Source organism: Rattus norvegicus, chromosome 14, assembly GCF_036323735.1.
Source record: "Rattus norvegicus strain BN/NHsdMcwi chromosome 14, GRCr8, whole genome shotgun sequence".
NCBI lineage: Eukaryota > Metazoa > Chordata > Mammalia > Rodentia > Muridae > Rattus > Rattus norvegicus.
The window spans coordinates 84,078,985-84,217,098 of record NC_086032.1 but is presented as its reverse complement, the minus strand read 5'-3'; the positions used below and the strand labels follow the sequence as shown (position 1 = coordinate 84,217,098).

Genomic DNA, 138,114 nt, shown 5'->3' with positions numbered 1-138,114 from the left:
TTCAGAAAACAGGCAGGGTCGAAACCAACCCTTTGTTCATCAAAACTGGGAAGCACCGGGGCTGGGGATTTGGCTCAGTGGTAGAGCGCTTACCTAGGAAGCGCAAGGCCCTGGGTTCGGTCCCCAGCTCCGAAAAAAAGAACCAAAAAAAAAAAAAAAAAAAACTGGGAAGCACCATCTGAGCGTGGCTCGCACGGGCACTAGGGAACTGTCTGTCCATCCGTCAGTCAGTGTAGAGACTTCGGGAGTGCCTGAGGACGTTGGAGACCTCTTAGAAGAGGGGACCCTGTGTGGGGTCATAGGAAATACCTGGCTTTGCTATATGGAGAGTGACAACCCTGACAGGAAGTCTAATAAGACCTGGAGGTTGGAGTGAATGTTGTCCAAGTCAGGAATGGTGGCTACAAGTTTATGAGCCCAGCCCTGGGGGACTGAGACAGGATAGCAAGTTTGAGGCCAATCTGGGCTACTCAACAAAACTTTGTCAAAAAAAAAAAAAAAAAAAAGTGCCTACAGACTGTTTCTAATTCCCACCCACCAGCCACGTGGCTTCGCTCAAGTCTAGAAACATCTGCCAGACCTCCTTCTACCTCACCAGCCTGTCTCTGCCTTAGGAGGGGAGACAGAGCAGAGCTCTACCCTGAGTCTCTTAGCCACCCATCCTCCATCCCCCATTTGCCCCCCAGGGGCCTAAGGGACCACTGGGACCAGAACCAAATCTCAAATTCTCAGCACTTTTTCTGGTGCCCCGTTCTCTCTGTATCAGTGCAGCAGTAGGAGGGGCAGCCAGAGAGCACAGAGGGAGAGAACTGGGGAGAGCAACCATAACCCCATCCTTACCTGGCCGTACTTGATAACCCCCGGAAAAGGTACAAGGCCCCCATTAGTGGCCCTAAGCAGCACCTTCAGTAAGAAGTGGTCCCCATCCTAGGAACAGAGAGGTGTTTGGCCAAGTACCCATCCTGGGGCTCTCCCCTACTGGGAAAATAGCTTACCCTGACCTCCCAGGCTTTATGGGGTACTAACAGATACTCATAGGCTTCCTGGACAAAAGAGCTTCTTGGGTTCGAAGGTTATTAGTTTTCTCAGGAGGCAAGTACACTGTGTTTACGCTTGGGGTTCAGCTTGGGCACAGGTCAGGGCAGATCTCACAACTCCCTTAGGAACCCACTTCAATCTCTGTTGGCGCTGCCTAGGTCCTCAGAGTCTGTCTGAAATGTCCTTAATTTTAGAAATCAGATAACTGGGGCCCTGACGGAGTCCAGTTCCTCTGAGGCTACTCAGAGCCAAAGCCTGACTCTACTAAGCCCTTTCCTCCAAAATGGTGCTTTAACCCAAGGGAAGAGGAAAATAACTCAGCTGGCTTAGTTATTTCATTCGGATGATCCAGAATTCATCTTCACTCCAAATAAACCTCAAAAAAATGATCACTGCCAGACGCATGGATCCCAGCACTCGGAAGCAGAGGCAGGTGGATCTCTGTGAAATTAAGGCCTGCCTGGTCCACAAATCAAATGCAGGGGAGCCAGGTTCTGTCGCACAGAGAAACCCTGTCTTGACAAACAAAACCAACAACAAAAAAACCCCAGGGAGTGTTATGTGGTGAGTCTACCCATCCCAATTAATCAAATCAGACATCAGGCAGCCAAGCACTCTCAATGGGCTAGGGGCTAAGAGGTTGTGGGCAGGTACTAGCCAGCCTTTAGATACCCGTATTTCCTACAGTTCCATCTCTAGGGTGCCAGGGTACCTCCCAGGGCAGAGAGTGGGTTCCCCATGTGAATGTCCCCCTGACATAGCCTCTCTCCTTATTCCCTCCGGCAGAACCAGACTTGGGATCCGGGGCAGGCCCTGATGGCACAGGTACCCCCAGCCTCCTTCGAGGCAAGAGGGGAGGACACCCAACCAACTACCAGATCATCACCCCCAGGAGACGCAACGAGAGGAGCTGAGAGGGTGGTGGTGGTGGCTCTTCGGGGTTCAACACCAGGCTTCCTCCCCCAGCCTGGACTTGACCAGCTGCCGCCAGGGACTGCCAGTTCCTATTTATCACTATCCTCAGGGACCCCTGTGCCATGTTGGTCTTAGGGGTAGGCAGATCTCAGTGATGGCAGCCTGTACATGACAGACTAAACAGGGACTGGGCCTCAAAGTCAGGCCTCATTTGCACCTGGCTTCGTTCCCTCTGTGAAATGGGGTGAAGAGGCTCTGAAGGGGGTAGATGGAGGTACGAGGCTTCCAGTCCTCTCAGCTGCCTACAGTTGGGACCAAGGACTGCCTGGCCCTGCAGACATGCAAGGATTGGGGCAGAAGCCTCAGGTCCCCTCCTGTAGAACCTTGGGAGTCCAGTGTGCCCCTCGTTTTCTGGTGCTGAGTTTCCGCCTGAGTCAGGCTGCTTAATTGCTAACGGAATGGTTGGTGCTTCTTACATCAGTTCTACCCCAGGCCCCCGCTGCTCCCATGTCCCATGAGGGAATGGGATGTGTAGAAGGGACTCCTCTTCCAAGTGTCTGCTGCGGATGCCATGGATTGCTATGTATGGGACAATAAACATCCTTGCTTGACTCCACTCCGCTTGGTCTCTATGTGCTGCCCAGGGCAGTCAAAAGGGTCTACCCAGGCCAAGGATATGAGGGCAGGAGCCCTGTGGTCCTGGACACCAGGAGTCATCCTCCTGCATCAGCCATGAAGTCACTGCTTGCTCACTCCTTCATCTTCCCTGATGCCAACACAGAGGAGCCAGACATGATAACTGACACGCAGGTTGAAAAGCACACCAGCTTTTATTCTTACAAAGTACCAGGGGAACATGGTGGGGCCTGCTCCTGCCCCAGGATGCTTTCAAGACCCCACCAAGCCCTCAGGAGACCAGGTAAGGACTCAGGCCAGGTCTACTCTCTTCTTAGACTATGAGACCCCAGTGTCCTTGCAGTGGGCTGGACCACTCCTCTCCTCAGTCACTAGGGCCTCGGTATCCACTAGCCCTTCCACCAGCAGGGACACTGCCCCCTCTACACGCCCTGTAGCTGCCAAGGCCACCGCAGCCTGCTCAGTGGGGAATCCCATATGCTGTAGCTGCTGAAGCCTGTGAGGTGGGGACAAGGAAGAAATGTCAAGAGTGGCATGGTTCCCACATCAGGAGGCCACACCCCCTGCCCACTATGCCTTACCTTAGAGAAGACACAGAGGGCTTTGGTGACCACAGAGTGTTCTGGGAACCCTGGACTGACACATCAAGAAGTGAGGCCTGGATCCCTTCCTGTAGCATTTGCTCATCTAGGGCTGCCCACATCGGTGTTGCTGAAGCAAAGCTGGGCCCAGCCCAGTCCAAGTCCCTCTCCGAGTTCTTCCAGGTCAGCTGTCCAGGCCCCAGGCCTGGTGGAAGCTGAGCAAAGCCATCAGTGTGAGGCCAGGAGCTTGAGGAAGCCAGGTAAGGAGGTCTAGGGGTGGCAGGCCTGTAGGGACAAAGGTGGATGGCCTGGACTGCCAGCCACTGTCACAACTTCACTATCCAAGGCTGAGCCCCTGGCACTACCCTCACCTTACTCCAGCAGGATAAGTGACAGGCAGCTCACCCAGACTGCCTGGGGTGGGAAGGAGTTTCAGTGGCCAGCACCCGGCCAGAGTCCTGCAAAGGACACCTTCCTGTAACACCTGCAGTCTCCGCTCTGAGAGCTCCAGCCACCGGAAGGCCCCAGCGGCATCTGCCTGCCCAGGGCAGGGCGGCTAGTCAAGGAGAAACAAAATGAAGGAGGAAAGGGAATGTGCAGGTATCCCCGTGTGTCTTGCCTTGCTACATCTCTCAGGATCACATTTTCACTCACGTCAACAGCTGAAGCAGAGAACAAAATGCACTGCCTGAAACTAGTTGTCCACCTCAGAAGCCTGTTCCCAGATCCTCTGTGCCTGAAGACAGATGCTACTGTCAGCAGACTTGAGTGACTGGTGTCTACATTCTGAAATGACCCCGTGATTGCCTGAATGGCTGTATGGTTCAGCCTGTTCTCTGGGTAGCTATTTTCCCATATCTTGGGAGCAAAGCTTATGTTTAAGAACCTGCACCATGGGCCTAAGTTGGCACTCTGTTCCAGAGAGCCCCAGGCTGGCTCCCACGCTGAGCCTTCCTTTCAGTTATGCCCTATACCTCGCCTGCTCACCTTAGCTTTGATGCCACCTCCACACAGGACCCAGGCTACTGACTTCTAGAATCCCTTCGGCTCTCCCAAGCATCTCATAGGGCCCTTTGATTATAAAGGACACCTACCTTCACTTGGCCAAGAGCCCTGTCCCCCAGCCCACAGCATTGCTCAAAAGATAGCACTGCTTAGAATGAATACCTGGTGCCTCTTTCCAAGGCACCCAAGAGGACCAGCTACAGGTTCATGTGGTCCCTGGGCTCAGGCAAAGGATACAGGCTAGGCCAGCAAGAAGGCCACAAAGGAGCTGCAGGAAGGGTGGCTCAGAGCTGAGCAGCAGGGTCAGGGCCAGCAGCAGCCATGGTAGCAGCCATGGTGGCAGGGTCCTCTGAGGCCATCCTGGGTAGTAACTCTGCCCTGCCAGCATGGCTAGATGGACAGGCATATATCCACAGCCTCCAGCTGCACTGGACAGGCCAAGGCCTGCCAGCAGCACAGCCAGCAGCCCAGTAGCCAGGGCAAGCACGGCGGAGTTGTGCAGGAAGCGCAGAGTGCCCAGATGACACTCCTGCCACCAGCCCAGAGTGGGCAGGAGCAGCAGGCTCAGGAGCAGGCCAGGCAGTGCAGTGTGGCCCAGAGCATGGGTCAGCAGCCGGTGCACTGGGAACAAGAGGGTCAGGTCAGAGGGATGGATTGCCCTTTACTAGGGTCACCTGGTATGGCAGCCTTCCTACCCAGGAGCTAGGATGTCAAATGTCACTACCTAATCACTGGTAGAAAACACCAAAGTGTTCTCCACAGCACAGCTACTCTCTGGTTACATTAAAGCCAACCGACATACAGCAACCAACTCTTGCGTGTCGCTATGTCCCAGGCACAGTGAAGCTGCCTGTCACATTTACCAAATCTCTTTTACATCCGGTTAATAACACTAGTTCTAATAAAAACTGCCTGCGAGAACCACCCACTCCCACAGAGCTGCATGACCTTAGAAAAAAATCTCTACACCTCCCTGAGCATTTGGGTTCCTAAAATGTAAACCGGAGGCAAGTGTGTAGGAAGTGTGTGTGTGGCTGAAAACCTTACTTCCAGGGAGAGCGGTCAGAACGGGATGCTACAGGACCCCTACCCACAGCTTCCCTCTCACCTCCGTGCCTTACAGGATCCTCGGCCCTCTGTCTCCACCCACGGAGGATGAGCTGGGCATGTCTGAACACTAACCTTTCCCGCCTGGGACACTCTGTCCTACCCCTGTATAGGCACCGTAAGGGCCACACTAATGCCACTAACTGGTTTCGGGTCCTAGAGTAAGTCTCTAGCTTCCTTCAAGGTTCATGCAGCCAGTGCTCACCCTGCCAGGGTTCCGTTAGCAGCTCTGGAGCCAACCTGAGGCTGGGGCCAGCCCCCAGCAACCACAGGCAGCTCAGCAGCAGCATCAGGACCGAGGAAGCGAGGGGTAGTGCCCGGGACAGTGAGGCAGGGGGGTCCCAGGCATGCATAGCTTTGTTGATGGTGGTCAAAGGTGGTCCTGAGGCTGGATGCTAGCAATAAACAAAAACAGTAGCAAATTATTTTTGCTGCTTTTATCTGACTCCCTCTCAATTACTTTACCCATGACCCAGTTTTTTTGTTTTTGATTTATTTATTTTATTTATATGAGTACACTATAGCTGTCTTCAGACACATCAGAAGAGGGCATTGAATCCTATTACAGATGGCTGAGAGCCACCATGTGGTTGCTAGGAAGTGAACTCAGGACCTCGGGAAGAGCGGTGTTCTTAACTGCTGAGTCATCTCTCCAGCTCCCAATGACCCCATTTTATAGAGGCAGAAACTGAACCAGCAGAGGCAGGTCCAATAGCTTGGCTGTAGTGGCTCAAGTCCCAACCTGTGTTCTTATTAGCCACCTTTCTATCCTACCTGCCCACATGTCTGAGAAGGGCCTGGGCCATTCCTAATTAATGTCCTGATGGGGCCAGGGTGGTCGTGCACACCAGTGATCCCTGCACCCAGAAGGAGGAGACAAGGGAACTGGAGTTCAAGGTCATTAGAGATGCGGATCAGTGGTGATGTGCTTACCTAGCCATACATAGGCAGCTGGATTTGTTTCCCAGTACTGTAAAAAGAATAAAAGAAAAATTTAGGAGCTCTTAAGTTAAAAAACCCAGCCTGGGTGACATGAGACCCAGGTTCAAAAAAAGCAAAACAGAGTCTGATGGGCCTTAAGTCTTAATGGAAGATACAGGACCAGACAAGCTGAATTGGGGTCATTCACTGCCTAAAAGATGGGTATATTCCCCCTGGGAATGGCAAAGTCAAGACCAGCTGTAGCCCCTCAGCTCCAGCCTCCTTTCCAGAGTTCCCAGCCTTAGGGAGTCCTGATGGCCTCAGGTGGCCTTGAGTAGGGAGGGGCTGAGGCGCTAACGGGACAAGCAACGGGGGTTGGAGGTGGAGCCACAGGAGGCCCACATTGCAAGCGTCACAAGGTGATTTACAGCTGCCGCACCATTTGCTCCCTACCCTTGGTCCTAGCCTCATTTTGCAAAGGATATTCCAGTGTCTACGGCAGCTTTCTGCTGTATGTCCTTGGGCAAGTTTCCTAGTCTGTCAAATGCTGGTTCTGACACAATTTTCTCCTTTTTAAAGTTTTGTTGTTGTTTTAAACAAATCTCTTCACAGAACTCCAGACTGGGATGTGAGAGGCTCCCATCTCTAACTAGGCTTTCAGTGCTGGGTCACAAATCTGCACCTTCGCTCCTGGTTTGGCCCCCAGCTCTTCTTAAACAAACCCAAAGCACCATTTCATTACTTAGGGAGGCATAGATAATTTATGAGTAAAGGAGGCGCAGCTGGTCGAAGCTCTGACCCCATGGCTATTCCCTACCCTTACAGCAAAGCTTCTCTCCCCGTCTCTCCTCGAACACAGCCCTTCCTCCAGGCCCGGTACCACCCCGGGGCAGTCCTCTGAGCCTCCTACTGAGCTGATTCTGGGCTTAGCTTCCTTGCGAAGGCTTTTCCCCTCACATTTGCCAACTGTGAAAATCCCCTCTGCCCGCATTGGTCTTTCCTACATCCCTCAGTAGGCCATCTCCTACTCACTCGGAATTGCGAATGTCCCCTTCCCACATTGTGAAGTTTATCCTAATAGGCAAAGTTTGGCTTTCCCCATACTCAAATGGCTTGTCTCCAGACTCCCTAGAACTCCTGCCTACTCAAGGCTCGATGAAAGACCTATTAGCATAGCCCCAGGTCCTGCTGGGGTGAACTCCACCATTCACCTGTGGTACTGGGTTGAAGTTAGGAAAAGCAGGCAAATTTCACCCTTACCTGGAGGCAGGGTCACCTAAAATGAAGCTTCCTCTTGCACCTTCTCACAACCATTCCATCCCTGGGCACTAAGGGACAGGTCCATGGACATACAGAACTGGGCCTCGAGTCCTCTGGACCAGTCTCTTCTCTTTCTTGGCGATAGGAATGGAAACTAGGGTCTCATACATCATAGGCAAGCCGGTAACACTCCTCCAACCATATCTTCAATTAATAAAATGGTACTTGTTAAGAATCAAATGAATCCAGCTACTCCTCCTAGAACACAATACAAACCTTTCCCCATTCAGATTCTGACGGGCCCCTATTAAGACACTGTGAGTCGTTAGCTAACAGACGCGGGTGCCTGGATCTCTCACCTGAAGGAGGTGATTTTACATCAAATGGGAAACTGGCGGCTACACATCCGGCTCCCCGCTCCCTTCCATTCCTGCCGCCAGCCATAAGCTTCAGCGGTGAAACCACGCCCATCCTCAGAAAGGCGTGACACGCCTACTTCTCCCACATGGACCCTGGTTTCTTCAGAGTCCTCGCCCGCCATGCCATGCTAATGTTTGTCTGTGTTTGTCCACCGTGTCAGTGACTCTTAAGATTAAAAAAAAAAAAAAAAAAAAAAAGAAACCCGCTCGCCAACAATCGGCCTCAGTGTCCTTCTGGAACCCTGGTCAGAGACCTCTCAGAGCTATGCATCGTCACACCCTGCCTACCTTACTGGGAAGCCAGGAGGACAGAATGGGAAATCAAGGACAGTGGAGAAGCTTCCGGGTGGAGCACAGAGAGGGGAGTCCCGGGGTCTGGGTCGGATTCAGCTTTGTAACTCTAGGGGAAGTACTCAATTTCTTGGGCCTGAGTTTTCTGTTAAGACAAGGGTATGAGTTGAAGGATGGATGATTATAGGGCTTCTGGACTCCGACCGTTACTGGGGTCGGGCGCGGCATTCCCGGCCTCCCTCCCAAGCAGACGGACCTCATTCCCCTCCCCCGCCCGCTCAGGCCACGCGTCCAAGGTCCTGGGGAGCTCGTCCTCCCCACCCCCACCCACCCTGGAAAACCGAGGTGGGGGGCCCGCCCGGTAGCCTGGCCGCCCGCACTAGGCCGAGACCTAGGTGCCCCGAGCCCGCTGCGCGCACACACAGGCGCGTGATCCCGCCTGCCGATTAGTCAGCAGTTGTGCCAGGCCGGGATCCCTTCCCCCAGCCCTCCCGCCAGCCTCCGTCTCCCTCCAGGGCAGACTCTTCAGAGACGGTCCCTAGAGCCAGCGGGCCTAACCATTCCAAGCCACCAAGCCTCGTGCAGAGGATCCCTCGGGTTTGTTGGGAACACTCGCTCACTAGCGCGCTGACCCCTGAGGTGCCTTTTTTAGACCACGCGTCACGTCCGGCTCTTTGGAGAGGATTGGGTCAACGGTTTCGGGAGCAAAGAGCCGGATATCGCCGGCTCGTTTCTCTTCGCCCACCCCCGTGGCCTGGCCCTATGGTAGCGTCCGAGGTTGCGGGTTTCGCGCCTGCGCAGTGCGGCGCCTAGGGGGAACGCGAGAGGGAGACGGACGTTGAGAGAACGAGGAGGAAGGAGAGAAAATGGCGTCCACGGGTAAGTGGAGTGGGATCGCGGTCGCGCCGGCCACAGCTGGGACGCTCAAACTGGGGGGCGCTTGTCTCTGGGGGTGGCAGGAATGACTCAGTGGAGTTGCCGATAGGGGTTGGAGTTCCCGCCGTGGCCCGACGAGCTCGGGGGGTCCGCGTTCCCTTCCCCTCCCCCCCACTAGGCGGACTGGTTCTGGAACCTTCCGGTGCCCGCGTTGCGCGCGAGGGCCTCGCGGTAGCTGGGGCGTGCGGAGCCCGTCTTGGCCTCTTTTGTGTGGCGGTTGTCGGTGCTGCTGCGCCCGGTCTCTCGCCACGTGGGCGGGGCCTACGGTCTCTGAGGCCCAAAGGGGACCGCGGCTGGGCCTGGACCTCATCACCCCTAAGGCGCGTGAAGCGAGGTGTCTGATGGCGGCTCGAGAAGCGGTGGCCGGTTTCCGTGTCACCTCTCCTCCTATCGCTAGCCTAGGGGCAAGTGTTTATTGTGTAGAAACTCAGATAAAAAGCAAACAAAAAAACGTCGCGAACGTGTAAGCTGAGGGGCGCCGGCTTATGAGGAGCCCCATTATCCTCCAGGCCTGTCCGGGCCCGGCGCTACCAAGCTGCCCCCTGGAGGGCTCCCAGCTCAAGCCCAGCGCTGGCTTGCTGGGTCTTTTAGACCTAGTTGGCGCCCCCAAATCTTCGTCCTCCCGACTCGGAGGCTTCGGTTTTATGTGTTAACTCCACCTCCTTCCTTACCCAAAAAGCAGTAGCTTCCCAGTGTCCCTTTCTCAGCGAACGGCGTGGGGGATTGGTTGTATAACAAGGTCCGTCTGGATCCGGAGAGGAGAATCTTTCCAGAAAGAAATTTCTAGCATCTTTGCTCCAGGAGTAACAGAAAAGCCTCGGCCCCCACGTTTCTACAGGCCTGCTCATTAAGCTAGCAGGCTGATTTATTTCTTGGTCCTATTGAGGGCAGGGAAAAGAGACCCATAGCGGACTTGGGAAGTCCACGGCGGGAACTGGAGGATGTGATGGATGTTGTGGTCCTTAACGAGGGAATAAGTGTAGCCTAGCCTTCACCTGCAGTTCGGCACACAGTTAACTGGCACGGAGGCGGGTTTTGGTTGTTTGTTTTCGCTTCTGGGGGGATCTGTGGTCTGAAAATGTGGCCTTGGAGGCAGTAGGAGAAAGCGAGGGGGAAGACAAGAAAAGCTCTGGGGTCCTTCATTTGGCTTAGGAAAGCATCCAGCATCACAATTTGACGAAGCAAACGATGTAGTTAGTAAACAGGTGGCTTTTGGTACCAGGCTACTCAAAGTGTCCCCAAGAGACGATAGGAGATTCTACTACAGCCTACTGTATCTTAGTGAAAAAATGCTTTCGTGGACCTTTTAGCCTCTAAAGCCCAAGAAAACAATGGCAGGTTTTCTGCTTCATAGATCATTGCCACTTTTTAGTCATCTTTGTTATCAGCAAGTGCAGATAAGCACCGTGAACCAAATTCGAGTTTAAAAGCGTGCTGTTCTACACCCACAGTCCTGGCCCTGTTGAAGGAACTTTATTTAAGATTTGGTAGTCTTTGGTAGTCTAAACTATGAAAAAACATAGTTTAGTTTTAGACCTTTTAAAAGGTTTAATTGACTTTAGGCAGTGGTGACGCACACCTTTGGTGCCAGGGCTGGGAAGGCAGAGGTTGGTCTCTTGAGTTCGAGAACAACCAGGGCTACACAGAGCAATCCTGTCTCAGAAAAAATAAAATTATTTTCTTGAGCCCTTCAGTTCTTAGAGCAACATTTTTTGGTCCCAACAAAGTTACCCTTGCTAGCTTTTTAATGTATTAAGTAGCCCAAACCTTCAAATTTTTTCAGTTTGGCTAATGAAGGCCCTGAAGCAAGTCATTGCTTTAGAGGAATAATGGTTTCCCCTCACCTGTATCTTGTAGAATAGTAACTACAGAGGTTGTCCAGTAAAGCAGAATTACAGTATTTAAATAACTGTCAAAACAAATAGTAAAACATTACTGGCATTCTAGGATGGCCCCTACCCTACATCATAGCCCCTCAGTCTGCCTTTTTAAGTCTTTACATGTTTGGTCATTTAAGGACTTCTTTTTATTTTTTTCAATTGTCTAGTGATCTGACCGTTGCCTCAGTGTCATGTTTGAGGCAGGCTTATGTGCTGTATTGGGGTGGGGGCAGTGGTTGCCTTTTCCTTAGCCCACCAGATCTTTGGTTGCACCCTCATCTGAGGTGGTTAGCTGTTCTGTAGCAGCATTGCCAGTTTTACATAACTGCTCTTGTGTAAGTCTTTGTAAACATGGAACTTAATGCCAATGATTCAAAAAGTCATCTTTACACAGAAACCTCAACAAAATGTAGGTTGTAGTATTTGGATTAAATGTTGGTATATTTTTACAAATGCTACATGGAAGGAAGTGATTTACAGGTGTTTCTTTTCTTTTTCCTTTTTTTTTTTTTTAAATATAAAGAATGTGGCAAGTAGCCAGTCATAGTTTAATCCTAGATTGGGGAGGGCAGAGTTTGAGGCCAGCCAGAGCTACATAGTGAGACCCTGTCTCCAAAAAAAAAAAAAAAAAAAAAAAGGCAGACAAAAAAGGAAGGTAGCAAGTAGGCATGGAGGTACACACCTATAATTTCAGCACTTAGGTTGTAAGAACCATATGGGCTCTGTAGAAAGTTTGAGGCTAGGCTGGTCTATATAGTTAATTAAGGTCATCCAGCTAAGTAGTTAGATCCTGTCTCAGAACTTCCCATCACCCCCAAAGAACATGTAGCATTATTGGAAATGCTTCAGGATTTTGTTAAGATTATGTTTTTATTGTAGGTATCTTTTGGACGGCTTACTATAATATTGGTAATACTGCTCTGAATTTAAGGGCATAGAGGAAGGAAAGACAGTCAATTTTAAGATATAAATTCAGGCCAGGTGATGGTGGTGGTAGAGGCCTTTAGTCCTAACACTTGTGGGGCAAAGGCGGGTAAATCTCCGTTTCAATGCCAACCTGATCTACAGAGTGAGTTCTAGAACAGCCAGTGCAACACGCAGAAACCCTGTCTCAGGAAAACCAAAGTGGGAGGTGAGGGAGAGAGATGAGTTCAGAAAAGCACTGTTGCCAGGCCAGGGGATTGTGAAGCTTTGGATTTGCATGGAGTGAGCAAGACCCCTCCATGAAGGAAGATATCTGCTGTTAACTTTTGGGTGAGAGACGACTTTCTGATTGGAAAAGAGAAGGACCCTTTTGTTCTGTCTTAATGAACACTAAACAAGAAATGTATTCTTGAGAGAGGGACTAATTAGGTAGAATTAATTTTTAAAAGATTCCTCTGCTTTTAAAAAAAATGCCCAAAACTTATGTAGCTTTAATTCACTGGTGTTTTGAAAACTTAGGCATTTATTTTCGTTACTTGATGCCTCCATAGATCAGATTTAGTTCTTTTTTTTTTATTTGTTTTTGAGATGGGGTCTTTCATAGCCCTGGCTGCCCTGGAATTCACTGTAGACCAGGCTGACCTCAAATTCAGAGATCCGCCTGCCTCTGCTTGAGTGCAGGGATGAAAGGGATATGACACCTCACAAGGCTAGTTCTTTTTGATATAGTATAGGTTTCGTTATTTTGTCTCCCTCCCCCCTCACCCCCCCAGCTGAGGATCGGACCCAGGGCCTTGCGCTTGCTAGGCAAGTACTCTACCATTGAGCTAAATCCCCAACCCCATATAGTATAGGTTTCATATGAGAAAGAAAGTGATGGGTAGACTTATTTACAAAGAAAAACATTGTGATTTTGTTGTTGTTGTTGCTGCTGCTGCTGCGAACACCAATTTTTCCCCTAGGCCTATAAAAAAGTGCTGTTTTCTCTAAACCAGTTTTGGGATAGTGGGCTGGAGGTGGAACCAAAGGCATCCACACATATCAGGTTATAGTCCAGGGGAATGAGCACATAGTCCTGCCGTAGCTTGTACACTCCCATCCTTAACCTTGGTTTCCCTGCGGTTTCTCTCTTTTTGTGATAGTAGGAAGATAACAGCTCTTGACAGCTTTTTAGATTTAATGACTGTCCTGTTTTCTGCTATTCTGTTTCACTTGTTGCAGTTCTAGGGAATTGTGGTTGGTCTTTCTAAAGTGATAGGCTGACAGATGCTGGACATTGTAACTTGGTCTTGTAATTACTTCACTAGGGAGGCAGAAGCAGGTGAATCTCAGAGTTTCACCAGGTGTGAAAAATGCCAGGTGTGATGGTGACTTTTAATCTGTGGGTCGGGCAGGCGGGCAGGCAGGCGGGCAGCAGAGAAGCAGAGACTGAATCCCTGAGCTCAACGCCACCATGGTCTACAGCTGGGACTAGGCAGAGAAAGCCCGTCTCAAAAAGCAGAAAGAAATGTTAATACTTTCTGTGGCTCTTTAGATCCAACAAAAAGGTTGATACCATTTTGTGGTCTTGGTTTCTATTAGACTTAAGACAATGATTGTGTCTTTGAATTGATACCTGGTAGTTGACATGGGTTTATGGTTGTAGGCTATCTGGAAGGTATCCCTGCCAACTCAACTGTCTTGACCTCAGTAACTAGCATCTTCAGACTGTGTAGAGTCAACTGACTTAATTTAATCGGTTTGTTGTTGTTGACAGATGAGATGTGCTAACTGGGAAGTGTCTGCATATAGGTCCACTCTAAACGTTGTTGTTGTTGTTGTTGTTGTTGTTGTTGTTGTTGTTGTTTGAATTCCAGCTGTCTCTTTTCCCCTTTCTTGTCTGGGCTAATAATTTTTTTCTCCTTTCTTCTAGATTATAGTACCTATAGCCAAGCTGCAGCCCAGCAGGGGTAAGTCAGCCTTCTGCAACAATAATTTGGTTTTAGAGTATGAGGCCTTTTGTAATTGTAAAGGATATATAGTAATACAGTCAATATTCTGTAGTCAATTCTTGTATTTAATTCTTTTTGCAGCTACAGTGCTTACACCGCCCAGCCAACTCAAGGATATGCACAGACCACCCAGGTAATCCAAAGACAGGGATGCTAGTTATGTCTTCAGTGGAGATGTTTCAGTTGGCCACTAAAACAGTGGTTAAGAGGTCTTTTTCTTTTTTAATTTTATACAAGTAAATAGTGATAGTATTATCTAAGCTTTTAAAACTCAATTTTTTTTTTTTTTTTTTTGGTTCTTTTTTTTCGGAGCTGGGGACTGAACCCAGGGCCTTGCGCTTCCTAGGTAAGCGCTCTACCACTGAGCTAAATCCCCATCCCCAAAACTCAAAATTTTTAATCTTTGACAATGAGGGTTGTAGTGTAACCATTTTAAAGCTGAAAATGGGCTTTTTTAAAATTCGTAGGCTCAAAGTAAGTATCTTATTGCAGTTTTGCTCTTTGTACATATTTTATTATGCTTAATCATTGTTGTAATTTTTATTTTTTTTTAATGGTAACTAACTTTTTTTTAAGATTTATTCATTTAATATATATAAGTATACTGTAGCTGTCTCAGATACACCAGAAGAGGGCATCGGATCTCTTTACAGATGGTTGTGAGCCACCATATGGTTGCTGGGAATTGAACTCAGGACCTCTGGAAGAGTAATCGGGTGCTCTTAACCGCTGAGCCATCTCTTCCAGCCCCATTGTGTAATTTTTAAATAAAGACCATCTTAGAATCATTGCAGATGAGCAGATGTACTGTGAGGCTATTGTATAACTTGCTAGTGGTTGCACATTAACTAGTGGAGTTAGCTTTGAATATTACTGTTCCTCAGCTCTTGTTAGTATGTCAGTCTAAGTTTAAAACCCAGGCCAGGGGCTGGAGTTGGTTCTTTGAAAAAGTGCTCGCCACCCAGCCTAACAACCTAGGTTTGATCCCCAAGTCCCACACAGATAGCTCCTGAAAATTGTCTTGTCGTCCTCTGACCTGTACACATATACCATGGTATGTGTGCATCCCTCCACCAGTCAAAATAAGTAAACACTTAAAAACCTGGAGCTGGGGTATGGTGGTGAATGTGTGCCAGCACTGCAGAAATATTTGAGGGGGGGCAGGAATTGACTAGGAATTGGTAGAATAATGTGATAGGCTGGCTCCACCCACCAACACCTCCTGAAAAAGCCAAGGACGACAGACTCTAGAATCTAGAAGGTAGTTGCCTATATTACCAAGAATTAATTACCTCAGCTGGACCTAGTGGTGGTGCATACCTTTAATCCCAACACCAGGGGCTTAGGTGGGTGGATCTCTGAATTTGAGGCCAGCCTGGTTTACAAAGCAAGGTGTAGACTAGGACTACACAGTAAGCCTCAAAAAGAAAGGGGAAAAAAAGAATTACCTTTTAATTCTGGAATGATCCATGCTAAAGAGTAGATACTAACTGCATGGAAACATTCTGGGATAGGCAGGAAGTCATGCTTCTGGCAGATTTTACTTTTAATTGCTCTTTCAAATCTACAATGTGAACAGGTTAATATCTGAAAGAACAGCTCATTCCTTATCTGATTTTTAAGTGTATTGATGTCTGAGTTTAGAAACCATAATCTTGCTATATTGACAAACATAAAGAGAACATGAACTATTCTGATTTATTTTCTTGAAATAGAATTAATAGTTTTATTTTTATAGTTCTTGAACACCCCCCCCCCCCCCCCCCGAGCTGGGGACTGAACCCAGGGCCTTGCGCTTGCTAGGCAAGCGCTCTTCCGCTGAGCTAAATCCCCAACCCCAATAGTTTTATTTTTATATCATGCTGAAAATCTAGTTTTCATATCCAGCAAGATGCTGGCTGAATCTTGGATTATCCCTCTGTGCTGTCAATTACATGGTTAATAAGAATGATAATTTGTCTTGTTTTTATGCTGTTGCTTTTGTAATTTCTTTTTTATACCAGAAAGCAGTATTTTCTACTTTGATTCTCCAGTTTATGAACTGATAAATTAGGTCATTACTTGGCTAAAATACAAGGTTCTCTTATGAAGCTATTGCATGAATTTCTTTGGAGCAGGCATATGGGCAACAAAGCTATGGAACCTATGGACAGCCTACTGATGTCAGCTATACCCAGGCTCAGAGCACTGCCACCTACGGGCAGACTGCATATGCAACTTCTTATGGACAGCCTCCCACTGGTAAGACCAGCCGACAAGAGACTAGGTGATAGTGTCAGGGGATTTGGTGAAAGGCTTGCTGTTTATGCTCTTAGGTCTATATTCTGGCCTGTATGTTGACATCTGGGGATCTTTTATTCTGGGAAGTATTTTTTTCCTTGTTAATTTTCCTTGAGTGCTATCCAATAGAATGTGGGTGGAATAAATTCTAAAAGAAGAAACTAAACTTTTATACACTGTCTAATACACAAAATAGAACTAATGTAAAAGACTGTAGTAGTGCTAAGAATGAGCCTTCTTAAACTGAGCTGCTTAAAAATCAAAGTGGTTTTCACATCTGTTTGCTTCATCTGATAGTGTACCCTCTACTTTTTGTTTTGTGCTTTCCACAGTAGAAGGGACCAGTACAGGTTTGACTATCCTGCTCATTCTTGCATGGGAAATGCTTTCCATCTTGTCTAACCCTGTAATGTTAACCCTTAGGTGTTTTCATTTGTTTAAACCCTAAACTTTCTAACATCACACACAGAGGTGCTAATGAGGAAACTGCTTCAGGTGCCATTTGCAGAATCATGTCCTTATAGTTTGGGAAAGACTTTTTACTATGAACTGTCCTTTTGTCAAGCCTTAATAGTTTGCCTTCCAAAAGGTATTAGTATTACTCCAACTGATTTTCCCTGCTCCCTGAAAGCTAGATTGCATGATTAGTTTTATGTAAGGGAACAGACTTGCCACCCTGCATGTATATGTTTGTCTGTCGTATAACGCAGGCACATTTTATTTTCTGTTTAAGCATTACAAATTGTTTTAATCCATTTTCTGTTTTCAGTGTTTTGAATTTTTTTTTTTAATCCATAGTGTGTTTTAAACATAAGTAGCATTCCAGGACACTAAAAAGAGAAACTGGTCTAAGAATAAATAATATGTTAAAAAAAAAAAGGTAATTTTTTTCTGTGGAATGTTGTATGATCTAAGAAGGTCTTAGAGATGTAAAGATTTCATCTTTGAACTATCTGAACTTCTGAATTATATTGGTTATAGGAAAAAAATATATTTTTCTTATTGTCAACGGATTTTGTGAGAACTTAGCTAGTCTATCTTAACTACTGTGTAGGGTTGGAAGTGTTTATTAACCTAGTGCAGGTGTGGGGAGAGCTGAAACTAAAAGTATAGATTTGAGAACATAATGGCTTAGATCTAGCGTTTACTATCCCTAAGCCATTTAATGCGGTCAGGTCGTAAGAAAGTTTTTAAGCAGAGTAAAAGGTCTAGGTTCACATGCCTTTAATCCCAGCTCTAGGGAGGCAGAGGTAGACATCTCTTTAAGTTTAAGGCCACCCTGGTCTACAGAGAGAGTCCCAGGACAGCCAAGGCTACACAGAAAAACTGTCTCAAACCTACCCACCTCACCTCCCCCAACCCCCAAAAAAGAGAAAGTCAAGTCCGGTAAGCCCAGAAATTACAGAATACTGTATAGCAGCAAAAAAAGAGAAGATGGCTTTGGTGAGTCAGACTCTGTTGCGTGGTAATAAGGAGTTTGTACACACTAGATGATTGGAGGCTACTTCTCATAGTCATTCCTGCTAACTGCTTTAAAACTATAGACTGAAAGTTAACCTTCATGGCTTAAGTGGGAGCCAACAGGTGGGAAGCAGGATAGCACATTTTTCTGTTTCACATGCTGCCTTTATGCATAAAAGTTAGTGGAGAAGTGTTAGAGAGTGGGTAGAAATACATTGTTCTTTTTTCGGATTCTAAAGGAAGCTTCGGAAGAAGGGTACTATGTATCTACATTTCACATTACAGAATTCAAACAGTTCTTAATCAAGTGATTTCTGATGTTCACTATAAACAGACTTTCTTTGTACAGTGTTTCTTACCACCATTTCTTTTGAAGAAATCATATAGATGTGCTTGGTCTCTTGTCACTGTTCTGTTGGTTTTTGTTCATTTTGCTTGGCTGCTTATGTGGGTGCTTCAGATTATTAAAAAGATTACTAATTAGCCCAGTATCTGTTACTATAAAATTGTTACAACAGGCTCTCTCACTGCAGTTTAGAGATACAAGTTACTGTCTTCATCAGTTTAGTTTGTGTTTAACTTCTGTGAATCTTGGAAGAAGGGAGAAGTCTTAGAGAAATTGGACTTCAACTGTAGTTGAATGTGAATGGTTACCTTTAGAACTTTAAAACAAAGATTCAGATACATAGGGCTGGAGGTGTAGTTCCATGATAGGATGCTTGCCTAACATGTATGTGAGGTTCTGGGTTCTACACTCAACACTACAGAACAAAAATCTCACTTAACATGAGCATGTCAACTCAAAATTGTTAAGGCTTTTTTGTGAAATACATTTTTAATGGTTTTTACCAGTTTAGATGGGAAAATATGGTCTTTGTATATAATTTTAGGATCTCCTTTGAGTGTTTGAGAAGAAAGGATTGTGTTAGTGCTACAAAAAGTACTTTAGATTCAAAAAGTTGAGCTAGGTATGCTAGCAAAGGCCTTCAGTTCTAGTACTTGGGAGGCAGAGGCAGGCTGATCCCAAGTGAGTGCAAAGCCAGCCTGAGCTACACAGCACGTTCCAGGCCACCCAGGGCTACATAGTGAGATCCTGCATCAAAGAAGCAGGTTGTGGTACATGGCTGTAATCCCAGAAATCTGACATTTGAGGTGGAAGGCATTGCAAGCAAGTCTGGGCAATTTAATGATACGTCTCTGTCTCTCTTCCTCTTAAGTTTGGCTAGTCCTAAGTGTAAACTAAATTAAGTAGTCTTGGTTCAAGATAGGTTTTAAATATTAACGCTCTTTTTTGTTTTTTGTTAATGTTGGGGGTTTTCAGTGTGGGTGGGTGGGTTTTTTTGTTGGGGGAGGTTGTTTATTTGTTTGGGTTTTTATAAGACAGGGTTTCTCTGTGTAGCCTTAGCTGTTCTAGACCTCTGTAACCCACGCTGGCCTCAAACTAGAGATCTTTTTGTTTTTGTGTATTGTTTTTTAACTAGGTTCTCCTTTGTAGTTTAGTCTGTTGGAAATTGTGATCTGAGAATGTTGAGATCACAGGCATGCACCCAATCAGAAAATCCTTTTTAAACTTTTGTGAGAATTGGATGTGAATCCTGGCATCTGGGCTCAGCCTTTTAGTGCATTATTTACTGTGCCTGTTGACTGTAAAGAAGGCAAAGAGTCCAGTACCAGGGTTGTCCTTTTACCTCCCTTTCTGGAACATTTTATTTCCTGTTTTATTTTTTAATTAGTTGAAAAAAATGTGTCTATAATCACTAAAAAACCATCCCTGTCTTTCTTACTCACACCAGGGCAGAAAGAAGCCTGCTCTCCATGGCAATGTGTTTTAGTGGTTTTTGTTTTTTTTTTTTTTTTTGTTTGTTTGTTTTTTTTTTTTTTTTTTAAGACTATTCTTTCTTGAGGTAGAGAATGTAGCTTAGTTGGTAGAGTGCTTGCCTGGTATTTATGGGGTCCTGCACCACATAAACTAGGTATGGTGTGACCAGTATTCTCAAGGCTGGAGGCTTGAAACAGGAATCAAAAGTTGAAGGTTATCTTCTGCTACGTAAGGGATTTGAGGCCAGCCTTGGCTACATGAGACCCCTGTCAAAACAACAGTAAACACACTTCACTTTTCTCATAAATATATTTTGAAAACAGAAATGGTGCTTTAGATTTTAAATATTTTGGGGTCAATGAGATGGCTCAGCAGATAAAGGCACTTGATTGCCAAACTTGATGACCAGAATCCAACTCCCACAACTTGTCCTATGCTTCCACACACATGCCATGATGAGCTCCCATGTACACACACGTAATACAAAATAAATACATGTAATAAAAACAATTTAAACACTCTTTTGTTGCTACTTTTGCAGCTACTTTGTTGCTGCAAGAAAAATATAGGAATTCAGTTTTGTGGTGCTTCAGAGTTGGACCGTTTCCAAGTTGTTTTGGTGATAAATGCACAGGTATGGCTCTGGCAGGGCGGGCAGAGAATCTTACCCAGGTCTCTTTTGTTGTAGGTTATACCACTCCAACTGCCCCCCAGGCGTACAGCCAGCCTGTCCAAGGATATGGCACTGGGGCTTATGACACCACCACTGCTACCGTCACCACAACGCAGGCCTCTTATGCAGCTCAGTCTGCATACGGCACCCAGCCTGCCTACCCAGCCTATGGCCAGCAGCCAGCAGCCACTGCACCCACAAGGTAAGGCCACAGTTGTTGGTTCCTCTGCTGCTCAGCTTTGGTGATTTAAATTGCTCTTCACGTTCACTAGGTATTGACTGTTACCCCAGTGTTTCCAGAGTGCCTGAGCACAGCACACAGGTATTACCCCAGTGTTTCCAGAGTGCCTGAGCACAGCACACAGGTATTCTGTTGAGGGCTAGAAATGGAAAGTGTCATCTGCCAGGTTTCAGAACTACTTTTGGGGGAAGGAGGTAGCTGTTTTTCTTTCCTAAACACAAGGAAACTTGAGTACATGTTTCCCATATTGTTTAACTAGCAATAGAACTTAATCTTTGGCTCAGTGACGCTGTAAATTGTTAACTGCTTTCCTTTAGGAAATATGTGGTAGTTGTAGTACATGGTGGAACGGTTAGACTTGAGTCAAGAAGTACTGTATGTCCCAATTTTGTCAGTAAAGGATATTTCCATATCTGGGAAGGTTCAGTTGAAGAATTTGACAAGATTTCCTCAATATATGTAGTGATTAGTGGTTTGATAACCAAAAGTCATAGACAAATAAATTTATAGCTGGTTAGCCAGTTATGTGCTAAATATTAAGAGTCCAATAAAGTACTCTGACTGCTCAGTAGATAAGTGAGATATATTACTTAACAGAAGGTTTCAGGTCTTTACTTTAGACAATGCATGTAGGTGGCTTCTGCATACAGTCTTGAAGGAGCACAAGATTCTGATTTGAAAGAAGACTATAGGGAATAAACAAGAGATCACCTTGTAACCTAGACTTTTTATCTGCTATAGAGGTAAGAAATTAGCTCTGGCAAACACTCTCAAAATTACTTCTAAAGTGCAGTGAGTAGTCAGAGCCACTTGTAGCTAATATCCAAAAAACCCCGTATAGTACTTTTATTTAACTGGCTGATTCCTAAAGGCCCCACTCTAGTTGGGTTAAATATTGGAGAATTTTGTTAGATATACAAAGTCCCATGTGATGCTCTTCTGCAGTAGTGTGTATCTAGGCCACAGATCTCCATCGTGTATAAATTGGTTTTGATAAGTCACTGATTTGTGTCACCCTTTCCTCCATCCTAGTTTTCTGAGCTGACACCTGCTTGTAACCCATTTCATCTCAGTGAGGAAACAGTACTTCTGCATCTGCTGTAGTCCACCTGCTGATCGGGGCTTTGCTTTAAGTAGCCCCCTAGCTTAGCTCTGCCACTGCCTTCCACTAAATTGTTTGTGCCACAAGGAAGTGGGACTTCTGAGTTATTTCTGTGTTGTTGAGAATTATTTTTATTATTTAATGATGGTATTTGCTAGTTAGTCTGAGCATGGGGTGGACTCATCCCCATGCCCATTTTGTGGAGATTGTCGTATAGCAAGGTTAAGTTCATTTACATCAGACCAAGATAAGAAGTGTCTCTTCTTGTTTGTTTCTAGTCAGTGAACCCACAGATATCAAAATCTATAAATTAGTGACCTTAAAATAACTCTAAACTTGAATTTGCACTAAGTCCACTCTTTTTTTCTTTTTTCTTTTCTTTTTTTCGGAGCTGAGGACTGAACCCAGGGCCTTGAGCTTACTAGGCAAGCGCTCTACCACTGAGTTAAATCCCCAACCCTGTTAAGTTCACTTTTTTAAAAAAGTGTTTTCTTCCTCCCCCTCCCAGTACTTGTTCATATTGGCGACACAGGCTTATGAAGTCTCTTAGTAGCTGTTAATACAGAACAAATTTTAAAAACAAAAACATTGTTAACTCTCTTAGTGTTTTCTTCCAGCAAATACTAATGAATGATACTGGGTTTCATTTACTTTATTTTCAAGCTTGGTCTTATCATTTCCTATTGCTCAAAGAACTGGGGGGTTCTTACCTAGGGGGTGTCTGGGTTGTTAAAATTAAACCTTAACTGTTTTATTTTTCCTTTTAGACCACAGGATGGTAACAAGCCTGCTGAGACTAGTCAACCTCAATCTAGCACAGGGGGTTATAATCAACCCAGCCTAGGATATGGACAGAGTAACTACAGTTATCCCCAGGTTCCTGGGAGCTACCCGATGCAGCCAGTCACCGCACCTCCATCTTATCCTCCTACCAGGTCAGTCTCACTTTTGTGGCCAGTGAATTAGTAATAATGCGACAGGTATTTTCAGGTTATTGACTAGCTAGCATTGGCGTCCTTGGGTAAGATTTGTTTTCTGACTTGCCCATATTTGACCACAAACGTAGTTAATATTTAGACCTCAGCATTGGGTTCCATAGCAGTGCCTGGGATCTAGCTAATAACTGTTCTCTAAATAATGACCCCAAAACGTCAGTTAACTGAAAGTATGGGGCTGGAGAGATGGCTCAGCAGTTAAGAGCACTGATTGTTTTTTCAGAGGTCCTGAGTTCAATTCCCAGCAACCACATGGTGGCTCATAACCATCTATAATGGGATCTGATGCCCTCTTCTGGTGTGTCTGAAGACAAGGACAGTATACTTATATATCATTAAATCTTTTTTTTTTTTTTTTTTTTTTGGTTTTTTTTCGGAGCTGGGGACTGAACCCAGGGCCTTGCGCTTCCTAGGTAAGCGCTCTACCACTGAGCTAAATCCCCAGCCCCCATTAAATCTTTTTTTAAAAAAAGTATGAGAGACAAATGTTTGACACCACCTACACAGAACTGTAGCAATTATCCCCTCAACACAGGCACCATGGGTAAAGTTAAGGACAAGACTTCCTGCTGCCGTTTGTAGTGCTGGAGAGGGAATCTGGGGTCTTGTTCATGGCTGGAAAGGTACTTCTGAAGGACTCCAGCTGAAGTTTCCTTGTCCTTCATTTTCTGTCCTAATCATTGTAGCTATATTGTCCAATTTTAGTTTCTTTAAGGAAAACTACAAGTTTTCTGACCTGTGAATTGAAAGAATTGTTTTAATTGGCTAAGATATAATAAATAGTTCCTGTTTGTATCTGTCTTAGTCAGGGTTTCTATTCCTGCATAAAACATCAGGACCAAGAAGCAAGCTGGAAAGGAAAGGATTCATTCAACTTAGACTTTCACATTTCTGTTCTTCACCCAAGGAAGTCAGGACTGGAACTCACACACAGCAGGAACCTGGAGGCAGGAGCTGATGCAGAGGCCATAAGAGGGGTGCTGCTTACTAGATTACTTCCCCTTACTTGCTCAGCCTGCTTTCTTAGAGAACAGTGGACTGAGCCCTCCCCCCTTGATCACTAGTTGAGAAAATGCCTTACAGGTGGATCTCAGGAGGCATTTCCTCAAGGGAGGCTCCTTTCTCTGATAACTCCAGCTTGTGTCAAAACCAGCCAGGACAGTGTCCCTTTCATAGGTTGACACTTGGATACAAGTAGGAGCAGAGGTGGCAGGGTTTATAACTGTTCCCTAGCAGAGCAGGTCCCACCTGTTGGGAGGGACAGCTGATGTGACAAAATGAATTGGTACACATAGACAATTTTTTAAGATTTTATTTATATGAATGCACTGTAGCTGTCTTCAGACACACCAGAAGAGAGCATACAGGTTGTAGGCCACCATGTGGTTACTGATAATTGAACTCAGGACCTCTAGAAGAGGAGTCAGTGCTCTTTACTGCTGAGGCATCTCTCCAGCCCCCTAGACTGAATTTTGACAGATGTGGAGAGGTGCGAAAAGTACTTAGTTTAGTTGAGCATATTTACAGGTCATTGAGAGTCTTCCCCAGCCAGGGTTATTCTGTGTAGTCCTGACTGTCTTAAAATTTAGTCTAGACCAGGCTGGCCTTGAACTCAGATCTGTCTGCCTCCTAGGAGGCAGTGTATTGGAATAAAGCCTTGCCTTGCCACTATACCCAGCCAAGATTCTTTAAGGTCTATTTTTAGTAGTATGTGTGGGTGCATAGACTACCTCCTGGGTGGGTTCACAGAGACCTAACACCATCCTATTACAGCATCCTAAGGTCTCTTACCAGTCTTATCTTTATTCCTAGATTTCTAAGGATGGAATATGTTTATTTGAAAGGTTAAAACTGAAGCAAAGCAGTTTTGGCATTTTCAGAGTGGCATACTTACTATGCTCGTCTTTGCACACTATTGCCAGGCAGGCATTCCTCGGAAAGTCACAGTCACCACTCAGCTTATTTAGATGGTTGGAGTAGAACACTTGCCTAGTGTGTGAGGCTCTGTTGGAGCCTAGGAACTACAAAAAGAAAGAAGGCATTCTGGGAACTAACTGCTTCACCTGGCTCCTCTTCATCCTCGCTTTCAGTGTCTTTTCACTTCATTAGTGCACATGTACATAATCTGCCCTTCCGAACTGTATTTCTCTTAAATATAGTTGTAAAGAAACATTTTAAATGGGAGCTCTGTACCACAACTCAGTGTGCATATGGATTATTTTAATTTTCTCTCTTGCATTTAAAGCTTTATTATTAGAAATCCAGAAGGTGTTGCCTTAGCCAGGCAGTGGTGCACACCTGTCACATAGGAAACAAAGGCAGAAGAGTTGTGTGCAGGTGGAAGGTCAGCCTGGGCTATACTAGTGAGATCCTGTCAATGAAAGTAAAAAGAAAGTAGTTGTTAGGATGCCTATGAATGTCTTGTATTTGGGGTCATGATTTTTCTCCTTCCTAAAAATTTTGTTTTTTCTTTCAGCTACTCCTCTTCACAGCCAACTAGTTACGATCAGAGCAGTTACTCTCAGCAGAACACCTACGGGCAGCCGAGCAGCTATGGACAGCAGAGTAGCTATGGTCAACAAAGCAGCTATGGGCAGCAGCCTCCCACTAGTTACCCCCCTCAGACTGGATCCTACAGCCAGGCTCCAAGTCAATATAGCCAACAGAGCAGCAGCTACGGGCAGCAGAGTGAGTTGCTAAGAGAGAACACTTAAGTATGAGTGATTTTTGCTTGGAATTTCTGAGAATGGGCAGTGCTTGTTAGCATTGTTTGCTTCTGGAGTTGAGTGCGAGTATAAGTTATAACATGGTGCGTGGTAGTCTGAATGCCCAAGTAGGGGCTCCATCAGCAGGTTGGGCACTCTGCAGTGAGTAGGACTGGCATTCTTAAGACCTGCTTTAAACATTAAGAGAAAGTGGGAAGGTGGCTAACTATAGAGGGCTATTGTGTTTTTTGATAGCCAAGTAAAAACGGTTTTGATTTTGTGTAAATTCATAAGCAGAGGGAGCGAGTCTTGCTTACAGAGTACTGTGGAGAGCACACCCCACCCCGGTGCTCATCCTTGCATTTGGGAAGTAACGTGTCTCCTTCACCATTCAATCTCTACCTCAATTGTTGCACTTTTAAATTTGAATTGCATGATGGCACAAAGTTTGCAGTGAGACCCTGACTCTAAGGGTGGGGGTGGGGACAGTGTTTGGATGACCAAATAGCTACTTGTTATAATTCAGCCCTTTGTATGTCAGGGCCCTAGGTAACCTGCCTCTACTTTTGGTGTTGAGAGGTAGTGGGAAGAAACTGCTTTTGGAGACCTCTGAAGCACAGAAACTTACAAATATATTTTTTCCAGAAGAAAAATCCTTTGGAAGTAGTTTTATAGCCTAACCATACAGGGCTGTTGTAGCCTTGATGAACCACTAGTTCTTTTTTTTTTTTTTTTTTTTCGGAGCTGGGGACCGAACCCAGGGCCTTGCGCTTGCTAGGCAAGCACTCTACCACTGAGCTAAATCCCCAACCCCGAACCACTAGTTCTTAAAGAGAGCCTCTGATAGAAATACTTTTTCTTTTTTTTTTCTATTCTTTTTTTCGGAGCTGGGGACCGAACTCAGGGCCTTGCGCTTGCTAGGCAAGCGCTCTACCACTGAGCCAAATCCCCAACCCCCCTGATAGAAATACTTTTAGCATGGTATTTATGTAGTTGCTTGTAGTGAGTTCCATGAGTCCGAGAGAAAGACGTCAGGCAGTAATGTGAATGCTGGTTGTGGCTTACAGATGTGACTCTTTCCTCAGGTTCATTCCGACAGGACCACCCCAGTAGCATGGGTGTTTATGGGCAGGAGTCTGGAGGATTTTCCGGACCAGGAGAGAACCGGAGCTTGAGTGGCCCTGATAACCGGGGCAGGGGAAGAGGGGGATTTGATCGTGGAGGCATGAGCAGAGGTGGGCGGGGAGGAGGACGCGGTGGAATGGGGTAAGAGCAAACCTTTTCTCCTTTTACCTAATTTTGTTTCATCCATAGGATTTTCAGTGGAAAGAAGGGACTGAAAGACATAAGAAATTATTCCACATTTCCATGGACAATCTATTGAGGTCAAGCTATCTCTTAAAACATGGAAATGTCATTTAATGGCAGTTTGCTTTTTTTCCCTGCCAGTAACCGTTGTTGGGCTGGGGTAAACAAAGAATGGCTTTGAAACTAGAGCTTTCAGTCCCCTTCATGGTTTTCAGAGGTGAGAGCCTCTTTGGGTAATAGATTTGGGATGGAACACACACAACCCTTCTAATAACCCTAGGTTTTAACTAATGTCCTGAACGATTGTCTTGAAATACCTGGTGTATGTACTGCAGAAAAAGAATGCAGCTGTTTTCCAGTGTTTGTACCCAGAATTGTTGAACATGATGAAGATTGACTGGCCCCATAACCCTTAAACCATGGCCTGAGGGTGCCCTGATACTTAGTTAAGTTGGAGCAGAGAACAGTCTTAATAACTTTCTTACAGAGTAATGTATGTGAATATAGCATCGCTCCCTATTGGAGATTTTTTTTTAAAGTCTAAATTGGTTTGACCATTGTGATTGATGGCACAATCTGGTTTAGAAAACTGTTTAGATCAGTTCCGTGACCCTGCTGCCTCTGCCTACCCCCTACCCTCCCTCCCTCCATCCCTCTTCCCTTTCTGGTGTCTATACTTTGATGAAGGTGAAGTATGATGTTGGTGGTTATCATAATCAGATTTAGTTAATGTGTGTGTTCTGTCCCTATATAAACTAGTAAAAAAAAAGTTATGCAGAATGTTGTAGTGAATATAAATTTGGTTAACTGTTAAAGAAAAACTAGCAATTCTTTTTTATAGATCAGACCTCAAAACAGAGTTGACCTATTCATGTATTAGTAAATTTCTGTACTTTTGAAAGATGTTTTATTTATTCTGCATAACTTTAATAAAGTCTTCAGTGAAATCTTTATTGGAAAAAAGTCTTTTTATAAAAATACATGCAAATTTTTATGAATAACTTTTGACAATGTAAAATTGGTCTTCTGATTTGGAAAATATCATTCCATTATAAAGGTTTCACGTCTTTATGGATGTTTTAAAATAGACATAGACACTTGAAATTACTATCATCACGTCTCAAATCACCTAGAATTCTTAGTATTTTTCAATTGCAAAAGCAATTTGAAGTTTATTCATCTTAATACTCCAGAAGTGATGATTCTACTGACTTTGTTAGACTGCTATTAGAGGGGCCCATCTTTGTGGATGAGAAGTCTCTCCTGGAGCCATAGAAGAGACCATGGCCTACCCCATAGGATTTTAACAGAACTGTGAAGCAGTCTGTTGGATCCTGTGAGGACAGGACACGGGGCAGTTCTCTTTCCCTTTTTTTTATTGTGGTGTGGTGATGGTTTTCAGTGTCTGCTACAGGTAAGGCGCTCAATGTTGTTAACATGCCCTTTTTCATTGCCTCAGTATTTTGATATTTTTCATTGGCTGTTAAACGTGGAAACTTTTTAACATGCTTTGTCGCATTTATATGCTACAGGTTACAAAGTGAGAGCCTTGTATACACTTCAATACTTAAAAAGTACCCGTACTCAGTACTCAGCCGGCAGCATAATGAAAAGTGGGACTAGACACGGTGTCCATATGGAGAGGAAAAATATACATAGAATATTTTAAACAAAATGTATTCATTGTATAAATGGAATCCTTCTGTAACTTTGGTAACTGCATACTTGTTGTTTGGTAATGAACCAGAGGAGGTATAATACTCTAGAATTGTGTAACATTAAAGTGTAAACTTTGTGTTTGAAGAGAGAGAGAACATTTTATGGTGTGTACTTTTAAAAAGGAAGTAAAGCTGCATGCAACAGCTTGAAATGTATATTTAGGTATTAAAGGTGCAATACTGGTTAAGAGAACCTCAAGTCTTCCTACTGGGGAGCTACCTTTATTTACTCCTAGAAAATACTGCCTTTCCCCTCCCCCCCCCCCAAAAAAGGCCACAATATATTCCCTCTCCTCTATGTATAGTATGTATGTTGCCGTAGGCGTAACTGGTATGTCTATAAAGTTGCACCCCCAGTCCGCTGAGCCTTGGTATTTATTGTAAATTCTCCTTTCACAGTAACTATTGAATCCATTAGGGCCCTGGACTGTATGGCTTTATGCTGAAGATTGGCTGGATGCGTCCTCCGATGTGTGTTGTAGACATTTAATGTGGTTGTCTCCTGCTTTATTATATTGTTGACTTTATTATACTGTTGACTTGTGAGGAAACAAGGCTACATTTGGCTCTCCCTGGGAGAGGTTGAGGGTGCACCTTTATGAACATGGAAAGGTTCATCACAGCAATTGTCTCTGCCTTCTTGTTTCTACACCACGTTCACCTGCTGTTTCAGCTGATTGGGGTGGATGTTTGGGATCTAGGGTTTTTTTGTGTTTTTTTTTTCTTCCTTAATTTGCCAAGTATTGCACTATTAATACCAGCCCCTGACATGAAAGAGACCAACCACACTGGTGTGTCCAGTCAGACAAGCAAGGTTGTATATTAAGGAGATTTGAGCGAGCTGCCCTGAAGAAAGGCATAGTGACAAGATGAGAGAGATGCATTGTTTGGAGATGTGTTTAGCCAGTGCCCTTCTTCCCCACGAGCCCTGCCAAGGCTCAGAGCGGTACTGGCTTTTAAAGGGAAAGGCCTTCATTTCTTCGTTTATCCCCCCAGCAGCGCTGGAGAGCGAGGTGGCTTCAATAAGCCTGGTGGTAAGTTTTTGAGTATTACCATGGATAGTGTTTAAAAAAAATACAGTCAGTTTTTCTAGAAAACTATAATTTTTACTAGTTTCATAAGTGGTTTAAAAATGATCTATACAAAAGAGACTAATGGGTACTGCCGGCATTGTCTTAGGGGTAATAAGGTTAACCTATGGTTACAAAACAAAGGGTAACTTCACGTATTGAGCAACTGCTTCTATAATATGGGGGAGAGTACAGCTTTAATTCGGTTTATGTGGAGGAAAGGTTTTGAATTTAATTTAACACTAATTCGGCACATGAAGCATTGAGAGTGTATTTGGTTAATGGTTTAGAAACAAACGAGCAAAGGGAAAAAAAACCCTAGCAAACTCACAAACGCTAAAGGGCCACTGCTCCATTTTAGCAGTGCGGGTCATTTTGAATTAATGAGTCCCCATCAAATGGTGGTGTAGTAGATAGCTGTGTGTGTTTGTAAGGTTTGTAGCTTGCAAGGCTTGCACTAACAATATTTTATATGATCTTTCCTGGTTGGCAGGACCCATGGATGAAGGACCAGATCTCGATCTAGGTAACTTTAAGTTCTTGAACTTTAACTGAGCTGTTTTGAATGAATGCCATAGAAGCAAGAGTCCAGCAGCTCAGCAGACTGATACCAGTACACTGACCCATTGGGGGTGGGGGGAGTTTGGGACTTCCTTTAAATTGTTTTAAAGTAATCAAAAAACTTCGTCTTATTATCAGTATAGTGTGCGGCTCATTCTCTTGCCATTGTGATGAATACTGTTTGATAATAATGGCCGATTGGACCAGAAGCCTTTATTATTATCTGGGCCTGATGGGCTGTGTCTGGGGTTGAAAAATAATTAGAAGTTTGAGGCCAGCCTAGCTCCAAAAAAAGAAGCCACTGTTAATTCAGAGCAGTAATTGTGTTTTATCTCATTTTCTCTGGAAGGCCTTCCTATAGATCCCGATGAAGACTCTGACAACAGTGCAGTTTATGTGCAAGGATTAAATGACAGTGTGACTCTGGATGATCTGGCAGACTTCTTTAAGCAGTGTGGGGTTGTCAAGGTGAGTGATAGTGATTGGGTGATCTAACAGAAATTGGGTCCACGGAACATATTTGAGATGCTTGGACTGTGCTGAGAATTGTTCCTTGACTGTTTCGTTGACATCTTGCGTTCACTCCTTAAAACACTCTTTAATTCAAGCCCTGTGTGAGGGCTGGGAGGAGCTAGTGGTGGAGCACCTGCCTGGTATGCATTCGATAAGAGCGTTGAACTACAAGATAAATACCCGCCCCCTTGTTATCTGGGTTGTTACTGTTTTTTTTTTTTTTTTTTTTTTTTTTTTTTTTTTTTTTTTAAAACAAGATCTCATGCGATCTGGCCATGTAGCAAAGGATTACCCGATCCCCCACCCCAAAATGCTCAGTTTACAGTCTTGTGTACCATACCCAGCTTTAGCCAGATGTTTGTAGATGAAGAATGCTAGGCAGCTGGTGATTCTGTTACTGAGTCTGCTGTTCTCTCAGAAATAAACTTGTCTTTTTCTGTTATGAAGAGGAAAGGTGATTTTTCTTAATATTCCCTGAATGCTTAATATCTTGGAGACTTTTTTTCCCCAAATTATCACTTAATTTAAATAATTACAAAAAACACTAAAACACGTTGTGTGATGTAGAGAAGAGGGACATTTACATCTTTATAGATTGATTTCCTAGCATAAGGGCTAAGGTTTGCCAGAGGGGTTAGTGTGTGCCTTTGATGCCAACACTGAGGGAGGGAGGGAGGGAGGGAGGGAGGGAGGGAATAAAAAGGCAGAGAAGCAGAGCTTTAGGAGTTTCCTTTGAGAAAGGGCCTCATCCTGTAGCTCTAGCTGGCCTGGAGCTTACAGAGGTCACCTGCTCCTTGGTTTGATGACACACCTATTGTTTGCTAGCTTGTTTTTCTTTTCCCTGTTTACAGGCCTGTTGTGACATTTTGTTGAAAGGTTTACCTGAGTCTTCATTCCCAGGAAGTCTGGTTCTTCTGCTTTTTTCTCTTTACAGTTATCTTAAAACTCCCATGTTTTGTGGGCAGGCCTGTGCGTGTGATGCACAGAGTAGCTCTGGAGGTCAGAGGGAACTTGTGAGAGTCTGGTCTTCCCTGGTGTGGGATCCATGCATTGATGTAGAGGCAGGTGTGACCAGTCCTCTATACAGGTTAACAATTTATAATGCAGTTTGAGAATAAATAATGTTTTCTGATATTAAAGCCTTAAAGGTGTTCAGTTGGCTTTTAAAATTATACTTTCTGTTTATGTGTCTCTTAAGTTTATGTCCGTACCACATGGGTGTGGGCACCCAAGGAGGCCAGAAGAGGGTGTCAGATGTCATGAAACTGGCGCTATAGGCAGTTGAAAAGTCTGACCTCAGTACTGCAGACTGAACATAGATCCTGTGCTAGAATGCCCATGGGTTCTGTAAGATTTTTTCTCTGGCTCTTTGTGCATGCACACACATTTAACATGTACTGTTAATGATTTTCTGTTGCCTTACCCACTCTGGGGAAAAGTGGTCCCCAAATTCCTACGTTTGTATTTTATATTTAAGATGTTGATTATTGGCTGGGTGTGATGTGCATGCCTAAGGAGACAGAGGCAAGTAGATCTCTTAAGTTTAGGACAGCCTAGTCTATAAGCATGTTCCAGGACAAACTAGGGCCACACAGGGAAATCGGGGAGGAGGGAGGGTGATTATTTTTGTTCAGTTATTAATTTAGAAAAAGTGTATCTTGGACTGGAGGGATGGCTCAGTGGTTAAGAGCACTGACTGCTCTTCCAAAGGTCCTAAGTTCCAATTCCCAGCAACTACCTGGTGGCTCACAGCCATCTGTAATAGGATCCGATGCCCTCTTCTGGTGTGTCTGAAGACAGCTCCAGAGTACTCACATACATTAATTCTTTTTAAAAAAAAGAAAAGATGTCAAGGGACAACTTGCAGAACAGTTAGTTCTACTCTGCTGGAGATCCAACTCAGGTTGCAGACTTTCAGCCTGTGCCTTTACCTGCTGGGCCCCCTTGTTAGCCTCTTTGTGTGTAATCTGCTTGGACCTTAAACTTACTTCCCACGGTGGCCTTGAACTAAACTTACTCTTCCTACTCCTACATCCCAAGTGCTGGGGTTATGTGCTTGAGCGACCATGTCTAGCTAGTTTTGGTTTGTTTAGTTATAGGGGTGGGGGGTGTTTTGGGGGATTTAAGATTTATTTAGTCTGTATAATGTTCTGCCTGCATGCCAGAAGTGGGCATCAGATCCAATTACAGATGGTTATGAGCCTTCATGTGGTTGCTGGGAATTGAACTTGGGTCCTCTGGAAAAGTAGCCAGTGCTCTTAACTGCTGAGCCATCTCTCTTGAAACTCAAGATTCTCCTTTCCTCTAACGTCTGAGTGCTACGATTAAAAATGTGTCCCAAATCACCCAGCCACTGTGTGTGTGTGTGTGTGTTGTTTAGGAAGAGAGGCAGACTCATGCGTTCGTGCACATAGAGTTGTACTATCAATTGGGGTGTGCTCTGGCCAAGTCAGGAGTTTGCCATCACGTCTGTTTGCTTCCTTGTGGACAGAGAGGTTGCATAGGGGTTAAGGGTATTGGTTGCTTTTCAGAGGACCTGGATTCAGTTCCAAGAGATCCAGCACATAAGCGGTATATAGACACATGTTGTTAGAATGCTCATTCACAAAAAGTAGAGATTTTAAAATGCAGGTCCTCGTTCATATGGGGCTGGATAGATGGCTCAACAGTTATAAAGCACGTGCTGCTCTTCTCAAGGACCCAAGTTAAGGTCTCAATACAACTGCAGTTCTGCGGAATCTGATCCCCTCTCTGGCTTAAAACATTTCCTTATTCATACAACTAGTTTGCTATATTCTTTCCTGTCATAATTTTTTAATGATATTGATTAATACATGTATAATTTTAGGGTTTTTGAGATGATAGTTTACTCCCTGTGGCCCAATCAGTCCTGGAACCAGTGATGATCCTTCTACTTGACCCTCTGAGTGGCATTACAGTCGTGAACAACAGTGCCCAGCTTGCTTCAATAGAGTAGTACTGAAGAGGTGCCTCAGTAGTGAAAAGCACTTGATACTCTTTCTGGTGACCCAGGTTCATTTCCCAGTATATACAGGGAGGCCTACAGTGGTGACTCAAGTTCCAGGGGATCAGACATCTTCTCTTGGTCTCCGAAGGCTCATACAGAGTCACATAACTTTTTGGTTTTTAAGTCTTCGTGCTCAAAGGCTGCTCAATAACATAAAAGTGCTTGCCACCAAGCTTAACAATAGTATTCTTTTTATAGATATGAGTATTTGAGTCATTTTTAAAAAATACTTAATTCTGAGCCCTATAGCATCAAGTATTATTAGGTACACACATAAGCCTGTATAGATTGGACATCGTTTATGTGCATGCTTGTTGGACAGAGTGGTTTCTAAGTTCAAGCCGACCACAAACAAGCCATCCTTCCAACTCTTGGAGGAGGTCAAGAATTGTGTAGTATATTCACAGCCTCAGTATGGAAGGGACGTTTTGTTCTCTGTCTTTTGTTTGTTTTTCTATTCTGTTTTTAGAGAGTTGGGGATCAAACTCTGATCCTGTTCATGCTAGATAAGGGCTCTTCCAATAAAGTGCATCTATGGAGTGACTTTCTTTAGAAGAGTTACATATCCTGGCTTGACTTCGGTGCTTCTTTGGGTTCATAAGACTACTCACAGGTACCAAGACCAGGAATAGGGCCTACACTGCTTGCTTTTGATTCTTTAATGAACATGTGTGAGGTGTAAAGTTTATCTAAATATCTATTTGTTGTGGATGCTGAGGAACTAAGTCACTCACAGTTTTGACATCCTGAGGAAGACTTGACCTTTATTAAACTCTGTGGAATGGGGGTTGGGGATTTAGCTCAGTGGTAGAGCGCTTGCTAGGGCCCTGGGTTCGGTCCCCGGCTCTGAAAAAAAGAAGCAAAAAAAAAAAAAAAACCCTCTGTGGAATGAGACTGCCATTTTTGGGGGTTTCACTGTGTTGCCTTGATTGGCCTAGGGATAGATGTACTTTTTGAGTGTTGGGGTTAAAGGTGTGGACCACCACACTCTGCCTTTTGATAGTTGGGGGAATGTGGGAACTATTGTAAACTTTAAGCTTATGTTATAGTCACATCTTAATTATTGCTTTATGTATAGATGAACAAGAGAACTGGACAACCCATGATCCATATCTACCTGGATAAGGAGACAGGAAAGCCTAAAGGTGATGCCACAGTGTCCTATGAAGATCCACCAACTGCCAAGGCTGCCGTGGAATGGTTTGATGGTAGGATGTTCTCTTTATCACTCTGAATTCTGCTCATTCAGGCACACTTAAGAACTTAGAACAGTTTCATTGCCACCTTCCAAGAAAGAAGGGATCGTGCTAAAACACCTTTTTTTTTTTTTTTTTTTTTTTTGAGTCTAGAAACAGGAGGCATGTACTTTTCCCCTTTCCTGATGAAGGGGGTGGGGGGCTTGAGAGTTGAAGCAGTAAGATTTGCTCCAGGGGTTGCTTACTGTGTGCCCTTCTGTTAAAGGACACAGGCACTGGCCCAGGGTCAGGACTATCCTTTATTATGTGTTTGAGTGCATAGCCCCCATGTCCCAGCTGCAAGTACTTCTCTGAGCAGACAGTTCAGTGCAGAAAACTCTTCCAAAGAGACGTGTCAAGGATAGCACCATGAGAGAAACACAGAGAATGTGAACATCTTAGCCAGTGTACCTTGAGTGTTATGGGCTATGTCAGTTGTGTGCTGTGCAGAGCCTCTACCACTGAGTTTATCCCAAGGCCTTTGATGTTTGTTGAGTAAAGGTTTCATTATGTGGGTAGGCTGATTTTGAACCTGACAGTCCTGAAGAATTCTAGAATGTAATTTAACATCTTTTGTTCTGACCTCAGCAGTGAAGTTGGTGGGTGTTTTGTTTTCATTTGTTTCTTTGTTTCATTTTCTTTCTGCTTGTTTTAAGACAGAATCTCATGTAGTCCAAGCTGTTTTCAAACTCCATATGTAGCTAGTGATAACCTTCTTTGAGCTTCTTTTTTTTTTTTTTTTTTGGTTCTTTTTTTTCCGGAGCTGGGGACCGAACCCAGGGCCTTGCGCTTCCTAGGCAAGCGCTCTACCACTGAGCTAAATCCCCAACCCCTTCTTTGAGCTTCTTGATCCTCCAGTCTACCTTTGCTTCCCAGATGTTGAGATTATAGCCCTAGGCTAATTGGCTGCCATTGCCATGCCCAGTTTTATGCAGTGCTGGGATTGAACCCAAGCCTTTGGCCATGTTGAGCAAACCCTACCAATTGTGATACATTTCCAGTCATACCAGGAAAAGGCCTAGAGATTATGAGAGGGCAAATTTCATGCTTCAGGATGTGTCCAAGTTCATTAAGGTGGAATCTGTTGAAAAGTAGTTGCTTGGAGAGGGAAGAGTTGGAATGTGAGGCTCACTGGTGTTCTGTAATCTTTTTCCAGGGAAAGACTTTCAAGGAAGCAAACTTAAAGTTTCTCTTGCCCGAAAGAAGCCTCCACTGAACAGCATGCGGGGTGGCATGCCACCTCGTGAGGGCAGAGGGATGCCACCGCCGCTTCGTGGAGGTATGAAGCACTTTTGTTTTTAGCTACTTTGGTGTTGTGTTAAACAGGGTTAGTTTGGTTTTGGTTTTTCCTTGTAATATTTGTCCTTGAGAAGCTTAGTTGAATAGTTAACAAAGAAAAGGGTGTATAAAATTGATACTAGACCATTGAAAGCCAGTATTGCATTAATTATATGGGTTAACTTGTTAGAGAGAGTGGAAGTTCTGGGGAACATCTGACTAAATGTAGGTTTCACTATATGAAAATGCCATAGTTAGAGACTACATGAAGTGACACAGAGTAATGTGAGGGGACAGCACTGTGAGCCTGTGGGAGAGTTTACCATAGCAAAGTTGCTACAGAGAGGTGATTAACTGTTATTGCAGGTCCTGGTGGCCCAGGAGGTCCTGGGGGACCCATGGGTCGCATGGGAGGCCGTGGAGGAGACAGAGGAGGCTTCCCTCCAAGAGGGCCCCGAGGCTCCAGAGGGAACCCCTCTGGAGGAGGAAATGTCCAGCACCGAGCTGGAGACTGGCAGTGTCCCAATCCGTATGTATTTCTCCCAGCAGATTGACACTTATTCCTGCTGTGGGACAGGACTGGGGGTGAGGGAGGCGGGACTCAGCACTCTGGTTGCTTCTGGAGGTTCATCACTGCCTGGCGTTGTCTGCAAATCCTTGTGCTTTGTGCCTGAAACCCTATAATTGTGCAGAGTGTGGTGTGAATCTCTCTACCTTTCTCAGTTCTGTTGGTGATTTCTGTTGTGATACAACTTTATGCAGGGGCTGTGGAAATCAGAACTTCGCCTGGAGAACAGAATGCAACCAGTGTAAGGCCCCTAAGCCCGAGGGCTTCCTCCCGCCACCCTTTCCACCTCCGGGTAGGTACAGGTTTTCTGGAGCACTTCAGCTTCCTGGTGATTGAATAGTGTCTGCTCTAGGAGAAGGATTAGCAGATCTACCACAGTGTGTCCTCAGTGTCTTGGCTTCTGCTCCTGACTCACCTGTCACTCTTGTCCCTGCCTTAGGTGGTGATCGTGGCCGAGGCGGCCCTGGTGGCATGCGAGGAGGAAGAGGTGGACTCATGGACCGTGGTGGTCCTGGAGGAATGTTCAGAGGTGGCAGAGGTGGAGACCGAGGGGGCTTCCGAGGTGGCCGTGGCATGGACCGAGGTGGCTTTGGTGGAGGAAGACGAGGTGGTCCTGGGGGGCCTCCTGGACCTTTAATGGAACAGATGGGAGGAAGAAGAGGCGGACGTGGAGGACCTGGGAAAATGGATAAGTATGTGGTGGGAGAGCACTGCCCCTTCCCAGCCTCTGCTGCAGTGAGTCCTTGGACACCTGGGGGCTCTTACAGGGTTTTCTGTCCTTTCTCATTCTGACCAAAGGGTCCCTTTGCTTTGCAGAGGCGAGCACCGTCAGGAACGCAGAGACCGGCCCTACTAGAGACCTGCAGAGCTGCATTGACGACCAGATTTATTTTTTAAACCAGAAAATGTTTTAAATTTATAATTCCATATTTATAATGTTGGCGACAACATTATGATTATTCCTTGTCTGTACTTTAGTATTTTCACCATTTGTGAAGAAACATTAAAACAAGTTAAATAGTAGTGTGCTGAGTTTTTTTTTTGTTTTGTTTTGTTTTTTTTTTTTTTTTTCCTTTTTAAGATGGTTGTTTTAAGACTTAACAATGGGAACCCCTTGTGAGCATGCTCAGTATCATTGTGGAGAACCAAGAGGGCCTCTAATTGTAACAATGTTCATGGTTGTGATTTTTTTTTTTAAATAAAATTCCAAATGTTTATAAACTGTCATCCTTCTCTGTTCTGCAATCTCTCATGTCCAGTTCTTTCCAGCCCTCACTGGATGGGAGCAGGGACTTGTGATGCCCTTGAAGATGCCCACTGGCCATGTGTTTCCACCTTTGGCCCTGAGGTGCCCACTGGAAACCTTGTGCTCTCCTCCCCAGCTCTTGGCTTCACTTCAGAAGGCTCTGAGGCAGCTTTCATCATTCCAACTCTTACTATCTGAAGCCACAGGATCATCTTGTGCCTTTGCTGGGACAGTGGACCTGACCGTGTCTTCTACAGTCCCAAGTGGTCATTCTTACTACTCTGCTGCCTTCTAACTACAAAATGGGGCTTCCCCACCAAGCTGATCTCCCATTCTGTATTTTATTTATCTTTGGTTTTTAAATAGGGCTTTTCTTTGTAGTCTCCGTTGTCCTAGACCTTGCTCTGTAGGCCAGGTTGGCCTCAGAGTGATGGGATTAAAGGCAGGTACCACCACCCCAGCCCTACCCTGTGCTTTTAACTCAGCTGGGACCCTTCTTTCAAGAGCTGCCTCTGCTTCAGTCTGACAGGAAGTAGGGCTTGGTTCTGTCACAGCAAACAAGTAACCATTAATACTGTACACCAGTCTCCATCTTAGTCTGTCCATTCCTAAACATTTACCAGACGATGACGAACCACAAACTAACTCGACTCCCTTTTCCCGTCCTTGCCTTTTTTCCAGAGGCCAGGGCACCTTAAGGAAACAAGAACTTGAGTGGTTCCCACCACACTTGTGTGAACTCAAGACCTCTGCTTTCAACTATTGTCTCACCACACACCCTGCTCTTTTCATTTCTGCAAACAAGCCCCACAGGACAGTGCCGCTCTACACACAGTTGTGGGGCCTAAAGTCATTGCCACCAGGCTTCTACCAGACACTATGTCAAATGTCCTCACATGTTGACTCCAAACACCTGATTGGACAGAGCTCAAAGATCTTAGCATTTACTCAGGTGTGGTGGTGCACAAGATGTTGCAAATAGGATTGCAAAATTGAGGTCACAGTGAGGCTCCTACAACTGGAGACATCTCAATGGTGGAGCACTTGCTTAAGGGTGGAGCGGTGCCTGGCAGTGTAGAATCCATCCTAAGGCTGGTGGATTCCTCAAGAGGGAGTGAAAGCAAGACAGCAAACAAAATTTCAAGTGTAGCTTTGTGGCCCCACAGCACAGGTCTTGACAAAAGTGGTTGGAGTCATACAAGGAAGAGGCGCAGTGAGTGCCCCTTAGTACATTCAGGGTCCGGTGTAGCAGTTGGCCCCCCGCCGTCCCATTCTGCCTTGTAGGTTTGTAAGGTTGTAGGGGCAACACTCAAGTGAACTGAGTTGAGTCTTTTGCTTTGTTCTCTTGCAGGGCACTGGACAATCTCAGAACCATCTGTCCGCAGCTAACAGTCTAAAACCTGTGAATTTTCACTAGGTCCTGGTCCTGGACTGGGCTCAGCTCACATACAAAGAGTTGTCTCTGCTATTTATCTTGAATCTGCAAGTAACCCAAGGCTACAAGGTGGCCCTGGTCTACTTTGGTCATCAGGAAATCCCAATGTTAGAGGCTACAGTATGGGACAAGACTCAAACAGGCCCCAGTTCAAGGAACTACGAGACTTGTCTTTGTTGCTCTTCCCCTCAGAAGAGTAGGAGACATGTCTCCATCACTAGGTCATACTGAGTTGAACTAACAATACTAATTTGACAATTATGTGACAACTACAGTCCCATTTTACAGATGAAGTCACCCAAGCTTAGGGAGCGTAAGCATGGTACCTAGTTTTTGTGTAAGAGTTTCAAGATAGAAACATTCTATCCCATCCCGCATGGAAGCTCTTCGAAAGGAAAGTAAATAATTCAAAATGGCTTCAGGAAGTCCCTGAAACACCAGATTTACTAGGCCCCAATTTGCCAGGATAAGCAGAGCTAAACTGCAAAGAAAACTCTCAGACAAGCTAAGTTTTGAAAGGAGACTCTTGAGACCAGAACAGCTGCCTGAAAAAGAAGTTTAGACCAACTGAGGCACCTGGAAAGGACATCCCTGCTGCCTGCAGGCTGTGATCAGGTTTCCAACTTTGTGAGCTGCTTGGTGATGCTGTTGTTTGAGACATGTCTGCTCCTGTAAGTAACCCCAATAAAAATTGGGCTTTTGTGGTATCAGTACTTTGGTCCGTTATGGGTTCCCTATGAGGAGTGAACAGACGTGTGTGGCATCTTTCCCAGAAGTTTGTCAGACAACACTAGTGACCAACAGAGCCTAGATTCATCCCTATGTCCAGAACCTTAAAGCACAGCGAAGTGGCAATAGGTAGGGGTGAAATGCCTGCAGAGTTGCTGGTAGCAATAGTACCTCAACCTTCTTGGTCCTCAGCTTCCCTAGATTATAAAACTCAGATGGGCTGGCAAAAAGGCTCATGGGATAAGGGAACATGCCACCACACTACCATACGCAGTATTCCACATGGTAAACTCCCCAAAGTCTGCCTTGCATATACCTTGGCATACACACACATACACAATAGATGTAATAAAAAATATCGGTGTATTGGATGATTTTGAAGATGATTACTGGGTACGATGGAATGGTTGTTCCAGGACAGGTCATTTCTCAACTCCCTCACTTAACATTCAGTTTCCATAGTCAATTCTCCAGGACCTCACTCCCTACTAGGTGTTGTTTAGCAGTCCCCAGCCCACAGTGTTCACCCCCAAACCTCATCTAAACTCAAACACTCTCCTCACTAACAGACTTCAGTTCTTAACAGGCAGTCAAAATCCAGCATCCCCTCTCACCAATCTAAACCACCTGACTTCCTCAGAGGCTCCCTCCCCCCACCCCACCCCCACTCCTCGCCCCTGCTCACAACAGCAGTTACAGGAGCCCCTTCTGGCCCCTAAGTCAGCCTCTCCTGCTCTTAATTCCTCTTTACAGAGGCCTGTAATCCCAGCTGAGAGAGCAGGATGGTGAGTTCAAAGCTACATAGCAGGAATCTGTTAAAGGCATGGTGGAGCATGCCTTTAACCCCAGCACTCGGGAGGCAGAGACAGGCAAATCTCTATGATTTTTGAGGCCAGCCTGGTCTACATAGGGAGTTCCATGCCAGCCAAGGCTACATAGTAAAATCCTACCTCAAAACCACAACAAAGTCCAATAATAATAATAAACCTCTATAGCTTCCATGACCTTTGCAATGCATAGTCCACAAGACCCTAACGTTTCTACCACTCCAGCCTTGCAAACGTTCCCAGTTTTCTTTCTCTCCTTCTTCCTTTCCTATTTTTGAGATAGGTTTCCTCAGTGTGAAAAACTTTCGCTCTAGATGTCTCCCAGTTTCCTCTGTCGCCGCCTTCCTTGATCTGAGTTAAAATTAAGTCTTTCCACACACACCCACTGATTCCAGTGTCTCTTCAGCATCTCATTCCTCTCTCGGACGGTCGGGCGACAGTAGGGGGCAGGATTCCCCAGATCTTCCGCGCTCCTCCTAAGGCGTGTAGTTGCCCCTGGCACGCCCCCTCTTTTTAACCAAACCGCAGCCACCTTCCAACCTCTGAGCCTCGAGGTCCTTGTACATCAAGCTAAAGTCCCTGGGCCGCCTTGCAGGAAGAGCACACAGTTATCTGGCTTGCAGAGGTCCCCCCGGGACGGAGGTGACTCTGCAGTCCCCAGTCCCTATCGCTTCCGGGAAGGCCACTGTCACGAAGGAAGGACAACTGAAAGGGTCTGAACCCCTCCTGGGAAGACTCAGACGCCGAGTTAAAGGTCGCGGGATAGGGATAGAAGGGCGTCTTCGCCCGCCTCGGAGCCTAAGGCCCGAGAAAGGCACGGCCCCTTTAAGAGCACGGCCCCGCCCCTTCCTGGCCGGATCCGAATTCCAGGGGGGCGGGGCGGAGCGGACGCCTGGAAGCAGCGAGCTCGGGCGGCGCCTGTGTGCGGCGGCGCGGCCCGGCTCCGGCCCCGCCGGGGCGATGCTCCCCGGGGCGGCGGGGTGAGCCAGGTGAGCGCGGGGACCCCCCAGGACCCCTAACCAGAGTGCCCGGAGGTGGGCCGGGCGGTGCGGGGTCTCTGCTTCCCAAGGCTGTGTGACCTTGACTGGGCACGCACCCTCTCTGGACCAGGCCGCGAGCACTGCGGAGGCTCGCTGGGTCGGTTCGGAGTCCCGGCCTTACAGGCACGGGCTCGGGCGGCTTTTTACAGCACGAATCCGGCCTGGCTGGGCAACCCGCATCCTCCACCCACTGCTCTGCGACCTTCAGCGAATGCCTGCCCTTACTGCACCTCAGTTTCCTCATCTGTAGAATGGAGATACGGTCGCTGCTCAGCCTGTGGCGCGGCCCTTAGCAGAGGGGAGAAGGAAAGGCGGTGACTTCGTGCAGGTTGTGGGCTGAGCAATAGAAATAGTCCCTCTGTGGTTCTGGGCGAGGCTCCTCTCCTGACCCTCCCTGCCCACATGTCTTCACGTTTTTAAATGGCCTCTTTTCATTGTGGGTGCCAACCTGTCCCAGCCACCCTCTCCCGACCAGCCAGACAGCAAACATAAACACTAAGATGGTATAAATATTACTGAGTCCTTTAAATCGGGTCATGGCACAGTGAGAACAATGAGGTACTACGTTTTCTCACAGCCTGCACTTAAACTTAGCGTTTCCTGAGTGGCGGGCTGGTGGACCATTCTGAATCCTTGCGAGTCTTCACAGCAGTCCTAACCTGTATCCCCACAGTGACTCCACTGGCCCCGGGCATGGCGGACCCAGTGGCGGGCATCGCAGGCTCCGCCGCCAAGAGTGTGCGACCCTTCCGATCCAGTGAGGCCTATGTGGAAGCCATGAAGGAAGACCTGGCCGATTGGCTCAATGCTTTGTATAGTCTAGGTCTACCCGGCAGTGGTGATGGCTTCCTCACGGGGCTGGCCACGGGTACAACCCTGTGCCAGCATGCCAACGCTGTCACCAAGGCTGCCCGGGCTCTGGCTGCTGCCCGTCCAACCCGAGGTGTGGCCTTCCAGGCACACAGTGTGGCGCCTGGCTCCTTCATGGCCCGAGACAACGTGGCCTCTTTCATCGGCTGGTGCCGGGCTGAGCTGGGCGTGCCTGAAGTGCTCATGTTTGAGACAGAGGACCTGGTGCTGCGCAAGAACGAGAAGAGTGTGGTGCTGTGCCTGTTGGAGGTTGCCCGACGTGGGGCACGCCTTGGGCTGCTCGCCCCGAGGCTGGTACAGTTTGAGCAGGAGATTGAGCGGGAGCTTCGGGCTACCCCTCAGGCCTCCAGCGTCCCTGCTGCTGAAGAGGATGTCACTGAAATCGCTGCTGCACCAGGGGCACCTGCCCGCACACCCCGCATGACGCCCAATGACATTCGAAACCTGGACGAGCTGGTGAGTCTTCTGATTTCACACTGGGTGACCCCTGCCCATTCCCCCCATCTGGGGACCAGGTAGCAGAACTAATGCCACCTAACCCTAAGCCTCCCAGAGCCCACTCTCCGCAGCCTGCCCCACAAAAAGAGTACTACATGTGTTAACTGCCAAGTGTGCATCTTCCTGGCCACAAATATATGAGCCCAGAGAGGCGGGGGTGCTGAGGCCACGCAGCTCAGGTGGCCCCGAGGCAGATGAAACCCTAGCTTCTGGCGTGAGCTCCACTTTTAGTATTGAATGAACAGCAACAGAGTTCAGTGCAGTCCTACTTGGAGGACTGTGACTTGGGGACCTTCTGGCACACGGGTGCTAGGGACAACATGCATTGGCAGCCTCAGACCTGGGGCTGAGTGGCTGCTACCCCGGGTTGAGGCTACATGTAGAAAGTTGTCAGCAAGAAGCCTGGTGCACCGTGTCTGGGAAGACAGCACCCCGGTGCGCTGATGGAGAAAACCTAGCCCCACCACCAGTTACTGGGAACAGGAAGTGCTCTTGGGAGCATAGGAGGTACAGGCCTCCAGCTCCCTCTGTCTGTCCCAAGACCTAGGTGTCCCTGCCGCCCCCGCAACTAGGCCGAGAGTTTCTTTCTTATCAGGAGCTTAGGGCTATGATATGCCTCCCCAAGAGTCAGGCGCCTGATGGTTGTGGGCCCGGTCACCACCCACTCCCCAGCCTGGGTCTGGATCACCCAAGGGCCTCCCCCCCAACACCCGTGCCCATTCCCTCTGGCACCGGGCTGCTATGGGTAGGGAGGAGAGTAGGCTTCCCACATAGCCTGGCATCTCCTGCTTCCATCGACATGTATGCAGAAGCATGCTGGGGCGGGGCGTTGTGCCCGTTAGTGTGTGTGTGTCTGATTGGGATGTGCAGCTGTGAGGATGGCTCCCTGCACTCATCCCCAACCTGCCTGACCAGGCTGTGGACTCACCAGTGTGAAGGAGTTATGGACGGCTCCAGGGCTCTAGCGGGCCTAAGGCCTTTCAGTGATACAGCCCCTGGCTTCTTCTCTCATTGGAGAGCCCCCACCCACTGTGATCAGGCAGAAGGCCCTGTGTAGGACGGAATAGGCACTTCCTCCTGCCCTGTAACTGCTAGTTAAACCCCAGAGGGACTTGATCCTTGACCTTCATCAGCCTCCTCTTCTCTGGCTTCAGGTAAGGGAGATCCTGGGCAAGTGCACCTGCCCAGACCAGTTTCCCATGATCAAGGTCTCCGAGGGGAAGTACCGAGTGGGAGACTCCAGCTTGCTCATCTTTGTGAGGGTAAGTGGGGGAGGAAAAGCCCAGTCCAGCCCCTCAGGGGTGGGCTAGTAGGCCCACAGTGACCTGCCCTCCGGCCTGCAGGTGCTGAGGAACCACGTGATGGTGCGAGTGGGCGGCGGCTGGGACACACTGGAGCACTACCTAGACAAGCATGACCCTTGCCGCTGCACTTCTTCCAGTAAGTGCCTGCTGGGAGTGTGGGCCGCCAGCAGAAAGGGGCTGGTTCCTAAGGTATTGCCCCTCACTTGCTGTATCCATTCCCACAGCCCACCGGCTGCCCCAGCAGAGAACCGGGACTTTCTCTCCGCAGAGGGGATCACCCACTCCTAGTCCCCGCCCCGGTAGCCCAGTCCCTGGAAGTGAGCGCCGGAGCTCCCGGCCCGAAGTAACTCCCATCAGCCTGCGAAGCACAAAGGAGGGGCCTGAGACCCCACTCAGGTGAGAGGCTGGAGGACCACCTCCGGAGCTACCAGGGCTGGTGGGGGTGGGGCGTCCGCCTGGGCGCCATGACTCACACCCTGGGAAAAGTTCCCGTGCGTGGGGGCGGGACCAACTTTCCATCTCCATGGCAACCCAGACAAACCAACAACACAGCTGGGGCGGGCTCCGGGCGGTGGCTGGTCCAACCCAGGCTTCGGAAGCCGAGGGCGGGAAGTCGCGGTCTCAGCCTGGACGCTCACTTGTGCCTGGAAGTCCCCTGGCTGCGCCCAAGCCTCACCAGCTCGCTCCACCCGCGCCGGTGATACACGTCTCTCTCGCACCCCACCTCAGGCCCCGCGACCAGCTGCCCCCCCTCCCCCGCTCCCGCCGCTACTCCGGGGACAGTGACTCCTCAGCCTCCTCAGCACAGAGCGGCCCCATGGGTGCCCGCAGCGACGATTCAGCCACTGGCTCCCGGAGGGAGCGGCCTAACCACCGGCTGACCTCCGGTCTAACGGCCTCCCCGAGACGGCCGCCCACCCCTCGCAGCCAGTCTCGAGACCGGCTGGACCGGGGACGGCCTCGCATGGCCCCAGGAGGCCGAGGCGCTCAGCTGTCGGCCTCCAGCCCCGCACGGCGCACCCGCAGCCAGAACCGCGAGGAACAGGCGGTACTGGTGGTGCGCAGGGACCGAGACGGCCAGCACTCGTGGGTGGCCCGGGGCAGGGGTGGCGGGGGATCAGGGGGTTCTGGAAGGAGTACCCCGCAGACTCCGCGTGCCCGCAGTCCTGCAGCACCCAGGCCTTCCAGGGGCCCCAGCCCAGGCCCAGAGCTAGCTGCCACACCCGCCAGCATCTTCCGCACGCCCCTGCAGCTTGACCCACAGCAGGAGCAGCAGCTGTTCAGGCGCCTGGAAGAGGAATTCTTGGCCAATGCCCGCGCCTTGGAGGCTGCTGCCAGCCATACCCTCATGGGATCAGCCCCTGACCATCCAGCTCCGGACTCTGCTTACTGTTCATCCAGCTCCTCATCTTCATCACTCAGTGTTCTGGGTGGCAAATGTGGCCAACCCAGGGAATCAGGTCGCACAGCCAATGGGCTGCCTGCGCCCCGCAGCCAAGCTCTGTCCAGCTCTTCCGATGAGGGCAGCCCCTGCCTTGCTGTAGGAAGGACACTGGATGCAGCCAGGAGTTCTTTGGCTGGCCCAGAGCCCTCTCTGACCTGGGCAAGGGGGCGGATGGACACACAACCAGACCGTAAACCCTCACGCATACCCACACCTCGGGGACCCCGCCGCCCATCGGGACCCACAGAGCTTGGGGCTTGGCATGCCCTGCATTCGGTCACCCCAAGGACCGAGCCAGATTCTTCAATGTGATGGACCGGCTCCACTGCACCCACACCCCATTCCATTTTCTTTGTGGCCTTAACCTATCCTTTGCATCAGGGACTCCCCTTCCATCTCTTGAGCACCAGACCTCATGGGACCAGACCCCACGGGACCACATGGCACAATGGGACACCTGTTGTACATTCCGGTTCGGGGGATGAGCATTGCTATTTAATTACTAATATTATTGAATGCCTTAGAGGAGACCGGGCTAGCCCGGTGTCCAGAGGACCTGTGGTCCAGTAAGCAGAACCTCTGACAGTAAAGTATTGCTCCAGCTCCTGGTTTTTGGGGACCGAGCCTTCATTATATGTTGGGATTCTAGAGTGAACTGCCTGGAGACCAGACCTCAATGCTCTGGACCTGTCTATTCCAGAACAAGAAACCCTTACATTGTGCGCTTACATTTTTTGCTTTTGTTTTTATTGCCTGCTAAGGCGTGACTTTAAAAAGTGTCTCCAGTAGCCAGTCTAGCAGTGGAGAGGTAGAGGCAGGTGGGTCTATGTAGTTCAATATGAGTGCTAGAAGCTGTATGAATACTTCTGATCGCATTCATATTCAAGTCCTTTCCAGCTGTGATTGTAACCCAATAAGGTCTTAGAAAAAAACTGATCTTGTCCAATGATTGGGAGTTGGCTGGGTCCAATCAAGATCAAAGAAAAGCCCGTTGGCCAGGAGTCTGGGTGGGAGCCTGCTTTCATGAAATTTCCCTGTTCAATCTGATCACATGAGGCTGCAGCGCGCTGGGTGCAGCGCCCCCTGCAGACGCAGAGCGGGATGTGCAGGACGTGTGCGCACCAAAGCACAACGTAGAAGCTCTCGGAAGAGACGCAGCACGTGCCAATTGTATTTGGCTGAGCACTCGAGGTAGCCACAGCGCCAGCCCCTTCGAACTAGAGTGGCCAGTGCACGACGAGGTCCGAAGCGCAGCCGCTGACGGTCCCGCTTGTTGCCCACCACCAGGATGGGTGCCTCTGGCGCTCCCGCCGGCCTGGAGGCCCGATGGAGATGAGAGACGCAGTGCTGGAGACTCCATGGCCAGAGGAACCCACCCAATGTGTACAAGTGAAGGCGGGACCCTCCTAGGGCCTGAGACTCCCTGGTGTGCTGCATACCTCATACAGCAAGAGACCCTCAAGTGGGCACAAAGTATGCTCCAGAAACAACCAGACTATACCCGCTCCCCTGGCAAGACCTCCACCTCCAGTCAAGCCCTCACCTGTTTTCTGCTATGCGTTGCCTCAGGGCTTTCACATAATCGAAACTGTCCGGGCTGCAGATGTCGTAGACCAGCACAAAGGCATCCGTGTCCTGCAAGCTCCAGTCTTTAGGGTCCGGCCACTCCTAAGGGTAGAGGCTGGGGCTTACAGCAGACCCTCCTACTCCAGTTCATCCTTCCCCATCACCTACCAACAACACTCAGGACGCACCCTCCCACAGGCCAGATTTCCCAGCCCTGTCTGGATCTTGTCAGTCCTTAACTCCCCTACTTACTGGGCCTCTAATTAAACTACTATCCACCCAACGTATGCTCCTACTGCCTCTAATTCCCAGTGCAGCTGTACGGGTAAAGCCCTCTGGCCTAAACGCCTGCTGCTCTTTCCCCCATGCATTATTCTTACAGCTTCTTTTACCGAAACTTCACTTAGCCTCCCAGGTGCTGCTCAAATGCCAGCTCCTGTGGGAAGCCCTGAAATGCATCCAGCGCCAAAGACTGGGAGTCTGAGGGTGCAGTGGCCCCCTCTAGAAAGGATATTCCTGATTCTGGTCCAGTCTGTCGCGGCGGCGCGGCTCAACTCAAGCAGTGCCGTGCCACACACTGACCCAGACAGCAGCCTAGGCAGGCAAGGAAGACAAGAAACAGCCACAGGGCATCTATCTCCAGGCTTGCGCTGGAAGCTCGCATGCAAAATACTTAAGACACACACTTCAATCCCAGAACCGGCTCCGGCGGCCTAGGTCAGGACACGTGGACACGCACGTGGGCACCAAGTGTACACACGCCCCTGGCCCCTCGAACGGCTACCTCAAGACTTCTGGGACTCGAGTCGGGTCCAGCGAAGTCACCATCACGGATACTCAGATCGTAGACGGCGCCGTCGAGCAGCACCGCCGGCCGGTAGAGTCGGGGACTGTCCGTGGGTCGGTGGCGCTCGGGATAGTCACCAAACAGGAACTGGCGGATGATGGCGGTCTTGCCCACTCCCGGAGCACCCAGAACAGCCACCCGCAGGCTGCCGCCCATGGCTGGCCCGCGCTCCCGCGCCCCGCACGGGGGAGCTTCATGAGCCCGTACTGCGCCTTGCTCGCCCTGCCCGAGGCACCCGTATCTCGCCGCCTCCTACAGCACCTGAGTCACAAGAGGCCAGGCCCGAGGATCGAAGCACCCGCAGCTCCGCGAGGAGAGCGCACTCGGCGCGGTGCAGACCAGCCCCCGCCCGCAGCTCCGTCCCCTTCTCGCTCCGGCGCCGGGAGCCGCCGCCCCAGTCGGCCGCGCGGGCGAGCCAGCGAGCAGGGCCTCCGGGAGGCGGCGATGAGGTAACTGCCCGCCCCGCCCCTCCCGGGGAGGGTCGCGGCTCAGTGACTGCCAGGCGGGTCGCCTTGTTAGAGCCTAGTTCCCCAGGTGGCAGTCTGCTCCTCTCAACCTTTCCAAAACAGAAGCCTCTGTGCGCCTCCTCCCTGCTCCTCCAACACCACTGGCTGCAACCTGGCTGGGGACCAAGCCCCGGCTCATAGAATCAGGCCACTTGGGGTCAGACCCAGTCCTGGGCTGAATGACCTTGGGCCAATCGTCGCATTGTCTGCATCGCGGTGTCCACCAAAGGCCGAAGGCTTCAAGGCTTCAAGGCTTCCTCCCCCTGTTTTGTGAGACCCTAGGCATCAGATCCTTTTCTGGACTTTGCCCTGCGTCAGTCTTTGAACCGCAGCCTCAACCTGGTATTCTTGGATTAAGGAGGAAGAAACTGAGGCCGGGGAGAGGTATCTCAAAGTGCAAAAGGCAGTGGGACTCTGGCCTGGGCCTGCTGGCCACTTTCTTTACACCTACAAGGACAAATGACCAGATGAACACTGTTTCAAAGGACCAGCCTGGAGGGGGTTGGGAGTGGAGACAAAGGTTTGAGGCCAGCACATGTCTGCTCAGCAGCTCAGCCCCCAATCACTGCCTCAACAGGTTGGAGGGGAAGAAAGAGTCCTTCACAGAGATGCACTGTGCCCTCCTCCCTGGACAAGGTCGGAAGCTGCTTTGACAGTTTGGGTAGTCTAGGTTTGCCCAGCCTTCATCTGGTTCTCCGGTCTCCACACACGGGAGGTGCTCCCAGGCCTCTGCCCTTAGGAGTGGCCGGACCCTAAATGCAGACACCTGGCCTTGAACAAGACTCACTCACTCAACGAATGGCCAGAATGCTGAAATGGATTCAAAAGGAAAAAGAAGAAACGTCTCCTCCCCCTTAGGAAGGAAGGCTCTAGAAAGACTTAGATCCAGGCCTCTAAAGGCATCGGCAGTATGTCTACCTGCCAGGGAATTGAGTGGAAGAAAAGGCTGGAGACACTAGCTCGAGAAGGGGGGAGGAGGTATGCCCTCCCACGGGGAACCGGTGACAGCAGCTGGCAGGGATTCCTTACCCCTGGGTTCTCTTCCTCTTCCCAAGGTGGACTTAGGACCTGGTCTGACTTCATCCTCCACCCCCCAATCCCCTGTCAGCAACTAGGGATATTCTAGGTCTTTAAATCCAGAGGAGCAACAGCAGGCTTTCTCTTTTCTTTTCTTTTTTCTTCCCCCTCTTGCCGAGCTTCCCCAAGAATGCCTTCCTTTCCATTTACAGGTCTCCAGGCTTCTGGAACCATTTACAGGTTTGTGAGCTGCTTTTGGCTTCAAGAAGCAGAAGGGAGTGGATAAACTCAGCCCCTTCCCTTAACCTCACTGCAGGGAGAAAGGCAGGCACCTGCCTGGCTGCTCTTCCACTAGGGCTGTGTGTGCTCTTAGGCCCAGCTCCAGAGTTCTCCGAGGTTTCCTTTCCTAGCTGGGCTTTCTTGGGAGTTGCAAGAAGCATTGTGGGTGGGGCACCTCTGGGCCCAAGTGAGTGTCTGTGTTGTTTTTGAACAGTCTCCTTTGGTATGCCTGGCTGACCTCAAAGTTTTAATCCTCCTGCACCAGTCTTTCGAGTGCTGGGATTACACGTGTGCAGCAGGATGCCTGGCTCTGTCTCACGTGCTGGGGAAGATGTCATCCCTGGGGCATCCCAGGGTTCCACACATCTCTGCACTTTCCCGGGAAACTTGCACACCACAGTTACCAGCACAGTTCCCACTTACCCAGGCTGGTGTAGCCTAGCCGTGGGCGGGGCCACCTGCCCATCTGGGCGCTGCGGGCTACAGTGATTTTGCCTGAGTGTCCTCAAGTCTACTCCTGCTGCTGGGCCTTGGAGGAAAATAAACACAAAGAAGCAGGAAGAGGAAGCTGGAGTGGTTTGCCACTTCAGACCGGCAGGAGGTATGGTGTGTGTGTGTGGGGGGGGGGGGTTGTTAGAGGCTCTGCTGGGCTGCAGAGAAGGGTCTGAGGACACACTGCCTAAGCTAAGCCCTGAGAAGAAGGCTGGGAGGCAGCTGAACAGGCTCCCGGCTGAGGAGCAGGCTGCTGCCGCCCTCTCCTCTCAGGCAGCCACGTGAATGAAGATCACTCTCCATCTTCATAAGTGAGGTATCTTCTTCAGATCTACCCTACCGACCTGGCTTCTTCCTGACTGGCCCGGCAGCCCTTCACTGGGACTCAGCACTTCGTGAGCTGTGGGGGCTTTTCACCCTGGGCTCTCCGAGGCCACATCCATGTCTGTCTTGTAATCACCACACCAGTTGTCCCAATACTTAGTCACCTCCCTGAGGTCTAAATAGGAATCCTCTACTGCTCAGACACACGGCACAAGGTTGTCATCACTCTGACCACATCCATGGTGTCCGGGCAGCTTCCTGAGGGAACATGGGATCCCACCGACATCAGGCGCCGACAAGGCCTTGGAGGTTGGAACCTTCCTCCTGAGCTAGGTTATCTATGCAAACTGCTGGCCTCTCAGAGCCATGGCTTCCACCTCTATATAAAGGATGGTAAGAGGGACGGTGACGGCAGAGCAAGGCCCTATCTCAAAATAAACACATAAGAAAACGAGCTATTAAATACTAATTAAATAAGGAGTAGCTATGAAGTGGGACACAATGAGATAACACGAAGAGGAAAAGAAGGAGGCCGGGGACAGAAAATCTGTACTGAGAAAAGAATTCCATTTTATATGCAAACGTGGAAACAGGACGGTGGACATGTGTGTACGAGGTAGGCAGGCACACGTGTCCTCGTCCTGTCAGCCGTGAGGACCAGTGACACCCCTGAATAGTAGCAAACACATTCAGACCTAGGTCTCAGATTGGGACTCTGTGTTCAATGACAGGAACCGACTCTTTGAGAAATCGCCAGCTGTAAGGTTGGGGCAGGACAAACACAAGTCAGAACAGCCGAGGCAGCCAGGATAAAAGGGAGATGCCAAAACAAATAAATTAGCACAAGGATGGTGTGTCAGAAGGACGGGGCAGGACCGGAAAGGGCTGCTGCTGGCTGAAGCCGGCCCAGCCTCAGCACTGATACAAGGGCAGGGTAGTGAGAGATTTGCCTCCCGTGGGTGGAGACTGGAGAACCAGATGAAGGCTGGGTACAGTGGCGAGCCGGTAACCACACACGGCAGGCTAAAAGGCGATCATGAGCTTGAGGGCTGTAGTAAGACCTTGTCTCCAAAGCACGGGCAGCCAGGAAGATGGCTCAGTCAGAACAGTGCATGCTTACCCACAGGTGCACACACACACACACACACACACACACATATGAACATGTACATACACACACACACAACCAAAATAAGCAGAAAAACTGATCCCTAATCACAACCCATAAAGATGATTGACGGCTCGGTCCACAGCCCTTGCCTAGCAAGGGCCCTGCTTCGCCCCTAGGTCTGAAAGAGAAAGAAAAAACTCAGAAGGAAGCTGGGCATGATGGTGACTCAGGCCTTAACCCCTGCCTGCACCGAGGAGGCAGAAAGAAGAGGAATTTCAGTTCCGGCCAGCCTGGATGTGTGGAGAAAGCGGTCTCAGAGAGGTGGGGGTAGGGAAGAAATACAGGAAAGAAGAAGAATCAGGGCAGGCACAAGGTTCGTGTTTAATCCCCAGTGTGGAAGAAATGATTAAATAGATTTTATTTATGTATTATTTTGTTGGTTTATTTGAGCCCAAGTGTCATCTAGCCCTCAACCTCAAACTCGTGATCCTCTTGTCTCAGCCTCCTGAAACTGCAATTAAATGCATGTGCCAAATGTCTAAGAAGGGTTGGGGATTTAGCTCAGTGGTAGAGTGCTTGCTAGGGCCCTGGGTTTGGTCCCCAGCTCCGAAAAAAAGAAAAAAAAATAAAGTCTACCAAATGTCTAAGAAGCATTTTTCTCTTCCCTTTTGGGACAGTCTTGACCTTGGCTGGCCTGGAGCTCATTATGTAGACCAGGCTAGCCTTGAACTTGTGGAATCATCTTGCCATCTGAATCCAGGAATAACCAGCATGTGTCACTACATCTGGCCTTACCAAGCACATTTACACTTATTGGTTTATTTACTTATGTGTGTGTGTGTGCTGTGTTGTGTGAGTACTGCACATGCACACGTGCATGCTTGTGTGGGCGTCCCACATGTGTGTGGAAGACATCCAGAGGAGGATGTTGGATAGCCTCCTCTACCATTTTCTAAACGATTCTTTACAAAAATATTCTTATTATTTTTAATTTGAAAAAACTATGTGTGCAACCAAATACGTCCCAGCTCTCAAGGCAGAGGAAGGTGGATCTCTGTGAGTTCCAGGTCAGCCTGGTGTACAGAGCGAGACTTTGCCTAAAACCGTGTGTGTGTGTGTGTGTGTGTGTGTGTGTGTGTGTGTGTGTGTGTGTGGTGTTGGGAATCACTAGGGCCTGGCACAGGCTGGTCAGGCCCTTCCTGCCCGGCTCCTCCATGTTAACTGGGATCATTATAAGAGAGTCAACTCTCTAAACAATAGAAACAGCTGACAAAGTCCAAATAAAAACACTCCCCCCCCAAAAAAAAAAACATTAACTAATTCTGAATGTCATGTGAGACATAGAGGGTGCTGTGTGTTTGTGTGTGGTGTGTGTGTGTGTGTGTGTGTGTGTGGTGTGTGTGTGTGTGTGGTGTGTGTGTGTGTGTGGTGTGTGTGTGTGTTTGTGTGTGGTGTGTGTGTTGTGGTGTGTGTGCGTGTGTGTGTGTGGTGTGGTGTGTGTCTGTGGTGTGGTGTGTGTGTGTGTGTGTGGTGTGTGTGTGTGTGTCTGTGTGCGTGTGTGTGTGTGTGTGTGTGTGGTGTGGTGTGTGTGTGTGTGGTGTGGTGTGTGTGGTGTGTGGTGTGTGTGGTGTGTGTGGTGTGTGTGTGTGTGTGTGTGTGTGTGTGTGTTGCTTTTGTTTGTTGCTTTTTGGTTTGGGTTTTTTGTTTGTTTTTTGGGGTATTTTTAGGGGGGTGTTTTTTTAAGACAGGGTTTCTCTGTGTAGTCCTAGCTGTCCTGGAATTAGCTCCGTAGACCAGGTTGGTCTGGAACTCAAAGGTCTGCCTGGCTCCACCTCCTGAATTCTGGGATTTAGGGATCCTCTGTCCGGACACATTTTGAAAAAGGCAGAACACAAGTGGCGAAGCTTCCTGGGGCAGGCTGGAGAGACACTGAGTGCATGCGGAAGTTCGGTATAGGATGAAAATGCATGTCAGATCTGTGATGAGGGATGGATACTCAGTATGTGGTGGAGAGGCGCCTGGGGAGCCATGAGGGGGAGGGCAAGTTGGATTCCTACCTCATTCCTACACACAGCCAGATGGAGCCGGAGGGGAATGCAAAGGCTCACAGCAGACAAGTACTAGAAAGAGATACAAAAAAGTTACATAAAAGCCAGTGCTGAGAGCGCTGGCTGCTCCTGCAGAGGAGACAAACAACGTTCCCAGCACCCACTGCGGCAGCTCGCAAGCTCCTGGACCTCCAGTTCCAGGGAATCCAACACCTTCTTCTGGCCTCCCTGAGCACGAGCGGGGACACACACCCACACAAACAAGGAAAAGGGAAGAAAGAAAACACACTATTGACATAGAAGAGGAAGGACATACAAAATGAGGAGAAATGTAGACAGATGAACAGAAAGTAATCGACAAAGGGTAAAAAGTATAAAAATAGCTCCCTAGAAAAGAGCAGTTGCCCAGAAATACTGAATATAGGCCCACTTAAAATACAGTCGTGAGGCTGGAGAGACGGCTCAGCGGTGAAGAGCACTTGTTCTTGCAGGAGATCCCGTTTCAGTTCCCAGCACCCACACAACCATCTGTAACTCCAGTTCCCAGGAACCCGGCATCCTCTTGGGGCCTCCACAGTACCCACATGGTGCACATACACTTAACATGCGAGCAAAACGCTTGTACACATAAAGTAAAATGAGTAAGTCTAAAAATGTTTTTAAACCCAGTATTACAGGTTGGGGTAGCCTGTACCCAGCGTCTTGGCACTTGGCATGTGGAGGCAGGAGGATCAGAAGTACAGGTGTATCCTCAGCTACATAGTGATTTTGAGGCTAGCCTCAACTATATGAGACCCTGTCTCCCTGACCCGGGTGGGGAGGCCTGGGAGGTTCTCAGGTCAAAGGTAAAGGCATGAGCTCCAAGCCTGAGGACCTGAGTCCACCCCTGTGTGTGGTGGATGAAGGGAAAAGCAGCTGGCGCCACAGCACACAAACATAATAATAAAAAGAGTCACTCAAATCATTTAAGTAATTAAATGAAAACACAGCAAGAAGACTTCTTCACCTGCCAGTTTGGAATACACTGTTGCAAGGATGTGTGAAGTCCTATGGCCAGGCAGTTCCTGTCTTCCGAGTTTTAGCTACCTGTGGTGCTCTCTTCAGATGTGGCAGTTCGACTGGATCTGGAATCAACTGAGAGGCAAACGTCAGGGCACAGCTGTGAGGGTTTCCGTGACTAAATTGACTGCGCTGAGAAGGAAGGCCTACCCTAAATGGAGGCAGCACATTCCAGCAGGGCTGAGCTACAAAGAGGCTGGGGATGGGAGCTTTTGTGTTTTGCCCTGCTCGCCTTGTCTCTAGCTGGTGAGTTTGGAGGCAGCTATCCTTTGCCGCCGTCAGAACCCATTTTCCTTGGTTTTCTAATGTGCACTGAAGACTAGTTAGTCTCTCCAGGAATCTTCTAGGCCTTTGTCACTATGTTGGACTGCTCAACATTCGTTTATGTGTGTGGGTGTTTCATTTGTGCACCACATCGGTCCCTGGTGACCACAGAGATCAGAAGAGGGCATCAGGTCCCCTGGACCTATACTCACAGATCTCGTAGTGAGCTGGGTGCTGGGAATCGAGCCCAGGTCCTCTGCAAGAACAGCCAGTGCTTTTAACTGAGCCACCTCTCCAGCCCCTAAATCCTTTTTTAAACATCACTTTTTAAAATGTATTGAATTTTATTTTATGTGCATTGGTGTTTTATCTGCATGCATGTCTGTGTGAAGGTGTCAGGTTCCCTGGAACTGGAGTTACAAACGGTTGTGAGCCTCTATGTGGGTGCTAGGAACTAAACCTGGGTCCTCTGGAAGAGCAGCCAGCTGTGCTCATAACCACCGAGCCATCTCTTCAGCCCCATCCCTAAATCCCTGGCTGTCCTGGAACTCACTATGTAGACCAGGGTGGCCTTGAACTCCCAAGTGTTGGAACTAAAGCCATAAGCCATCACGCCTGGTTCTAAACCCTTTTTTTTGTAAATATTTATTTTGTGTCTATAGTACGCTGTAGCTGTCTTCAGACACACCAGAAGAGGGCATCAGATCCCATTACAGATGGTTGTGAGCCACCATGTGGTTGCTGGGAATTGAACTCAGAACCTCTAGAAGAGCAGTCAGTGCTCTTAACTGCTAAGCCATCTCCCCAGCCCTCTAAACCCTTTCACTATGTATTAATTCTATCAAATGTTTCTCTAGAAACCCCTAATACAGTTGCACTGGTGACACCCAGGACAATTCAACTCGAATTGCGTAAGGTTGGTGCTAACTGGTCTCTTCTCAGGTGGAGTACTGCACCGTCCATCTGGAGAAGGACGGGATGCCTCTGTAATGTATTGGTAACGGGAAGACGGGTTTAGTACAGTGTGGAATAATGGTGCGTCCCGTTTGTAGTCGGTGACTGCCCTGAGCAGAGCACCCTCCACCTGGGAAGATCGCTGTGCGCTTGCAAAAGAATCATCCGGCCAACGGTGCTGTTTCCATCCCTCCCATAGGAAGGGCGGGTCCTGACCTCTCTCCAATAGTCCTGGGCAACGGCCGCCTTCATCGCAGTGGAGGGCTAGCGAAGGTGGAGGAGCTGGGGGAGGTCTCCATCCCCGCAGCTGTGCCGTGGGAAAGTGAAGACCTCCAGTGTGGCTTTGTGAGGAGCACCCCACACCCCTGAGCGTAACCCATCACCTATGCTCTGTAAATTAACACAAATTAACCCGGTAAATGTATTTACTGATTCCCCAGGTCGAATTTAGGTGGCTTTGCAACTCACTTGGTTTGTCTTGGGACAATGGCAGACAGAGTAGTAGATGTTCTTTCCCTTCCCTCCCTGGGGAACTTTAGCAGCACCATTTGTACACAAACCAGAAAAATCAAGCCAGGCTGGTGGGGCATTCCTTTAATCCTAGCATTTGGAAGGCAGTCTGGTCTGCATAGAAAGTTCCAGTCTATCCAGGGATACTCGGCGAGACTCTGTCTCAAAAAGAGGAAAGAAAGCCATGTGTGGTGGTGCACGCCTTAATCCCAGCACCAGGAAGGCGAAGACTGGCAGGTCTTGAGTTGAAGTCTGCAGTCCTGGTCTACATAATGAATTCCAGGACAGCCAGGACTATGTAGTGAGACCCTTGAAAGAAAAGACAAGACAAGACAAGACAAGAAAAAAAAAGAAAAGAAAAGAAAAGAGAGAGAGAGAAAGAAAGAGAAAGAAAGAGAGAGAAAAAGAAAGAAAGAAAAAATATTAGATACTAGATAACCAAATTGGCTCCTTCCATTGGAGAGAGTAATGTTTTTGTTTTGTTTTGTTTTGTTTTGTTTTGTTTTGTTTTGTTTTGTTTTCAGTGCTGTATGAAACCCAGGTTGTTGGGTCCCAGTGCACTAGTTCACTTAGCCCTCCCCTCCCCCAGTCAGAATCTCAGATGTAAACTTCTTCCTTCTCCCCCTCTACTGCAGACACCTGGAGTGAAAGCCCATACCAGCTCTGTCCCAGTGGTCCTGGGAGCGTGTGGCAGGGAGTGGCTATAACATCCCTGGGACTCAGAAGACAAGTTCATTCGCAGACAGGGACTAGCCTCAAAACCCCGAGGTGGATCCATGTGCATGCACAGGGAACGAGCTCAGACATTACTATCCAATCAGTAGCAGGGAACGAGCTCAGACATTACTATCCAATCAGTAGCAGGGAACGAGCTCAGACATTACTATCCAATCAGTAGCAGGGAACGAGCTCAGACATTACTATCCAATCAGTAGCAGGGAACGAGCTCAGACATTACTATCCAATCAGTAGCAGTAGAGATAAGGATTTACTCCGTGGAGGAGTGCAACCTAGCCTAACACAGAGGTCCTGACTTCAAATCCCAGCATAAGAAACAGAGAAAATAAATCATGGCGACAACGTGCCAGCATGCTCAGATGTGGCCACTCGTTAGCTGGTTCTTCAGGGTTTGCTTGGAGATGCGAGTATTCTACTCCTGGAAGAAACTATAATCTTACTGGGCTTTGTGACACAGGCCTGGAAACTCAGGACTGCAGCAAATTCCAGGCCAGCTTGGGCTACATCTCTAGGCCAGTAGGGGCTATATCCTGAAACTCTGTTTCAAAAAAAAAAAAAAAAAAAAACAAACAAACAAGCCCCAAACCAAGTAACTAATAATAGCAACCCCACTTTATCTTCTAGGAAGCTAAGGCCTGAAAAGGTGCAGGCGGGCACCCGGGCATATGTTTTCCTGGTGAGATGGTACGGCAAAGCTCACATGCATCACAGGAGGCTTGGAGAGCTGAGTCCCTGCCTCGGTTTCTCCTTGTATGTGTTAAGCCTTTGCCATACCACATATGCTGAGGCTGCTCCTCCTTCTCCTCCTCCTCCTCCTCCTCCTCTTCCTCCTCTTCCTCCTCCTCCTCCTCCTCTTCCTCCTCTTCCTCCTCTTCCTCCTCCTCCTCCTCTTCCTCCTCCCCTTCCTTCCCTTCCCCTCTTCTTTCTCTTTCCCCCTCTTCTTCTTCCTCCTCCTCCCCTTCTCTTCCCCTCTTCCTCCTCCTCACTATATAGCTACGGTTGGTCAGGAAGTTGCTATGTAGACCAGGCTAGCCTTGAATTCACATCTGCCTGCCTTTGGATCCCAAGTGTTGGGATTGAAGGGTGTGCCACGATGCCTAGTTTCATAAGGCTTCCTTATTCATCCTTAGCCTTTGGTTAACCTTTTTTCTTTTTTTTTTTCCTTCTCCCCCTCCCCCTCCCCCGGGCCTGGGGACTGAACCCAGGATCTTGCACTTCCTAGGCAAACGTTCTACCACTGAGCCAAATCCCCAACCCCAGTTAACCTTTTTTCTAATCTCCCTTTGCTTTTCTTTTTTTATCTTTTAAATTTTATTATGTCTTCGAGTATGTGTATGTGCAAGAGGCTGCCAAGGTCAGAAGGGGCATTGGACCCCCTGGAACTGGAGTTATGGGTAGTAAGAGTTATGTGGGTGGTAAGAACCAAACCTGGGTTCTCTGAAAGAGCAGTAAGTATTCCTAACTACTGAGCCCTCTCTCCACCCCTCTTCTTTACCCTGTCACCCCTGCCACTGTCCCCTGACCTAGCATTCCCTCCATCGACTTTCATAGTCCATATGTTTCCTGTTCCCTGTAGGCCTCTCCTCACCCACACTGCAGCCATTCTTACTGAGTGTCTGTTGATGGGGTAGAAATATGGGAAAGCTTGACTGAGTGGGGGAGTGACCCAAGGATGAGCTGGTAACAAACAGGCCAGCTTCCTCATCCGTGTCCCTTTCCCTAGGTCATTGTTCTCCGAGGGAACGGTCATGCTGCGTCTACACTCTGCTGCTTCAGCGGATAAGGGGTGGAGATAAAGAGGCCTTCAAGGCTCTCAGAAGCAAGCCTATCATGCAGGCTTCAGGGATGGGGGTCTCTGCAGCTGCTCCCCAGGGATGCACTCAGGAAGCTGGTTCAGGGGAGAAGGTGACGGTAGCACTCTGGTACTTACTGGGCAGGTCAGAGACTCAGGCTGCGTTGACCTGAGGCCTTCCAAAGCCAGACTTTCAACTAGGAATGAGGCGTGTGCAGTCAAAGGCCTCAGTTGCTTCTGGATGCTGGAGTCCCCAGAGCAGCAGGGTTGACACCTCAGGGGGCACTTTCTCTCCTTTTTCAGCAGTTAGGTCAGTGGGCAGCAGTGTCTGAAGTGGGCAGGAGACAGGGCTAATGGGGCACCTGTCCTAGAAGCAGAAGCCTCTGGGGCTGGGAGGTAGGCCTCACCAGAAGACCTTCCGCACCCTGCCTGGTCTGGCTGACCTCCCCAGGGAACCATGTTAGTGTGAGGTTTGGGACCACATAGGCGGTCTTCGTGGTCTCAGGTACTGTCCCCCTGAGACCCAGAGCAGTCGTGATTGCCTGTAGGAGACCCTCATAAGACTTCCCCCTGGAAGGAGGGGAATGCTCACAATTGAGCCCAGGATGTAGTGCATGGTAGAAATGGGTTTTTTTGGCTGGGGGAGCGAGGAACAACTTCCTTGGTAGCTGGTGTAGCTGCCTGTAAACTGTTCATGCTCCTGCAAGGGACCCTTCTTAAGTCCATGGCTTCGCCAAGCTCGTCCTGGGTAGAACCTTTGTTTTCTGTTGTTAGTGCTCTATCTGGATGGGTGTCTATTGTTCACATTTCCCCAGGAAGCCACAAAGCACTTAGCCAAACGGGCAGGACCAACCAAAGATAAGTTTGGAGAAGCAGTTACATCCTCCCTGCTGGGGTAATGATAGGGTGTGCACTGAGCTGCTGCTGTACTTTCGGATGAAGTGTCCATGGAAGGGGCTCTCCCAGGGAGCTGCCATCTTTGATTTGATATACTTCTTCCATGAATGGGGTCCGCCACATTCATTCAGGGATGTTGAAAGTTACACATATGAGATAGGACTGTAACCAGGCTGTGACGGCTCTTGTGTGGCCTTTGCAGTGGGTGACAGGATGTACACTGGGGGGGGGGGGGTCAGCTCTCTGCTCAGAAAGAGCTTGCCTGTGTTAAGGGCCAAATGACAATGAAAACAAATGCTGTCCTCACAGGACTACCTAAATTAACAGGGAAGGGGGGAGGGGGCAAGTGAGACGGGAGTGTGGGCGTGTCATTTCTAATGGCATGTGTGCATGTAGGGAGGCTGTGACACAAATTACATCTGCGCTTAAAACAGATCCCAAACCTCAGAATCCACGGAATAATCAGACAGGGAGAAGAGGTGGGATAGATAGAGACTCATCAGGACTGACTTTTAATCCAGAAGTAATTAATAATCCCATGATTCAGCATGTCCATGGAAGCCTCAGTAAGACCCTGTAGAGAAAGGGCGTGGAGCTGCCCCTGAACTCGGACTTGCAAAGTTTCTGCTGGTTGTTTTTATTATTTATTTCAGACACACCAGAAAGAGGGCATCAGATCCCATTACAGATGGCTGTGAGCCACCATGTGGTTGCTGGGAATTGAACTCAGGACCTCTGGAAGAGCAGTCAATGCTCTTAACCACTGAGCCATCTCTCCAGTTCTGCTGGGGACTTTTTAAGATAAGAAATGGGAGAGCCAGGGTTGGGGATTTAGCTCAGTGGTAGAGTGTTTGCCTAGCAAGCGCAAGGCCCTGGGTTCGGTCCCCAGCTCCGAAAAAAGAAAAGAAAAGTCATTGTCTGACTTGTGAGGCCATGGAACATGGGGACACAGAGTACTTGATTGATATAACAAAGGCTGCATATGATCTGAGGTATGGACTGGAGGGAGACCAGCCCATGTAAACCACCAGGTTTACCCAGTTGTTGCCAACCAAGCTCTCCACGAATGCTAGGACGAGACTCTGGTGTGATAGGGGACGTGCTATATACTTCTGTCTTGGAAGGAAGGATGCTTGAGCTGGAGAGCATTCACCACAGCCCACAAGGGCCCTTTCAGCAGCCGGGTGTGACCACTGAGGCAGGAGCAGCCTTTGGAGGTAGAGTGAACCCACAGCCTCAGTTGCTCTTGGTCCTAGGCTGAACCAGAAACATAGACTGAGCCTGCAGAGCCCTGAGGAGTGGAGGAGTGTGCACCCCCAGGGACACCCCAGGATGAGGAGGCAGGGAAGTCTCATGGAGAATCATAGGATAATAACGATCTAAGTAAGGTTCCACCCCAGCCCTGGTGTCACGCCCAAGCAAATGGGATCCTCTCATGTGCACTGGATGATGAGTCTCCCTTCTCCAAGTAGCCTCTTAGTTACTGAATCCCAGAACCAACTAGCACTTGCTTATGATGGACGGTGGCAGTCAGAGACCCTGGCCACCCTCTGTGAGCAAAGGCCTCATAGTCCATGCCGGCCTGGGAAGTAGCTTCCTCTATTCCTCCCTACCACCCTCCAGCCCATAGAAACACCACCCACAGGGCAACCCAGAGCCACCACACTTATGAGATCCAGAGAGAGTGGCAGAAACCAAGGGATGGAGAACCTACACGTAACAGTGCAAGACCAACACCCGGAATCGCAGTCATCCCAGCCCAGAGGGAAACTCCTGGACACCAGTGCAGAACCACAGTCATCAACATCAGAATCAGCATCAGTCAGCATCTCCTCCAGAACCAACAACCCTCCGACGACAGACAGGCCCTGAGAAATGCAACACAGTTGAAGTTCAAGACAAAGACTTCAAAATAGCAATTATGAATATGTTCAAAAACTTTAAGTGCCTTAATAAAGTCTGTGAAGACAGAAACGGTGAAATGGAATGGGGCAAACAGACACACAAGCAGAAATCTCTTCGAATCATCGAAGAGAAGCCAAGCTGAGGTAAAACTGAAAATGAAAAATTCAGGAGGTCAAAACCCTCAGAGGCAAGCCTCCCAACAGAATACAGGGGATGAAAGAGAGACTCTGAAGACGAGGTGGAAGAAATGGATACCTCTGTCAAAAAAAAAAAGAGTTAAATCTAAAAATATCCAGGTACAAAATAGCCAGGAAATCCAGGACATTATGAAAAGACCTAATTTACAAATAATAGGAAGAGAAGAAACCCAGGTCAAGGGACAGAAAACATTCTCAACAAAATCATAGAAGAAAATTTCACCAACCTAAAGAAGGAGTTGCCTATCAAGATACAAGAAACATACAGAACACCAGATAGGACCAGAAAAGAAAAGTTCGATGATAATCAAAATAGTAACATCAGAACACTGAAAACTATTAAAAGCTATAAGGGAGAAAAGGCATATAAAGGTAGACCTATTAGAATAGCAATTGACGGGGTTGGGGATTTAGCTCAATGGTAGAGCGCTTGCCTAGCATGCGCAAGGCCCTGAGTTCAGTCCCCAGCTCCGAAAAAAAAAAAGAAAGAAAAGAATAGCAATTGACTTCTCAATGGAGACTGTAAAAGCCAGAAAGGCCTGGGTAGATGTTCTACAAACTCTAAGAGATTAAGATGTCAGCCAGACTACTTTACCCAACAAAACTTTCAATCACAAAACATTCCGCAATAAAACTAAATTTAAGCAGAATCTGTCTACAAATTCAGAACAACGGAAGATGCGAGAAGAAAAACCTTCAATCTGAGGAGGATAACTACATCCAAGAAAATACAAGGAATAATTAATCACAGACCAACAATCAAGAGAGGAGAAGTAAGTCTACACGGTAACAAAACAGCCCAGAACCAATAAACTCTGTTCACTGATAACTCTACCAATGGTCTCAATTCCCCAACAAAAGGGCACTCATTAGATATGAAAACAGGATCCACACCTTAACATCAAGGTAGACATTACCTGAGGGTAAAAGGATGGAAAAAGGTAGTCCAAGCAAATGGACTCAAGAAGCAAGCAGGTGTAGCCATTTTAATACCTGACAAAATATACTTCAAGATTAACCTGAAGAGATAGGAAAGAACGTGTCATACTCATCAAAGAAAAAAGTCTGGGCTGGAGAGATGGTTCAGTGGTTAAGAGCACTGACTGTTCTTCTAGAGGTCCTGAGTTCAATTCACAGCAAGCGCATGGTGGCTCACAACCATCTGTAATGAGATCTGATGCTCTTTTCTGATGTGTCTGAAGTCAGCTACAGTGTACTCACACACAGAAAATAAATCTTAAAAATAAAAAGAAAGGGGGTTGGGGATTTAGCTCAGTGGTAGAGCGCTTGCCTAGGAAGCACAAGGCCCTGGGTTCCCCAGCTCCGAAAAAAAGAACCAAAATAAATAAATAAATAAATAAATAAATAATAAATAAATAAATAAATAAATAAATAGAAAGAAAGAAAATCCAACAAGAGTGTATTGCGATTCTAAACATTTAAGCACCAAACACAAGTATACCCAAGCTCATCCAAGAAACACTACGACAGCTCAAATCGCATACTGACCCTCATACAGGGTTAGCGGGAGACTTCTACTCATCCAGGCAAAAACTAAACAGATGGCATAAACCAAAGGGACGCAGCAGATATTTATAAAAAATTTTCGGGTTGAGAATTTAGCTCAGTGGTAGAGCGCTTGCCTAGGAAGTGCAAGGCCCTGGGTTTGGTCCCCAGCTCCGAAAAAAGAAAAAAAAAGGAAAAAAAAAAACACAAAAAACAAAAAAAAATTTTTTTTCACTAAAACAACAAAAAAAAAGGGCTCACGGAACTTTCTTCAAAAAAATGACCGCATAGCTAGACAGAGAGTAATCCTCGACAGATATGAGAAAATTAAAATGCCACCCTGCGTCCTCTCTGAACATCCAGGGTTAAAACTGAATGTTATTTATTTATTTATTTATTTTTTGGTTCTTTTTTTTGGAGCTGGGGACCGAACCCAGGGCCTTGCGCTTCCTAGGCAAGCGCTCTACCACTGAGCTAAATCCCCAGCCCCAAAACTGAATGTTATTAACGACAGAAAGACGACAAACTCATGGAGACTGAGCAACTCACTGCTGGATGGAGAATCGGTCAAAACAAACTTACACGGAAACCCGGAACTTTAGGACTGGATGGAAATGAAAATACAACAACATTCCCAAACCTGAAGGACTATTGGTGGTTCCAAGAGGCAAGGTCATAGCACTGAGTGCCTACATAAAAAGTCGGAGAGATCTTATACTAGCAACCTAACAGCACACCAGAAAGCTCTAGAAAAAAAGAAATAGCACCCCGAAAGGAATAGAAGAAATAACTCAGGGCCAAAAATCAATAAAATACAAAAACTTAATAAAACAAAGTGTTACTTGAGAAAAATCAACAAGATTGGACTTGGCAGTGGTGGCACACATCTTTGGTCTCCAAGTTCTAGGCCAGCATGGTCTACAGAGTAAGTTCCAGGACACACAGAGACCCTGCCTATAGATAGATAGATAGATAGATAGATAGATAGATAGATAGATAGATAGATAGATAAATGGGACTTCATGAAACCGAAAAGTTCCCACCTGGTGACAGCCATGGATACACACAGAAACCTTGTCTATAAATAAATAATAAATAAATGGGACCTCATGAGATTGAAAGGTTCCTGTACTGACACTGTGGCAGGATACAGAATGGGAAAAAAATCTCTTCCAACATATATCTAGTAGAGAACTAATATCTACAATACATAAAGAACTAGAAAACAAAAACTGGATGTCAAGAAAACCCAATTAAAAATGGGGTCCAGGGGTTGGAGATTTAGCTCAGTGGTAGAGAGCTTGCCTAGCAAGCACAAGGCCCTGGGTTCGGTCCCCAGCTCCGAGAAAAAAAAAAAAAGAAAGAAAAGAAAAAAGAATTATCAAAAGATGAAACACAGATGGCTGAGAAACACTTAAAGAAGTGTTAAACATCCTTCGTCATCAAGAAAACACCAATCAAAACTGCTTTGACATTTCGCCTTAGCACTAGTCAGAATGACCAAGCTCAATCCACCAAACTGAAAGTCCATGCTGGCAAGGATGTGGTGGAGTGAGAGGAGCACTCGTTCACTGGTAATGGGAGCACAGATTCATACAGCCACAATGGAAGTCAGTGTGTTGGTTCCTCAGAAAGACAGGGAAAGATCTACCTCAAGACCAAGCTAACCACTCTAGGGTGTCTACAAACAACGCCACACCCTACCGCAGACACAGTTGCCCAGCTGTGTCCATTGCTGACTAATTCATGATAGCCCGAAATTGGAAACAGCCCAGATCTTCATCAACAGATGAATTGTTCAGGAAAATGTGATCCACTTACACAATGGAATATTACCCAACTGTTTAAAACAATGAAATAAATAGAAATGGATGGAGCTAGAAAAAAAATCACCTCAAGCAAAGACAAACATGGTATGTATGTGCTTATATGTGGATGTTAATGTTTTTGGTTTTCTTGAAAAAAAATTTTTTTAAAGACTATGTATGTATGTATGTATGTGTATGTATGTATTTTTTTTAAAGATTTGTTTATTTATTATATATAAGTACACTGTAGCTGTCTTCAGACACACCAGAAGAGGGCATCAGATCTCATTACAGATGGTTGTGAGCCACCATGTGGTTGCTGGGATTTGAACTCAGGACCTCTGGAAGAACAGTCAGTGCTCTTAACCGCTGAGCCATCTCTCCAGCCCTTGAAAAAATTTTTTATTAGATATATTTCATTATTTACATTTCAAATGTTATTCCCTTTCCTGGTTTCCTGTCCATAAGCCCCCATCCCCTTCCCCTCCCCCATAGGGTGTTTCCCCCATCCACCTCCCTTACTGCTCCCACTCCCAACATTCCCCTGCACTGGGGGTCTAACCTTGGCAGAACCAAGGGCTTCCCTTCCACTGGTGCTCCAACAAGGCTATTCTCTGCTACATATGCAGTTGGAGCCCTGGGTCAGTCCATGTATAGTCTTTGGGTAGTGGTTTAGTCCCTGGAAGCTCTGGTTGGTTGGCATTGTTGTTCTTATGGGGTTGCAAGCCCCTTCAGCTCTTTCAATCCATTCTCTAATTCCCCCAAAGGGGTCCTATTCTCAGTTCAGTGGTTTGCTGCTAACATTGACCTCTGTATTGGACAGGCTCTGGATGTGTCTCTCAGGAGAGATCTATATCCGGTCCCTTTCAGCATGCACTTTTTAGCTTCATCAATCTTATCTAGTTTTGGTGGCTGTATATATATATTATATATATATATGGGCCACATGTGGGGCAGGCTCTGAATAGCTGTTCCTTCAGTCTCTGCTCTAAACTTTGCTTCTATATCCCCACCTATGGATATTTTTCTTCCCCCTTTTAAGAGGGAGTTGGAGCATCCACATTTTGGTCATCCTTCTTCTTGAGTTTCCTATGGTCTGTGGATTGCATCTTGGGTAATTCGAGGTTTTGTGCCTAATATCCTCTTATCAGTGAGTGCATACCAAGTGTGTTTTTCTGTGATTGGGTTACCTCACTCAGGATGATATTTTCTAGTTCATTCCATTTACCTATGAATCTCATGAAGTCATTGTTTTTGATAGCTGTGTAGTACTCCATTGTGTAGATGTACCAGATTTTTTGAATCCATTCCTCTGTTAAAGGGGATCTGGGTTCTTTCCAGCTTCTGGCTATTATAAATAAGGCTGCTATGAACATAGTGGAGCATGTGTCTTTGTTGTATGTTGGAGCATCTTTGGGGAATATGTGTCCTGTCCTACAGGACAGTCAACGAGGGTCCAGAGGGTACCTGGAAGAGAATGGGGAACAAGAGACACAAAGAAGGACAAAAGTCTGATCAAGGCGACAAGTTTAATGCTAGCAGGCTCTGGTTATATACAGTAGCAAGGCAGGGGGAGGAGGAGGTCTTCAGGGGGCCGGGAGACCTTGATGTGCTAGCCGATAGGGTAGTTGGTTCACTCCTGCGGGGTGTTGGCCTAGGTCTTGTAGGAAGTTGGCCCCTAGCAGAAGATCAAAATCCATGGGTCTGTAGGAAATTCGCTTTCAGCAAAAGGTTGCAAGCCCTGGGTCTGTAGGGGTCTGTAGGAAGCTGGCTCTTTTGCAAAAGTCATGAGCCCTAGGTCTGTATAGCTAGCTCCCAACCAAAGGTGAGGAACCTCCACTCAGCAAACCTGTTGGACCAGATTTGTATCAGCGCTTCTGGTAAGCCTTGTTACTGAGCACCGCTGACCACCAGATTGGTATCGGCCTTTAGCTAGAACATTAGGTTTTTTCCACTGGGCTTGTCCTTTAGGTGAACTTTCACAGGTTCTTTTTTTTTTTCTTTAATGTATTTATTTATTATATATGAGTACAGTGTAGCTGTCTTCAGACACACCAGAAGAGGGTATCAGATCCCATTATAGATGGTTGTGAGCCACTATGTGGTTGCTGGGAATTGAACTCAGGACCTCAGGAAGAGTAGTCAGTGCTCTTAACCACTGAGCCATCTCTCCAGCCCTCATATGTTCTTTTTCTGTCCTAATTAGCTCAATGTTGGGGTCTCAGGTAAGTCGGCTCCTCACAAATATGCCCAGGAGAGGTATAGCTGGGTCCTTAGGTAGTTCAATGTCCAATTTTCTGAGGAACCTCCAGACTGATTTCCAGAGTGGTTGAACCAGTTTGCAGTCCCAACAATGGAGGAGTGTTCCTCTTTCTCCACATCCTCGCCAGCATCTGCTGTCACCTGAGGGTTTTTTTTTTTTTTTTTTTTTTTTAATCTTAGCCATTCTGACTGCTGTGAGGTGGAATCTCAGGGTTGTTTTGATTTGCATTTCCCTGATGACTAAGGATGGTGAACATTTCTTTAGGTGCTTCTCAGCCATTCGGCATTCCTCAGGTGAGAATTCTTTGATTAGCTCTGTACCTCAGTTTTTAATAGGGTTATTTGGCTCCCTGAAGTCTAACTTCTTGAGTTCTTTGTATATATTGGATATTAGTCTTCTATCAGATGTAGGATTGGTAAAGGATCTTTTCCCAATCGGTTGGTTGCCATTTTGTCCTAATGACAGTGTCCTTTGCCTTACAGAAGCTTTGTAGTTTTATGAGGTCCCATTTGTGGATTCTTGATCTTAGAGCATGAGCCGTTGGTGTTTTGTTCAGGAAAATTTTCCCCAGTGCCCATGTGTTTCAGGCTCTTCCCCACCTTTTCTTCTATTAGTTTGAGTGTATCTGGTTTGATGTTGAGGTCCTTGATTCACTTGGGGATGTCAGTTTTTAAGCCTTCAGAAGGCACAGTCTGTGTAACCTTAGATGTTAGGTTAGAGTAAAGAACTGGGGTGGAGGGAAGGATCTCCCAAGGAGGGGAAATAGAATATTCTTTTTTTTTCTTTTTTCTATTTTTCGGAGCTGGGGACCGAACCCAGGGCCTTGCGTTTGCTAGGCAAGCGCTCTACCACTGAGCTAAATCCCCAACCCGAAATAGAATATTCTTATTGAGAATATATACTAATGGAGGGTCTAGAACAGGAGCATTAAACAGAGAGAGGGAAGTGGGGGTTAAGAGAGGGAATAAAGGAGGGGCAGATAAAATAACTAAGGGCCATTTGGGAGGGTATACAGAAACCATTACAGTAGAAGATTATTCTCATACACACATACATACATATATACATACATACATACATACATACATACATACATACATACATACATACAAGAAAGCTAAATGAAAGCACCACATAATGGGTAAACAAAGCTTCAGCTAGATATGTCTTGTTACTTGTTACAAATGAAGTTTCCAGTGCTGGAATAGGTTATGTATGATCAAGCTGTTGACCAAAGGGGCCACATGGAAACCCAGTGAACGCAGACTTTAACCAGTGCTGTTGGTCTCTCTCCACAAACCAATGGTAAGGCCATATTGCTGAGGACAATACCTAGGCACCTCACTGTCCAGTTTTTGAGAAGTTGGGCTGGTGGCTAACTAGAGTCTTCGCCCCTACTAAATAGTGTTCTGGTACTGGGAAGTGCCTGCATGCTATCCGAGAACGGTCAGCATCAGCCTAGCTATAACCTCCTGCACCTATAACGGTGACCTGCCTTTATGATATCCTGGTACAAAGAGTGGCACAAAGGTTGTGGGAGCAACCAACCACTGTCTGACCAGTCAATCGGTGATCTAGGGACCACTCCAAGAGATGGAACCCATGCCTGACACTGACTATGTGGCCAAGAACCTGGGACTAGATAGCCAAAGGACACAAGGGGAAACCAAATACTACTATTCTGCTCAAAGAATGCAGCAATAAAATGACTCCTAAAACATTCTGTTGTGGTCATAGGTCAGTGTTTTGCTCAGCCGCCATTAGAGAAGCTTCTGCGGTAGGTGGGAACGAACACAGAGACCCACAGCTGGACACTGCGCAGAGACTGAGACGGTTTGAACACTCATTCCTGAACAGGGCGTCTCCACCAAATCCCTCCCCTCAGGCCCAAGGAACTTTGTTGAAGAGGCAGGAAAGATTTAAGAGCCAGGGGGCATGGAAGGTACAAAGGAAACAATGCCTTCTAGGTATGACTGTCGTAACACGCACATGAACTCAGACTTGTACATAACTTGCACAGGTACAGGCCACTGGGCTCCCAGTACCAAGAGAAGGAAGTGGACATGATTAACCACCATTAACCAAGAAGCTATCTACGATTGACAATAGCTTGCAAAGGAAAAATTAGTTTTCTCCAGTTCTCAGTTTATAAACCACATTTAAGGGCAGCCCCATGTCCAGCCAGAGACAGCTAACTGAAAAGGAAATGGTATTTTTGAATTTTGATTTTTCAAGACAGGGTTCCTCTGTGTGTAGTCCTGGTTGCCCTGGAACTCATTCTGTAGACCAGGCTGGCCTTGAACTCCAGAGATCCACCTGCCTTTGCCTCCCAAGTGCTAGGATTAAAGGTTTGTGCCACCGCCACCATCACTACTCCCACCCCACCCCCAGCCTATATTTCCCATTTATGTGTTTTCTGCGTGTGTGTATTTCTGTTTGTTTTGTTCTATTTCATTTGTTCTTTGTAGAGAAAGGATGCATGGAGATGGATGGGTGGGGAGAGTCTGGGAGGAGATGAGGGGAAACCACAATCAGAATATATTGTCTATAAAAAAACCTAGTTACAGGGTTGGGGATTTAGCTCAGTGGTAGAGCGCTTGCCTAACAAGCGCAAGGCCCTGGGTTCAGTCCTCAGCTCCGAAAAAAAGAAAAAAGAAAAAAAAAAAAAGAAAAAAAAAAAAGAAAAAGAAAAACCTACTTACTAGTTATTCCGATGCCTTGCCCCTCAGTTCTCAGACCTTTTTCATTGCGTGATGTCAACCTCTGAATCTCTTACAAATTTAGAGAAGCACCTGAAATAACTCGCTGGGATGAAAAATAAGTTTATCCAGGGTGTAGGGTCTAGACACAGCTGCAGAGATCTTGGAAATTTTATGGCTAAGGCACAGATAATACCCAAGAAGGTGACAGAAAACCCTACAACAACCTGTGTGTACAAATGTAAAAACAGTTAAGGAGTTTAAATGATGAGAGTGCTGTGTGGCGGGAAAAGGCACATTCAGAATGTTTTTGGATGAAAATCCCAGTGGCTAGGGATGTCGCCTTTCCACAGGTTGATGGCCAGGGAGGCCCCTGAAGTCTTACAAACCCAAAGGCAATTCTTATTGTTACTGGTTGCACATTGGAACTGGATGGTAAGTCCTTATGGGTTATAAACTACACTGTAGGGCATGGAGACATCTGGCAAGGGCTGGGAGGGTCCTCCGGCTTCCTTGACACCAGGAGCTGTGCAGGCTTCTGACAAATGGCCTCTCAGTGTTGCTTCTCAACCACGTACACAGGCAGCATGCTAACACCGGCCTGCTAGGCACAATGTGCTGAGTGGTACAACTGCCCTGAGCGCAACCAACTGCCTTCTACTTGGACTGAAGGTCTGCTCCACAGCGGGAACCCTCATTTATCGACACATAAACTGTGACTGGCGAAGTCCTAGGCTAATGGGCATGTTAGTTCTGTGAGATTTCTGTTCCGTGGGCCTTGGATAGGGATGCTTCCTTAGGCAGTGGGCAGTGCATACTGCAGAGATTCATTGGCCAAAGTACTGAGAAGAGGCTATTGCCATAGCCCACTAGCACAACGCCCCCCCCCCCCCCCCCCCGCCAAGGAGCTGAAGAAGGGGTAGGATACTATGGGACTCTGCTCAGACGTGCTATGACTGGTCATACTGTCCTGAACCCAGAGGTGCCATGATTACTTGCACAAGACCATCACAAAGCCAAGTCCACCAACGTCTCATGGAAGCAGGCGTCGAGAGACCCTTCCCTGCCCGAGGGTAGTTAAGAGGCTAACAGTGGGGGCAAGGGATTTAGCTCAGTGGTAGAGCGCTTACCTAGGAAGCGCAAGGCCCTGGGTTCAGTCCCCAGCTCCGGAAAAAAAAAAAAAAAAAGAGGCTAACAGTGCTGAGGTGGCACTTTTCTTGGGTAGTACGACGTCCTGTGAGTTGTTCATGTTCCTTGGACAAATTGTTTCTTTAGCCTCTTGTGAGTCCTCTTTCTGGGTATCTCTCCATAAAACTCTCCTCAGATAACTGTCCCCAGGAAAACACATGCAACACTGCCCAGCCCTCTCCTGTCCACCCAACCCAGTCATTCCTGTCGCTCTAAGGTGGCCTGAAAGAGGAAACTCGAATGCAACAATCCCTTCCCTGGATCAAAGGGGACACAGCATCAGCTGGGAGGACTTGACACCAAGGGCAGGAAGGTGACAGGGACTCCAGCAGGCCACAGTAGGCAGAATGAAGGGAGGGGACCACAGTCAGGTATATGGCCTCAGAGCCGGACTCCCGCACAGAGGAGCCTTATGACCTGACACACCGGCCAGGAACACACTTAACATCATCATTTTTTATTTGCTTTCTCTTTTGAAAATAAGGGTAAATATACAATATATATTTTCATTTATATGCATTAGATATAATCACTGCAGGGTCAGATACTATCCCCGGCTATCAGAGCAGTTTCTTAGGCTGGCCTTTTTTTGTAGAGGGGAAGAAATGCGCATGATTGCCAAAAGCAGAATCTCTTTATTATCAAACAGTAGCGACAGATCAACCTGTCACTGTCACACACAGACTGGGGAGCCAGGGCAGCCAGTGGGTGCAGGAGCTCACACTAGAAGCGGTCCCACTGCCCCTTGCCCCACCTTTCACCCCACTTCTGGTCTGAGAGCCCTGGACTCACAGAGAGGACACCGAGGAATGTTTGGTAGGCAGTGACCATCCTCCAGGGCCTAAGGGAACAGAATCCTAGATGGGCTCTGGGCCATGCAGGTGGTCACAGAGCACCAACTGGTGTTATATGGGGCAGACAGTGCCAGCCCAGGTTGCTCCCCTGGGCTCATGTCTGTCCATCACCACCTCCAGCTCTCAGAGTCCCAAACAGTAATATTGGCACCCAGAGGACTCTACCCAGACAGGCTCACTGAGGAGACAGGGCAGGGATTATGGGCTGGGACCCCAGGAGGGTTCCATGTTCACGCCCAGGAGAGCAGAAGGAAGAGCACCCTGTGGCCCCCGTCCAGCTTCTGATGCTGTGCTGGATCCACTTCCTTTGATCCCACATCAACAGCAATAGAAAAAAGCAGCCACTGGAGATGCACGGAGATTTCACTCTAGGAGACGTGGCCCTGCTCCAGGCCCTCAGTTAGGATCAGGGGAGCCTCCTGGGTGGGTCAGGAGCCCACCTGGCTTCTCCCCAAAGAAAGGAGGAGGTGCTGCCACCACAGGGTTCCATGGCTGGGCTGGCAGAAGGCTGGGGTGGATGCGAGAGGGACTTCAGTTCTTGAGGATGGTCTCGTAGGCCTGGTATACATGCTGGGACACCTCTGGCGCTCGACACTTCAGGGACAGCTGCAAGAGAAGAGGAGGCAGGGAAAGAACTTATCCCCGAGGCTCTTCAGTAAAGGGATGGGGAGAGCGGGCACCAGATGGGAGAGCGAGCAGGAGCGTGTCGCATGCACACACAGCAGGCTGGAAGCTAAGAGTGGGGCAGATGTGAAGTAAAGCAGAGGGGGTGGCCATCACAGCCGGGAACCAAATATACTTGCAGCCCCCATGCCTGCTGTTCAGCTCTGCCACCGGAGCCACTGGCAGGCGGCATGATTCACCAGCCGTCAGGAGTACCCAGCCACCCCCTTTCTGAGTTGTCTGTCCCTCTACAACCTCTGGAGGTCTAGGTCAGGAGCAATTCTGACATACAGTCCTGGTGGGCAAAGGGTTAAGGGGGAGCAGATCTCTCCTGGGGACAGCAAGGACAGTGGGGATCGCTCTGGTTCCTGCACAGGAAGCAAGAGTGTGTGAAATTGCCCCAGTGCTGCACCCAGGTCTAAGCCTTGAGATTCCAGGCAGGAGGGACGGAAACCAACTGGCCCTTCCACTTGAGAACATCAGGTCTGCAACTATGAAGGAGTGGCGAGCAGAATTCTGGGTTCAGCAGCAGTGGCCCCCATGGGCCTCCCTTTAAGGGCTCTGCACACCATGCATGTGCAAGTGGCTGGAAAGCCCTGGTGTTGGCAACCCCCATGCACATCTGCTGGGAGCATGAGGCTGAAGCAAGGCCAAGAGACAGGGAAAAGCAGAATGCACTGGGGCCAGACCAGGAGCCGAGGCATGCGTAGTTCTGCTTGGAAGCATGGAGGTGGGCACAGAAGAGAGAAGCAACCCGCTAACCTCCAAGTCCTGTACCATGGCACCAGCAGGGAAGGTGGGCATGCAGCAATCAGACAGGAAGACGGAAATTACCACCTCAGCTACCCCACAGCCCCACCCACCAGTGCCAGGGTCACCAGCATCAGAAGGGCCACACCTACCAGGCAGGGGTGTGGGGGAAGCAAAGCCTCGACTCTAGGCCTGGGAACAGCAGAGAGTTTACAAATACCCAGCCCACCCGAGAAGTCATCCTCTGATGGCTCTGACTCACGGTCTAGAATCATGGCCCGCCGACATCAGTGCCCCTGGCCAGGCACTCAGGCACCTGTATGGCAGTGGGGCCAACTCCTATAGCCAGAGAGACTATTTCCCTGTCTGGGGATATGTGTTTATGTTCCTTGGTGTCTTATTTGGGTACCCTGATGGGGTTGAGTGGAAGTTTAAGAACCGATCGTCACACTGGGCTCAAAGAGACCTTGGCACAGTGACACCCATCCCAGTCTCCTAGCAGCGCAGAGGGTGGCTGATTTGGGAAGCCCTGCCAGGGCAGGGAGGTGGACCTGGCAGTGGGTACAGGGGTTCTTACCGTGAAACTGGGGTTGCCTGGCTGGATCCGCAGCTCTGCCAGCACCCAGATGCCATTGGTCAACTTCAGAGATTGGTAGAGCATGTCCTGGCCCTCCACAGTCCTCTTGGCGACAGTGAAAATGTTACTGCTTTGCAGCTTGCTGCTTGCAGCCTCTGCAGGATCAGACATGGAAGGAAGGCCCACATCAGTGGGGACAGGGGACACAGTGGGTGGAATACGGGCGGGGAGGGACTCACCTGTGTTCAGCGGGCAGTCTCTGATCTGGAACTGGGCTTCATTCTCGTTGGGAATGTCCTTCCATGTGGCCAGGAACATCTGCCGGTCTACAGGGTCAACAGGGCAGGATAAGAGATAGAAGCCTAATAAAGTCTGGCCCTCAGCACCACATGGCAGTGAAGGAAGGCAGGCACCTGCTCCTCCAGTTCCCTCCAATGCCCTCTGCTTCCTGCCCCTCCTTTGCCTGACGAGCATCTGACCTCACTGTCTTCTCCTCTGCAGTTTGTTACACACGGCTCTGGGGCCAGTGGCAAAGGTGAGTGCCCGCCACACAGCTTCCAGGCATGGTGACTGACTTGGTTCTTTGCAGCCCATGGACGAGCATAAGGGTGAGCAGCAGCGCTCACAAGTAAGGTGGCACAGGCCACCTGCAAGCCAGGTAGGAGCAGCTGAAGACCCCCTCATAAGGCAAAGCTGTCCTTCTGGCCCTTATGTCAGGGCACTCGTCCCCCAGGCTCCCTAGCTGAGTCCTACTACACGAATCCCCATGGCCTCAAACTCACCCATCTTCCCGTCCTCCACGAAGAGGACATGCAGTGGGTACAAAGTGCTGAAGTAGAAGACGTCAATGTTGTTCTTCACAGCCACCTAGGCATGGGGGTCTCCAGTCAGTCCCCGGGCTTGACACCCTGACTCTTGGGCTTATCCCACCTCCTAGGGCCCAAGCAGGGTGTCCAGAGCGGGTTTCTCACAGGACCTCCCTTGTGGCCATGCCCTTTGTCCCCTAGCCCAGGTTCCAGCTGTAGCCGAGGGCACCATTCTCTCAGGCTTCCTGCTTCCTGGCTGAGGTGGGTAGAAATGGGGTGTCTGGCCCTGTGGGGACACACCTGAAGATTGTTCAGAGGCTCCATCTTCATGACTGAGCCCACCGTGTTAAGAGGCAGGGAGATCTCCACCGTCTGGTTGGGGCTCAGTGGGGCGTGCACTTGGAGTGGCGCAGCGGGGGCCAAGCCAAAGCTGAAAAGAGAAGCCCGACAGGAGCTTAGAGGGTGTGCAGGGTGATGGGTGTGCAGGGTGATGGGTGTGCAGGGGGATGGGTGTGCAGGGTGATGATGGGTGTGCAGGGGGATGGGTGTGCAGGGGGATGGGTGTGCAGGGTGATGGGTGTGCAGGGGGATGGGTGTGCAGGGTGATGATGGGTGTGCAGGGGGATGGGTGTGCAGGGGGATGGGTGTGCAGGGGGATGGGTGTGCAGGGGGATGGGTGTGCAGGGGGATGGGTGTGCATGGTGATGGGTGTGCAGGGTGATGGGTGTGCAGGGTGATGGGTGTGCGGGGTGATGGGTGTGCAGGGGGATGGGTGTGCAGGGTGATGGGTGTGCAGGGTGATGGGTGTGCATGGTGATGAGTAGAGCTTCTTCACCAAGTCAGCCTTTCCTGAGCTCATGACCACCCCTGCAAGAGCCTGGGTCCAGCATGACTTCTCTGCTGCTTTTTCTCCTCTGGGCTGGTTCTTGGTAGGCCAGGATAGCATAGCCCTCCCTCTCCCTCAGGACCTCCACCCAACACCAGGGCCTGAACGACGTTTCTCGATGGAAAACTGCCAGCCTAGATACTGCTAAGACCCATAACTCAAAAGAGGGCTATGTCTGAACTACAGCCGGCAACGCAATACAACACTACACGTTGTCCCAGTGGTGTGCAGGGAAACCTGAGCTGAGCATTCAGTATGTCCAGGGCAGCACATGGCAACAGGCCAATTTCCATCCTGGTAAAAGTCAGAATGCACAGTTCCGTCTTCCTGATGAGAACACAGACCCTTAGTGAGGAACAGCCTTACATCCAGCTTCCAGCTCTTACAGGGTGAATGGCTGCTGAGAACTGAACTATACTCTTATTTAGACTTGCCTAGCATCTAGAGGGAAGCCCAGGCCTGCCATCCTTGTCAGGTTTGCGGACTGTCACAGTTCTTGGCCTAGGATTCGCTCCCCAGGAATGGTTAACTGTACGGAGGCTCGTTCTAAGCAGTCATGCCCCTCTGGCCTCTAGTGTCCTGCGAATGGAGAGGCAGAGCTGCCTCGCCTCCCCAATCTCTCCTGAGGAAGCTGCCCCTTTAGTCAGTTTCTTAGAGGCTCAGTTTGCTCATCACTGGAGACACTCAGGAAGAGGAATCATCAGGAGGGGCTGCCACGGTTCCAGAGAGCCTGGCCTTGCTGCTCACCATGCCAGCACCTTTCCTCACCAATGTGTAGTACTGAAAACATGGGGGCTGGAGCAACAGGGAGCTTGGAGCAGCTAGTACTCATTCTCAGAGCAAGTCCTTGTCTGATGAGAAAACTTGGGCTGAGCACTGTTTTGCCCTCAGGGGAGCCTGGCTAGCAGGCCTACTACCCAACCCACTTTTTCAGAGCTGTTCCCCAACAGAAAAGGGACTCAGGCCTGGGAGAAGAGGCAGGAGGGAGGTGTAAGGCACCTCCAGCGGGGGGCTGCTGGCTTAGGGCAGTGATTTCTGACACAAAACTATCCTTTGGTTAGTAGAGGGCAAGTTGATGGGGATGCCCTGTCCACTCTGCCTGGTGCGTTGAAGTCCACACAGTGGTCAAGACACTGCTGTTGAGTCTGGCCAGGACTCACCTGTTCCGATTAAACTGGATAGCGAAATCTGTCATGACCTGCAGGGCCTTGTTAGTCAGCTGCAGATCCATGGAGATGGAGCCAACCTGCCGGGTGAAGGTGCCAGAGATTTCCAGCCCCTTGGCCTTCATGGCAGGGAGCCAAACCTGTAGGAAAAAAGGTGGGAGGAGTTGTGTGCCTCTTCCCCACCCAAGAGTCATAGCTAGCCTGGGACCCTTTTTTTCTTTCCTAAAGAGTCTTCTGATCAACCCATTTCTACCACTGAGGCATGTTATATGTACCCCGATGATAAAGCTAATAGTGTAGCCCACCCAGGGCCAGCATCATGGTATAGCTGTATATCAGAGAAGCTGAGGACAAAAGGGACATCTTCAGAGGTCAAAGAAGGCAATACTGAGGAAGAAGGTAAGCTTTGCCAGCACCCCGACAAGCCAAAATCAGAGCTGAGACCCAACAGCATTCTAGATCCTGGCCACAGCCTGAACCTTCCTTGGCTGTCACAGCCCGAACTCTCCTTGGCTGTCACAGCCCGAACTCTCCTTGGCTGTCATGGCCTGAATTCTCCTTGGCTGTCACAGCCCAAACTCTTCCTGCAGGAGATATGGCTGGCCTTCCACTGAAGACACTGGCCTGACCTGATAGTATGGCTAGTACAAAACAAGTTCTCACCTGCCAGGGTCCTGGCTGCCCCTAGCAGGCCGAGGAACAGAATTCCTCCATCAGGAAGCTCGCATTCATGAGCTCGTATACCTCTCCTCCTTACTGCTGCCCAGAGACTGTTAAGGGAAGTGTTTTGATGGTCCATCTACATCTGCGGCCTAGGGTGGCACTGCTGTGCACAGGGTGCTTGCTAACTAAATGGCAGGAATCAACCCAAGGCAGGTGGGGAATCTTGAATAAAAGACAAGCCACCCCAGTGGTAATAGTGCTGCGAAGGAAATACAGATGACTTGCTGCTGCTTCTGCGGGGACCAGCGACTGAGGAGGTGAGAAAGTCCTCTCTGGTGGCAAGGACTCTCCCTCCAGAGCCCGCCTGATTACTTCCAGCTCAGTCCCTGAAGCTCTCCTCACAGCACTGAGTGTGACCAGGTACCTCATCTCTACCAGACTGGCAGTGATGTCATCAGTTAAGGCCAGCTCATGGCTTCTCAATCCTTGAGTACCCAGTGAGTACCAGGCAGCAGGATCTTCCCTGTTTCATCCCTGTGACATCAGTAGTTCTTGTTTTGAGATCCTTCTGCCTGTTAATGCTGGGGGTAGAGATGGGTACCTCTATATTCTATTAACTGACTTTTTAAAAAATGGTTTTTCTTTCTATTTATTTCCTATGTATTTATATTGCATGATGTCCATGCGGAGGTCAGAGGACAACTTTTGGGAGTTAGTTATTTCCTGACTGAACTTAATCATCAAGTGTGGTGGCAAGCTCTTTTATCCACTGAGCGATGCCACCGGCCCAACTGAGTGTTTTGTTGTTGTTTGCTTGTTTTGGTTTCACATAGCCGAGGCTGGGCTTGAACTCCTGATCTTCCCGCCTCTACTTCCCAAGTATGGTGGTTGTTAGGATTGTAATGAGTATGTGTTGACCTGGCGTCAGCAATCTGTATAGCAGGCAACTCACTGTGGTGCACAGCGCACTGTACCTGGTCCTGCTGACTGACTTGTGACCTTACAAAGTATACAGCCGGGCACAGTCGCTCGTGTCTACAAACCCCTTGGAAACTGAGGCAGAGGAATTGCCACACGACCAATGCCAGCATGGGACTTCATAGTGAGACACAGTGAGTGACACAGAAGTTGAAGCACAGGTTACAATGTCACTGCCCTGCACGTGATTCCAGATTCTGTCCCTTACCAGCTACGTGGCCACATGCAAAAGCATTCGCACTTCTCAGCATAAAGTGAGTAACAGTAACATGGCCGCAGGCGGACTGCCGGCTGCCGCTGGGGAGGAGCTGCTTCTGTGTGGGTTTCTCAGGGGGCTCCTGGTTACCTCCTCTGCAGGGGGCCAGGTCACGGAGGTGCAGGTGCTGCTTACGGCTCCCAGCACAAAGCACGGCAGGCTTACATGGGTGGACCCCTGAAGCCCCTGAGGTGGGAACCTCAGAGGATGAAGGGTCAGCAGACACGGCCTGTGACCTGTGTTGTGAAGTAATTAGGCCATATATGCCCTCGTAGAGCTTCCCTGACACAAGTGACATGTCCCACACTGTGCTCCTCCTAGCACCAGGCTCAAACATTTATGCCAAGCTTAGCTATTTTCACCCATGGCTTTGCAGTGGCTTTAGCTCAGGACCTGTAATTATATGGCTGCTCACATCAGAATGGCTTCAGCCCCTTCATATCATGCCATTCCCACCACTGAGAAAGTTTTCCTGTCTTAGTCTGTCTGTGTTCCCAAAGCTGCTGCTGTTGTCTGTGCTGCTTTTGCTAAGGCACCGTGATAGTCTCCTTTGGGCTCTCTGCAACTCCACACCTTTCCACAGTTGTGAAGGAGACCACCTCACCACTCCATGTAGAACTCTCCAGCAGCTGTTGCTGAGCCCGTGCCATGAGCACGCACTGAGTCTGGCTTGACTTTCTGCCTCACGAAACTCTAGTCTAGAAACTGTCTCAGTGGATGACGACGACAGCCTCAGGAACACACTGGGGACTTGTGGGTCATTCTCCAGGAAGCAAGATGAGGTGAGGGGAGAGCTGCTCTGTTTTAGGGACTGAAGACAGGAGTGCTGAACGCTCTGCCATGGGTGACTCCAACTCCTGCATCCTTGGCGCACCTTTATATATACAGAGATGCATGACGCACGGAGCTTCTCCAGACTAACTCTTGAGATAGGTTCTTTCTATTATGTCGCCCTGGCTGTCCTGGAACTCTCTACGTAGGCCAGGCTGGCTTCAAACTCACAGAGATCCACCTGCCTCTGATTCCTGAGTGCTGGGAGTAAAGGGGTGTACCACCATAGCTGCCCACCCTGGCTTTGGAAACAGGGTCTTTCTATGTAGCGTTAGCTGTCCTGGAACCCACAGAGATCTGCCTGTCTTTGCCACTGAGGTGCTGGAATTAAGACATGCAGCACCATGCCTGTGACACTCAACTCCTGATCCTCCTGCCTCTGCTTCCCAAGTGTTGCAGGATTATAGGTTTACATCGCACACTTGGCACCTGTTCTGTTGAAACCTCATTGAGAGTCAGCTGACACTTAACAGTACCACCAGCCACACTACTCATGCTGAACTATTAATGCCACCCATGCCTGTCATGTCACAGTGACAAGGCACTGCCATGTCTTCTAGGGCAGATAGGTGTTCTGTGTTTATACCACTGGCCTATGTGTTTTTTCCCGTTTGGCTCTATACACTGATGGAGACATGGTTATTTTTAATTTGCATATGTAGACAGATCATACGGGCCATCAGTTTCTTTCAGAGACAAGTTCTCTGTGCCTGAGAACCTGTGCTCTGACGAGACCGCCTTCCCTCTGGGCTTTACACCAGGGGACGAATGCCTGCAGTGCATTCCCCGTCTTTGCTCAACAGAGGCTGACTGTGCCACCTGGACCAGGCCCTGCTGTCAGACGGTCGAAGCAGAGGCTGTCGGGATACTGGACCATAGCTAGGGCACAGTAAGAGTGAAAGACTGGGGCAAAGGAAGGACCCCTTCAGGTTCATCCTCCATCCTCACAGGGCTGAGTTCAATGGAGGCTTTATCAATCCCAATTCGGTTTCCTTTCTCTGCTCCAGTCAGGAAGGATGGTGAAGGACTTACTGCTTTGGGAGCGACATAGGACCCTGAGAGGGTGCCCACTCCACTGGTCAGGTCAAAGAGGTCACTTAAGCCACTGCTGACGGGTGCTCCAAGTCTGGCTGGTGCTGCCGCCGCCACTGATGCTGGAGGTGCCCCAAAGTTGCTGTCTCCAATCTGGCAAACAAATCAAAGACATGCATGAGAGGCAGGGACTTTAGAGGCCCAGGACGAACAGTCACCTGGCTCTTTTGAAATCAGTGGGGGAAGAACAGGACCAGCCTCCACATCAACTTTAAATAGCAGAAACAAGATAGAGTGAAGGAGGTGGAAAAGAGGCTGAGCACCCCAGAGTCCCACAAGCCTTGAACCTCAAGGAACGCTCTCTGGGAGAAGACTCAACCCACCCAAGGGGGAGCCTCGAGCATATAGGACTGTCCTCTAGGTGAGATGCTCAGGCCAAGGGCCAGCATCTTTCAGACGACAAGGCAGCATTGCTGTGGGGTTGTGGGCATGGTGGCCAGTAGCAACTGCATGCCAGGAAGTCAAAGCAGAGACTGCTCAGACACTGGGCCATTGGCCAAGGTTCAGCACAGACAAAGAACTGGTGACAGAGGGTTGAACCATACCCCTTCAGGCTCATCCCCCATCTCCAAGCAGAAGCAGGCAGGGTGAGGAGACAGCGGCGACATGCAGAGAGAGAGAGAGAGGCAAGGAAAGAACATGAGACAAGAGAGAGAGATAGGTTAGTCAACTGTGGCTCTAGTTGGGAGGAGTCTGTTCTGAGGCCCAGAGCCCATCCATCTGAAGGACACTACCTTTCCTCATAGCTTGATTCTGCCTGGCACCCTCCCTCACAGCCTGTGCCAAAACTTTGTCCTAGGCTCTCTCTTGGTCACACTACTGACACCAAGGGAAAGGTTCAGAAGTTGCCTCTGCCCAGCCCCATTATGTGCCTGAAGAAGGGCAGAGACCCTGGACTAGGCTTATCTCTTTTGAGGTGCAGGAGGAAATTCTACCCCTGACCTTCCACGGGGGCCTGACTGGGCTGTTCTCCCTAGCTGGCAGCCGGAGTGTGACAGACAAGGGCCTGGCTCCTCAAAGCTAGAACAGTCTACGGATGCACCTGCCTAAACAGGGAGCTATACAATCACCACCAAGCAGAATGAGCATCCCACACACCCTCCCCTGTGATATCGCAGAGGGGCAGCAAAGCCTGCTCCTCTGAAGAGCATTAGTAACATCCCCTGGGGGACCTAGCACATACCAGGCTGTCGAGGCCACCACCAAGAAGATCCACAGCTCCCATCTGCACTGAGGAGGCAGCCAAGGGTGGGCCACTCACTGGGGGCCCAAGGTCCAGGTTGAGGAGGTCACCTAACAGGTCACCCTGGGCAGGAATGACATCAGGCTGGTCACTAGCAGGTGCTCCGGCAGGGGCTGCCTCAGGGCTCTCTGTGCTTTCGCTCCTGTTGGATCAGGTGGGGTAACTATCAGTATGTTCCAGGGAAGGCAGAGATACAAGTCTTAAGATCTTTGCCTACGCCAGGCTCTGGGTCTCCTCGGCGCTGTCTAGGGTGTGGTCACGGGACTGTGTAAATTGCCCCTCTGCCTCCTAGGCTCACCTGCCTTTTAAGCTCTCCGTGGGATGAGCCAACTGTGCATATTCTAGCTTATTCTCAAAAGGAAACTAGACGTCAGCCTCTAAGAACTATCACGGGGCCAAACCAGCCACCCGGGAGCACCAGAGGCCGTGGGAACTGGTCTTTGGAAGTAGAAGTCATTTTGCTAGCATGTGGTCCTGAGCTGTCCAAACTCCCCACACCCTCTACCCTCATCTGCTAAATGGACGCTTTGTCTCAACAACTCAGAAGATTACATGTGGTGATGGTGGACACCTAGTATGTAGTTAAACATTGGCAGGAAGTGGCTAGAATCCTAGTTTGCTTAAACTAAAGCCTTTCCAGGGGCCACCTTCTAAGGCCTGCATCATGCTAGACGGCTGTACTCACGAGGCAGTGCGAGGTGGCAGACTCTTGTGCACCACTCCCCGGCCGCCCTCCACAAAGGCATTGGGTGGCTTGTGGTAGACAGAGGCCAGTGTGCCAATGTAGCAGATGAGTTCATCCAGCAGTGTGGGCTCAATAAGGTCTGTCTCTTCTGAGATGAGGGGCTTCTCAGCCAGTACCACCTCTTTGGCAGCTACAGGGTCCGTGGAGAGCAGGCGCCAGTAGATGTAGCCACGGTCCCGAAGGTCTGGATTGTCCGAGTCCTTGTGGGCGGGGTTGGAGTAGCCTCTATAACTCCCTCCCACACGAAAGGGCCCTCCCACAGAACAGCCTTATCACAGCTTTTACCCCCTTTCTTTTTGGGTTTTTGAGATAGGGCTTCTCAGGAACTCACTGTGTAGACCAGGCTAACTTTGAACTCACAGAGATCTGCTTCCCTCTGCCGCCCAAGTGCTGGGATTAAAAGCATGTACCATCATACCCGTCTCATCCAACGATGAGAACATACGCAAAAGCTGGCTTCCAAACCACTTTAAGGGGAACATCGTGGCCCCCAACTTTCAGCTTTGTCTCCTTGGATGCCTAGTTCAGGCAGGTCGCACCCAGTCCTGTCCTCATTCCCCTTACTTACGGTGATCTTCCAGCATCTGTTCCCACCCTCTTCAGTTTCACCTGGTGTCACCATGCTATGTGGATCTGTCTGTGACGCTGACCCCAGAAGTCAGGGACCTCAGGCTACTCTGGCATTAGTTTCCACATATGCTACCCTGAGAGGTTAGGAGGAGACTGGCTCCCAGGAATGAAGCTTCTTTGATTTGACATGAGGAGCAGCAGAGAAGTGGGGGACTACCTGAGTGGCCAAACTGAGGACCTGCTGCACCAGCTCCTGCGTCTCTGTTGGCTTCTTCAGGAAGAGCTTCACAATGGCTGTCAGCAGCTGTAGCTGGACCTGCAAGGGACAAGGCAAATAGGGTGCAATGTACCACCAAGGGAGGTGTGGCAGGTCTCAGAACAGACGGAAACCAAGAACAGCTCTCCTCTTCTTGGGGCTGCTACGGAGGAACTTGGTCTGGGCATTGTACTGTGTGGCAGGTAGGGCTCAGCTGGATTCTCAGATGCCCGTAAGAGCTTCAAGCCCACGGCTCTAATGGCTTCAAAAGGCAACATGTGAGACTGGTATGCTCCTTCACGGTGTGAATGTACCACAGAGATCCAGAGGGCAGGCCAGCCAGGCTCTGCCACCGAGGAACTACAGGCCTGCCTATGAGAAGGTAGGAAGCATCCCTGAGCCCTCCATTCCGTCAAGATCTCCTCAGCCTTGCCAGCACTCCTATGGTAGCCACACCTCCAGTCCCCTCTGGGTCCTTTTCAGCTACCAGGCAGTCCCTGCGGCTGTGAGCTGCTGCTTTTTTTCAAGGCAGGTCTCACTACACAGCTCTGGCTGTCCTGGCACTCACAGTCTGCCTCTGCCTCCTGAGTGCTGGGATTAAAAGTGTGAGCTCTTGATGGGTGGGGATAGTGTCTGTCTAGCTCACTGTGATTCTACAGTGCTTAGGCCAGTGCCTAGGGAACAGGAGGCACCTAAGAAATTCATGAAGTGAAAGTCAAGAAATTTGGGTTGTGCTGTGGTGTGTGCTGAGAGAGCACATTAGGCACCCCTAGCCACAGGCTACCGGGGACAGCCAGGTTTTTAAATGAGGGCCATGTTGGGTCCTTCTGTGAGCAGCTATTTGAAGTCTACTCCATGTCCTCTAGAAGGGCCTGGTCAAGGTGGAGGATGGCTTCGAGTACTGCTTCCAAGACTGGCGTGGACGTGGTTCAGAACACATGTTGAGTCAGTTCCTGGATTCCTTTCCCGAGGTTCCCCATGCCCAGAGTCCAGAAGCTTGAGTATCGGTTGACTGCTGACAATTTTTTTAAAGTCACTGTATTTTTATTTACTCGTTCTGCTTTTGATGCAGGCTCACACCCCATAGCCCAGGCTGGATCCTATTTTGACTTACTCAGGCTGGCCTAAATGTGAAGCAATTCTCCATCCTCCACCTCCCAAGTCCTGAGGTTACAGGCATGATGCACCATGCCAGTTTAGATGTTGTTAATCTTGTGCACGAAAAGGGAAGCATTCCAAGCAGTGGTGGTGCACATCTTTATTCCCAGAACTCTGCAGGCAGAGCCAGGTAGGTCTCTAAGTTATAGACCAGCCTGGTCTGCAGAGTAAGTTCCAAGAAACCCAGTCTCAAAAAATAAAAGCAGGAAAGAAAGAAAGAAAGAAAGAAAGAAAGAAAGAAAGAAAGAAAGAAAGAAAGAAAGAAAGAAAGAGAAAGAAAGAAATAAATTAATTAATTCATGGCTGAAAAAAAATATGTACAGGAGACCACGTGGACGGTCCTTCCTAAGTCTTCTTCTCTTTTGTCAGCCTGGGACAGGCCTGTACCCAGCAGCTGAGCAGCAGCAGTCCCGGGGCTATGGCTTCACCTTCCTAGCTTGCAGGGTAGTCTGACAACAGGAGCAGGAATGGAGAGGATGGACTGGTAAGATGGCTCAGTAGGTACAGATGCTTGCTGCTAATCCCTGGGATTCACTCTTTCACTCACGGGGTGAAAGAGAAAACTAACTCCTGAAAGTTGTCATTGGTCTCTACTCAGGTGCTGTCATCCCCCCCCAGCCCCCCATGCTCCTTTTTAAATAAAAATAAAAAAATGAAGCAGAGGTTTCCTGTGGGAGTGAGTTCACCCCCAGCCACTTGCCATCTGCTCACACACGGGTCAGCGGAGCAGGACCAGCAGCTACTGTTTCCACGACAGGAGTGTGCCCAGCCTGTGGCTGACACACGGGGCTCTGCCATGCACCTTCAGCCGTGGGGAAGACATATCGTCTAAACTGAGAGTGGTCACACCTGCAATCCAGTACTGAGGGACGGAAGCAGGGTCGGAAATGCTGGCTGGAGGCCAGCTGAAGATGTATGGAAACCCTGTTGCAAAAGCACCATTCCAAAAAACAGGGGAAAAAAGCAATAGCCTGTTCCAGATGGGAGTGGTATCTTGTGAGCTTTGCAAACAACCCACAGCACTTGCTGGAGCTAGAGTGACCGCTCCTCAGCTGAACTCTGACTCTGTCTTCCCAACAGTTATTAAAGTTACGGGATGGTCTCGTCCCCTGTAAAGTGGGCCTAGCTCTTGGCTAGCTGTGAGCAAGAGCTCAGTGCAATAGCCCTTTGTGAAGCTGGGACTGAAGGCGAGCTCCACCCACCCTGCAAGGGCGTGGTGAATCTAAGGGACATGGAGTGAGTTCAAATTTCAGGGATGTTTGCTTCCCTATAGACTTCTGACTCAGCTGTTCTCCAACGTCCCCAATCCCGGGCTCCACAGCAGGGTTAGTCCTGTGAGGAAGAGGCTACAAGATTTACCCAAATATTTGGCAGTTTACTCCTAGAGGCAACCTTCTGCTGTGGCCTTAAGGAGGACTTGGTTACAGGGGCAGAAACAATACAGAAAGGGCTTGGCTTCTTGGAACCACAGACAGAGTCTGATGCAAAAACGAAGCAGCACAGAGGCAGGCGGCAGGCGGCAGGCAGCAGGCGGCAGTGGGAGGTGAGTGGCAATGAGAATCACTGCTATGATTCTGCCACGGACATCTGCTGTTTTTGCTCACTTAGCACCCACTCTGCTGGCTTCCCTTCAGAGAACTGCCGTTCTCTCTTTCCATCGATACAGAGCAGAATGAACAACTGGCCCACCAGTCTTGACTCCAGAAAACATAGATTTCAGGGTTTCTCTCGGACCGTTGGCATAAAAGTTCCATGGTAATTGTGAAAACTTTAAGGACAGAGCCTGAACTATTGACCCACTGTAACGCTGCTTGTGGGATTGTGACTAAGGCAGAGCCATGGAGGTGGCCGAGTCAGCCCTAACAGCACAATGGAAGCAGGAGTAGGGGAGGCCTGTGCTGCTCAGACATGTTGGCTATGGGGACCAGCAGACATGTTGGCTATGGGGACCAGCAGACATGTTGGCTATGGGGACCAGCAGACATGTTGGCTATGGGGACCAGCAGGCTCTGCTTTCTCCCGGGCCACTTCCCTTTTGAATCTAACTCCGACCCAGGTCAATACTCCCAACTGATGAGTACTTCCAATGAGCTAGACACATGCTAAGATGAGCACAGCACCATTAACAGAGAGTGAGTGGATGAGGGAGTGGGCTCTAGGGTCTGACTCCACTGCCCATGCTTGGATTCACTAGGTTACACGGCCTGCAGAAGACATTTCCTAATTCACAGCAAAAGGAGCACTGATGGAAGCTGGATGAGGAGACGCAGACAAGCTACACCCACTACCCTCTGAGCTGCTCAAACCAAGTCCAAGAGGCAGGGAAGAACTATCTTAGATGAGGTCAAACCAGGACAATCTCTACCAAACGAAATCAGGCAAGAGCTACCCCGACCCCTAGTGTACAATCCCTTCTCTCCAAGCTGTCTGCTCAAGGGTTCATCCCTGAAATAGTTTACACCAAGCTGCCTTTCACAGCAGTATGTCTACAAAGACAGACTAGACACACACACGTCCAGTTGACTTAAAGGATACATAAATTAATGACGGCATGCCTCTCAGCTGCACCCTGAGGGGAGAAGGCAAGCTCCTGAGAGATCTGAAGTCGGATAATGGACCACTACAGCATTTACATCCCCACACTGGTAAAAACTTGGTTTTATTTTTATTTTTTTTTTATTACAAGTGTTTCTCATCTGTGTGTATGTGAGTGGCCCTGCATGCTGTGAGACATGTGGTCCCTACAACTGAATTCTAGAGGTCAGGGTGTGTGGCAGGTGATTTTATACACTGAGTCATCTCACCAACCTTGTTTCTACTGACCCAGGCCAGACTCAAACTCTACATGGCCAAGGCTGACTGCAAACATCTGACAAACTCTACCTTACAAACGCTGACATTACATGTGTATACTGCCACAGCTTGCTTCTGTGCTTGTAAACCTGCCTCTTGTTGCCCTTTAAAATCAGTATTTACACAGGGCTCTGTGGTCACCTGTACATATAGGCAGAGCACTGGAAAGATAGATCACCTGATGTATATGTCCAAGCTGAGGTTGGACAAGGCAAGGCTGACTCTCCCTTCATTTCAGCTCTCATCCTGTAAAAAGTAACTTTTTCTTCATTTAAAACTGTCTCTAAGCTAGGATGCTGTAGTGCTTGTCCAGAAGGCTGGAATGTTCTCTGTTGAGAAGTATGTATGCTAGACAAGCTAAGTGAGGCACAAGGGCTGAGGGCCAGAGCTCGATGCTAATGAATCAATGTTACATGTTGACCATTTGATAAAAATGTCTAGATGCCATAGGCTCTGTCTGTCTCTTCTGGAAGGCTAGCTCAGGATCACTTATTGAGGAATTGTAGGACACAAATGCCAACAAGAGTGGGAAGTAGCTGCAAATGAGTAAGCACGTGCGCACACAGATCCACGGCAGATCCTAAACTTCCCCATCACCAGGGAACCGAGGGCACGGGCAGAAGGCAGTCAGAGGGAGATTTTCACTGTAAAGCCCTGCAGCATTTCCATTTGAACCACGTCAATATACGGCTGAAGATACATATGAAATTAAAAACAAAGCCAGAAACTTCTGATCACCTTTCACACATGTCTTCCGAGGCACTGCTGTGGGAGCAATGCAGTCTGTGGAGGGAGGGAAAAGGTGGGTCAGGCAGTCAGGAATGGCTCTGCCTGCTTGAAGGCTCACCTGGGTGCTCTCGTCATGGAAGCCGTCGAGGAAGCTCTCAAGCAGCTCGTCCGCATTGTCAATCCGCTCAGCATACTCGCCCACTATCCAGATCATAGCAGCGCGAGCCTCAGGCTCATCCAGCGAGTCCAGATTCTCACACAGTGTGGCTATCACACTCTCGTACCTGAGAAAGCATGATTGAGCCAGGGTGTGAGCACCAGTAAGGATACGCAGCATCCCAGGTCTGGAGAGAAGCTGGGGATGAGGATAGAGAGTGTGTGTGTGTGGGAGGGGGTGTCTGTCTGTCTGTCTCTGTGTGTATGTGGGGTGTGTGTGTACGTGTGTGTGTGTGGGGGGGTATGTATGGATGTGTGTGTGTATGTGTATATGTGTGTGTGTCTGATGTATGTATGGGTGTGTTTATGTCTGTCTGTCTGTCTGTCTCTCTCTGTGTGTGTGTCTGTCTCTCTCTCTCTCTGTGTGTGTGTGTGTGTGTGTGTGTGTGTGTGTGTGTGTGTGTGTGTTTTGAGACTGTGTTTCCCAGGCTGTCCTCCACCTCACAGAGATCTTGCCTGCCTCTGTCTCCCAAATGCTGGGATTAGAGGCAAGCATCACCACTGCCGGTGATAGGGGATGTTTTAGCTGTTGGAGTTTAGCTGCTCTTATTTTGGCCTGGACAGCCAGTTTGGGTAAAAGAAGATAGACAAAAAGTTTCTTTTGAGAAAGCTGCTTGTGAAATGGAGAAGGAGGCGAGGAAAGGGAAGCCAGGCTGTGCTTTTACCAGGAAGAGCGGGCACCTACTTGTTGGGGTACTTGCGGAAGATGTCTTTAATGACCACAATGGCTTCCTGGACCACATAGTTGACCTTGGTCTGGATGAGATCAAGCAATGTGCTCACACAGCGCTCTGCAGATTGCTGTGTGGGAAAGAGGCAGAGTGGGTACAGTGTCTCCACTGGGAATCGGTCATGCCAAGGCCAAGCGGCTTGAGCCACCTTGCTCCGCCTTCCTTATCATAGGACAGAACGGATCACTCTCCCTCGATGAGGGGGTAGAGAAAAAGGGCCAACAACTGCAGGCTCTGAATGAAAAGGACGTGCAGATAGAGAAGAACTGGAGAAGGTCAGAGGTGCAGCTCTGACAGCGTGAGGTCATGGGGAGTTCCGTCAGGCAAACCCCAAGGGCTCAGTGACCCTACTTGGCCCTGTCTCTCTGGCTTGTCATAAAATGGGCTGCTATGACTAAGCCTACGAAGCCTCTGTTCTGAGTCTTTTGTTTTTATCTGTATGCACAACAATAGCCCAAGGGTGCAGATGTCTCGGGAGGGCCCTAATCCACATCAAGGGTCTGTCCTGAATAAGACGAGCTATCCTAGGATCCTAACGCCACCAGCAGACCCACTGAGTCCAGGTCAACAGTCAAGGAATAGGTAGAGTGGGAGGGAGTAAAATGCCAGGACCCAGGGTGTAGAGTGGCTTGGTAGCTCAGAGGAGAAGCCCAGTAATTCAATCAAAGGACCAATTGGAATATCTATCAGGCAGAGGTCCTGTCTAATAGGAACCCTATAAGCTGCTGGATGCCCTGTGGCCTTAAGTAATGCTGCAGAACCATCATGACCTGTTGCAACACAAGGGCCTAATATGAGAAAGTGCCAATCTAATCTGCATAGAGGGCACCTTGGAGGCTCTGTTGGTGACCCTTGGATTTCCTGGACCATGAGTAACTGCTAGATCAGGGTGCTTTCTGTTTTCAACAACCTTCCCTACCCTGGCTAAAAACAGAATTCCAGAGCCTACTCACCTCCACCTTGATGGCACAGCGGCCAATGGCACGCACTGCCTTCCGTACAAAATCCACATCTACTTCTGTCGCGTACTCTTTGAGTTCTGCCAAAACCTGTGGTCCAAACAGAAAACAGGTTGGATGGATCTGATGGAACCACCTGTTACAGCTCTTGGGTAACAGGGATAAGCAAACGCCAAAAGGGACGCCATTCTGCTGCTTGCGCTCATGACAGCCCTGGGGAGTGTCACTAGGTTCGTCAAAGGGAAGGTAACGCAAAGGGAGGTAGAGGCGACTGTGTAGAAAGGCACAACCCTCGCTTTATACTGGTGGCTACTACATCCAAGGACATTACTCTGTGTGTGTGATGCTGGGATTGATCGGGCCTTGTATGTGCTAAGTGGGTGCTCTAACCACCGACCTACATCCCCAGCTTCAACTACTGCTTCTGGGGGAAGGACGAATGGCTATAGATATGTGTGCACATGAATGTGGAAGCCAGAGCAGTCACTTCTCAGAATCATCCACCTTCTCTTTACATTCCAAAGTGTGTGTGTGTGTGTGTGTGTGTGTGTGTGTGTGTGTGTGTGTGTGTGTGTCAAGAACAGAAGGTGGCATCAGATATCCTGACACTGGAGTTGCAGGTGTCTGTGAGCTAACTGAAGTGGGTGCTGAGAACTAAACCCCTGTCCTTTGAAAGAGTAGCGAGTGCTCTTAACTGCACAGCTCCCACACTCAGCTTGTTAAACACAGGTTCTGGGCATCAATTTCCAGGTTCTGGGCATCAATTTCGAGTCTTCACGGCTACCCCTAGGAAGTGCTTTACTGACTGAGCGACACACCTCGGTGCCCAATATTACTCTCTAGTGACTAGATGGCAGGCAAGAGGGAGAATAAGAACTTTATGCGTCTATGTAGGAAGTTACGCATGTTGCCCAGGATAGTCTTGATCTCAGGACAAGTGTTCTTCTGCTCCAGGAACTCAGGTATCTGGGACTTCAGAAGTGTAGCTGTGTGCACAGCTTAAGGACATTCTCCAGTAATGTAAATATGAGTTGTTTCTGCCTGCTTACAATGCTGTCCCTCCCCTCCCCCGTGCTGCACTCTCTCTGAGGCGAAATGCCAACCCTGGGCATGCTTAGCCGACCTGACCTACAGACATAGCTAGTAAGGAAGTCATCTTGACACCAAAGCTTGTGCCCCACACCACGGCACTCTGCTTGCTTGCCTGGGCAATGTTGGCCTGGGAGGCCAGGCGGATCATAATGTCCAGTTTCTCCAGCTTCACATAGATGGGGTCATTGTACTTCACAAAGAAAACCTTCATTTCATGCTTCAAAATCTCTGGCCTGGTGGCAGGGCAGGATGCCCGGAGAATGAACAAACAAACAAATAAACAAACAAACATCAGAAGACCTTCGAGGAAGCTATTTCACATCTGCTGGGGAATTCCTGGGCTACAGGTGAAATATGATTTCTAGGGAGGCAGAACTTCTATTAAGATTGTGTGATTATAAGCAGTGGCTCTGCCTGGCTACAGCTTGCTGGAACACATCTCAGGAAGGAAAAAGAGTTCCCAAGGTTAGCAGGCAGCAGGCCAGGGTGTAATCCCAATGGGTGAGCTCAGTGTTTAGATTCCTAACCCATGAAATAAGAATGAACTATGCAAGAACAATTACCACCACAGGCCCAGATCTGCCAGTTATTAGACCTGGTGTATGTGGACTCAAATTGGGAACACTCATCCTGGTCATATGATGATAGAAATAGTGGTTGACTACACTACTTATAAACAATATGGTTTATACTCAAACCTTGCTTTCCCTCTGGAGTCCTGAAATATTGGAGTGTACCCCTAATGCACACCTTAGGTACCCTGTCTCAGTCAGGCTCCCTGGGCACAAACACTTCACACAGGCTGCTTGTCTCTCTCGTGATCCTCCAACAGAGGGAGGATGTCATGACTTCTTCCATACTTTCCTTTATGACAGAGCTGTTGGCATTCTAGCAAGTCTTAGGGAGGAGCACAGTGGCTGGCTATTGGGAAATGCTAGCCAGTTTCAGAACATAAGGGTGAATTTGTAGACACAAACTGACTCTTGTACAGTAGGTCAGATGAGGGAGAGGAAACATCTAGTATCATCAATGCCTGCTTTATGAAGGCACTTCCTAATGGGAACTGTCACCCGGTGAGCTGGCTAAGTGTGTGCTCGTCCGCTGCTGCCTGCTGCCCTCAATGGTACCACAGGACACATTTTTCTAAGACAAGGAAATTCAGAAAGGCTATAAAGCTTGCATGTGTCACACACTAAGTGGTTGAGAGCAAGGTGAAAGGCACCATCCAACTCCTGCTTCTATATCCTCTCCAAGATAGAAATTGTAATTCGAAAACAAAGTTATAGCAGGGATGAAGCTCTGTGACAGGGACAGGCGAAGGAGGAACTCAAGAGTCTACTGAATGCAAACTTGTGTGAGAGGCTGGCCGAACAAGCTTTGGGTGCTCTGTGGGGGAGGGAAGTGAGATGGGTAGGAAGGTGACTCTATGAGCAAGACCTGACAAAGGCCGCCCAATCATGTCAGCCTGCCACAGGTCATGACTGCATGACACAGACAATTTCTTAAGAGATTATCATGTTAAATATAGCAGAGAGGACCTTTCATGCTGACCTAGTTCCTGTATTCTAACTAATGCAGTGACCAATGGGCATTGGTACATAGAGACCCTCACTGCAACAGCAAAACCCAATTTCGAAACATCTCATCGCTTAGGGACTTGGAATACTTTATCCATGTTCACCTTCCAAATCTTCACAAACGTCCCAGCTCAATAAATATCTCTGGCCCTCTAAGGAAGAGCCAGAGAGATGCTGTGACAGAGTATGGTGTACGACCTTCCTAGGCTTGACCACAGTGGCCATGCTCACTGTGGTCCTGGTTCTTGGCAGCAGACAGCAGGAATGAGTTGCCATGTCAAGCCCTGACTATAAAGAGATCTCTTAGACTAAAGGTGGGAGAAGAATTTAGGATCCCACCCCAGCTGCAAGATGCCCTCCCTCAGGGATGCCATGGAGGAGATCATTTCTGTGACATTTCACACTGGTGCTGCTCACAGAGTTTCAGACTCTACCCATCTAGCCGGACCCTTTCCTTGGGTGCAGTGACTTCCTAAGTCACCTCCTTAGGAGGAAGACAGGAGGCCGCCCAGCACTCTGTTCTACTCCCCCTAGGCCTTGAGGTTATGCCAAGTCCATCATCTCTCAGCACCTCTAAGGTCTCAAATAGTGAGGATTTCAGTGGACCTATGAACTTTGTCCCCATGCAAACTGCACACATAACATACATGTCTTGAGATGTCAAGGGCTGAGCAGGCTCTGAGCTGCCCGGTGTCAGGGCGAGGCAGCACTGTGCTCCCCCTCTCTGAGGCTGACCAGTGTACTGACCACTGACCTGGGACTCTACAGCACTGTAGGATACTGACAGTGTCCCTGGTCTCTGCCCACTCGATGCCAGTAGCAGCCTCAGGTTGTGAGAACCAAATATATCTCCAGACATTGTCAAGTGTCCCTAAAGGGAAAGGTACTCTGGTTGAGAACCCCTTACACTCTTCAGGCTTCCTACATGGTGACAGATCAGTCTTCCCCGAGGGTCCCTGTCTCCAGCATATGGCAGACGTGTGTGGCAGTCACCTTACCTTTTCTGTACAATGAGGTTAATATTGCGCAGAGCCACATACTGCAACTCTGGCTCTGCTGACAGCAGTGTGACCAGGGGAGGGGCCAGCTTCTTGAGTAGTGTGGCATAGTAGTCCAGGTCCTTAGACAGCATCTCCATGAACTTCATCAGGACCTTCACTGCGGACAGCACCACAGCAGAGTTGGCATGGGAAAGCCTAGGAGTGACCCGCTCGCAGATGCTGCGGTCAGCAGTCACAGTAGAGCAAAGAGAAGGAGACAAGGGAAAAAGGTCCTTTTTCACTTTTCACAGCAGCATGTCTTTTTGGCTTTTGTTTTGAGACAGATGTAACCTAGATGGGCCTTAAACTTGCTATGCAGCCCATGAGCTTCTCAAGCCAAGGTTGTTTCCTACCCCCCACCCCCTTTTCTTTTCCTTCCAGTAGTAGCACTGAACCTAGGGCCTCATGTCTGAGACAAGTGTTCCGCCACTGACTTTAACACTCTGATCCTCTTGCCTTCATCTCCAAGCGCTGAGAAGACCCACCACACCACCAAGCGTGGTTCATGCAGTGTGGGCACAGCTCAGGGCTTCATGCATGCTCAGCCGTCACCCTACCCACTGAGCCACAGGAAGAAGGCCTTCTTGTCTGCTACCTACTGAGTCACAGGTCCAAGACACCATGAGCCTCAGTTTCCTCATCTGAGAGTTGATGCACTCACATATCTACTTCACAGGCTTGTAGGCATGTGAGTGAACAGAGTGAGTAAGAGGCTGGCACACGGCAGATACCTCCAACTGTCAGCTCTTTCCCTCCCTACTGCCAAAGCACTCACTCATTGGTCAAGACAGATCCAGCTGGGTAAACTACACAGTTCCTCCTCTCACTAATTCAGTCTCCTTGTCTGTGAGGTGGTCAAGGATGATAGGATACGTTTCACAGACTTGCTCTAAAGATTACCTAACACTGAAGGCACCTAGCAGAGTCAAGTACCTAAAAAAGTCAGTGGTTCTGAAGCTACAAAACTTGATTCAGTTCAGACAGATCCTTGTCAGTTCCTGGCCAGGGTTTGTCTGCTCACCTCTGGGCCTCACGGTCATCCTTGGGCATGTAGTTCGCCAGACAGTCCAGAATGAAGATCTGGCCCCACTCGGTGCACTCATTAAGGGCTGTCAGCAGCTTGTTGATAGACTGTGGGTTCAAGTCAAGCAGGTTGCTACTGGGGTGAGACTCAGCGATCTCTGACAGGGCAGCCACTGCATTTGCTACCACCTGGATGAGAGGACAGAAGGGTAGAGGCTGGAGGTACTGCTCACGTCAGGGAGCACAGGGGCTAATGACACTAGGAGATCAAGATGGCACATTCTGTAAGGACTACAGTGTGACCCTACTGGACATTCCGTAAGGACTGTGGTGTGACCCTATGGGACGTTCTGTAAGGACTGTGGTGTGACCCTATGGGATGCTCTGTAAGGACTGTGGTGTGACCCTATGGGACGTTCTGTTAAGGACTGTGGTGTGACCCTATGGGATGCTCTGTAAGGACTGTGGTGTGACCCTATGGGATGCTCTGTAAGGACTATGGTGTGACCCTATGGGACAGTCTGTAAGGACTGTGGTGTGACCCTATGGGACAGTCTGTAAGGACTGTGGTGTGACCCTATGGGATGCTCTGTAAGGACTATGGTGTGACCCTATAGGATGCTCTGTAAGGACTATGGTGTGACCCTATGGGATGTTCTGTAAGGAATATGATGTGATCCTATTGGTAGGTTCTAGAGCCTCAAGAAAGTCTGGCCTACAGCAAGCACTCACCCCACTGATCCTCTGTAAAGCAAAACTACAATCAGTACATCTGCCATTGGAAAGAGGGAAGCCCAACTCCAGGGACCTCACACTGAAACACAAGCCCGCCGCCCTCTACTGGCCAGAGTGCTCACTGCAGTGGTTGTCAGCTGTGCTGCTCAGAGACAGAAGTCCTGCAGATCTACCTCTTCAAGGCTGCTGGTAGGGGATGGGTGCAGGCTAAGGAGGGTTTACCGAATGTTTTGGCCAGGACAACTCCTTTCCTGAACAGTCTACAATGTTTACAACTTTCCTCTATGACACAGTGTTCTAGTTAGCAGCCTTTAGTTGATAAGCAATCGGTGTTTCTGTTGGATACAAAGTGGGAGCAGTGCCCAGTGTTTTAAATATTCCATTGATTTCTTACAGAGTTTTCAATTTTTAGAAAAGATCTCGTTTTGTATAGACGGCTGGCCTTTAACTTTCAATCCTCCTGACTCAGCCTTTTGACTGCTGGGATTACAGGTCCCAACAAACTTCACTGCAAACTCCTGCCATCAGAATGAGTGAGGGGACGGGGTTCCCAGCTAATGCATCCTGGTGTCCTGTTCTGCTCACTGTAGTACTGTAAGGTGACGCCATTTCAACCCTACAAGAAAGAGGACTACATGCCTGGAAATGACAGGAAGTCTTGGTTAGGAGTTACTGACATGACAGCAACTGGAAAGGGACAGACAATAGCACTGACTGTAGTCACTGCTTGCCGGAGCAGGCCAGCTGAGGTCAGGTATGTGACCTCCTGAAAATCTAACAATGAGACAAACAGGGCTCTGAAAGATTAGGCAGCTTTCCTAAATATAGCTCGTTTGAGAGGCCACTGGAAAACCAGGCCTCGTTCCCTGCCAACTACCGCAAGGAGGGAGCACAATTAGATATTCAGCGAGGGCCTAACTCCTAAGGTGGAAAGTCAGGTTGTCTTCTCAAGCAATCCAGGTCTGTGGAGGCATCACGATGACTGTTAGCAACTTACCATGGGGTTAGAGTCAGAGATGAGGTCTTTGAGTGTGTCCAGGAAACCCTGGTCCTCTACCAGCTGGGCGTTGATGTCGTGGAGCTTGGCTACACACACAGCTGCTGTCTTGCGCACATATGGGTCTTCATCCTTCAGGCATTTCCGGAGTGGTTCACACAAGTACTCTGTGATCTTGTCAACTCGGATGCAGCCCATAGTCCTCACAGCCAGGGCCCGGATAAGGGGGTTGGGGTCCTCACAGTCCTGAGGAGAACCAGTCATTGGCCAGGGGCAGGGCAGGATGAGTCATCTGTGGCTTCCTATTCTTCCTGGCCTCCAGCTCTGAGCAACATCAGGCAGCTGCTATGGGATCTCCACTGCCCACAGCCAACAATACTCAAAGCAAATGCCACAGAATGGATGCCAAGCATTTGCCACATATGGGCTCTATACCCTTTCTCTGCTGCATCCTGAGGCCATTTCCCAACCAAGGAAGGCTTTGGAGGTGGTTATGGGCTCACCCAGTCAGAGCAGACTGGCAATCCGGACCTCCATGTTCCTAGCACCATAGTCTTTTCTTTTGGAGACAGGGTCTTGGGATACTACTCAGATTGGCCTGGAACTCGCTATGTAGCCTAGCTACAACCTATTGTCATAGCAATTCTCCTTCCTTAGCCTCCCGAGTGCTGGAATTAAAGGCACACACAGCCACAGAAACCCCTAATTTTCCTGTATGTGAGCATAGTAGACTAGGAGCCAACGTCCAAGTTCATGCTTTGCTCCTCATCTGGGAACAGAAACACAGAAAGGAGTCATATGGAGGGAACGGAGCTGCTCTCGGGTGCTTCCTGAAGTCTGTGCTGGCAGCAGACACAGGAGAATGAGAGACCAGTGGGCCTGGTGCCACCTCACGGGGACTGAATGAGGCGGTCTTTTGGTCTGTGGTTCTGGAGAGAGAGGGAGCCCTCTGCTGGAGGGAGAGGGCCTCAGCCTGAATAGGCAGAAGGAAGCCTGTGTGTGAATCTGCAACTGAGCCCGGGTGCTAAGCACTCCGGACATGAGAGAGTGAGCAGTCTTCACCTGTTCCCACTTCCACCAGGTTTCTGCTCACCTTCACGAAGGTGTTGACAGCCATAATGGCCATGTCAGGCTGACTCTTGGCATAGTTCATCAAGTACAGGTACACCAGCTTCTTTAGCTCCAGGTTGTCTGTCTGCATGCAGTTCACCACATCAGGGAAGAGAGCACTGCAAGATCAAGGGAGCACCAGAAGAGGCTGAAGACTGAGAACAGTGGGCTTTTCAGACATCTAACTGCAGGGTAGGAAAGGGATGACAGGGAGAAGCAGGGGAAAGTTTCTTCATTTGTAAAGAAGGGGCAACAGAAGCTGACTTTGGCTAGGGTTGGGACTTAATGGTAGAGCACTTGCCTAGCACACACAAGGTCCAGGGTTCAATTCCCGTACTGCTCCCCACCTCCAGAAACCCACTTTTCCAGGCCTTTGTGATACTTAAAAGAGCATTCCTGGTGGGCTGGAGAGATGGCTCAGTGGTTAAGAGCATTGACTGCTCTTCCAAGAGGTCCTGAGTTCAATTCCCAGCAACTACATGGTGGCTCACAACCATCTGTAAAGAGATCCGATGCCCTCTTCTGGTGTGTCTGAAGACAGCTACAGTGTACTTATATACAATAAATAAATAAATCTTTAAAAAAAAGAGAGAGAGAGCATTCCTGAAGCTTCTGGTCTTTGCTGAATTGTCATTCTCTGTCCATTCCTTACACTCCATTGGTCCCATATAGAGCATCTCAGGGAAGCAGGGCTGAGGGAACAGTGTGGCACCCACAACGAATCAGCAAGGTATATGGACACATGCTGTGTGCCAGACTTGGTGCTAAGGAGTGGACATACGTCATCTCCTTTAACAGCCCCAGGAGGCCAGCGGTGTGTTCCCATGTCAAATAATTCTGAATTAAGAAATGTCCAACAGTGGTGGTGGTGCATGCCTTTAAAGAATCTTATTAATCTAACACTGACCAGGCAGAATGGCACATTTAATCCCAGCAGAGGCAGGTGGATCTTTAAGTTTGAGGCTAGCCTGGTCTACAGAGTTCCAGGTCAGCCAGGGCTACACAAAGAAGCTCTGTCTTCAACTCACACGACCACCTCCCAAAATGTCAGACAACATGAAGAATCAGATCTATGACCGTTGCTGTACTTGGTAGGACTCTTTCCAACAGGTCCCATAATGGTCCCAGAGTACAGGCCTTGAGATGTGAAACGCACAGATGGGTTTTCTGGAATTTGAGCCATCATCTGTCTTTATTACCAAGAACTAGGAAACAGAACATGAAGGGGGTGCCACACAGGCCAGGTTCCCTCAGAGCTGCAGAGGACAAAGTAACCTGGGAAGATGACACACCAGAAGAACAGAAGCACTGTGGAGAGAGGAAGAGGAAGTGAAGAGTCTGAATGGCTCTCCAGGAGTCATGAGCAGAGCAAGCTCTTTTAAGGAGGAAGAACAAAGCTATTTTCTGTTAGAAAGTGACAGTACTGTTCTAACTGAAGAAAACCTTTTCCTTCTAGAAAGTATGAGACTTAGAGATACCCCATCTTTCAACATATTTTAAAATTACAGTTTATTGAGTGTGGGTGTGCGTGTGTGCACACACTAGGGCACGTGGGCAACAGCACACATGTGGAGGTCAGAGAACAAGTAGTAGTGGACAGCCTTGTGGGTCCTGGGAATTGAACTCAGGTCACCAGGCTTGGTGGTAGACACCTTCACCCCCTGAGGCACCTCATATCCCAGACACCAATCCTTTTACACTCTGTTCTAACAAGGTCTGTGCTAGGGACTCTCCTAGACTGGCTGTAGGAAGGCCTTCCTAAGGTCAGCAATGGCGTGGGCAATCTGTGTGGAAGCCTGGGACAGTGGGGCATTCTGTAAGGTCCAGCTAGGGAGTATCAGAACCTCTGTGGTATGTGCAAGGGACCATGACACACACAGACGACAAAGTCTGGGTTCTGAAAGGCCCAGGTTTGATTTCTCTTTCTGCGTTAGCCGTGTGACTATTTCAGAGTAATTTTCCTCATTGCCTCATTTATTTTGGCAGAAGAAACATCATTGCTCACAATGGGCCGTGTAGAGAACCTGAGAAAATGCATCTGAAGGTTTTCTGTAGATGGGCCAATGAAAATACAGAGCAGTTGTGAAATGAACTGTATCTTCTGGAGACTTCTCAGTTTGACAGGCAGTTTGACACAACCTCATAGGACATGAAGACTGACTAGACCAGGTGCTGAGTGTCAGAACAGAGAACGACAACAAAACATACTTCCTGTTCTCAGGAAAAACAAACAGCCCAGAATGCCCAGCTGTACTGTGCCCATTTTCCTCTGGAGCCTTGGATTCTGCTGCACCCTCTGGGATGCCAGCTGCCCTCTCAACCTAGTCTGCTCCACTCAGTTCTTGTCTGAGCCATTAGCACTTCAGCCTGTCACTCGTGTGCAAACAGAATCCTGTGTTTGTAAATGAGGTTTGTCCAAAGGAGCCAAAGAGCCGACCTGCACCCAAGCTATGAGCCTCAATATTGGTCAGCACCTGGCTGTCACCTGCCTGCTCCTGCATACCTGACATCTTTGCCCACGGTCATTGATGCAATCACTTTCTTTACTGCCTCCTTCTTCTTCTCCTTCTTGTCACTGTTAAGCTCTGCCTTCAACTCGAAGATCTCCCCTGAGGAAAGGAGACAGTCGTGAGCAGTTTACCCCATGCTGTAAGATGACTTTTCACACCAATTCCCCAGAGAACTAGGTGGAGATAGAGAGCAGCTTCAGGCCCTTGGCTTCAGGTAGGACAAGAGACAGGAGTGGTGAGGAGAAATATTAAGGTGATAGGAGCCTGGAGGCCATGTTGGACTGCAGAAACGGGAACCAAGGTGTCGAAGGGCTGCTCAGCTAGACTGCTAAAAATGCACAGCAAGCTCTCCTCAGCCTTCTCATTGCCCCGATTCCCTAAAGGCTGAATGGAGTTGGGGCGCTGGGGTGGGGGTGAGGTGGGGGAGCTGGTTGATCTCACACACAGGCTTTTCCTGTTTTCCCAGAACCCTGAGCTCAAACAGCTTACTCAGGGTTTCACTTCCTCAGCCTGGAGACAGGAATTCAGCCATTCTACAAGGGCTGCAGCATGTAACAAGTTTTGTTCTTAAGAATTTGATGACGTGGAAAAAGGAAATGCAGATGTGTGGTTGTGCCCCATGTCCATGCCATGGACACGGTCAGGACCTGCTAACATGTTAGGTGGCAGACAATTCCTGAGCCTTTCTCTAAGCCCAGCACCACACTAATTTTCTCTGTATTCTCATTTCATATTCGAAACAGCCTGCCTTCCCCCATTTTACAGATGAGCAATGGGGGCTATTCCAGCAGATGAGATGGGCTAAGTTGGAACAGGTTTGTCCCATGCAGACCCTATGTTGTAAACAAATCCCTTTGCTTGCCTGGCCCCGTACGGACACCTGATTGCCTCTCCGACCCTGTTTTCTTGTGTGCTCTCTCCAGACTGGGCAGTGAGTTCTCTCACTCTCAGCTGTAAAGAGCCCATTTCAGCCTGGCCCTCCAGTTTTGCATCAAGGACAGCTGCTGGCATGAACCAGACTGAAGAACCCTACCTTGTGTTAGGTTCTTTTTTGAGTCCCTGGGGGTGGGGTGAGGTGGGGTTGTTTATGTGGGGAAGGGGATGAGAAAGCTCTAAGTAGATTCCTAATGAGAAAAAAGAAAATGAAGGGGTTTGTTTTTCAAAATCATGATCACAAAAGGAAATTAAACAGAGCTGACTAGAGTGGTAAGCCTAAGCAGGGTCTCAGTAAGGACACTGCTCCACAGGCCAGGAGAATCTGCAGATCCTGTGCTTCAGATTTATGAAGCAGCACAGCTTCAGCAACAGTGGCAGCCTTGCCCCTGGACTCCTCCACAGAGACGGCACTGCTTTACTCAGTGTGTGTTGATGGCTGGAGGTCAGTCAAATCTGCCCTAAGAGGCAGACTGCTTCTGAGATACTGCCCTTCTCCAACAGGCCCCACAAGCATCACATAGAGGGCAACCAACTCTCTCTTCCCGAAAGACCACACCCCAGACTGGTGCCGTTGTTTTCACAGAATTGTGATCCTGGTATCCCTAACTCTCTTCAGTCTTTTATTACAATCTTCTTTTAGATGGTCCCTCACTTTAAAAAATGATCCAGAAGCCTGGCGGTAGTGGTGCATGACTTTAATCCCGGCACTTGGGAGGCAGAGGCAGGCAGATCTCTGTGAGTTCAAGGCTAGTCTGATACAGAGCGAGTTACAGGACAGCCAGGGTTAGACAGAGAATCTCTGCCTTGAAAAAGAAAAACAAAGCCTGATCCAGGATGTCAGACTTAGGTTCGAATCTAGCAATGTCTACTTATTTCTCTGTCTCTCAGCCTCTCTCTCTGTCAAGCATCCGGACAGGGCTTCCCATAAACAGGCTAAGCTTGAACTTGATGTGTATCCAAGCATGGCCTCTAACCTCCGATCTTTCTGCCTTTGCCTCCCAAACCTCAGATCCAGCACATGTGGCACAGCTGTCTTACCAAATTAAGCAACAGTGGGACCAGGAAATAAAATACCTGCTGATGGGCAGACTCTGGGACCCAACTCAGTGATTCAACAGGTTGAGTAAGGGCTGGACAGACAGACAGCTGAGTGGTCAAAAGCATTAAAGCATTTTCAGCACTGGGCTTGGACTCCCAGTACCCACGTGGTGGCTCACAACTCTGTGACTCTTGTTGGGAGGATCCAACACCTTCTTCAGCTTCCATAGGCATCCAGCAAAGACAGACAGGCAAAACATCCATACAAACATACAAAAATCTATGTGTACACACACACACACACACACACACACACACTCTCTCTCTCTCTAGCGTGCGCGCGCGCACACACACACACACACACACACACACACACACACACACTTTTTAAAAAAGAAAACTAAGGGGCTGGAGAGATGGCTCAGCGGTTAAGAGCACTGACTGCTCTTCCAGAGGTCCTGAGTTCAAATCCCAGCAACCACATGGTGGCTCACAACCATCTGTAATGAGATCTGATGCCCTCTTCTGGTGTGTCTGAAGACAGCTACAGTGTACGTGTATATAATAAATAAATAAATCTTAAAAAAGAAAAAAGAAAACTAAGATCCCCCCCCCCTTGTCCGCAAGCACTAGAAAGGACAGGTAAGGAAGAGCAGGACAGAGAGGTTAAGGCACACTTGCCAGCCACAACAATTTCCACTATTTCATTAGAAGCAGAAAAGGAATAAACTAACCAAAGACATTAGTCCAGCTTAGTAAACCGCAGTGTAGCAACTTAACTGGCTTAATCCTGGGTCATGAGAACTGCTGGGAAATGCTTATGAGGATGTCCAATGACTAACAGGATAGAAACAGCTGCTACAACATGAAGAATAATGCCCAGAGATAAGACCCAGCCTCCCCCACAGCACGGCTGTTGACAGGGCGTGTACTTTCCACAGGGAGGGGGAATACATTTAACTGTTTTTAAGCCATAGGGAGGAAGACAAAGGCTTCCTCGCATGCCTGGTGTTAATGTTCTTGCCTGGGTTCTAAAAGGAACACTTAGGTCCTTACATCATCAACTCCCATAGTGTCCCCAGACCCCCTCCCACCCTCCCTGTGCTCCCCAACATCTGGGGCATGTAGCATAGGCCTGTGGTGAAACATACAGTACCTTTCTTGGTTGTTGTGAAGTATTTTGAGTCAGTCATTTCGGTCCTTTATCTGTGGCCAGACTCTGCAAGACAGAGAAGAGGGTGGATCACTGCTCTCTTCCATTTCAGTCAGGGCGTGTGCAGGGAGGATGAGAAAGGTCCAGAACACAGGTAGGGGAGATAGCTGCTTATCTTTTTCCCCAGGCAAATGAACTGTTGGGTCGTGGTTGGTCTTATTTTGGGGGGTAATTGGAGGAGTCTATCAATGTTTTGAATGTCCGTATCTTTTGACACAAGTTTCCTTCTAGGAATCTGCCACAGAACAGGAGCCTAAGGTCATCTGGCTTTTTCAGTATCATTATCTGTGACTATACTACTAGAAAAACTTCATGGCTATCAGTAAGCAGACAGTTACAGATAACTACAGCCTAAAGCATAGATTAGAAATACTAATCCCATGCCAGTCAGTCATAGCCCCTCCCCTGTAGAGTTCACTGTGTTTAGAAAGCTCTAAATATCCATTTCAGCTGTGGGCTCAGCTCACCACAGCTCAGGGGCCATCCTCACCTCGGGTATGCACGTGACATTGAGAAATGCAAAGTTTAAGAAGTGAGGGGAGGCTGGAGAGATGGTTCAGGGGTTAAGAGCACTGGCTGCTCTTGCAGGGTACCCCAGACTTGTTTGCCAGCACCCACATGGCAGCTCACAATCACCTCCAGTTCCAGGGGATCCAAACATTCTTCTGGCCTCCACGGACACTGCACACACATGGTGCACATACATGCACTCACTCAGGCACACATATCCCATAAAAAAAATACACAACTATTTAAAATTTGTATGTATGTGTATCAGTGTTGTACCTGCATCTGTATCTGTGTACTACAGAAGTCCCTGGTGCCTGTGGTGGCAAGAGGACATCAGGTCCCTTTTAACTGGAACTGCAAATGGTTGTGAGTCACCATGTGGGTGCAGAGAATCAAACTTGGGTCCTCCAAAAGAACACCTGTACTCTTAACTACTGAGCTATTTCTCCGCCCCCTAAACAAATCTCAAGAAACAAGGGGAGAAGGGTTCTTCTTTCCACAACTTTCTTCAAGTTTCTAAACATCTACTATTATTGCTAGAAGGCTGGACTTTGGCACACTGTGACTACAGTGTTTCTCACAGCTGTCTGGTCAGGTTTTTTGTTTTGTTTTTGTTTTTTTAAATAGTACCCAGCCCAGAAATTGTAGTGCAAAGCACTGTAGAAGTCGGGTGAGAGAAAGCACTGAAGCTCCCACATTCATGTAGCAAGCATTTACTGAGCCTCTACTTTGTACTCAACAGTTCCTCTTGATCAGCAGATGAGAGTAAGGGGAAGTGAGAGGGACACAGGCAAGATGGCTCCACAGGGAAAAGCACTGGCCATGCAAATGTGGTCAGAGCCCTGTCTTCCCTTTCATATGGGGAAGAATTCCTTCAAGAGAGCATCTGCCTAGAGCTCAAGTAGAATTATGATGCCACCCAGCCACCTATAAGCTGTGACCTTGAGCAAGTTATACAGTCTCCTTTCTATAACATGCAGTTAAAAACTGGGGAAATGGGGGCTGGAGAGATGGCTCAGTGGTTAAGAGCACTGGCTGCTCTTCCAGAGGTCCTGAGTTCAATTCCCAGCAACCACATGGTGGCTCACAACCATCTATAACGAGATCTGGTGCCCTCTTCTGGTGTGTCTGAAAACAGCTGCAGTGTACTCACATACATAAAATAAATAAAATTTTAAAAAAAAGAAAAAAAAACTGGGGAAATGGTTCCTTTGATAAAGTGAGGATGTGAGTTCAAATCCCTAGTTCCCATGTAAAAGCAGGGATGCATGACTGTAAGTGGAAGTGGGTGAATCCCAAGTCTAACTCAATTCGGGAGCTCCTGGCTCAGTGAGAGAACCCCTCAAAACTCTATCTCCAAAGATATTTACAATTCATAACAATAGCAAAATTAGTTATGAAGTAGCAACAAAAATAATTTCATGGTTGGGAGTCAACACAACAGGAGGAACTGTATTAAAGGGCTGCAGCATTAGGAAGACTGAGAGTCTCTGCCATAAAATAAAAAAGAGAGGCTTCACTAACAAAGTGTAAAGAAAAAAGACACAATTTGCACTGGAGCTGCGGGGGGTGGGGGGGGGACAGCAGAAAAGATGCTGGAGCTAATGATGTAAGCCTTACATGGGCTTCAGGAAAGATCCAAGCGCTACAGTGTAGCTCTGCTTAGTCCCCACAGCATAGGCCAGGGCTGGAAACAAGGGGAGGGGCATACAGGCTCGCCTCACAGCTGGCATGGCCCACCTTCAGGGTTGTACATAAAACCAGCGTTTATGAACAACAATGCCAAGCAACCAGAGCTTCCAGGGACTAAGCCACTACCTAAAGACTATACATGGACTGACCCTGGACTCTGAACTCATAGGTAGCAATGAATATCCTAGTAAGAGCACCAGTGGAAGGGGAAGCCCTGGGTCCTGCTAAGACTGAACCCCCAGTGAACTAGATTGTTGGGGGGAGGGCGGCAATGGGGGGAGGATGGGGAGGGGAACACCGATAAGAAAGGGGAGGGGGGAGGGGGATGTTTGCCCAGAAACTGGGAAAGGGAATAACACTCGAAATGTATATAAGAAATACTCAAGTTAATAAAAACAAAAAACAAACAAACAAACAAAAAAACAGCGTTTAATTGATAGTTCTTCAAAGAAACATAAAAGGGCCACTGGAGATCCCAGGGACACGTTTACTGACAGCTCAGTTCTGCAATGCCCTGCACTCATTATCAATGGTGATTTACTTACGTGTTCTTTTGCAAGCACACACAGCTACTTTTTTCAGAATAGTAAGGTAAAGAAGACCATGGGCTCCCTGCTGTATCATAAAGACTACATGGTTTAAGAAGTCAGAATTGAGAGCATAACTGCCCAAAGGGTCCAAAACAAGAGAGCCTGTGTTCCTTGTTGAGTCTAAGAGAATGATTAAGGCTACAGCCTGGGGAGCCACAGAATGTAATATCTAAGCCCCTCCAGCATTAAGTCTAGAAGGAAATAGCTAGGCAAGGAGTGCACACCCGTAGCCCTAGCACTTGGGAGGTCAAGAAAGGATGAGAACATAGTATACAGTAAAATCATTTTGTTGCTACTAAAAGCAACAAATAAACAACCTATTAAAAATAAAAATAGGGAGGAAAAACATCAAAAAAACCTACCTCAGATATCCAACTTTACGCTACTGGGATTTTTCTTCTGCAGTGGAGGCCATTAGGGACTTTCCCTCCACTGAAGGCAAAGCATGACATCTAGGAGCCCTAATTCCCAGGACAAAATCTGTCAGGGACAGAGCTGATGCTGTATGTAGCAGGAGAACAAAAGGACAGGAAGGCTTCTCCTTTTGTAGGTAGTTAAGTAGGCAGGCAGGCAGGCAAGCAGGCAGATGGATGATAGATAAATAGAAAAAAAAAGAAAATGGCATACTCTATACCCAGCTCCTTAGAAGGCTGAGGCAAGAACTACTTGAGCACAAAAGTTCAGGGTCAGCCTGTCAAACCAGCATAGGTCTGCAGCCGAGCTTTTGACACATCTTCTTTCATAGTATTAACAACTACCCACAGATCTGAGCTGACCCTGATATGCTAATTTCTGCAGTATCTATTTTGCAGAATCCTCTGCAGAATGCCCAGTGGGACAGATGATACAGAAATTGTGTTCCAAAGAAGTTGATCATGTCCAGAAATTAGAGAAGAAAAGGGATACAGGAAAAGGCAAAAATGATTTGGAAAGTTACTTAAATGTCCAGGCTAAAAATAAAGACACCTTCACTCCACTGTGAAAGCCAGCACCCACGGCTCAAAGATCTGCTGTAGGGTGCTCTGCCTTGTGTCTGCTCTTTAATGAGCTTCCCCACACCAGTGCCAGGTCAGTGCAGGAGAGATCTTGCATTCTCTCTGCAGGAATGGAAAAAAGCAGTTCAGCCCTGAAAGCACTTTCACTTGCAGAAGCCTGGGCAGGCAGCTGTGGCCTGTAGCACATTCCTCTCCCATGAGGCCAAAGGTGCTATGATGTCCTCTGATGCATCTGATCTAGTACACAAACCACATTTAAAAGTTTAAGTAGTCAATTTAGGCAAGAAAAAATATAAAGGTCTGGACTCTGTCTTTGTGAGTGTCAGGGAACATTTTCAAAAGAAGTAGTTAAATTGGGTGTGGTAGTTCACACCTATAATACTAGTTCAGGAAATAGAGGTAAGAGGATTGCCCCGAGTTTGAGGCTAGCCTGGACTACACAGCAAGACTTTTTGTCAATCCAGTAAACAAACAAGGCAGTAATTTGGTAGTAGAAAGCACTCTGGTAGAAAAAGGCAGCACTTGGGGCTGAGATCCCCTCAATTTTAGCATTTAGAAGCTAAGAAATACCTTGAGGTGAGGGCACTCCTGGAATAACTAACTGGTTTGCCCTTCAGGAGCCATTGTCCCACCTCGAGCATGCTGACCCAGACTCTTGATGCCATATGGGTAATACAGCAAATCCTATAACTTCACTTAAAAAACATTATGTATTTATTATTGTTAGGGGATATTGGTGTGTTCCAGGAACACAGCTCAGGTCTTCTGGCTTGGGCAACTGTCTTCCCTTGGAGCCATCTCCATGGTACTCACCTCCCCTTTTAAACACAAAAGCTGAAGAGCAGCAGTTTCCCTTAAGCTCTGCAAGATACCTGCTCGGCCTTGCTGAGAGCCACTGACCACCGCTACAGAGATGGAGGCTGAGAGCTGGAACCAAGGGAAGAAGACGCCTCTCAGAAACGCACCCCATGAAAGTACTTCTAGCAAGGCCAGCAAGATGGCTCAGAGGTTAAAGGCACTCTCAGCTGGATCATCAGAACCCATGTAAAGGTAGATGGAAAGAACACGCATGCGCACACACCATGGCACATGTGTGTGCACACAAACAAATAAATGAAGTTAATTTATTTATTTTATGTATATGTAAGTACACTGTAGCTGTCTTCACACAAACCAGAAGAGGGTATTGGATCCCCAGTACAGATGGTTGTGAGCCACCATGTGGGTGCTGGGAATTGAACTCAGGACCTCTGAAAAAACAGTCAGTGCTCTTAACCACCAAGCCATCTTTCCAGCACCCTAAATTTAAATTTAAAAACACGAAATATAAACTGTTTTAAATTAATAAAATGAATTTAAATCTATAAGGAAAATTTTAAATGAACTTTTCTCTAAAGACTCAAAATTGTTGGGGTTTATCAAGCTTGGCAGCAGTCTTTACCTCCTGAGCCATTACACTGGCCCATTTTGTTTCCACATTTAAAAATGTATGGAGCTGGGGTTGGGGATTTAGCTCAGTGGTAGAGCGCTTGCCTAGGAAGCGCAAGGCCCTGGGTTCGGTCCCCAGCTCCGAAAAAAAGAACCACAAAAAAAAAAAAAATGTATGGAACTGCTGATTTATGTAGCTCACATACTTCTTCTAACAGGAGACAGCATGAGACTGAAGTCAGTGACGAGCTCACATGCAGATGCGAGCCAAGGGGTAAGAGAAGTGCCTCAGCAGAACAGCAGGAACTAACACTCAGGGAACCCTGCGTGTGATCCTCAGCAACAAACCAACCAACCAACCAAACAGAATAAACGTGAGCACCGTGAGCATCATGGGATGTCCTGTGGATAAGGCTGCAGAGTAGGAAAGTGCCTCTGTTATGGTGGGACCAGTCAGTCGGAGGACACTGGCTACAGTGGGGCTGGAAGCTCCCTGCATGTGATGGGGATTATCTGTGTCCTGATGTATCTGGCACACTGCAGCTAAGGGCTGAGCACGCCACTTGCTATAACATTAAAAACCATTTCTTAGTTGGATGTGGTGGCACACACCTTTAATCCTGGCATTTGGGAGGCAAGGGCAGGAAGATCTCTTTAGGTTTGAGGCCAGACTGGCAGCCTGGTCTACAAAGCAAATTCCAGGTCAGGGTCACAAAGACCCTATCATAAACAAAAAACAAACCAGATAGACAGATAGATAGATAGATAGATAGATAGATAGATGGATGGATGGATGGATGGATGGATGGATGGATGGATAGATGGGAGGGAGGGAGGGAGGGAAGGAAGGAACGGGAAGGAAACTATTTGGGGTCAGTTAGATGGATCATCAGATAAATATACTTGTCACCAAATCTGACAACCTTAGTTGCATCCTGAACCACAAAAAGGGAAAGAAGCTATCTGTGCAGGTTGTCCTTGGACATCTATTAATGCACTATATTAAAGAAAAAGTAAGAAAAAGCCAGGTGGTGGTATCCCATACCTTTCCCAGTCAGCCTGGTCTACAAAGGGAGTTTCGGACAGCCACGGCTACACAGAGAAACCCTGTCTGGAAAAAACAAAACAAAACAACAACAAAACCAGTAAGAATCAATGTTGGAAAGAAAGGGGTAGACCAGATTAAAATCCAGGGGGAGAAAAGCCTTTCTGTATGGCATAAAAGCTAGCCTTAAAGGTCCAATTATAAACAGTCAGTTGTCCTGCGTGACCAAAACATAATAATAATAAAAAAAAGAGGCAAATTTTAATCTCACAAAAATTGTCATTACATTGATGACAAAGGCAAAATACAGAACTGAAGCAGGAACAGTGGCACATGGGGCACCCAGGCCTTGGGAAACAAGATGGACAGTGAGTCTGAGGCCAGTCTAGGGCTGCATAACAAGACCTTGTCACAAAACAAACAAAACCCACCGATACAGAGAGAAGAATGGAGAGTCAGGTATGTAGACAGTTTACCAAATGTAAGAATTATTTGTAAGAATTATTATATTCCTAGTCCTAATAGAAGAGACACAGAAACTGAAATTACAGTCAAATGCTATTGATCAGCTACTGGACTGATAAAGACCCAAAAGACTGATAAGACTCCATAAATGTAGGAAATAAGGACCCTCCTGTGGTGTCAACAAGAGTCTTTTACAACTCCTAGGTTGGCAGTAGCTTTCAAAACTGTAAATTCTACCTGCCTGTGCCTCTGAGTGCTGGGATTAAAAGAACGTTCCACTGTCTCCAGCTAAACATGATTTTTAAAAAGTCTTATGTGTATGCCTCCATGCATGTATGTATGTGCACCCTGTGCATGCCTGGTGTCTGCAGGAGACAGGGGAAGGCATGGGATCCCCTGGAGCTGGAGTTACAGGTAGCTGGGATCGCACTGTGGGACCCAAGTCCCCTGAAGATCAGCCATTGCTCTTAACCACCGAGACATCTGTCCAGCCCAGCTTTCGTCATAACTGTTAAGACAGTCACTGAAACGCAGAAAGTTCAGTACACAGTGTGCTAGTGTCGCTATTTTGAACCAATAGTGATGAAATGCAAGTGTCTTTCAAGTTTGCAAGTGTATCCATTGTCCTTAAAAGGACAGAACAGTTATCAGTGGTTCCTTCCAGAAAGGAGGCTGGGTGACTAAGGAATGGGGTGAGATGGCCTCTCTCGCCCTTTGCTCTAACTTGGAAACTCTGTGCTGTGTGCACACATCACCTGCTCTAACATAATGCAGCTTAGATGGTTGGAACATTTCTCCCTAACACTGGCTCATCAACATGTCAGTCTGCAGCCTCAGCTTTAACTCTCCTGCCCCACACAGCTTCCTACCTAACCAGAGGGACACAGGCCTCCTGGTTAGACTCACACATAACTCCAAACCCTCCAGAGCCTTCCCCATGCCTCTACTTTAAGATCTGTTCTGTTTAACGTTGTCAACCCAGTGCCTGGCACTGTGCCTGGCACATTCTGGGAGCTCACCAAATGTTGGCCGGCTCAATGAATGAAAAGGCAGGTTCCCAAGGAAGCTACAAGACCAAGGGCTCACGACAAACCGAACTCTGTGACAAGCACCAGACAGACCAGGAACAGAAGGCTTTGTAGTTAACCCTCAACAGATAGCAAGGCTGAATCAATGCCAAGATGGCTGCCAGAAGTCTGGCTTCACTGTGAACAGGTGTGCAGCTTTGGAGACAACTCTCCTGACTCTGGCCTCACATTCTCCAATTGTCAAAGAAGTTTGGACCCCCTCCCCCAACATGTACAACTGGTGAAGGTGGAACCTGAACGACAGAAGGAAGGCTGGGGACCAGATCCTGACACATCCAACTAAGCCCCAGGTTTCCCTCCTCACCGGGGCCCAGGCAGCCCACAGTTCAGTGCAGAGTTTGAAAACCAGTCATATAACAGACTCCTCCCACATTTCAAATGTTCTGGTTTGCCACGCAATGAAGGCACCATTTCCCCACCAGTGGATGTTCTGGTGTCAAATAAAAGGAAGCAGAATGGGACTGCTGTAATGCATGTGACATCTTTCTAAGGGGAAGGTTCAACATGCAGCCAGGCAGAGCCTTATTAATTTTTCCATTAATTTAGGGTTTGTACATTTATTTGTCTATTCAGGGGAATGTGCATGCAAAAGAGGACATCTTGCAGGAGCTGGTTCTCTCCCTCCACCATGTGGACGCTAGGAACTGAACTCAGTGCCTTTACCATCTCACAGGTCCTGTCTGAATTTTTGAGACAGGATTTCTATGTTTTGCTTTGTTTTGGTCAACTTGACACAAACCTAAACATATCTAAGAGGTGGGCCTGAGAAAATGGCTTCCCCCAGATTGTCTGTAGACAAGTCTGTAGGGCATCTTACTAATGGTTGGTGTGGGAGGGCCCACCCCTGGGCAGGTGGTCCCGGGGTAGAAGAAAGCAGGCTAAGTAGTAAGCCAGTAAGCAGCACTCCTCTGTGGCTTCTGCTTCAGTTTCTGCTCTAACTTCCTTTACAATGGACTGTGGTATGGAGTTGTAAACTGAAATAAAACCTTTCCTCCCCAAGCTGCTTCTGGTCACGGGGTTTTATCATGACAGCAACAGAAAAGTAACTAAGAAGTAGGACTTTATTATGTAGGTCAGGCTAGCCTCAAACTCATGATCCTTTCTCCTTAGCTGACGGACAGGATTACAGGTCTGTACCATCATGCTCAGTTTATTAAGTCTTCAGGAGGAAGGAACACCATAACACTCTGAGGAGGAAAGTGGCCACCGACGTCTGCACTGAGAAGCTTTGAGGATGGCAAGTACATGCGTTGAACGCTGAGGACACTGGGCGAGTTAAAGAGGGAGCTGATCAGCAAAGCAAACATGAGAACAATTTAAGTCTGCCTCAGGTGCCAGCGCCACCTCTGACGGCATGGATATGCAGGCAGGAAAACTGACCTCTGAAGGTCTCTGCTGGAGCTCTAACTGTTCAATCCTTTCCTGATACAGCTGCTCAGAAACCTGCCATACAGACACACAGACCTCAGGGACAGCCAGGAGTCAGTCAGAATGGACACAGAGCTCCGTCCATACCTGCAATTCTAGTTCTTGGAAGCCGAGGAACAAGGATCATGAGTTCCAGGTCAGCCTGGATTCCCTCCTGAGACCCTGTCTCAGAAAAAGAAAAGGGGAAAGGCTAAGAGGGAATGAAAAGAGCTTTCTTCAGCCAAGAAGAAAGCTTAGCTGCTAAAGCTCTTGCCAAGCAATCATGAGGCCTGAGTTCTCCAGAACTCAGGTAAGAAAGCTGGAGATCCACTGTGACCACCAGGCGGCTCCCTGGGACTTACTAACCAGCCACACTAGACTAATGAGAGGAGTTCCAGCCAGGGTGAAACTATCTCAAAGATCCAGATTGCTAAAGCTGAGAAACAGCACTTCCAAGTTGACCTCCGGCCTCTACAAGCATGTGACTGTATCCACACACTCAGCCAGCACAGCCAGAAACAAGCACAATGGAGGGGAGGGGCTAGAGTGTGGTTGCCCTTTCTCCTTCACCTAAGACAAGAGCTGCACACCTGGCAGCTGTCTCAAAAAGAGAGATTGGCTTATCTCACCAGTGTCTCCACAGCGCCATGCCCGGCCCAACTGTGACCCTCCCCCACAAGGCCAAGTAGGAGTCCAGGCACTTCTCCCTCTGACAATCTTTCGTCTTATTTGGTGTGGTGACTGAATCCCGTGCCATTCCTACAAAGCAAACACTCTACCCAGGAGCTACTGACACCCTCCGCCCCACAGTCTTTTTTAAAGGAAAAGGTTCCTCACACGTAAGCACAAACGTTCATTTTAAAGACAGGGAAACAGGTAAGGCCAACTCCAAGACCAAAAGGTAAGTCATCAGTGGAGAAACCACTTTGGATGTCTCTCTGAGACACCGTAGTCGCCAGACTCATACAAACAGGCTCTTTAAAGTCAGCTCAGCAACTATGAGAAAATGTTCCATGTCCTTCAGGCTTGGCATGAAATGCAGAACAAAGTCGGTAACAGACAGACACCACAGCACACAACTTTAAATTTAGTCCTCATGGGGCTGGTAAGACGGCTCAGCTGGTAAAGGTGCTTGCCACCAAGCCTGATGACCTGAGCTGCCTCCCAGGACCCACATGGTAGAGAGAAAGAAAAAACCCTGTAAGTTGTCCTCTGACTTCCTTCCGCACACTATATAATAAAAGAATATCAATTAAAAACTCCACCTTCCTAATATCTGTGAAGAAGATTTTAACAATAGCACAGGCTCACAGATAAGGAGAACAGAGGCCAAGTGAGGTTAAGGCTTTTGTTTGGAGTCACACAGCTAGAGAACAGTGGAGCCGACACTCTAACTCTGTCTTGTGAGGAGGTCACATATCCCATTCAGTCCAGGGAGGTAAATGCTCTTCTTTGAAGGAAACCCTGGTAGAACTGCATACACCTCAAGCTAAAGGCTACAGGGTATATACAGGCTGCCACATAGCCCGGCAGAATTCCTCAGATGCTGAACAGCAGGTAAGTTCAGGCCCCACCCACCTACTGAAACAGCAGGTTTGGTAACAGGCTAGTAAAAGCCTGTCTGGAGAAGCTTGCCAAGGAGTCTCTTGGGATTTGGATGACATCTGATTAATCAAAGCAATCTCTTGAGGCTCATCGTAATTACAAGCTTCAAAATGAAAAGGACGCAAAGGTAGGAAAGCACCACACGCAAGCAAAGGTCCATCAGCCTCAGGAGCCTCACTCAGGTGTCAGCTTCCCGGTAATCTACCAACAGCCACATTCCTCTGGGTTAAACCAAACCAAACCAACCGACCACACAATCCTGCCAGGCAGGTGATGGACACACCTTTGAGCCCAGCACTCAGGAGGCAGAAGCAGGTGGATTTCTGTGAGTTGCAGGACAGCCAGAGCTACATATTGAAATCCAATTTTTGAAAACAAAACAAAACTAATAATAATAAATATTAAAACAAAGTAAAAAAAACTCGTTAGGATTTCTTTGAGACAATACTAAATTAAAATAAGAAGAAAGAAACCAGAGAGCACAGAACAAGGCTTATTACAATCTCTGCTCCCCACAAAGGGAAGTCTTTCTGGAGAGCTGTGGCCATCCACTCAGCAGGCAGTGGAGCGTCTTCCACTGCAGACCTGGACTATGCCCACATGGGAGCTGTATACAGTAGGCCAAAGGTAGAATTGCAGGGGACAGGAGAATGATCCTGCCCTTTAGAAAGTCGGAACCAAAGCTCCGAGGGGACCCCGAGATGGATGGAGCATCAGGGAAGTTCTCAAAGATGAAGGGAAGACTAGGCAGCTGTGGAAGATGGCTGACAAGAAGAATGCTCCCTCGACAGACTCCAGTGTAACAAGGCTGGGACCTGAGAACAGCGGGGCTGCCAATGCTGCTAGAAACAGGCTTCCGCCAGCTTTACTGTCATAGTAATCACTTAAAACAAGGGCCAGGACGTCAACAGAGAGCACCATGTTCAAGCCTGAAGAAGAAGCCCATGGATTAAGGAGTCAGTGGCCACCACTGAGCCACATACAGTGACTCGAGCTTGGGAAGTAGAGCCAAGAAGAATGGGGTTTGAGGCCTGGGCTGGGCTACACAGCAAGACCACATCACAAAACAAAGCCATGGGAGAAGAGGGAACCATGAGACTAGAGGAGGAAGTAAAGGTTCAGGGATGGCATGGGAGGCCAGTGAGGGGGACTCTGCCAGCAGAAGACACAAAAGTCTTGTCAAATATCAAGTGGCATCTGCCCCTGCCCGGCAATGCCACCTCCTAGAGATTTTCTTCCCCTGCATGTTAGGAACTCCCACTCTGCTTTCTCCTCTGACCCTACTGGCCATGCCTTCTCCTTTGCTTTGCCTCTTCCTCCTCTCCGTGCACAGGAGAGCTCTGAGGGGCGCATGCCCGATCCTCTCCCCTTCTCCTTGTACACTATTTCACCTCTGGAGATCTCACCCATACTCTGACAACTCACACTTCATACCTCTGGTCCCAACCTCTCACTTCAACTCCCAGTTCAACTAGCCAAGGAATCAAGCAAAGAGGTACCCAGCACACACTGGTAACTAATGCTCAACTCTTGGGGAAACTTCATGTTTTGTAAACCAGTCTCAAACTACTGGTGACTACTGGTGACTACTGTGAAATGGAAAATGCCAGAGCACCAAGCTCATTTCACAGCCAGTAAGTGGAAGGGTAAACATAAAAGGATCAGAGAGAAGACATGGTGCAGAGTAGACGACCCGGTGGCAACATCTCAAATGGGGAAATGGGCTGAGATGAGAGCTCAGTGGCAAAGCATTCGGTTAGCATGCACAAGCCAGAGGTTTGATCCATCCTCAGGACCACAAAGAATGAATTAATTAAAAATACATACTTGTGGTAGTTTGAGTGTATAGGCTTAGATGGTTGAATGCTTGTCCACAGTTGGGAAGGATTAGGAGATATGGCCTTGTTAGAGGAGGTTTGTCACCTGGCTTTGAGGTTTCAAAAGCCCATACCATTTCCAATTAGCACTCTCTAGACTCTCTAGTGTTCTCTCTCCTCCCCCCCTCTCTCTCACGCTTGAGGATCAGATGTGAGCTCTCAGCTACTGCTCAAGCCCCATGCCTGCCTTCTGCCATGCTTCCCACCATGATGGTCAGGACTCAAACCCTTTCAAATGCTGAGTCCCAGATTAAATGCTTTCTTTCGTAAATTGCCTTGGTCAAGGTGTTTCTTCACAGTACTAGAAAAGTAACTAAGACAATAATAAAGTGGAGGAGAGACGTACATGTTCAGTTCTTCAGTGAGGCAGGCCATTACCTGCTCCTACAGGTTCAGACTGAACATATCCTAAGAGGCGGGGACTGTGCCATGGACTGCAACGAGAGCACCGCCAGGTCCTCGAGGATCTCAGACCGTCAGGCCCTCATAGTCTCTGTACTTGCTAATCCTACCAGGATTATCCTCTCCTGCCCTTCAAATCTCAGCTTAGATGGCATCACTTTAAAGACACATTCCCTGCATCCACCACTTAAGAAGGTCCTTATATGCTATTCTCCAGTATTTCTACACATGTGCACACATTCGCCATGCAGCTACCCTGACCTGGAAGCTGTTTACCTGCACTGAAGGAAAGAGAAATCTTGCAGACAAGCAAGATTAAGATTAGAACAAAAACAACAAAACACAGAGCTGGCAAAGAAAGACAAACAGCCAGACGGCCAGACAGCCAACCAGAAAGAAAGAAAGAAAGAAAGAAAGAAAGAAAGAAAGAAAGAAAGAAGGGAGGGAGGGAGGGAAGGGGGGAGGGAGGGAGGGAGGGAGGGAGGGAGGGAGGGAGGGAGGGAAGGAGGGAGGGAGGGAGGGAAAGGAGGCCAGCAAGCACGGAGCAGGACAGAAGGTTGAAATTTAACTAATGGCCACTGAAGGCCCTCTTGAGGTGAAGAATCTTTGGAAAACATCAGCCAAACCAAAGGAACAGCTGGGGCTAGGTTTGGGGTGCAGTAACAGAGCAGAAGCTCAGCAAACATGAGATCCCGGGTACCACGTCCACCATGAGCAGAAGTGAGGGTGCACCTGGTGTGTCTGAGGAGTGTGGAGGATGGGCAATGAAGACACACGGAGGGGACTGGGCACTGAGTGTCAGAAGAACAGCTTACATCACTGAAAGAATGCAGTTTACCCTGCTGTAGTGGAATCCTGACACAGGTATCCATGTGTATCTTAGATGCTAGGTGTCCATTTTAACAGGCCCTGGCTGCCATGGCTTCTGTTTTCCTCACATCTTACTAGTTTTGTAATTATGACATTTGTTTTCTGCTTCCAATTTGTTTCTCCCCCAAGAGAAAGTAATGCTATACGGCAGAAACTAGATCTGGCTTATTTACCTACTGGTACATCACAGTGACAGACTCTAGTGGGTCTCAAAAAACAATGAATCAATGAATCAATGAATGCATGCATGCTAGACTTAGAAGTCTCTGTTGTGGGGTAGGGGATTTAGCTCAGTGGTAGAGCGCTTGCCTAGCAAGCGCAAGGCCCTGGGTTCGGTACCCAGCTCCAAAAAAAAAGAAAAAAAAAAAAAAAAAAGAATTCTCTGTTGTCAGAATCCTAACACCAAGCACTTCAACTGTTCAACATGAAGACAGAAGCAGACCCAACAGCTAGCTACACAAAAACTCCTTCCATCTCAAAGAGCTTAAGACCAAAAAGCAAGTAGGATGTAGGTCAGAGTGTAGGCTGCCCAAGTCTACTCCTGTGTGTGACAATGCAGGGAAGGACTTACAACGGACACCAGAGCACGGGCTCTAAAGCTGTTGAGGTCAGTGAGATGGCTCTGTGGGCAACAGTCTTTGACCAATAGCCTAAGTTGAGCCCTGAGGGGGACCCTGATAGTGGTGGAAGAGAACCCACTCCCAAAAGTTGTCTTCTGGTTCTCACAGGCTATGGCAACGATGTCACTGAACCCACACAAATAAATAAATGTAATTAAAGGTTTTTAAGGGGTCTTGGAGAGACAGCTCTGTGGATTAAAGGCATTTGCTGCTCTTGCAGAGGACCCAGGTTCGGTTCTCAATATCCACATGGCAGCTCACAACTGTTTGTAACTCTAGTTCTAGGAGACCTGTTGTCTACTCTGCTCTCCAAGGGCACCAAACTCTCACATGCCATGCACACGTGTGCGCAGGGAGCTTACATATACATAACATAACTTTTGAAAAAGCTTGTGAGAACTGGGAATATAGGTGGGGGTGGTCTACTTCCTTGGTGTGTAAGGCCAAGGTTTATCCCCTAGTACTAAAAAATAAAACACAAGAGAAGGAGCCCCGTGGGCAGAGACACTCGTTGCTAAGGCTGACAAACCTGCGTGCAATCCCTGGAACTGAGCTCCCGTGGCAGAAGGAGAGCGCCAGGTCCTGGGAGATGTCTTTTTTTTTTTTTTTTTTTTGGTTCTTTTTTTTGGAGCTGGGGATCGAACCCAGGGCCTTGCGCTTCCTAGGCAAGCGCTCTACCACTGAGCTAAATCCCCAACCCCCTGGGAGATGTCTTTTACCATGCACACACACATACAGAAGGTAAAATAAGAGATGTTGAAGTATGACCTCCCCATTCTATCATCCTCTCAATTCTGTCATCTTCCGATGTACTAAGAGGATCAGATCAGAACCTGGGAAGATCAGAGTGACAATGGTATCCTAACTAGAGGACTCTGGACCTTCCGTAGTCAACCAGCTACACTAACCCTTAAAATAGTTGGAGATCATCCTATTAGAGGTCCAGCCCAAGGTTGAAGACACAAGGGAACCTCAAACCTGGAACCACAGTCAAGCTCTGGCCCCACTAGCTAACAGGATGCATCCTGGAAATAGAGGTTAACAAAGATAAAACAGGTCAGCACACGCGGAATCCAGCCCGCTTTCGGTAACCATCAGCCAACACTCCTGAAGGTTTGCCATCTCCCTGCTCCCAGAACTCGGCTCAGGCACTCTGCTGACTGGGAACAGCAATGGACGCTTGAAGCACGTAAGTCCCTCTAACAGCCACACTTCCCCTATCCCACTGCGATGGCATGAGGACGCACAGACCATCACCCGGAACCCTCACGACGCCATGGGCTATCCATCCATTTGATCTTTCCCCACTTTTCAAACATTGCCCGTGCGCCATGTACCTCGCTAGACGCTGAAGGCGCACAGTTCAGACAATGCTTGCTAAGGATTAAGAGATCTTTACTAAGAAGGCAGCCAAGCAGGCAGACAATTACATTCACGGTGATCACTGCCACAGGACACGAGAGGGGCAGCCAGCTCAGGCCTCTGCAAGACGGGGATGATGAGCAAATGGCAAGCACCAGGCAGCAGTCCAGCAAAGGAGGCCATAAGAGTAGCCCGGGCGAGAGTAGCAGGAGTGGGCTGTGCAGACGGACGAGCACAGATGGAAGACGGAGCACAGGAGCAGCTTGCAGAGGTGGCAGTGTCTAATATGACCAGAAGGCCAAGGAGTAGAATGGGAAGCTGAAGATGGAGAACCAGCAGAAGTCAGAGCCTGGAAGGCTTGGAGGCTATGCTGAAAAGTTAGCTTCCACTGAGGGAGAGGAGGAACCACTGACAGATTTCCAAGGAGGATTTTTTTTAATATTTTTTTATTTATTGGTTTTGGTTTTTGAGACAGGGTTTCTCTGTGCAGCTCTGACTGTCCTGGAATTCATTCTGTAGACTAAGCTGGCTTCAAGCTCACAGATCTGCTTGCTTCTGCCTCCCAAGTACTGGGATTAACTTAAGTTAAAATCATGCGCCACGAAATCTAGCTAAGTAGTAATTTTTTTTTTAATTTCCCCAATTTTCTCCCTACAGTATTTTTTTTCTCTCTATGTAAACTGATAAAAAAATCAGGAAAGAAAGAAAGGAAGGAAGGAAGGAGGGAAGGAAGGAAGGAAGGAAGGAGCAAATAAATCCCTTCTGGTTATGAAAATCTCAGCAGCATATCTTAGGAAAAAAGACCTGTTGAGAAACAGAAGTGCCTTCAAGGACCAAGTACCCCTCAACCGTCTGAAGCACAGCAGACTATAAAGCCTACCCAAACCATGCCTGCTTCCTGTCAGCGCTGCAGGCTTTGGGGGAAGTGAGCAGTCAGACATGAGAAGATGAAAAGTCCAGCCCCAGCCCCAGCTGGACCCACAATAAACTGTTCTCAAACTCTTTTTGAGAAGTGAGGAGAGCAGGAGTGGTATTCAAAGCATTTAAAGGTCTAACTGGAGAAGAAAGCAGTAACCTCACGGGGCAGACAGCCTTTTCCAGACGCAGGCCCCAACAGGTACCATGGCTTCAGGTCAATAGTAATATGCTCTGCAAGATATCCTCATGCAACACCTACAGACGGGAGGCCTCCCAGTGTCTTCTTATGACTATTCCGAGACAAGGTCTTTTTATGTAGCCATGGTTGGAACACACCATGTAGATCAATCACATGGGCCTCTTCCCACCTCAGCTTCACAAGTGCTGGCTGGGGTTAGTCATGGACCACCATGTCTCCCCAAAACCCTTATTTCTCTTGATGCTGGCAACAGGAACCAGCTTTGCAAACGCCAGGGAAGTGCTCTACCACTTTATCTACATATTTTATTAGGCTAGAAACCCAGTTGAAATGAGTTATCCAGGTCACACAGCTAGGAAGCTGCTGACCTGGGGCTAGAGCCAGCAGCTGACTGGCAGGAGTCAGAGTGCTCATTCCACTGGCCCTCTGAGCCCCTCAAACTACCCGGTGTGAAGCTTCAGTCAACCCACACTCATCAGATGATCTCTACAGAGACACTGAAAGTCTGATTCTCTGGGATCAGCTAAGCCCTCTTGACAGTTCCTAAGAGAGGCAAAGGAGTCTGGTGGGCTGGATTCAGGACAGAGTGCCAGGGCTCTGTTTATGTCCCTAAGAGTTGCTCTGTCTTCAATTATCCCTTGGAAGGATAGGATAAGGTGACACTATTAAGTTTCTGTGAATTCAATGGAACTGAGCTCATGACTGACAGACAGACAGACAGGACAGGACAGAAAAGCTGGGTGTGGTAGTTCAGTTCTGTAATCAATCCTAGAACTTGGGAGACTGAGACAAGAGGGGTGCTATGAATTCAAGACACAACGAGATCCTGGCCAGACTGGGCCAGAGTGAGACTGGCTTTAAAAAAAAAAGGGGGTTGGGGTGGGGAGCAGAGGGAGATAGCTGGTTTCTGGAGGGGAAACCTGGAACAGGGATAACATTTGAGATGTAAATTTTAAACAAATCCAATAAAGGAAAAAAGAAGAGGTAATTAATTAAACATTTTGGCTTGCGACTTTTTTCAAAAGCACAAGGAAACCTTCACAGGCTTATCACAGTTCCCTGCACTCAAGAGGAAGTAGGAAGACTGTAAGTCTCTTTTGTGTTGCTGTCAGGGAAACTAAGGCAAGCCGAGCAAGGAAATGTCTACAAAGGAGGAGAACCTCACCCTTCAGCCACCAAGTGACCTTCCCATCTCCCAGGCAGACTACTCATTCCCAGCACCCTGACAGGTCAAAGCCCCTCTGAACCGAGGACCAAATGATCCCCTAAGAGGTCCTGTTGTCCCCCTCTTTACTGCAAAAGGAAAAAAAAAAAGCGCAAACGGGATGAAGGGAAAGTCTGAATATTAGTGTCATGAATAGCCCATTTGGTGTCTTATAGTTCCCAAGAGTCAGGAAAACCTTCAGCCTCTTGCCCTGACAGCAACAACCTGCGACCGACAGCCTCCTAACGAAAGTGAACCAAACGCTCCTCATGAACATCAGACCAGACAAGAGTAGAGAAGGCGGCATCCTGACATCAATCCAAACAATATCATGGCGACAATATATGAAAGCACTCTGAGACCCCAAACCAGCTCCAGGTGCCTTTGTCCCTTCGCTTTTACGGTTCTGGAGACCTGCATAGGAAGTCTGGCTTTGCCTCTACTATTCGAATGACCTTCCATGTGTGATTTAACCTCCTGTGTCTCTGTGTCCTCAGGAGTAAAGGGTAAAGCAATGGTAGCTACCTTACAGGGGCTGCTGTGAGCTCAGTACACAAAGTGCTTAGCACATAGCTTCGAAGTCACTGGATAACCACTGACAGACACTGTTGTGTTAGCACTAGTACAAGTGTCTCCATTCTGTCAACGTGTCCCTGATGATCCAAAGGACCAGGGGCTGGCGGCATAAGGCCATTTCTAGATTTTTGCCCCATTCTGGGGGCGGTGGCCAAGAGATAAGGCCCTGAACGAGGAAACCTCAGGTTGGCCAAGGAGGGGAAAAGCAGAGCGCAGGAGAGGCCTAAGTCCAGGAGTCTCTCCAGCCGTCCTCTTCAAACAGGACTGCGGACCTGAGATGACCGGTTGACGCCGGGCCGCCAAGCCGCCGTGAATGAATGAACACGCAGCCCTTTCACTTTCGCCCACTCGCAGCTCGTACCTCTCCAGCGTAGCGTCCTCTCCGTGACCTCTGACCTCGCAGACCCCTCACCTCGAACCCCTTCAGTTTTCCACCTATCTCGCTGGGTTTCCTTTTTCCTCACCCACAAATCCAAACGGCTCCTGGTGCCGCGGCTCGGCTCGCTTCAGCAGCAAAATGTCCGCAGCCTCCTCCTCCCTCTCCGCCGGTGCGTCGCAGCAGCAGCAGCCGGCCGCTCCAAGCCCCACCGCTGTCACCTGCCGAGCGGAAGTGAGCAGCCAGCGCGCGGAACTTCCGGTGGACGCACACCCCGGGGGCGGGGTCAAGGGTGCAACCCGGCGGGAGGGGCTGGAGACCTGTTGGGCGGAGCCTGTGTGGGAAGGGCGGAGCCTCGGCAGAGCCGGCCTTTGTGAGGATTGAGGGCCTGGGCCCGCCAGGCGGCAAAGGCAATATGGGGTGTCCTTGCTCAAAATCCTTGTTCAGGCTCCCTCTCAAGCACCATGGGATCGAAAGGGTCTTGGAAGACTCTTGGAAGTCCAACTCTTTCTAAGTTACAGATGGGGAAACTGAGGCCAACATCAAAGTGGAAAGTCAAAACCGGAGCTATAAATCTGATCAGAGGCCAGCCAGACTGCGCCTTTCTGCTAGGAAAAAGTTAGACTTTTTCTGCTGTCCTTGGTAAAATTCATTGTACTAGGAGGCAAAACATATGCTACATCTAAGACTTTTCATGCGGGGTTGGGGATTTAGCTCAGTGGGGGTTGGGGATTTAGCTCAGTGGTAGAGCGCTTGCCTAGCAAGCAAAAGGCCCTGGGTTCGGTCCTCAGCTCAAAAAAAAAAAAAAAGATTTTCATGCAAGGGAGTATAGCTAGTCCCTTTGGCCGGGACCTCAACTGACACAGCCATTTCATTCCTGACTTTGGTCTTGTTAATTTTCTCTTTCTAATAGATAACTTGTGTTCATCCCCTTTAAGACATTATAAAACCTCTATTCTAACATTTTTATTAAACCAATAATATCTGCATTGCAGAGAAAAAATATGTTAGTAAGAGAAAAGAAGACCAAAAAAACCCCATGTAGGTAGGCTCCTGAGACAATCACTTTTTTTTTTTTTTTTTTTTTTTGGTTTTTTTTTTTTTCGGAGCTGGGGACCGAACCCAGGGCCTTGCGATTCCTAGGTAAGCGCTCTACCACTGAGCTAAATCCCCAGCCCCGAGACAATCACTTTTTAACACTTGGTTATCCTCCTAGATGTGATATGTCTGACTTTTTTATTTTATTATTTGTGTGTTTGTTATTGTTTTTGAGACAGGATCTTGTTATGTAACCCAAGCCAGTCCCAGTGTTCAGATCACAGTAACGCACTACCATGTCTGGTTTATGTAATGCTGGCAATCTAACTCAGAGCATTGTGCATCCTACTCTAACAACCGAATCCCTGTCACCTTGGTTGACCTGGAAAACTGAGAACCAAGCAAAAATCTACCCGCCTTTGCAGAGTTACTGCAAATTGTTAAAAATGGACAAAATAGAATCCCATATGCTGGGCTGAAGAGATGGTTCAGCAGTCAAGAACACTGGCTGCTCTTCCAGACAACTGGGTTTGGTTCCCAGCACCCACACGGCAGCTCACAGCCATCTGTAACTCCAGTCCCAGCGGACCTAAAGCCCTCCTCTGACCACACATGCACATGGTATATGTTCATACGAACATAAAATAAATAAATCATGCAGGTGGTAGTGGTGTACACCTTAATCCCAGGTGGATCTCAAAGTTTGAGGCCAGCCTGGTCTACAGGGAAAGTTTCAGGACAGTCAGGGCTACACAGAGAAACCCTGTCTCAAATAAAAAACAAATAAATCTAAAAAAAAGGGGCCAGACTTGGTGGTACATGCCTATAATCCCACATAGCCAGATAGATTTCTGTATGTTCAAAGCCAGGCTGGTCTGCATAGAAATTTTCCAAAGTTACAATAGTGAGACCTTGTCTCAAAAACAAACAAAACAACAGCAAAAATGCCATGTATGGGGTTGGGGATTTGTCTCAGTGGTAGAGCGCTTGCCTAGCAACCACAAGGCCCTGGGTTCGGTCCCCAGCTCCGAAAAAAAGAAAAAAAAAAAAAAAAAAAAGAATTCCATGTATCCTTCACCCAGCTTCCCTCAGTGCTCAGTGATGACATCATATAAATATATATATATGTATGTATATATGTGTGTGTGTATGTATGTATGTATAAGTATACACACACGCACACACACTCACACACACGCACGCACGCACTCACGCACTCACACACACACATAGGCTAATATTAACACCCGGAAATTGTCATTGGTAAAGTATCTTTGATTGAGTGCCTTGGTTTTAAAAACAGGATTTGTATGAGATTACAGCTGACCTTGCTCAGCCCAGAGAAGAATGTGAGAGAGCCTGTTTCCCAAGATTATCTGTCTTGCTTAAAGCAATTCCAGGAAAGAGAAACAACAAATCTGCACATTGCCCCCACAACTGCATCCACTTCCTCAGCCCAAGTCTCCCCCACCCCCAAAGGGTCTCAGACAGCTTTTCCCCTCCATTCCCAAGAACCGCCCTCCCCTCACTGTTGTGTGCTAACAAGCACAGTTGCACCTGCTAAGGTCAGACTCTGGCCCCATTCTGCCTTCACTCTGCCTCTTTATGATGCCTCCAAACTCTAATTACCTTTGCCTCAGTTCACAGACTTTATTCCATTTTTAAACCCCCCTTTTTTTTTAACTAAAAATGGAAGAAAACCTTTTTGCTGCAGTTACAGAAATTTATTTTCTTACAGTTCTGCTGGCTAGAAATCTAAAGCCAAGACTCAGGTGGTTTCTTCTGAACCTCCCTTTGGCTTGCAGATGACCGCCCTCCTGCTGTGTCTTCTTGAGGTATTTCTTCTTCTGCACATCTAGAATGACTGTATATGAACATATCATGCTGCCTGTTGAGCTGTCCGGAGGAAACATTTCTAATGAGAAATTCAGCAGTTGTCAATCATAGAGAAAACAAAATGGGAAATGAAAAGAGAAGAATTGGTCAACAACAATTTTAAAAGCCCTAAAATCACCCGGCTGGAGAGTGTCCGTGTTTAAGTGACAAAGTAATAGTAGAGAGGAAACGTAAAAGACCCCAAGAATGTGGGTGTGGGGGGCACACCTGTAACCCTGGCACTTGGGAGGCAGAGGCGGAAGGATCATCAGCTACAAGCCAGCCTGGGCTACATAAGGAGACAGTTTCAAAATAAAAATCTCCAAGGAAACAGAGGTCCCAGACCTGCTTCCTAAGGATTGGCCTCCAGCAGCAGGTAGCCTTTTTTTTTTTTTTTTTTTTTTTTTTTTTTGTGAATCTTCTGAATGAAGTGAATGTGGTTTCTTCATAGGCTGAGATGGAGGAAACTCTAAGGAGCACATTACAGAGGCAGGAAGACTTGCAAGGGAGGACCAGCAGAAGAGAACTAGCTAGACATCTGAGTCTTCCAGATTTGTAAATCCCTGCTGTATAGCAGAGTGATGAGGCAACATTCTACACTCTAACTGAACCAGGTCCCCAGCCCTGGGTCTAATGGCCCTTTATATATAGTATCTACCCGTGTTACATATTATACAAGTTATTGGGCAACATCTTTTTCTTTTTTGTAATTTTTTTTAAGACTTTATTACAGATGGTTGTGAGCCACCATGTGGTTGCTGGGATTTGAACTCAGGACCTCTGGAAGAGCAGTCAGTGCTCTTAACCACTGAGCCATCTCTCCAGCCCCCAGTGGGCAACATCTGAAAGAACACAGAAGGATACTTGTAGATACCATGCAAATCTCATATACCATTATCAGGACCTTGGACTTAATTTGGATAAATTAAAGAGTGTTCTACACTTCTGTGTCCACTAGAGGGTCCACAGTGCCATTAGCTGCCATTCTTTTCTGTAAACACCATCTCAGGCACAGGCCTTGCAAATGCCCTTCTAGTTCAAGTTTCTAGACTTTTCTTCCTATATAGTTATGAATCTGCCATCCCAGTCTCTGCTTACTGCTCCTTGTTGCTTTTAGTCCTTTAAATCCCTTAAGTTGCCACAAAGTGAATGTGTTCAGGACCTTATTGATAATGCCAGCCCCTCACCTGCAGGAGGTGGGGGGCTTTATATCCTCACCTTGTGGGGTGCCGCTGGCAGAGCAGAGGGGCCTGGAGGCCTCCAGGGCTCCTTCCTTCCATTACACCATTGCTCGAGTTTACAGGAGCAAAATTCGGCCTGGCTCCTCAGGCTCTACTGCCACAGGCTGCCTCTCAGAGTTCTCTGCTTGCTCCAGTCCCTAGGCTGGACCAGTTTCTATTCCACAATTGAAAGGGCCCAGACTAGATCTGGAAAAGTAGAGCTCAGTGGAACAGTGTTAGTTTAACATGCTCAAAGACCTGTTTCAATCTCCAGTATGACAGAGAGAGAGAGAGAGAGAGAGAGAGAGAGAGAGAGAGAGAGAGAGAGAGTCAGTCCACTCAGGCTCCAAAATCCTTAGGTATGGGAAATCCATCCTCAAACCTATTTTCCTGGGCTGGAGAGATGACTCAGTGGTTAAGAGCACTGACTACTCTTCCAGAGGTCCTGAGTTCAATTCCCAGCAACCACATGGTGGCTCACAACCATCTGTAATGAGATCTGATGCCCTCTTCTGGTGTGTCTGAAGACAGCGACAGTATACTTATATATAATAAATAAATAAATCTTTAAAATAAAAGATCCCTAACAGAGATAGAGTCTCGGCATTTATACACAATGCCTGCTCTCTTGACGCTCCTGTGGCAGGGGATCTACTGTTTGCACTGACATCGTTCTTGCTGACTGTGTGCATGCACATGTAACTCAGTCTCTTTGACCCTCAGTGTCCCATCTGGAAAATGGGACTAATGCCCTATTTTATTCAGATATCAGGAAAATCTAGGTATTTTTTAGATAGGTAAAGAGCTTAAGACACAGCTAGCCAGCGCTAAGTACTAAATGCATGTGTGAGTGCCATGCGCTAAAGGCGCCACGTGTGAGTGGTGCACAGGAATATTTTCAGCATTCAGAAGGCAGACTAGGCCAGTCTGTACTACATATCAAGTTCAAGTCCAGCCCCGCTATTTGGGAAGACCCTGTCTCTCAAAAAGTGCGAAGAACCTGTCTATCATGTATAAGGCCTTAGATTCAATTTCCAGGAAAAAACCAGTAACAGAGCCAAAGCATGCACAAAGGGCAGCGTAATGAGCTGTGAAGCTGCAGGACGTGTTTGTGGCCCACATTTAAGGCACCTACACACTGCTGTGCAGCCCCGACCCATATCCACCTGCAGAGACAGAGTTCCGCACCTCAGGACCACCAGCTCCCACTGCCGTCCCTCCTCCGTCTCTGGTAGCCACTATTCTAGTTTTCCTTCCCCGTACATTTGACTATTCTAGGCGCCTCATACAAAGTTAACTCAAATGTGCCAGCAAGTTGTACATCAACTTGACACAAGCTGCAGCCCTCTGAGAGGAGGGGACCTCAGTTGAGAAAATGGGTCCCTCCTTATGTAGCCCAGGCTGGCTTGTAGCTGATGATCCTTCTGCCTCTGCCTCCCAAGTGCCAGGGTTACAGGTGTGCCCCCACACCCACATTCTTGGGGTCTTTTACATTTCCTCTCTACTATTACTTTGTCACTTAAACACAGACACTCAGGGTTGGGGATTTAGCTCAGTGGTAGGGCGCTTGCCTAGCAAGCGCAAGGCCCTGGGTTCGGTCCCCAGCTCCGAAAAAAAGAAAAAAGAAAAAAGAAAAAAACAAAAAACAAAAAACAAAAAACACAGACACTCTCCAGGCCCTCTAGAACAGAGACAGCCAAGTCTTCCTTACATGCCAGCCCCTGGATTGCCAGCTGTTGGAGTGTGGGGAGAGCTCATACTTACGGATTCAGGTAGAGGGGTCCACACAGACACAGGAGACAGGTCTTTCATTTGAGCAGGGTGAGGAACAGTATTTATTTTTAAAAATAATTTATTATTGTTTTATGGGCATAACTGTTTGGCATGCCATATATGTCTGTGTGAAGGTGACAGTTACAGACAGCTGTGAAGCTGCCGTGTGTGTGCTGGGAATTGAACCCAGGTCCCCTGGTAGAGCAGCCAGTGCTCTTAACTGCTGAGCCATCTCTCTAGGCGCAGCGTTATTTGTCTTTGAGACAAAGTCTGTGTAGTCCAGGATGTTGAACGGCAGTCTCCCAGGTGCTGGGAGTACAGGCGTGCACTGCCAAGTCCAGCAAGTTTTCTTTGATTGTTTTTGGTAGTCCTTTCTCCCTTTCAGGCAACTCGAGATGTCCCCGTCTGGTCTTGTACCTCTATCATTCATTTTTCCAAACATCTTTTATTAAGAGTGGTGGTAGAGATCCAGCTCTGAGTGCTGGTTGCGCTCATTGCCATGAGGTGTTCCTGAATGTCTCGGTGGTCAGAGGTAAACTTGTAAAATGTCAAGTTCCCTGATCCTATCATCTACTACAACATAAACCTAGGGTAACGGGGCTGGGGATTTAACTCAGTGGTAGAGTGCTTGCCTAGCAAGCACAAGGCCCTGGGTTCGGTCCCCAGCTCTGAAAAAAAGAAAAAAGAAAACAAAAAACAAAAAACCTAGGGTAACCCCACTCCCTCCAAACTGCTTAAAGATTGAAGTTGCTGGCTTCAGTTTATAGTGTTTTCGAGGTAGTAGCCTTCCCATGGGCATTTCCAGTGTCTAGAATATGCAGTGATTTGGACCGGGCTCTCTCTCCATCACTGGGGGATGAACAGGACACATCCCAGTTCGTTTGCAAGAAAGGTGCTCATTGCTGCCTTTCAACCTTCAGGAAAAGCCTAATGGGGCTGGGAAGCCAAGGGGCTAAGCCTGGACCCCGAGACCTGCTTCTGGAGCTCTCTTCTAATGTTCAACCTTTTGAAGGCTGTTAACCTTCTCTGAGCCCCTTCACTGGAAAGTGAAAACAGCTCGATACCTCTCCCATGGGGTTTAAAGAGTTAGCGGCCTCATAGCAAATCTATTTGTTTTCTATTGCTGGGTAACAAATTACCACCTATTTAGCAGTTTCAAACAACATCCATTTATCAGTTCACAGTTCTAGAAGCAGATTTTCAGCACTGCTTGCCTGGGTTCTTCGCTGAAAATGTGGTTTGGGGCTGAAAGCAAGACTTTGACTGCCTGGTACTGCTGTCCGTTCCTGCAGTTCCCAGGCTCACCAGTTGTGGTACAATTCAAAGCCCGAGGTTCCCACTATATCTCTGGTTGTCAGCAGGAGACTAAGCTGTGGCTGTGTTCAGGTCCTGCCCCGGGGCCCTCCTGTTCAGCAATGGAGGATTCTCCCACCTCTGCTATCAACGGAACAAAAAATCTCCTGCTTTTGCAAGGCTCCTATAAAATAACCTTGAGCTCACCAGGAGAAGTGTGTGTGTGTGTGTGTGTGTGTGTGTATGTGTGTGTGTGTGTGTTCTTGTGGGTATGTGCACATGTATGTGTGGATGTCCACAAACATGTATCCTTTTGTTCCTGTTTTGTTTGAGACAGTTTTCCTACACAACACCTCTGATTATGCATCAGGCTGGCCTCCAACTCACAGAGATCCATCTGTGTATGGGCAAGCAGAGGTCAACACCAGGTGTCTTACTCTGTCATTCTCTACCTATTTATTTATTTATTTATTTATTTATTTATTTATTTATTTATTTAGAGACAACGTCTCTTACTGAACCTGGAGCTAATTGATTGACTAAGCTGAATAGCCAATGAGCTTGAGAGATCTGCTTGCCTCTGCCCTACAATTTAGGCTGGGGGAGGGGGTCTTCTACAGAAGTGGACTTTGAACTCTTATTTGTATATAGGGATAAAGACCCAAACTCAGGTCCTATTTCTTGAGCAGCAGACACTTTACTAACACACACACACACACACACACACACACACACACACACACACACACACACACACAGAACCTTGGACCAGGATGGGGTAGATTCTCATAAGTGTGTTATATTATATGGCTTGATGGACTTTCTTGTTTGTCTGTTTTTATGAAACATGTTCTTTTTACCTTTCTCTACTATTCTGGTAATCTATTTTTTTAAAGTCCATTGAGGGGCTAGAGAGGTGGCTCAGCGGTTAAGAGCACAGACTGTTCTTCCAGAAGTCCTGAATTCAGTTCCCAGCAACTACATAAAATAAATAAATCTTTAAAAAAAATAAAGTCCATTGAGCTGGGCATTGTAGTGCCTCTGTTTAATCTCAGAATGCAGGAAGCAGAGGCAGGCTGATTTCCATGAGTTCAAGGACACCCTGGTTTGTATAGAGTTCCAGGTAGCTTGGCTACACAGAGAGATCGTCTGCTTGCAACAGACTGGTCACACTGCAGCCTCTTGTAGGTCTCAAGTGTGGTGTGTGTGTGTGTGCGCACACCACACACACGAACTCGCATGCGTGCACACCCCCTTCAAGAACCTAATGAAGGCTGAGGAGATGGCTCTGAGGGTAAAACTGCCTTTGGTGCTATCCTGATTCCTGAGTGTGAGGACCAGAACACACAGAAAAGCAGATGTGTTGGTGCAAATCCGTGATCCTGTGGCAAAGTGGGAAGCAAGGACAGGAGAAATAGCAAAAGCTTGGGGGCCAGTACACTGCTCCATATCAGAAATAAGAGAGACCCTATAAAGTGGAAACGTAAGGGTTCTTTGGAAAGTCGGTTGGATGGTGTTTGGCTGGGGCAAACACATGAAGGAGTGCTTCCCCAAAGCAGACACAGGAGAGAGGATGTTCTGCTAAAGCAAGTACCTCTGGTGGGTGATGTGCTGCAAGGAAGGTTAAAGCTTTTAAAAACCATCATTAAAAATAAGATCTGAAAAAAATTAAAGTTACAACCTTGTCTTAACAAGAATAGACTGACTCTCAAACACACTCTCTGAACCTCTCCACAACCAACAACCACACACTAAATTAAACAAACAAACAAAAAAAATATCATCGACTAAGAGACAGCTCACTTAAGAGCATTACTGCTTTTCCAGAGGACCAGAGTTCAATTCCTAGCACCCACAACATGTGGTTCACAGCCCCCTGTAACTCCAGCTGCACAGGATCCTACACTTCGAATCTCTGCAAGCAAACACGGGCATTCATACACACACACACACACACACACACACACACACACACACACACACACATGCACACACGCACACACACAGACACACACTAACTAACTAACCAAAATGGACCTTTAGAATTTAGAGTGCTTTACATAAAAGAAATTGACAAAGGCTGTAGACTCTTCCTACGAAAAAGAACCAAAACCAAACCAAACAAACAATTCCCACTCTGGCATTCACAGACTTCTGAAGACTGACCAGGTCAGAAATCATCATGGTGGGATATCTCAGCATATCCCTCCAGAGCTTGAAGATTCGATGAAAACCTTCACTGACATTATTAACCAGCGCGTATCTATGACTAACCAGTTTACATCTAGTGAGCTGGGTTTCCTGTAGATTTATTCTCATATTTAAAACATTTGTTTATGTGTATGGGTATTTTGTCTGTCTGTGTAGCTATTCACCACTTGTATGTGTTGCCCTAAGAAGCCAAAACCCTCTGGAACTGGGGTTACTATGGGCTCCACATGGCTCCACATGGGTCTTGGGAATCAAACTGGTTCCTCTGGAAGAGCAGTCAGTGCTCTTAACACCTGAGCCATCTCTCCAGCCCTGTTACATGTAATTTTTTTTCCTACATGAATTCGTTTTTGCAGTGCTGGGACTGAAACTTGTACATGCTAATCAAGTACTATACTACTGTTCCATACCTCACGTATCAGGAAAAAAGTTTCTACATAAAACACACGTGAACGGGTTGGGGATTTAGCTCAGTGGTAGAGCGCTTGCCTAGGAAGCGCAAGGCCCTGGGGTTCTGTCCCCAGCTCCGAAAAAAAGAACCACAAAACAAAACAAAACAAAACAAAAAAAAAACAAACAAAAAAAAAAACACACATGAACTCTTCACTCATTACCCCCTGAACAAGGTAGCCTAACCCCTGTCCCCATAGCATTTACACTGTATTCCTTAGCACAAGTCATGGAGAGCTCAAAGTATGTAAGGGCTAGGGAAGTGTAGCTCGGTGGTAGAGCTCTTGCCTAGCTTGTCTCAAGCCCAGGGCTTAGTCCTCAGAGCGGCACGTTTGAAAAGCCAGCAGGGCTGGCAAGATGGTTCAGCGGGTAAAGGCAAGGCGTGTTGCCTGGCCTGACAGCCCTAGTTCAAGCCTGGAATTCTATCAGACAGGCTACCTGAAGCTAACCAGTTAGGCTAGACTGGAATTCTACTTCCTCCACAGTACCGGGGTTACAAGTGCTTGTCACCATGCCCAGGTTTTGGTTGTTGTTGGGTTTGTTTTTTGTTTCGTTTCGTTGTTTTACGTGAACCTTTTTTTTTTTCCTTTGGAGCTGGGGACCGAACCCAAGGCTTGTTACGTGAACCCTTGAATCAAACTCCAGTTCCTACAGCAGCCACCCTGCAAACTGAGTCATCTCCACAGCCTCCGTTAGACTCCAATCAACTCCAACGGACTTCTGTTGTTTTGTTTTGTTTTGTTTGTTTGTTTGTTTTTGAGATAGGGTCTCACCACACAGCCCTGGTTTGTGTGGAGTTTGTACCTAGACCAGATCGCTCTTGGATCCACTGAGATTAGCCTGTCATTGCCTCCCAGGTGCTAAGGTTACAAGTGTGACCACCGCACGTAGCTATCCTGGTGAATTTCTAACATACCATTTTGGCTGGACTGACATTCCTCACGTCCCCTTCTCGGGCGGGACATAGGAGCATATGCAGGATTTGGAGGGCAGAGGTGAAGCCACTGCCCCGTTGTGGCACTCACCTGACCTACTGGTTCTTTTGTTGGTGAGAAGCTACAGACCTTTCATAGCTGTTCTGCTTTCTCCGGTGTATGGCCCTGGCTCCCCAACATCCACACCATGGCAGTGTGTGTAGCTTTGTGGGAAGGAGTTCTGCTTCTTCAAGACACCCACACATCCCTCTCTGGTCTGGAAGAACTGACTTGGGGTTCTGCCCACTCACCTAGGCTCCTGGGGCTTTCTGTGGCTTCCAGCACTTTCTTGCTATTTCCCATTTTGAATCACGCCCCCCTTTTTCCCCTGCGGACTTAAAGCTCTCACGGTGCCAGCCTTCCAGAAGGTACTTGATGCAGCTCCACAATCACATGAGTTCAATTATCTGGGACAAGCTTTTCCTCTGTGACCTCAGGATTCTGCCTCCTGGTTCGGATCCCGAATCAGTGTGGCCGCACTGGGTCAGAAGAGGCGGGCACACAAGCAGGAAGCTGGATATGGTGGGACGTACCTAGTATCCCAGCATTTAGGAAGTGGAGACAGGAGGATGAAGAGTTCAAGGTCATCCTTTGGCTCCACGGTGTGTGCAAGGCCAGGCTGTATAAGAATCATTCTCTTTAACATAAACATAAAAAGCCTATACTTAGGTAAGGATCCTAGTTTGGTGCGGTGTATACACGTGTAGCTAGCTCCAGTAATATGTGTGTGTGTGTGTGTGTGTGTATGTGTGTGTGTGTGTATGTGTGTGTGTGTGTGTGTGTGTGTGTGTGTGTGTGTTGAGTCAGAAGGGAAGATCTTGAGGCCAACCTTACCTAAACATGGAGACCCCATTTTCTCTCACTGAAATGTCCGATGTTCCCCCATTACAGCGACTTTGATAAGCAGAACACCTGGAATTGGTGACACAAAATGTGACAGAACTCTGCAGGTGTGTGCTAGCCCACCATCCCACCGATGTGAGCTCTGGTAGCGCAGGTGTGCCTCTGAGAAACTTGCTGGAGCGGCTGCCTTCAGTCGGCCCGAGGCACAGTAAGCAGCAGCTGAGCTAAGCCGGATCCACCTGGAAGGCATTCTATAGCTCTGCCCGGTCTGGCCAGTAGGGGGCTCTAAAGTCACGTCTAGGAAGGCAGGCTGTCTAAGGGTGCAAAACAAAAGACAACAGTGAGGAGGCTGAATCCCTGCAAGAGTGGGGGTGGGAGCGGAACTGACTCAGGGGGTCTGCAACAGTTGACAAGGCAGGGCAGATTTCCCTTTGAAGCTGAACTCTGGATGTCTGGATGAACCTGTGGTCCCCCTTGTGTAACTGGGCGTCCCAGCTACACGCCTGGAATGTATCACCAGCCGGGGCAGGAGGCTGCAGGTGACAGGCATCATACCCAAGAGGACTTAAAAGTTTCTTTCCGGGGTTGGGGATTTAGCTCAGTGGTAGAGCGCTTGCCTAGCAAACGCAAGGCCCTGGGTTCGGTCCCCAGCTCCGGAAAAAAAAAAGGAAAAAAAAAAAAAAGGGTTGGGGATTTGGCTCAGTGGTAGAGCGCTTACCTAGGAAGCGCAAGGCCCTGGGGTTCGGTCCCCAGCTCCGGAAAAAAAAAAGTTTCTTTCCTGATTATCATCCACATACTCTGTCTGGCCTCAGCTTCCTTCCTGGTGCCATAACTGGGTTAAATCATTCAGTTGGCTTCCACCTTCCTGGTAATGAATGGTGGTAAGTAAAGGGAGTGACATTGGGATCATTAGTCAGGAACTCAAGGCTCTCTAGAGCAGTGGTTCTCGCCCTCCTATTGCTATGACACGTTGACAGTTCCTCATGATGCGTTGACTCCCCCACCATGAAGTTATTCCGTTGTTACTTCCTAACTGCATTTTTGCTACTGCCATAAATCATAATGTAAGCATATGATATGTCACGTCTGTGGGGTCTCCTCGCACGAGCTGAGAGCTGCTGCCCTAGGGTCTAGACTCCCTCCCTCCCTTCATTTTACACAGCATCTCTGAGATAAGCAGACCTGCTGTCTTGGTTTCATAAAGCTCAGGGTCTGTGCTAGGAGGAAGCTAGTACTTCTGGGAAGGGTCTAGGGTTATAGGAGCCTGGGCCTCTTGGACATAGGATTTGCTGTTTCGGATTATGTGAACTTGAGCAAGGCACTTACTTACCCTTCCTGTGCACACAGACGTCAACCGTTGCAGAATGTGCCGTGCATCTTTGTGGCTTGGGTTTGGACGATGCTGTCCGCTTCGCTCCACAGCCTGTGCTCTCTTCCCAGTGGGTAAGGTCTTGAGGACTCAGGTCTGAGACTAGGATTTCATGACAAGCTCAGGTCTCCCCCTGGAAGAGCCACACAAAGCTGCCTGCCCGACTTGCAGGCATTTTCCCTTGTCCTGGCCAGCAGCCTCTGCCACCCATCCTGGCCTCTTGGCAGCCAGTCTTTTCCTGTTGGTTCCTTCCGGTTCTCCCAGCTTCCTCTGTGAGGCCTGCCAGAGCCCTCTTCTCTTAGCCACCAACCCCCCTCCCAACTCTCCTATACTCAGGGCTTCAGGAACTGCTATCTGCCCCCAAGTGCCCTGTGGGATTAAGCTACTGCTGGCAACCACCCACTAGCCTGGTTAGTTCTGGAATCTTCTGGAATTAGCTGTGGCTGCATGCTATATGCCAACGTCAGACGCTTCCACACTCAATCTTCCTAGAGTCACAGAGACGGGATTTGATTTTCCCCCTACAACACAGGGAGGGTTTCGTTGTGTAGCCCTGGTTGTCCTGAAACTTGCTCTCTAGACCAGACTAACCTCAAACTCAGAGATCCACCTGCCCCTACCTCCAGAATTTGAATACAGAACTCCTCGTCTCCACAGGACACTGCCCACTTCTCTGAGGAGGGCCCCATCCACTCCAGGCCCTGGGGTGGCTGTCACTGCTGCTGCTTCTGCTTCCAGTGTTGGTTGGTGATATTCTGATGAGGAAGACTGGACTTGCCACCAAGGAAATCGACACCCCTAATCAGCAGGAAATAGCCTAAAGAGCCTACACCCTCATCCTTCTAACCGCCTTTCTTCTCCTGTCAGTGTTGAGGGGCTGGAAGGGATTGTGGTGGAATAAGGGTTGGAGGGTGGGAGATAATAGAACCCAGAAAATTGACCAAAAACTACGCCTACATGTCCCAGTCCCTCTGTCTGAAAGAAGACAGAAATGTCCTGGACTTTTGTCATTTTGTTTTCTTTTCTTCAATGCTTGGGAAGGAACACTGGGCCTCACATAGGCTCAGCAGGTCCTCTGTCACTGAGCTCCGCCCCCATCATCCTGCTCACAGTTGGTTAATATATGCAGCTTCTGTGCCCAGCTCTGGGTCTTACAGGCCTCCTGGGACTCTTCCCGCACAGACAATAAAGTCAAAGCCCATGAGGGATGAGGGCTCTCTGAAAAGGCATCTCTGTGTAAGCCTTGCCCCGAGGTGAGGAGCATCGTGCAGACCAAGGTTTCCATTGATAGCTGTGTGACTTGGATAACCCTCTCCAGCTCTCTAGGCCTCAGTTCACCCATGTGAAAATTAAGGGCTACCCAGAAGTTGCTGATATGAATTTGAACAGGGAAGTGACTTGTGCAAGCCTGACCCCCAGTGGAGGTTAGGTGCGTAGTGCGTACATAAGAGGTGAGCCAGCAAAAAAAAAAAAAAAAAAAAAAAAAAAAAAAGGGTTGGGGATTTGGCTCAGTGGTAGAGCGCTTGCCTAGCAAGCACAAGGCCCTGGGTTCGGTCCCCAGCTCCGAGAAAAAAAAAAAAAAAAAAAAAAAAGAAGAGGTGAGCCAGCAGGTTACATGGCTGTTTTGAGCTGTCACAATGGATCAGGGTTTTTTTTTTGGGGGGGGCCGGAAGAGGGGGACTGAGTCTCAAACTGAGGATGACCTTGAACATCTGATACTACTAGTGGGATTACAAGCATGGGTCACTGAGCTGCAACCCCAGC

The 138,114-nt window shown here is 48.2% G+C and overlaps 6 protein-coding genes, 2 long non-coding RNA genes and 1 other non-coding gene across 41 annotated transcripts in view; 4 read left to right on the top strand and 5 right to left on the bottom strand.

The window, feature by feature from the left end:
* Emid1 (EMI domain containing 1) overlaps nt 1-2,569 on the top strand; it is a 43,099-nt gene extending 40,530 nt beyond the window's left edge. For 5 of the 9 annotated variants that reach the window (XM_008770369.4, XM_039092451.2, NM_001401620.1 and 2 more), the window contains one exon: nt 1,825-2,569. In XM_008770369.4, coding sequence (XP_008768591.1) covers nt 1,825-1,855 — 31 coding nt within the window. In that variant the 3' untranslated portion in view covers nt 1,856-2,569. The remainder of the gene's footprint in view (nt 1-1,824) is intronic. The other 4 variants (XR_005493011.2, XR_005493012.2, XR_005493010.2 and 1 more) reach the window with 4 other exon arrangements.
* Nucleotides 2,570-2,764: 195 nt separating this feature from the next.
* Rhbdd3 (rhomboid domain containing 3) lies at nt 2,765-8,944 on the bottom strand. Of its 10 annotated transcripts, none has more exons than XM_039091740.2 (10): nt 8,565-8,696; nt 8,171-8,318; nt 7,823-8,048; nt 7,464-7,667; nt 6,216-6,252; nt 5,488-5,677; nt 4,413-4,796; nt 3,542-3,704; nt 3,171-3,455; nt 2,765-3,085 (listed from the first exon to the last, which is right to left on the bottom strand). In XM_039091740.2, exons 6-10 carry the CDS (start codon nt 5,633-5,635, stop codon nt 2,908-2,910), a joined length of 1,158 nt encoding a protein of 385 aa, XP_038947668.1. In that variant the 5' UTR covers nt 5,636-5,677; nt 6,216-6,252; nt 7,464-7,667; nt 7,823-8,048; nt 8,171-8,318; nt 8,565-8,696; the 3' UTR covers nt 2,765-2,907. The 10 variants fall into 10 exon arrangements, with proteins under 10 accessions (XP_038947668.1, XP_038947666.1, XP_006251269.1 ...); XM_039091738.2 differs by having other exon boundaries at nt 8,505-8,643; XM_006251207.4 differs by lacking the exons at nt 7,823-8,048; nt 8,565-8,696 and adding an exon at nt 8,806-8,944.
* Nucleotides 8,945-8,949: 5 nt separating this feature from the next.
* On the top strand, nt 8,950-37,686 carry Ewsr1 (EWS RNA-binding protein 1). 8 transcript variants are annotated; one of them, XM_006251202.5, is made up of 18 exons: nt 8,950-9,052; nt 13,826-13,862; nt 13,986-14,037; nt 16,022-16,145; nt 16,517-16,534; nt 20,153-20,339; nt 22,248-22,415; nt 24,952-25,163; nt 26,266-26,446; nt 29,206-29,240; nt 29,770-29,802; nt 30,187-30,305; nt 34,457-34,586; nt 35,770-35,892; nt 36,258-36,420; nt 36,654-36,751; nt 36,899-37,151; nt 37,276-37,686. In XM_006251202.5, the coding sequence occupies exons 1-18, from the start codon at nt 9,040-9,042 to the stop codon at nt 37,313-37,315; spliced, it is 1,986 nt and encodes a 661-aa protein (XP_006251264.2). In that variant the 5' UTR covers nt 8,950-9,039; the 3' UTR covers nt 37,316-37,686. The 8 variants fall into 8 exon arrangements, with proteins under 8 accessions (XP_006251264.2, XP_006251263.2, XP_006251265.2 ...); XM_006251201.5 differs by having other exon boundaries at nt 29,203-29,240; XM_006251203.5 differs by lacking the exon at nt 16,517-16,534 and having other exon boundaries at nt 29,203-29,240.
* Nucleotides 37,687-41,584: 3,898 nt separating this feature from the next.
* Gas2l1 (growth arrest-specific 2 like 1) lies at nt 41,585-47,701 on the top strand. Of its 4 annotated transcripts, NM_001401406.1 has the most exons (6): nt 41,585-41,685; nt 42,410-43,062; nt 44,259-44,366; nt 44,448-44,544; nt 44,633-44,804; nt 45,138-47,701. In NM_001401406.1, the coding sequence occupies exons 2-6, from the start codon at nt 42,430-42,432 to the stop codon at nt 46,162-46,164; spliced, it is 2,037 nt and encodes a 678-aa protein (NP_001388335.1). In that variant the 5' UTR covers nt 41,585-41,685; nt 42,410-42,429; the 3' UTR covers nt 46,165-47,701. The 4 variants fall into 4 exon arrangements, with proteins under 4 accessions (NP_001388335.1, XP_063129461.1, XP_038948145.1 ...); XM_063273391.1 differs by lacking the exons at nt 41,585-41,685; nt 44,633-44,804 and having other exon boundaries at nt 42,430-43,062; nt 45,138-46,580; XM_039092217.2 differs by lacking the exons at nt 41,585-41,685; nt 45,138-47,701 and having other exon boundaries at nt 42,430-43,062; nt 44,677-44,804.
* Rasl10a (RAS-like, family 10, member A) lies at nt 46,580-47,958 on the bottom strand. Its single transcript, NM_001108862.1, has 3 exons — nt 47,698-47,958; nt 47,396-47,520; nt 46,580-47,167 (listed from the first exon to the last, which is right to left on the bottom strand). The coding sequence occupies exons 1-2, from the start codon at nt 47,787-47,789 to the stop codon at nt 47,427-47,429; spliced, it is 186 nt and encodes a 61-aa protein (NP_001102332.1). The 5' UTR covers nt 47,790-47,958; the 3' UTR covers nt 46,580-47,167; nt 47,396-47,426.
* An 8,940-nt stretch (nt 47,959-56,898) lies between these two features.
* LOC120096647 (uncharacterized) lies at nt 56,899-57,644 on the bottom strand. Its single transcript, XR_005493386.2, has 2 exons — nt 57,488-57,644; nt 56,899-57,138 (listed from the first exon to the last, which is right to left on the bottom strand). It is a non-coding gene; the product is annotated as an uncharacterized LOC120096647 (long non-coding RNA).
* Nucleotides 57,645-72,263: 14,619 nt separating this feature from the next.
* Ap1b1 (adaptor related protein complex 1 subunit beta 1) lies at nt 72,264-123,570 on the bottom strand. Of its 6 annotated transcripts, none has more exons than NM_001308298.1 (23): nt 123,393-123,527; nt 110,336-110,401; nt 104,019-104,081; nt 100,882-100,987; nt 98,362-98,497; nt 97,269-97,514; nt 95,535-95,725; nt 94,472-94,693; nt 92,009-92,129; nt 90,799-90,894; nt 89,800-89,915; nt 89,017-89,182; nt 84,120-84,218; nt 83,273-83,532; nt 82,528-82,729; nt 81,890-81,910; nt 81,285-81,437; nt 77,519-77,664; nt 75,773-75,902; nt 75,449-75,533; nt 74,906-74,992; nt 74,667-74,821; nt 72,264-73,282 (listed from the first exon to the last, which is right to left on the bottom strand). In NM_001308298.1, exons 3-23 carry the CDS (start codon nt 104,053-104,055, stop codon nt 73,208-73,210), a joined length of 2,850 nt encoding a protein of 949 aa, NP_001295227.1. In that variant the 5' UTR covers nt 104,056-104,081; nt 110,336-110,401; nt 123,393-123,527; the 3' UTR covers nt 72,264-73,207. The 6 variants fall into 6 exon arrangements, with proteins under 6 accessions (NP_001295227.1, XP_063129079.1, XP_063129080.1 ...); XM_063273009.1 differs by having other exon boundaries at nt 72,438-73,282; nt 123,290-123,564; XM_063273010.1 differs by lacking the exon at nt 81,890-81,910 and having other exon boundaries at nt 72,438-73,282; nt 123,393-123,570.
* LOC120096836 (small nucleolar RNA SNORD125) lies at nt 76,983-77,079 on the bottom strand. The gene has a single exon (XR_005493664.1). It is a non-coding gene; the product is annotated as a small nucleolar RNA SNORD125 (small nucleolar RNA).
* Nucleotides 103,680-109,887, top strand: LOC134481867 (uncharacterized). Its single transcript, XR_010057734.1, has 2 exons — nt 103,680-104,169; nt 109,509-109,887. It is a non-coding gene; the product is annotated as an uncharacterized LOC134481867 (long non-coding RNA).
* Nucleotides 123,571-138,114: the final 14,544 nt, after the last annotated feature.

Excerpts from the sequence above, each read along its gene's own strand:
- Gas2l1 (NM_001401406.1), top strand. The coding sequence starts at position 42,430 with ATGGCGGACCCAGTGGCGGGCATCGCAGGCTCCGCCGCCAAGAGTGTG. Across the intron at positions 44,367-44,447 it reads GCTTGCTCATCTTTGTGAGG|GTGCTGAGGAACCACGTGAT; the intron begins GTAAGTGGGGGA and ends TCCGGCCTGCAG. Across the intron at positions 44,545-44,632 it reads TTGCCGCTGCACTTCTTCCA|CCCACCGGCTGCCCCAGCAG; the intron begins GTAAGTGCCTGC and ends CCATTCCCACAG.
- Ap1b1 (XM_063273009.1), bottom strand. The coding sequence starts at position 104,055 with ATGACTGACTCAAAATACTTCACAACAACCAAGAAAG. Across the intron at positions 94,694-95,534 it reads GATGACCGTGAGGCCCAGAG|CATCTGCGAGCGGGTCACTC; the intron begins GTGAGCAGACAA and ends TGCTGACCGCAG. Across the intron at positions 92,130-94,471 it reads AACCTCATTGTACAGAAAAG|GCCAGAGATTTTGAAGCATG; the intron begins GTAAGGTGACTG and ends CCCTGCCACCAG.
- Rasl10a (NM_001108862.1), bottom strand. The coding sequence starts at position 47,789 with ATGCATGGGGGAAAGAGCAGCAGGCGTTTAGGCCAGAGGGCTTTACCC. Across the intron at positions 47,521-47,697 it reads GCAGTAGGAGCATACGTTGG|GAGTGGCCGGACCCTAAAGA; the intron begins GTGGATAGTAGT and ends CTCTACCCTTAG.
- Ewsr1 (XM_006251201.5), top strand. Across the intron at positions 22,416-24,951 it reads CCATCTTATCCTCCTACCAG|CTACTCCTCTTCACAGCCAA; the intron begins GTCAGTCTCACT and ends TTTTTCTTTCAG. Across the intron at positions 36,421-36,653 it reads GACTGGCAGTGTCCCAATCC|GGGCTGTGGAAATCAGAACT; the intron begins GTATGTATTTCT and ends AACTTTATGCAG.
- Rhbdd3 (XM_006251207.4), bottom strand. The coding sequence starts at position 5,635 with ATGCATGCCTGGGACCCCCCTGCCTCACTGTCCCGGGCACTACCCCTC. Across the intron at positions 3,705-4,412 it reads CCTTCTTGCTGGCCTAGCCT|ATGCCGCTGGGGCCTTCCGG; the intron begins GTATCCTTTGCC and ends CTGGGCAGGCAG. Across the intron at positions 3,456-3,541 it reads ACTTATCCTGCTGGAGTAAG|GCCTGCCACCCCTAGACCTC; the intron begins GTGAGGGTAGTG and ends TTGTCCCTACAG.